At 36.3% G+C, this 106,858-nt stretch overlaps 7 protein-coding genes, 4 long non-coding RNA genes and 2 pseudogenes across 37 annotated transcripts; 6 read left to right on the forward strand and 7 right to left on the reverse strand.

Annotated features, from left to right (window-relative positions):
• Nucleotides 1-16,524: 16,524 nt before the first annotated feature.
• LOC147519019 (putative invertase inhibitor) lies at nt 16,525-17,403 on the reverse strand. The gene has a single exon (XM_086594830.1). It carries the CDS (start codon nt 17,151-17,153, stop codon nt 16,590-16,592), a length of 564 nt encoding a protein of 187 aa, XP_086450956.1. The 5' UTR covers nt 17,154-17,403; the 3' UTR covers nt 16,525-16,589.
• Nucleotides 17,404-22,886: 5,483 nt separating this feature from the next.
• On the forward strand, nt 22,887-28,572 carry LOC147519020 (uncharacterized). Of its 4 annotated transcripts, XR_015211956.1 has the most exons (6): nt 22,894-23,418; nt 26,693-26,824; nt 27,029-27,182; nt 27,320-27,446; nt 27,538-27,868; nt 28,201-28,572. It is a non-coding gene; the product is annotated as an uncharacterized LOC147519020 (long non-coding RNA). The 4 variants fall into 4 exon arrangements; XR_015211957.1 differs by lacking the exon at nt 28,201-28,572 and having other exon boundaries at nt 22,887-23,418; nt 27,033-27,182; nt 27,538-28,060; XR_015211955.1 differs by lacking the exon at nt 28,201-28,572 and having other exon boundaries at nt 27,538-28,060.
• A 103-nt stretch (nt 28,573-28,675) lies between these two features.
• On the reverse strand, nt 28,676-31,408 carry LOC147519021 (pectinesterase pseudogene; annotated as a pseudogene).
• Nucleotides 31,409-33,680: 2,272 nt separating this feature from the next.
• Nucleotides 33,681-88,047, reverse strand: LOC147519022 (uncharacterized). 12 transcript variants are annotated; one of them, XR_015211972.1, is made up of 8 exons: nt 87,868-88,047; nt 87,669-87,791; nt 86,002-86,948; nt 85,834-85,892; nt 36,955-37,091; nt 35,667-35,724; nt 35,390-35,494; nt 33,681-33,926 (listed from the first exon to the last, which is right to left on the reverse strand). It is a non-coding gene; the product is annotated as an uncharacterized LOC147519022 (long non-coding RNA). The 12 variants fall into 12 exon arrangements; XR_015211970.1 differs by having other exon boundaries at nt 86,002-86,956; XR_015211965.1 differs by having other exon boundaries at nt 86,002-86,557; nt 86,853-87,791; nt 87,868-88,033.
• Nucleotides 38,506-42,133, forward strand: LOC147519023 (uncharacterized). The gene is made up of 2 exons (XR_015211974.1): nt 38,506-41,123; nt 42,074-42,133. It is a non-coding gene; the product is annotated as an uncharacterized LOC147519023 (long non-coding RNA).
• Nucleotides 46,479-50,035, reverse strand: LOC147519024 (uncharacterized). The gene is made up of 3 exons (XM_086590679.1): nt 49,470-50,035; nt 47,873-48,845; nt 46,479-47,682 (listed from the first exon to the last, which is right to left on the reverse strand). Exons 1-3 carry the CDS (start codon nt 49,474-49,476, stop codon nt 46,515-46,517), a joined length of 2,148 nt encoding a protein of 715 aa, XP_086446805.1. The 5' UTR covers nt 49,477-50,035; the 3' UTR covers nt 46,479-46,514.
• Nucleotides 50,163-53,641, reverse strand: LOC147519025 (pterin-4-alpha-carbinolamine dehydratase 2, mitochondrial-like). Of its 3 annotated transcripts, none has more exons than XM_086590682.1 (7): nt 53,536-53,641; nt 53,410-53,426; nt 53,179-53,276; nt 52,826-52,911; nt 52,618-52,741; nt 51,387-51,455; nt 50,163-50,413 (listed from the first exon to the last, which is right to left on the reverse strand). In XM_086590682.1, exons 1-7 carry the CDS (start codon nt 53,587-53,589, stop codon nt 50,325-50,327), a joined length of 537 nt encoding a protein of 178 aa, XP_086446808.1. In that variant the 5' UTR covers nt 53,590-53,641; the 3' UTR covers nt 50,163-50,324. The 3 variants fall into 3 exon arrangements, with proteins under 3 accessions (XP_086446808.1, XP_086446806.1, XP_086446807.1); XM_086590680.1 differs by having other exon boundaries at nt 53,410-53,459; nt 53,536-53,637; XM_086590681.1 differs by having other exon boundaries at nt 53,410-53,459; nt 53,539-53,613.
• Nucleotides 53,771-54,720, forward strand: LOC147519026 (chlorophyll a-b binding protein 40, chloroplastic-like; annotated as a pseudogene).
• LOC147519027 (glutelin type-A 3-like) lies at nt 55,060-57,206 on the reverse strand. Its single transcript, XM_086590683.1, has 3 exons — nt 56,918-57,206; nt 55,503-56,223; nt 55,060-55,393 (listed from the first exon to the last, which is right to left on the reverse strand). The coding sequence occupies exons 1-3, from the start codon at nt 57,111-57,113 to the stop codon at nt 55,240-55,242; spliced, it is 1,071 nt and encodes a 356-aa protein (XP_086446809.1). The 5' UTR covers nt 57,114-57,206; the 3' UTR covers nt 55,060-55,239.
• LOC147519028 (protein REBELOTE-like) lies at nt 65,129-72,510 on the forward strand. Its single transcript, XM_086595015.1, is given in 11 exon segments — nt 65,129-65,204; nt 65,388-65,479; nt 66,802-66,864; nt 67,425-67,973; nt 68,621-68,686; nt 68,688-68,927; nt 69,076-69,402; nt 70,185-70,391; nt 71,177-71,260; nt 71,338-71,429; nt 71,685-72,510. Coding segments are annotated over 11 exon segments (1,938 nt in total). The 3' UTR covers nt 71,827-72,510.
• Nucleotides 82,037-84,475, reverse strand: LOC147519029 (uncharacterized). The gene is made up of 2 exons (XR_015211973.1): nt 83,752-84,475; nt 82,037-82,282 (listed from the first exon to the last, which is right to left on the reverse strand). It is a non-coding gene; the product is annotated as an uncharacterized LOC147519029 (long non-coding RNA).
• A 136-nt stretch (nt 88,048-88,183) lies between the features above and the next one.
• LOC147519030 (uncharacterized) lies at nt 88,184-92,631 on the forward strand. 10 transcript variants are annotated; one of them, XM_086590685.1, is made up of 11 exons: nt 88,184-88,342; nt 88,431-88,516; nt 88,594-88,692; nt 88,769-88,834; nt 88,911-88,977; nt 89,054-89,120; nt 89,197-89,263; nt 89,340-89,418; nt 89,570-89,639; nt 90,448-91,589; nt 91,985-92,631. In XM_086590685.1, exons 10-11 carry the CDS (start codon nt 91,490-91,492, stop codon nt 92,398-92,400), a joined length of 516 nt encoding a protein of 171 aa, XP_086446811.1. In that variant the 5' UTR covers nt 88,184-88,342; nt 88,431-88,516; nt 88,594-88,692; nt 88,769-88,834; nt 88,911-88,977; nt 89,054-89,120; nt 89,197-89,263; nt 89,340-89,418; nt 89,570-89,639; nt 90,448-91,489; the 3' UTR covers nt 92,401-92,631. The 10 variants fall into 10 exon arrangements, with proteins under 10 accessions (XP_086446811.1, XP_086446819.1, XP_086446810.1 ...); XM_086590693.1 differs by having other exon boundaries at nt 89,385-89,418; XM_086590684.1 differs by lacking the exon at nt 89,054-89,120.
• A 6,650-nt stretch (nt 92,632-99,281) lies between these two features.
• Nucleotides 99,282-103,715, forward strand: LOC147519031 (vesicle transport v-SNARE 13-like). Of its 2 annotated transcripts, none has more exons than XM_086590695.1 (5): nt 99,282-101,398; nt 102,288-102,365; nt 102,456-102,524; nt 102,680-102,868; nt 103,384-103,522. In XM_086590695.1, the coding sequence occupies exons 1-5, from the start codon at nt 101,363-101,365 to the stop codon at nt 103,420-103,422; spliced, it is 411 nt and encodes a 136-aa protein (XP_086446821.1). In that variant the 5' UTR covers nt 99,282-101,362; the 3' UTR covers nt 103,423-103,522. The 2 variants fall into 2 exon arrangements, with proteins under 2 accessions (XP_086446821.1, XP_086446820.1); XM_086590694.1 differs by having other exon boundaries at nt 99,286-101,398; nt 102,680-102,857; nt 103,384-103,715.
• The last annotated feature ends 3,143 nt before the right edge of the window (nt 103,716-106,858 follow it).

The raw sequence follows: 106,858 nt of genomic DNA on the forward strand, positions 1-106,858 counted from the left end.
GCCCACGAAATTAGGCACGAGGCGCTGGCGCGCTCCCTCCGGCCGAGTCGGTCGCTAAAATGGATTGGACGGCGGGGTCGCATCTTTTCTTCTTTGGGTGGTCGCTTAGGACATCTGGAAGCTCGGCGAAGTCGTGCCATCTCCTTGAAGGCGGCTCGACATTTCAACAATAGCCCGTTTCTCTCCGCTCTGTTTTCTCTCCTCATGTGAGGGATAACTCCAACAATCTCCCCTCCCGAACGGTGAGGGGGATACCTCCATGCAATTGCCAAATCAGCGGGGAGGAGTGTCGCGCCATTCCGCAATAGCACAACAAACATCAAACTTACCTTTTCGGTAAGACTTTGGTCATCATATCCGACCCGTTCTTGTCGGTATGGATCTTCTCGATACCACAAATGCTTGTCTTCGAAAGTACTTCTCTAATCGATGATAGCGTGCGTGTATGTGCTTGGATCTAGAATGAAAACTTCGGATTCTTGCTCAAGTGGATGGGCCTCGGTATCACATAGAACTACAAACTGTTTACGCTTTAGCCCTAGTTCGTCGAAGAACCTCTTCATCCATAGCAACTCTTTTGCAACTTTCGATGGCTACGCAAATACTTTCGGCTTCAGTAGTGGAGAGGGCAACACACTTTTGCAACTTAGATTGCCAAGCGCTCCCCCACGCAAAAGTAACCGGATAACCGGAGGTGGACTTCATCGAGTCAACATCACCGCCGTATGTCTGCATCGGTTAGCGCTTCAAGTAAGGGCTTACTTCCACCAAAACACAAACACGATTTGGAAGTGCCTTTGAGATATCTCAATATCCACTTAACACCTTCCAATGCTCTTTACCCGATTTGTGAAATCGCTTACCACCCCAACGGCGTAAAACCAATATCCGGTCTAGTACACACCATGGCATACATCAAACCGCCCCGCTGCGGATGCATAAGGAATCTTTTCCATCGACTCTGCTCATGTTCACCCTTAGGACACATCTCTTTGGTCATGCGGGCTGGCCACCAAGCGGACAACCGGACCGGCTTTCTTTGATCCATGTTGAATCTTCAACACCTTACCAATGTAGCTTTCTTGAGAAAGCCACAATTTTCCACTCTTTCTGTCACGGTGATCCGCGATCCCAAGTATCCGCTTTTGCTTGACCCAAATCCTTCATCTCAAAGGACTTACTCAAGTCTTTCTTCACTTGGATATCTTGTTGATGTTTGGGCCAACTATCAACATATCATCCACATACAGCAATAGCCAATGAAATCTCCATCCGGAAATCTCACGAACAAGCGCACAATGATCGAAGCGGACTTCTTGTATCCTTGCTTCGCCATAAAGGAGTCAAACTTTATGTACCACCATCTCGGTGCTTGCTTCAACCCATACAAGCTCTTTATCGGCTTGCATACTAGGTGCTCCTTGCCTTTGACCTCAAACCCTACGGTTGGTCCATGTAGACATCTTCTTCAAGGTCTCCATGAAGAAAAGTCGCGTCTTAACATCTACACCTTTCAACCTCTAGGTTCATACTTGCGGCCATACCCAATACCACCCGGATAGAAGTCATCTTCACTACAGGAGAGAAAATCTCATCAAAGTCAATTCCTTTCCTTTGACCGAATCCCTTCACAACAAGGCGAGCTTTGTGCCTTGGGTGAGGATTGTTCTCCTCATGCTTGACTTTGTATATCCACTTATTCTTGAGAACTTTTCTCCCTGTGGGTTTCTCAACTAACTCATAAGTGTGATTCTTATGCAAAGAATCCATCTCGTCATGCATGGCCTTCAACCACTTTTCTTTGTCTGTACCTTCAAGTGCCTCTTGATAGTACATAGGTTCTCCACCATCCGATAGTAGCACGTACGTATGTGGTGGATACCTGGTTGAAGCTAGTCTCCCTCTGTCAGACCTCCTTGCCCCATCTGCTGGTGCCTTAGGAGGATGCACTTCTGCTTGCTCTGGTGGTGGTTCATGCATCTCATCGCATCTTCTATACCAATAGGTTCTATCCCATCATGAGCAATAGGATTCTCATTATGAGCTTCAAACTCATGGTTCTGCATTCTCGATGCATACGCACGTTCCACGGTAGGAACCGGTTTCAATCAACAAGATCACCGGTGAAAGCCTCGTAACTTCTCACCCTCCTCAAAGTCTGCTATGGTTTGGTCTTCTAAGAACACAACATCTCGACCGGATTACCTTCTTGTTAATCGGATCATAGAGTTTGTAACCAAACTTTTCATCTCCATAACCCAGAAAAATGCACCGCTTTTGGCTTTGTCATCAAGCTTGGATCTCATCCTTCGAAATATGCACAAATGCCCCGCACCCAAATACCCTCAAGTATCCATAATCAACATCTCGCCGACCATACTCTCTCCGGATAATCACTATTTGGAGGCTTTTGCGGCGACGGGTTGATCACATGTATTTATGCGCATTGCTTCTACCCGGTAGCTTCTAGGTAGCTTAGAGTGAGATAGCATGCATCTCATCCTCTCTACAATGGTGCGGTTCATTCTCTCGCTATTCCATTACATTTGCGGTGTCTTGGGAGCGGTGCGCTCATGGCGAATCCCATGACTCGCAATACTCTTCAAATGGCCCAATGTACTCACCCCCATTATCCGGCGAATACATTTCAACAACTTCCCAGTCTCTCTTTCCACCATGTTGTGAAATTTCTCAAACACGCCAAGTACTTCATCCTTGGTCTTCAGACTATAGGCCCATATCTTTCTTGACGCATCATCAATGAATGTCAAGAAGTACGAAACTCCCCGGTGGGACTTTACTCATAGGACCACATAAGTGCAGGTATTGCACTAGTTCAAGGCGGTGTCCTTTTCGTGAGACGGGAATCTTTGGAAAGACACCTCGTGTTGCTTTCCTACCAAACAATGAGTACATGTATTTAAATGTGTACCTTTAATGTGCGGCACGGCCTTTTGCTTAGCAAGAACTTCCATCCCTTTTATGCCCATGTGACCACGGTCTCTTGTGCCACGGATTGGATGAAGCTTCTTCTTACGCGCAGATTAAACCACGCTTTACACAAACTAGCCTCGTGGTTTTGTAAAGAGAGCAAGTTTTCTTTCTCTCGCTGCTACAATGGAACCTCGCTTTCGGTTTCCATACCCCGTTACCAAACGAAGTTAACAAAGCCGCCGTCATCATCTAATTTCCCAAATTTGAAATTAGGCTTTAACCGCATAATGTCCGGGACATGTCTTACATCCTTGAGTGTCAAGGTGTAGCCGACATGGTTTCTATATGAACATCTCCAATGCCTATAATCTTCGAGGCGCCATCATTGTTACCCATCCTCACTTCACCATATTCACCACGGTAGGTAGTGAAGAATCCCCATCGCGGTGTGACGTGATAGGATGCTCCCGTATCTATCACCCACTCGTATCGACATGAGGTACTAAGGCAAAGACACACCACAATCGACACAATTCCTACTTAGTCGTCGACTAGTGCGGTAGTATCTCTGCACTGTGTCTCCGTTCCTCGCACCATGTCTTCATGTACCGCGGTTATTCTTCTCATCCCTCTTCGTTGTTACGACTCATATCTGAAAGTGGCCTTTTGTGGCACAATAGTAACATTGCCTCTCCGCCTTAGGAGTTCTAGCTTCACCCCTAGATTTACTTCGTCATCACCTCTAGAGCGAGATGGTTTTCTGTTTCGACCTCTCCCCGTTTCTCTGTGAAAAGGACCTCTGAGTGAGAGGAGCTGCTTCTTGCACTCCTTCTAGTCTCTTCATTCAACAAAGACATGGTAGCCATCTCCATGGTAACAATTCCATCCTTGGCTGCTTCATGTAGAGAAACCGCTAATGTCTCCCAACTTTGGGTAGAGAGCCTAATAGAAACAAAGCCTCAACCGTCTCCCAAATTGATCTTCATCAAATGCATCCGATTGATGATATTCTGTACTTCATTAAGATGCTCAGACATTGAAGAACCATCTTGGTACTTTGTGTCTGCAAACTTCTTAATGACTAGCACTTTGTTTCCTTTGGGACTTCCTTTCATATAGGTCTTGAGTTTCTTCCACGGTGAAGGTCGTAGTCTCTTGGGACACATGGTGAAAGACACTATCGTCAATCCACCGTCGAATGTATCCAATCGCTTTTCACGTCAAGCTTTTCCCTCGGCCTCATCGCCTTTTTTTCGGTTTTACTCCCTCATTCTCAATGGGAAGTGCCAAGTCCTTGCAATATAGCAAGTCTTCCATCTTGGCTTTCCGGATGGTGTAGTTCTTCCTATTCGGACTCATCATCATACATTTGTTCACGGAATGGTCCATCTCTACAAGTTATTTAACCTCAAATCTTCTCTCGGGGAATTTCACAAACACGCCCGACCAAGATTCGGATAACACCCTAGGCTATTCTAACCAAGGCTCTGATACCACTTGTTGGGGATTACACCAATGCCAATCGGTTCCCCCACTACACAGATAACTTGTATGAACACACTTCAACTCCAGATAAATTCTAAATATCAACTACAACCTATACTAACATGCCCAACTCGCTAAACAACTATTAACAACAGATAATAATGTAAAGCAGTAAAAGCAAACCACAAAACAAAGATTTACCGTGGTTCGGCCAATGATGTCTACTTCCACAAGAGCCAGTTCTTATTAAAGTGGGAAGGAAGATTACAATCTCTCCTTTTCAGTCTCTCACCTTACTAGATCACTCTTATCTCTTTACAGGGTTGTATCTCTGTAAAGGTTATCTCTCAATCTTGATAGCTTTCAAGATTGGGTTTCTCTCTCTTTGTTTTAGTCTGGATTCCAATCCTTCTGACTTGGTTTTTCTCTGGTTAGATTTTCCAAAACCTTGATTTTTGGTTTTTATCTCCAAAAACCAAATTTCGCGGGTACTGTAGCAAAGGCCCACGAAATTAGACACGCGAGGCAGCTCTTTTTGAGCTGGTCGTCGCTAAGACATCGACACCGGCGAAGTCGCGCTCTTTGGCGCCGCTGGCTAACCATCGGACGAAGCGCGAGTGGCTTCTTTTGAGCTGGGCTCGGCCCGGATACTCAACGTCAAATTCGTCCCGTTTCTCTCCAGCTCTGTTTTCTCTCCTCATGTGAGGGATAACTCCAACAGTTTCAACCAGGGTTATCAGACCCGGTCCGGCAGTTTGACTCGGTGAACCAGTGACCCGGTCACCAAACTAGATTGGGTTATTTAGTAGATCGTTTAAGCAATTGACCCAGGCTAAACCCACTTTTTTTGCAAACTGTTTTAACCCAGATGGTTTAGTCCGAGCCACCGGGTCCATAACTAAGACTCTTACCTTGAGGACAAGTAAACAACCTAGGATCTCTACCAACACACTACAACAGCTTCTCCTTCTCTTGTTAGTTATTAACTATATAAGAAATATAAACAACATTTAATCTACTATCTCTATATACTAAAGCAGAGAGCTCTAATGGAGGATTTTCTCACTCCTATGTGGCACTCTAATATGAGAGTTAGTTTTTTCTCTCTCCTATGTGGCACTCTAATATGAAATATAGTCTTTTATAATAGCATACAATCTCACGTACATGGAATCTCTTTGGAGAGTTTAAGTGTATTTCTAATTCTTATATAATTGAACAAATAAAAAAAAAATGCTAAAAAAATAGGTGGTTTGTAAAAGGTAATTTCTTATTACGAATCAAACACTTTTAGTGTTCAAATTCTTATATATTTGATCAAATAAAAAAAATTGCTAAAAAATATGTGATTTGTAGAAACTAATTTCCTATTACAAATCATACAATTTTAGTGTCTATAATAAAGCACCGAGTTATTTCGAATATATCTTTAACACGGCCTCAAAACATAAACATAGTTAAAAACAATTATACAAAAATAACATCACAAAATATATAATATAAAATGAAAAAAAAAATAATAACGGAAAAGCAATAATGACAAAAAAAATTTAAAAATATATAATATTGAATGAAACTAACGTCAAAAAACAATTAATGGGGAACTGAAAACTTGATGCAAATGTATCGAACTAACCTCAAATAATATTTAACGGGAAATCAAAAACTGGATGCAAATGCAAACATTAAACTAATCTTAAAAAATATTTAATATAAAATTGGAATATGGATAGAACTGCATTAAACTAACCTCAAAGAATAATTAACGGAAAATGAAAACTTGGATGCAAATACAAAAAAAAAAAAAAAAAAAAAAAATTGTCGGAAAATCGGAAACTGGATGCAATTGCATTGAGCTAACCCTCAAAGATTAAATTAACGGAAAATCTGAAACTGGATGTAACTGCATTGAACTAACCTTAAAGAAAAATTAATTATAAATTGGAAACATGATGCAAATGCGTGAAACTAATTTTAAAAAATAATTAACGGGAAATCGGAAACCGGATGCAACTGCACTGAACTAATCTCAAAAAATAAACTGGATGCAAATGCATTGAACTAATCACAAGAAATAATTAACGGGAAATTGAAAACTGGATGCAAATTCATTGAACTAACCTCAAACAATAATTAACGGGAAATCGGAAACTAGATGCAAATGCAAATTTATCAAATAATAAACGAGAAATCGAAAACTGGATGCAAATGCATTAATCTAATCTCTCAGAATAATTAACGGGAAATCAGAAACTGGATGCAAATACATTGAACTGACCTCAAAGAACAATTAATTAATAGGAAATTGAAAATTGGATGCAAATGTATTGAACTAACCAAAAAGAATAATTAACGAGAAATCGGAAACTGGATGCAACTGCATTGAACTGATCTCAAAAAATAAATAACGGGAATTGGGAATTTGATGCAACTGCATTGAACTAACTTCAAAATAAAAATAACGAAAAATCAGAAAATGGATGCAAATGCATTGAACTAACCTCAAAACATAGTTGGGTTATATGTTGTAGGAATATCTCAATAAGTATAGTTTTGCATTTAAAATGGTGTTTATCTTATCTCTTTCCGTACTCACCCCCATTATCTGAGCGAATACACTTCAACAACTTCCCAGTCTCTCTTTCCACCATGCTGTGGAATTTCTCAAACACGCCAAGTACTTCATCCTTGGTCTTGGACTATAGGCCCATATCTTTCTTGGACGATCATCAATGAATGTCAAGAAGTACAAAAGCTCCCGGTGGGACTTTACTTACTCTCATAGGACCACATAAGTGCGTATTGCACTAGTTCAGGGCGGTGTCCTTTACGTGAGACGGAATCTTTGGAAAGACATCTGTCTTTGCTTTCCTACCAAACAGTGAGTACATGTATTTAAATGTGTACCTTTAATGTCCGGCAAGGCCTTTTGCTTAGCAAGAACTTCCATCCCTTTTATGCCCATGTGACCGCGGTCTCTTGTGCCCCAGTTGGATGAAGCTTCTTCTTACGCGCGTTAAACGCTTTACACAAACTAGCCGTGTTTTGTAAAGAGAGCAAGTTTTTCTTTCCTCGGCTGCTATAATGGAACCTCTGCTTTCGGTTTCCATACCCCGTTACCAAAAGCGAGTTTACAAAGCCGTCGTCATCTAATTTCCGGCCCGAAATTAGGCTTAACCGTATGTCGGGGACATGTCTTACATCCTTGAGTGTCAAGGTGTAGCCGACATTGGTTTCTATATGAACATCTCCAATGCCTATAATCTTGAGGCGCCATTGTTACCCATCCTCACTTCACCATATTCACCACGCTGTAGGTAGTGAAGAATCCCCAATGCGGTGTGGCGTGAGGGTGTCCTCAGTATCTATCACCCGCTCTGTGTCGACATGAGGTACTAAGACAAAGCACACACCACAATCGACCACAATTCCCACTCAGGTCGTCTACTAGTGCGGTAGTATCTCTGCACTGTGTTTCCGTTCCTGCGCACCATGTCTTCATGTACCGCGGTTATTCTTCTCATCCCTCTTGGTGTTACGACTCATATCCGAAGTGGCCTTTGGTGGCACAATAGTAACATTGCCTCTGCGCCTTAGGAGTTCTAGCTTCACCCCTAGATTTACTTCGTCATCACCTCTAGAGCGAGATGGTTTTCTGTTTTCGACCTCTCCCCGTTTCTCCGTGAAGAGGACCTGCGAGTGAGAGGAGCTGCTCCTTGCACTCCTTCTAGTCTCCTCATTCAAGCGGAGACATGGTAGCCATCTCCATGGTAACAATTCCATCCTTGGCTGCTCCATGTAGAGAAGCGCTAATGTCTCCCAACTTCGGGTAGAGAGCCTAATAGAAACAAAGCCTCAACCGTCTCCCAAATTGATCTTCATCAAATGCATCGATTGATGATATTACGTACTTCATTAAGATGCTCGGACATTGAAGAACCATCTTGGTGCCTTAATGCCGCAAACTTCTTAACGATTAGCACTTTGTTTCCACCCGACTTCCTCTCATATAGGTCTTGAGTTTCTTCCACAAACTGAATCTTTGTAGTCTCTTGGGACACATGGTGAAAGACACTATCGTCAATCCACTGTCGAATGTATCCATTCGGCTTTTAAATCAGCGTTTTCCACTTTCGGCCTCATGGTCTTTTTCGGTTTTACTCCCTCATTCTCAATGGGAAGTGCCAAGTCCTTGCGGTATAGCAAGTCTTCCATCTTGGCTTTCCGGATGGTGTAGTTCTTCCTATTCAAATTTATCATCATGAAAGTGTTCACGGAATGGTCCATCTCTACAAGTTATTTAACCTCAAATCTTCTCTCGGGAATTTCGTCAAACACCTTCCCCGACCAAGATTTGGATAACACCACAGGCTATTCTAACCAAGGCTCGATACCACTTGTTGGGGTTTATACCAATACCAATCGGTTCCCCACTACACGGATAACTTGTATGAACACACTTCAACTCGGATAAATCTCAAATATCACAAACTACCTATACTAACATGCCCAACTCGCTAAACAACTATTAACAAACGGATAATAATGTAAAAGCGGTAAAAGCAAACCACAAAACAAAGATTTACCGTGGTTCGCCAATGATGCCTACTTCCACAAGAGCCGGTTCTTATTAAAGTGGGAAGGAAGATTACAATCTCTCCTTTCGGTCTCTCACCTTACTAGATCACTCTTTATCTCTTTCTGAGGTTGTATCTACGTAAAGGTTATTATCTCAATCTTGATAGCTTTCAAGATTGGGTTTCTCTCTTTGTTTTGGTGCGGTTCTTAGTCTTCCGACTTCTCCGGTTAGGTTTTCCAAAACCTTGATTTTTGGTTTTTATCTCGAAAAACAAATTTAGCGAATCTTGTGCGAAGCCCACGAAATTAGGCACAGGCTTTGGCGGCGCTCCCTCTGGCTGAAGTCGTGGCCTAAACATAACTGATTAACTTGGAGCGCTGGTCGCGCCTTTGGCGCTGGTCGGCTAGGACTTGGAAGCTTCTCGGCCGAAGTCGCCTTCATCCGAAAGCTGGTGGCCTCGACATTTCAATGCCGAATTCGCCCGTTTCTCTCCAGCTCTGTTTTCTCTCCTCATGTGAGGGATAACTCCAACAGTACACAGGACTCAATGAGGAAGGATCAGACCCAACTTTTGCGTCATTGTGTTCGTCTTCTTGTGCTTGTGTCGTACAATCTGATTGCTGTGCGGCTCTCAGGTATCTATCTATATACTCTTTTCATGAATAAATTATGCAAGGAATAAAAATGAATTTGGTTCATCAGTTCATCCTGATAACTTCATGCACTCCTCCGTGTCTGTCTCTGAGGCACAGCCACAGCCAAAGCCACCCTTAGCACCTAAGATTTCAGATTATGTTCTAAGCTTAAGTAGAATGATGTATGGGTACACCTAGTGCTAGTTTCTTTTGTCCCTCTCGGCCAACTCCACAAGGATGTGTGGTTCCCCTATAATAGTAAGTAACAAAAAACAGTAACAATCTATACAAATCAAGAACGTTCAACTAAATGTAATGTTTTCGAAGTAGTATAAATGTATAACAAATTAAACCATGAAATGGATGTAGATCAATTTTCTTTTGAATACGCCAATTGCTGACAATAAACAAATGACTACTATGGTACTAATACCCCTTCTCAATTGCTGACTAATCATTGCCTATAAATAATGCTTGACCCATGATCAGGTGGTGGGACATTGTGCCGGCTCAAGTTTTAGTATGCTAACTATCAAACGGATTTGGAAAACAAAACTAGCTGCAAGTTGACAGTTATTTATATGGAAGGCATACACTAGGGGGATTGGCTACTGGGGATGCATTGAGAAATAGGAAGCTAAACATTGATCTCTCTTGTCCAGTCTGCTATAAGGAAGAGGAGAGTGGCATACATCTCTTCTCCCAGAATGGTGTGTTAGCCCTCTACCAGAAGTGGTCAGCAAAGGGATCTATGCTTGCATTTTACTTAACCAAATTTGGGAGCTTAGAAATAAGATGAAGTTCGAAGCAGCCAAGCCCAGCAGGGACGAAATTCTAAGGCAAACCACAAGTCTATGGAACAAATGCCTGGATGCTTATTAGGAGGGTAACTATGAGGAACAAGGAGTGGATTCTATTTCTTGTCCTACTATGAATGTAGTTTCTAATAATTTCAATATAAGTAGGAATATGAGCCTCGTACCCAATAGTAGTAATAATAGTGCTAGTATTGATCATGAAAGTCAGGGAGCTTGTTCTTATGTTTGTTTTGATGCCTCTTTTGATATGAATAATATGATAGAGTAATGGGTCAAGGAGCAGCAGGGGCAGTCTTTTGGAGCCAAGCAGGGACTATTGCAGGAGCAGCTTATAGCAGGTTCAGAGCTAAAGATGTTGAGGAAGAGGAACTTAAAGCTGCTGAAGTGGCCACCATACTTATTAGAAGGTTAGGGTTCAACATGTGTAGTTTCGTGGGGACAACAAAGCTGTGATGAAGGCATTAGGAGAACCGGCCAGAATCAAGCTATAGCTGGAGTTTGTCAAGCATTAGGGATTTTATATTAGAATGTGTGAATTCTCTTAAACGGATTGTCCGTTTACGGACATATTATATATAGTGTCTTGACGCAGCTATTTAGCGTCTTGAACAGTTTATTTAGTGTCTTGCCCACGACCATGTAATAAGGAAAAAGCTGTTCAATACACTATATAGGCTGTTCAATATAATACTAAATAAGCTGTCCAAGACACCACGTCCGTTTAAGAGAAGGCCTGTAGAATGTGTATCTACTTTGAATGGTTGTAGGTTTATTTGGAATGGGCTATGCAATCCTGTTTATGCTATTGTATGAACAGAGGGATATTTAGCGCAAAAAAAATACCCCTTCTCAATAAATCGCATGTATGTGGCCCGAAATTTTACTTTTGGATTTCTAATAACTTCTGTCGCTCTATTTGTGATCATCTCAAACCGAAACCTTGTACACTTTCATAGACTAGAAATTGCCAGTGGTTTCATATGCCAATTTACTTTCGAGGTTTATAATTTGATTAAAAATAGTTAAATATGAATAATCATTTTAGATCAAAACAAATAATTATGAAGGGATAGTTAATGGGTGATCTTGGACACACCCGTAAAAACACTCTCATACTCCAACTTTAAGATAAATAAATAAAAGGATTAACTAGTATTACCCCCTCCCCTAGATGAGCCCCTAGGGCCCTGTTTGGCAGTGTGGACAAAGAGTACCTATCCATGAATAGGTGATGTGGTATACATATTTTAGTTGTCTAGTGTTTGGTTGGTAACAAACTTGAATACTGTATATAACCCGGTGGATTGCGCGAACACAAAAGCGGGTATATGGGAATCAAAGGGGATATGAGAGATACGGCTAATCTTGTTTCCCTAGCTAGAAGAGAGAAGGTAAAATAACGAAAAAAGTAAAAGAAATGAAAGGTTTTTGCTGGAAAGTGGAAACCCTTGTCTCTAGTCGTCTTCTCCACACTTCCAACTAGCTGCTCATCTTTTGCAACTCTATCCTCTCGAGTAAATCTTTGTTTCTACACTCTTCACCCTAATATATATGTGTGTGTGTGTGTGTGTGTGTGTGTGTTCGTGTGATTTTTTTGCTGATCATGATTTTGGAGAACTTCTCAAAGTGTGATCTCTGACAGCGACTACACTGAGTTTGACAACTTCTCAAAGTGGTTAGGTGTTTTCCAAGTGACGACCTTTTATTTTATTAGCTTAGTATGTTGTTTCCTTTTAGAAATAGTGAAGATCCTGTTGTAGTTATGGATATGTTGTTGGAGTATTTACTATCTTTTTAGTGAGAACAAGTTAGAAGGGGGGAGGGAAAGTGCAAACAAGGGATGTTCTGGCACACACTGGCCAGACCCACTCCCCTCTCTTTCATTGTTATTTACTTTTTCTTGATTTACAATTTTGCTGAGAATGTTGACATGGTTATAGTTATTTTTAATAATGTCGCATAGTACATTTTATGGTCTATTGACTTCTCTGTCATGGCCACTTGATAGTAGTTTAGTAATTGCTGGAACAAAACTTAGCTATTCCTGAAGATCCTTTTGGAAATGAATATGATTTTATATTATGTTTCAAATGAGACTAGTGAAGTTTAACTGGCCTCTGTTGAATTACTTGGCACATCACACTCCAAAAGCATTATTGATTCTACTATAAATTATTGGCGGTTCGCTTGTTTATCGGCGCGTCGTGCATCTTGTACCCAAATTGATTTTGGGTTATGGAGTTATGAATATGATAAATATTTCCTTCATTTAGAACAAATGGAAAATGAGACGAAGAATGTTCAAGTCCCTTCAAGTAAGAGGACCAATTGGACAGCACCAATGGATCGATATTTTGTTAAGCTGATGGTGGATCAAGTGCACGACGGGCAATACCTTGATGGTCAATTTAGCAAACATGCTTGGAGGCAAATGGAGGAGAAGTTTAAAGCTAAATTTGGGCCTTCTTTTACAACTGAACTTCTAAAGAATCATTATCGAGCGTTGAAGAAGAACTACAATTGTATAAAGACTCTTCGAAGTGAGAGTGGATTTGGTTGGGATAATGAGAGAGAAATGGTTTATGCTGATCATGATCATTTTTGGGATGATTATATCAAGGTACTTTCCTAATTAATTCAATATAAGAACCTACTATTTTTTCTTAGCAAAAAAATAATTAGAGACTCTTGCTCTTAAAAAAGTGTTTTCCTATTTTGACCCTTGCTCCTCCATATCCATTTGAAACATAAGTGAAGATAGTGATAACATGTTGCATTTTACACAATCACATACGAAGAGAGAAAACGTATGATTTAATTTTTAACTTGGAAGATTTTGAAGGCCAACAAGAATCTGAAGTAGTGCATAACAATGGGGGTGTGGAAAATATTAGTAGAGAAAGAATACTGAGAAATGGGCAGTGAGTTTAGAAAATCAATTCTTTGATGCAATGTGGAGTGACTATGAAAGTTCAAAATGATGTAGTACTTATGGAGTTTTCTTTTAATTTATTTGTTTAATATATATGAAGAATGTAATAGCGATACTTATTTTGAATGACTTATATCGCCAAATGCTTTTGCTTGTTTAGATTTATATTTATTTGGACTTTTCTTATCTTGTACATTTCATTTTATATTTATTTGAAGTATACACGTAAAATGAAGAAAGAATAACTTACTGCTAATATGTTGTTCATGATAAACAAATTACAGTGTCAACCAAACATAGGACAAGTTAAAACCGTAACAGAATAATTGAGGACCAAATAGCTTCTAGATTAATCATCTTCAAAATTGGAATACCTAATCAATGTTAAGCAATACAAAATCTTTTGCAGCCAAACAGAGCCTAGTGAAATTAGGATCTCTCCTCCCTAAGTAGAAAAAAAAAAATCAATCCAATTAGGATTTTTCTTCCACTGGAACCTAAGTAAAATTAAACATTTTATTTTTGAAAACAATGAGGGCATTTGTGTTATTTTCAATTGCTTGATTTGAAAGTTAACAGTCAATCCAAGTTGACTCTGCGTTTAGGGGGGAGACCCTGATTTCTCTCACTAATAAACATCGCAAGTACTCACTTTTAATTTGAATCAACCATACCAAAGTAATGGGGATGAATACCAACCTAATGAGGATGAAAGAAAGAAAAAATCGAAATCAAATTTTGACGAATGGGGAAAGAAGAAAATTGTCGAAAAAAGGAGCGTGTTTTTGTTTTTGTTTTTGCTCCTATTAAATACCCCAAATTAATTTGGGAGATATTATTGGATTAAGGGTTATTGGGGTACGGCAAAAACTTTAGTTAGTTATGGGGCACGGTAGTGTTTTTATGGGTGTGTCGAAGATCACTCTAGTTAATTAATTATTTATGACTAATTGAGACGTGTTATATAAAGTGATAGATTGCACATATCCAGAAAAAAAATGTTTGTTAAACTTGCAAATAGGTATAGTAGTCAATCAAGTTATTTATATGGACGAGACTGCGAGAGTCAAATCCAACCTGCTAGCTTAACGGGTCATATGATTTGGGTCGGGTAGTACGTCAAATAAGCAGTTCAAGTTAGAATTTGATAAGCTAAGTCAGGTTTGGATTTTCTCCTTTAACACATGACCGCAATATCACAATCTGACAAAACCTCAACATTTTCACACATAAATATGTAGTAGACAAAAGTTATAAATTAGTTTGAGAGCTTTAAAATATGAATATTGTTAAATAAATGTTAGGAGCTTTTGGTAGGAGCTCTTGTGATGTTGTAAATATATAAAATATTACCGAAGACATTACTCGGTTACTGCCATAGCATCTTTTTACTGTGTTTGCTTTTAGGCTTCCTTCCTCCCGGTGCATGGTGTAACGTTGCTTTTATAATCTACTAAATCTAGCAACGGAATTGCTCTAGGAAATATTGGATGAGAAAGGCATCTTGACAGAATATAATTTTCCTTTTCATATATTAGGAAAGAAATATGATAATAGAAATTTTCTATTATCTTCACAAGGAAAGAAGATCTAGGGTATTCTAGTTTTAAAAAAGATATCGGGATTACATCTCTGTTTAAAAATTAAAAGCGTATATTTCCCATGTTCACAGAAAATGAGATTATTGTGCATAGCATCTGGTGCAGTGGTGCTTTAGTTACAATCATGTACGGAATATGTATATCCATTCCTTCTAGATCATTGCTAGCAGATTATTGCTAGCAGAACAGGCACATTGCTGGCTTGCTGTAACTTATATACGCTTTCTTGTCTTGAGATTTCAGATAATTTGTTGAAGTTCAAATTAAGATCCCAAGACCAAAAGTGTCTATAGTGCTTAGCATGGATGTGTGTAGCGGACGATGTGCTTTTCCTGCTTGCTCTTCTTATTTGCATCCACATTATTTACATTAGATTAAATGGTCATCATTTAAGTATGTTCAGTACGTAACTTAATTAGTATACTGCGTGGCAGTGGGGAGTGAGCGGAGCTGTGGGGGAGAGAGATGGGTGAAGGAGAAAGGTATTTGGGCGAAAAAAAAATGAGAGAGAAGATGAGGACAGACAGACAGAAACCAACCAAGTTGGTTTTTGTCCGCATAGCCTCCCCTTCTGCAAAAATCGTTCTCTCCGCTCACTCGACTATTGGACCTTGTATGGTGCATTTTACTGTGTTATTCATATTATTAATCTAAAATTTTGATGGTGTACATTAAGCAAATTACTAATGACTATGAGGTTGAGTTAGCTTTAAATGTGTTACAATGTGTGTAAAGCAAATGTGCTTCCTTCACTATGAGGGATTAAACTGGTGATTATGTGCTTCCTTCCGACATGGTGTTGAACTGTTGATAACAATGTCATTTGAAGAATGGGAAGTTTTACTTGTCTGCTCTGTTGCAGAAGCCTGCTGTCAAATAAGATTGAATTGACAAGGTATAAAAGTGAATATCGTTTTCTTCTTCGCTGATGCTATATATGTTGTTGTCTGTATGTAGTTTTAGCTTGTTATTCTATTCGTAATTAGTTTTAGCTTCTTCTGCAGATCTTGTTACTAATAGTTCAATATAAGGGAAATTATACTAGGAGAAATTCATAATTTATTCAAAGAGGAATGCTAGCAGGCCACACACATTTCAAGTTACACACTTTTAAGTTTTTTTCTTCAGACTGTAATAACGTCCCTGGAGTTCCAAAAGTTTCGTTTATGCAACTTTATTTGCGTTCTTGTTAGATTCCTCTTATTTGCATTCATAGTTGATACAATAGATCAAAATTTGAGCAATATTCAATAGTAAGTAGCATGCTCGTCAACGCAACAATAACAATTTCGGATTCATTGAGCACAAACTATGTTTTGGATCGAGCAAATTATTTACTTGTAACAGTACGTGTATAATAGAATTCCTTAACTACCTACCGGTTCTGTCGAGGCCTATAAGACACAATCATCCCACTAAAAAATTTGACGGGTAGTCTCTATGCCAAGCACCGCCTAAAGGAAGAAGATCAGAATCAAATCCACGTCCACTCATCCACCACGCACATTAAGAAAAGAGAACATAAAAGTTCCTCTCTGCCTTTATTTTAAGTCACTGGTTTATTTGATACTAAATAGTGTAGCATGAGATGAAATTAATGTCTCACTAGGTACATGTGCCTCGACATTCCAACCAGTAGGCAATAGTAAGAGGGATATCCGCCATTTGCAGAAAATTGTTGTTCTCTTTCGTCAGCGGGGACGTGAAATTGAATTGAATAAATCCATCTTCACAAGTACCACCCGAATCGGCAACCCCACTCATTGAATTTCTAGTACCAGAATAACCTTTGGAAACAAAAGATTTGATTCCGTCATTAGTATCCTCAATTGCCAGGAAGTAAATGTGCACACAGGCTTGTAAGACTCGCTTGATTCTAATGTCCGCTCCACGTCCTTGATCATTCAATAGCTTTTGAGCGCGTGCTTTAATGTAAGCTGCGTTGGCTCTGGTTAAGTTCAAAGATATGAGACCAAGTTCGTAGAGATCAGCATTCTTGCTCCTGGGATCTGCTTGGAGATTCGTCACGCATGAGTTGTATGGAAGTCCTATGCTTGCAAGCGTCTTGCAATTATCTTCGAGAGGACCACCGTTTACACCATGAAAACTAAGGGTGAGAGCTAGGAGAATTGGAAAAATCAAGAAACCAGAGATGGATGACCTGTTCATTTTTTTACTGTGTTTGCTTTTAGGCTTCCTTCCTCCCGGTGCATGGTGTAACGTGGCTTTTATAATCTACTAAATCTAGCAACGGAATTGCTCTAGGAAATATTGGATGAGAAAGGCATCTTGACATAATATAATTTTCCTTTTCATATATTAGGAAAGAAATATGATAATAGAAATTTTCTATTATCTTCACAAGGAAAGAAGATCTTCTGTTTACTATTACTACTATCAGCCAAGATTTCCTTTTCTTTTGGCCTCCTCAGCCATGATTATTCTAGTTTTAAAAAAGATATCAGGATGAATATATGTCATCTCTGTTTAAAAATTAAAAGCGTGTATTTCCCATGTTCACAGAAAATGAGATTATTGTGCATAGCATCTGGTGCAGTGGCGCTTTAGTTACAATCATGTACGGAATATGTATATCCATTCCTTCTAGATCAATCAAACAACTTGGTCAATATAGGTTCAACTTCAAAATATTGCTTTATTTTGGCTAATACTTTTCCTTGATTCTTTAACAAATCAGGACAGAAGATTAGTCACTCATAAAATAAATCAATTTCTCTACCACTATCTCTTGAAATAATAACAAATATTTAGCCAATTATATCCCCCGATGCTAAGACTAAGACTCAAAGCCTCACACGATAATTTTGAGAAGACGTGATACAGTTCTGATAGCTTTAATTTAGTCACCAGTTGGCTTGTTCAAAAGGATATGGATCTAGATAAGCAGTTGACTTATCTAAGGGCACCCCCTTAGTAGCTCTTTGTATCCCTCTCTCTATATATATATATTTTGTTGACGTAGGTAATGTCTCACATACTTGTGGATTAAGGTTCAATATTTTCATGTCGACTGAAATATCAGAAGGTCGAAAAATTGAAATATATCAAATATATTGAGATATTGTAAATATATATCTTTTTGCTGACCAGTACAATATATCTTTATATTGCGAAATATTGTTAATATCAGAATTTATCGGATTAAGTCGGAAATATCGGGTTTTGAAATTGTGTGATCTTTTGACAACTCACTACAGCTGTATGTATCCTTGACTTTTTTGTAATGATTTGGCCCATAAAGCCAACTGAAATTGTTGAAAAACAAAACAAAAACACAAAGATGATGATATATAATAATACTAGCTTTCAAACCCGTCCTACAAATGAGTGTCGTTATATTAAATTATTTTAAAAAATATTAGAAAAATAATAATAAATAATAATATTAATGAAAAAGGTTTTAATTTCAGTTAAAAGAAATTAAGAGAAGTCAACAATGAAAATAGAAGATTTTGTGATAGTTTCTGCAACAATTTGGAACAATTACTACTTCCAACGACTAAATTACATCGAGCAAATTTCAAAAAACTATCGAGGATAACAATGCGACTGTTTTTCTTACCGACATTTATGATGCGACACAATTCCCAACAAAAAATGAGTGTCAAAGAGTTGCAATTATAAAAAATCTGATTTTAACTTCGAAAAAATTGTGACGGTCATTTACTAGTACTTGCAATCTTAAACCGTTGCTAGGTAACGACGATTGATAAGTATCGAGGATGCTCTGGCTCAATTGTTGGGGAAAATCAAATTTTTGGTAGTGCCGGCCACCAAAAGTCCCTTTGCAGGGCATCAATATTTTATGTTATACTTAGGGGTAGAAGGAAAACTCATCTGGTATATAGGTATTGCCGAAGTGATAGACTGAATAAGAGTTGTTCTTGCTGCATGTGATAAAATTTTACTTTTCCAACCAGCTAACTTCTTGTTGATAGTTTCAGTTAATGTGCTAAAAATCTCAGTTTTGGATTGGCCAAGAAAAAGAGTTGAACCTAAGTACGTATTTTTCTCCGGGGCTAATACTCTTCATCTGAAGAGTTTGCTTCAAAGGATCACACTGATTAAAAGTCATGTTTTTGCTAAAGTGTACACCTGATTTTGTCTAATTTATTTTTTGTCCAGTTATATAACAAAATTCTTTAAGAATATCCAAAACAGTTTCAACTTCATCCATATTTGCCCTACATAAAATGAAAGCGTCATCGCAAACAGGAGATGGGTGATAGGTTCACTGTCTCTAGATATTTTTATACCATTATTTATACAATATTTATTATTATTGTTAATATTTTTTTCTATACACTTTTTGTTTATGATTCTTGACAGGACCTCCATACAACATATGAACAAGAGAGGAGACAGAGGGTCTCCTTGTCGAAGCCCTCTAGAAGATTTGAAGAACCCGTGTGGTGCACCATTTACAAGAACATAAAAATGGGGGGAGGATTTACAAAATTTTACAAGATTGACAAGATGTGTATCAACACCAATAGATGTAAGAATAGTTAGTAAGGACTCCCAATTGACTCTGTCAAAAGCTGTTGACATGTCAATTTTTATTACCATAAGACCAATTTTACCATTTTTATATTTCATGTGCGAAGATGACATTGTCAGAAATTTGTTTACTAGTAACATAAGCACTTTGATAAGGAGAGATAGAAGGAAAGATTTTTTTATTTTATTCTATTTGAGAGGGTTTTTTATATTATTTTATATACAATATTGCATAAACTAATTGGTCTAAAGTCTGTACAGTGTTCAGGGCTAGTTACTTTAGGGATTAAAGCTATGTGTGTGTGATTGATGTTGTCAAGGTTGAAGCCGGGAGAGAAGAATGATGTAACCAACTTAACAACATCAGTGTGAAGAATATCCCATGATGCTTGATAGAACAGAGCAGGGTAGCCATCAGGTCCTGGTGCTTTTAGAGCATCTATACTGAAAACTACTTCTTTTATTTCTTCCAAAGTAATAGGTCTAAGCATGTTAAGGTTATCTTCATCTGAGATGGTTGGAGGAAAGAGATAATGAATGGTTGATATATTTACTTGATTTTGTTCATTTAGGAAGGATTTGAAGTGATTGACAAACTGTACTCCAATTAGATTAGGTGATTGTGTCCAAGTACCATCTATTTTTTTTATCCACTCAATTATATTAAATTTTCTATGGTTAAGAGTTTTGATATGGAAGTATTTTGTATTTTTATCACCTTCTTTTATGTCTTGAACTCTGAAATTTTTGTTTCCAAAAGGTTTCTTCAATTCACTGTCTAAAAGATTGTCAAGTCTAAGAAAAGCTTATTTTTCAAGTGAGAGATTTAACTGTGTTGGAGTCATATTTTGGAGATGTTGAATTGTTATTTTGAGGTCATGAATTTGTTCAAAAATACTCCCAAAGGTTGATTTATTCCAGTATTTTAGAGCCTTCTTGGTGGAAATGAGTTGCTTTGAGATTGCTAGAGTATGGTGTGGTTGATGGAGGTATTGATTGGATTGTGGCCATGTAGATTGAATCAGTTGTTGGTAGTCTTTATGTTTTATCCACATTGATTGGAATTTGAATGGTTTGGGGTTTGAGTTTGATGAAGGGTTTGTGTTAAGGAGGATTGGACTATGATCAGAAAAGATAGCTGGTTTGTGGTGGACAATAGAGTCAGGGAAAATAAGAGTTCAATCTGTAGTTACAAGAACCCTATCTAGTCTTCTTTGAATATTGTCTGGGAATGCTCTTTTATTGGACCAAGTGAAGGGATTTCCTTTGTATCCTAAGTCTAACAGTCCAATGTCATTGATTATGGTGCAAGCTGGTTCCCCATCATTAAAATCATATGGTCTCCTTCCTAGTTATTCATCAGAAGAAAGAGTAATTACATTAAGGTCTCCTATGATGATGATTGGATAATTTGAATTTTCTAGAGCCCTCACAAGATTCAGCTAATATCTCTAGTGGATCTGTATGGGCTTCCATAAAAGTAGCATCCTATCTAAGCATTTGGATGTCCCCTATTTACAAGAGTAGTGATGGAGTTATATGTTGAGTTGGTGATGGATATATTTATACCTGATTTCCATAGTAGGCAAAGACCTCCAACAAGATTAATGGGTGGGACTATATGATAATTGATGTATTGAAGTTGATGCACATATAAGTGATAAAATGGTGTGTTAAGAGGCTTTAGTTTTAGATAAGAAGAGAATGTCAAAATTGAAACTGGTAATCAAATCTTTCAGATGTCGAACTGTAAAGGGATTACTACAACCTTTACAGTCACTAATCTATATTCAAAGATGTCCGTAGTGCTACTTAATCTAGTTACAGAGGAAAATATTAAAATAAGCACCAAAAATTCATAGTATATCACTACACCAAAAATGCTGAAAAACGACACCAGCTTAAGGGGCCATTTGTTTTTGCCTCTTATAAGACATCAAGGTCTTATAACCTCTTATAAGATATGGACCAATGATTTTGGACAATTTTTTGGTTTGTTTTTTGCCTCTTATAAGAGGCATTCTACTAGAAATGTCTTAGAGCAAGTCCAATGGGGTGCTATATGGGCTGTTAAAGGCAAATATAGCACCCCAACCACCAAATGTGTTTCCAATGGGGCTGCTAAAAGGCTCCTAAATTTGGAAGGAGCCATAAACCCAGCCAAAGTTAAGACCTTCACTAGCAGCTGCCATAATAAGTTTCGGGAGACAGACGACATAGTTTCTGCCGTCTGTTAGTAATTTGTGGACAAACGATAGAAACTTTGTCGTTTGTCTCCTATTTTAATTAAATGGATGGACGACAGAAACTCTGCCGTCTGTACCTAAAGAGAAGAGAATTGCAACAGACGACAGAAACTCTGCCATCCGTATCCCGATTTTAACAGCTGCTAAAAAGTCCCATTAGACTGGTTTTTGGATTTTTGGGTGCCAAATTTGACTGGGGCTGCTAAAAGGCCTATGTTGCACCTTTTAGCAACCCATTATAGCAACCCTCTATTGGACTTGCTCTTATAAGAGGCTCTAATTCTATAAGTACCAAAATTGGATCTACTTCAATTATATAAGTCTTATAACTTGAAAAATAACTTAAACACCCCCGTCTATATACCCCTAGCCCTATTTCTCTCTTCTTCTCTTTTCACTATCTTTTTCTCCAAATAATTACATTGCCCTAGCAGCCACCGCTACCACCACCACCAAGTTATTAAGACCACCACTACCACCACCACCACCACCACTTCCACTACCACCACCGCCACTATTACCACCATCGTGCTAGTAAGACCACTACAATTACCTCCACTACCACCACCACTACTGTGCTATTAAGACCACTACCACCACTACCACCACCATCGTCACCACCGTGCTATTAAGGCCACTACCATCGCCGCCGTCACCATCTTGTTATTAAGATAATTTCATAAAATCGATATTCTAATTATCAAAATTGATTTGAAACCGAAACTCAAATTATTCGTTTGTTTCAAATTAATCTATTAAAGTTAAATGTGATGTAAAGCAGGGTTATATTTGTCAAATAACCATCTATATGATGTTGTGTATTTGTTTTTTCTATTTTTACAAGTTCTTATAAGAGGAACTTAAAATGAAAGACAAATCACTTTATCAGACCATCTTATGTCTTATAAGACCCTCTTATAACTTAAGCCAAAAAAACAAATAGCCCGACTTAAGACTGCTAAAACCGTACTTAAATTAAGACTGTTAAATACACGACAGTAGTGGCAGTTCTGGAACTCGACTGTCAGTTCTGGAACTCGTCGCCTTAAGTGGGCGGGGCTAGTTTTTAACTCTCGCGCTCATTATTTCAATACCCTATTTTCAATAAGAGCATTCCCAATGTAGGCTAGTACGAGGGAAAACTGCTTCGATCCAAAAAGTGACAATGACAGTCACTTATCACTAAGTCAAAACGTGGGTGGCACTTGGTACCGAGATTTTCACAGAGTTGTCAGATTTTCACTGAGCACTAGATTTAGCCAACATCTCGCGCGCAGTAGATTTAGCCTTTTTTTTAAACTTCGATCGGATGTGAGTTTTTTTTCGATTTTTGCATTGAGGCGGTTTTAAAGTCACCTCTTCATTTTGGGGCAACCTTTTCTTGTTTTTCACTACACAAATGTAGCAAGAGATAGCAAAGAGAGATAAAACAAAGTTGGTTGCATTTGGAATGCCCTAACAAAGCCCAGTTAGAAACCTAGTGGAAAGAGAGATAAAACAAAACCTAAAAAAGGTGACTTCTAACAAGCCGTGAGTTTTGTCCACTTAACCAAAAAAAGTTTGTGTTTTTTCGACTGATTTTTGGTTATTAAATTGATGTATTATTCACTAAACTGAAATGGGCACTTGAAACTTCGATCAAATCAAAGTTCTTTCTCCAAATTGAGGTAAAGTTCTTTCCTTTCTTCATTATGTTGCATTTTTTTTATTGTTTTATTACTATGGATTCAATGGGGCTCGCTGAATCTATCATGGGTATTTGTTATTTCGATTTTTCTTTGATGGGTATGAAATATTCATCTATTTTTTGGTGTTTGGGTTATGTTAATTTGATTCATATTAAATTATTTTGTTCTGGTTGTTTTAGAGTTGCTTGATCTTAGTTGTTACTGGCACAAGTGTTGTTGTTAATTAATCTTGTTCAGTTTTCAGTTGTAAACTAGTTTTGTTGTAGAAATTATTTTCATTTGTCAAAATTTGGTTTTGTTATTTGCTAAAAAAAAACTATCTTTTTGTGATTCCTGTGTAGTTAATGTTTTTGTATATGTTGAAACATAGAAGTGCTCATTACATTCCATTTCAATTCATTTTATGTTATTAATTGGGGTTTTTAGATTAAGAGGCTAAATACGTATATGAGTGTCACTTTAGGTGATAAAAAAAAATGTTGATGGGGTTGTTCCTGATTTTCTTTTGTTTGCACCCAAAAATTCTTTGTATATATATATAATATGTCGAAGTGGTTGCTATCATTAGGACCTTAGGTTTCTCCTTGGTACTCTTGACTAGTGGTCCTGACCTTAACACTTAGTAGTGCCCTTGAAGAAGAACAATGTATTGATTGAATGTTTAACTTCCTCATCAACACTTGTTTTTTTTAGTATCTTTTGTCAACATTTGCTGCGAGTAATTTTATTTGATCCATAACTTAAATTAGCTGAGGTATGCATATTAGCTTCTCTACTGTTTTTTATGACATGTTTTTGTAGCAGTTAGTGAGATTTGGGGCTTGGCTCACTGCTTATTTGTAGTCTTTGTTGTTTGATAGTGCATATTTGAAATTTTGACGTGAATGTGTATGTGGATATATTACCTATTGGAACTTGCTTCGTAGTAATGAATGTATATAATTATAAATGTTCAGATTTATTGGTCCATTATCTATAAGAGTAATGTTTTTTCTTGTCTTGCATAAGTTGTAACGCTACTCTATATCTGTGTCATTTGTTTGCTTTTTCAAGATCATTTCTTGTTACAATGGTTTTCTGGTCTTTAGTATATTTGTGACCAAGCTATAGTTTTAATTGAAATGTCGTATTGAAGAATAGTGGAAATCATTTGGGTTATAGGGCATGCCTTCACACTACACCAGAATTTAATAATTTGGACAGTCTTGGGACTATATTCCTCGTATCCAATTAAGACTATATACTCGTACAGTCTTGTAATGGTTAGTTATTGAAATGTAATGAATGATAAAATATATGAAAATGAGTTGTTTTGTAGCGAAAATGTAATGGATTTTTACGCCTCTGAATATCTTTGTATGATTTTTCAGAAAGAAAAGAACCCTAACTACATAATTCTTTTATGTGGTTTCCTACTCATTCCGCCTATACTCTTGATTTCCTCTCAGTGTCGGGGTCTCAAATGAGCTAGGAGTCAGAGAACCTAAAGTTGCCAAGTTCTCTGTAGTGATGGCTGTTTTGACATCCTTCCTGTTTGGTATTATTTTCTCAGGTTCACTATTAGCTACCAAGAGTCAATTTCCCAAAATTTTCATTGAGAAACCCTGTGATGTCCGGGTTTCTCATACCGTGTTACTGTGTTGCATGTAGTTACTGGACCTTTTTAAGTTGCTACTTTAAGGAGCACTAGAATTCCTCTTCATTCAGTTTGAGATAGCTAGATTTTACTTGTTTAATAACTTCTTTGATTTGCTAATTATTTTGGTTGCATGTAAAGTCTTACTTTGGTGACAAGTGTGGGCCACGTACCACAAAACTCCTAAATAACTAGACTATGTACAATTAAACCTACCCCACAACCCAACTCTCACCTCTTGCTTGGGGGCGTCCATGGTCAGTAGAAATAACCACTTGCAGTCAACAACAAATCAACAATATTTCTTATCTTTGTCTTATTCTACCATACTTTCACCCTTTCAATCATAGTAATTAGGTACTTTTTGACAATCCATGCTTTGGAATCACTATTGGGAATTTGATTGATTGTGTGGTCTGAGTATTAATTGGGAGCATCATTTCTAGCTTTCTTTACTCTCTTGGATTTTCCTATTCATCTGATTTTCCAACCATATATTCCCTAGTCTGAATTGGTACCTTGATTTGCAGTAAGTAGTTTACACTTCCATCATTTTATCATCCTTTAAATAGCGTACTGCTTTTTGAATTTTAGACACACCTCTTTCAAGTAAGCGGTTTATTTTTATTTTTATTATTTCTCTCAACTTTGGTGGAGCTGAATTTTGAGTGGGATTATAACTCATTACTGAAATGTCAAGTTTGTAGATGTATAGCTAATAACTTCTATGTGTCATAATTCAACATACGATTTCGATGACGACTATTCATGATGGCAACTTCGCATTTTAAGTCTGGTATTTATTTTATGCAAATGCTTGTTTTTAATGTTGTGCTAGTAAGACCATGGTAGCAAGTTTGATTTTAGAGATTGGATCTGCCTTTACTACGTCTCTAAAGACCACATTTGTATTCTTTGCTGAAACCGTGGAATGTTTATGACAATCAGAGATAGTGTAGTGCGTTGCATTTTGCTCTTTGTACAGAAGAATTGAGATATAAAACGCAATTAGTAGTTTAAGTGACTGGTTGATGCTAGCTGCAAGTTTGTATTACCGTTCACTGCTTGGTGCTAGTAGAATTGGTATTTATAGAAGGGGCCTGTCTGGTTGGTGCTAGCAGGTGTGTACTCGTCGTTAGGGGCCTGGCTGGTAGGCGCTAGCAGGTGACCTGTTATTGTTTTGCCTGGCTGGTTAGCACTAGCAGGTGACCCTTTATTATTTTGCCTAGCTGGTTGGCGCTAGCAGGTTTTTATTCATCTTTTGGGCCTTGGCTGGCTGCCGTTAGAAAGCAGGCTCCTCATTATTTTTATTGCTAGATATTTGGAAATGTTTTAATTTTGAGAGGACTCACCTAGACTAGTAGCTGTATTTCCTGTACATATACTTATGAACGATGAGCTAGTTATGGCTATGATTTTATTAATGTTTAGTAATATATGTGGTACCATTTTATTGGAATATGTAGTTTAATTAGTTGTTGCCTTTGCCTAATACTTACACTTCTTTATTACTTTTTTGGCATATTATAGCTGTAGTGGTAGACAATCTACTGGTGCTCTAAACTACTTGCTGAGCGACGAAGTCACTCATTTTATTTTTTCTATTTTTGATTTCAGATACGCCTTTAAGTTCGGAATACCATCTAGACACCCAGCCTGTGAACAGTGGGGTTTCCTATGACTACTTTACTTGGTTTTTGTCCTATCACCATGTTTTTGCGGCATATCCGTTTTGTCGGTTAATCATTGGTACATATTTTTCCTTACTATAATATATTGGGTCGTATGTTATATTATTTTGGACTTGATGTAAATTCACTTCTATGTATATTTTGGACAGTTAGCTGATATTTTAATACGTGTTGAAAAGTTGTTTAACCTTTTTGTATTTGGTTTTCGTACTCCAATATTGTATCTATTATATCATGAGCCTAATGAATAATTGACGTTTAGGAAGGACTCGTGTTATGAGTCACCCTGTGCATTGCATGAGCAATGTGCTCCAAAGTGGGATGTCACAAATCCGTAGTTGTAAGAGAAACTTCCAAGCTCGGATATGTATTAGCGGCTACTATTTTCCTGAACATCATTCAACCTGTTCTCCACGGTATAGCTCTGTTCTTGCTATAGTTTAGGAAACAAGAGAAGACAACTGTTATACATTTGAAAATGAAGAAAATCAATAACTAAATGACATACCATGGTTTGTAAAGTCTAGCTAAGAATCTTGTCTTGAACATGCAGGTTTCGCTGTTGGTGCAGGGTGGCAGTTCCTAGTTGCCTTTATAAATGATGTCTGCTACTACGTAATTGGGCTTCCTATAGCTGCCTTGCTTGGTTAGTTGGTTACAGGTTCAACCTTGGGGTTCAGGTAAGGTCCTTAAATAACTACCATTATATTTCCAGAAATTTTCATCAAAAACTCAAAATAGATAGCCTGATTAAATTCCAATCGTGTACAGGGGATCTGGTCAGGAATGTTAACAGGTGTCAAGCAGTGAAGCAGATCAGTATGTCACATGGTTTTGTATGTAATGATAGTTTTTCTGGCAGAGGATGGGATTGTTGGGAGTTCAGAGATAATATCTGGCCAGTCATGCTGGTGTCTATCTATGGATGGTTGCCTAGATTTGGTTAGATTTGTTGCTCTACTGTTGAGACGTTCTACTACAGATGTTGATTTCCAGAGTTTGTGTAACCAAATATTGTCTTTAGGAGTCTTGTTGTCAACTGTAGACAGATTCTGCAAAATCAAAGATGTGTAGATAAGAGATAGTTTTTTGTTAAATATGGGTAAGAGTAAGAATTAGAAATAGATTTATAAGAGTTATATGAAGTCTGGTTGTTTAATTTTGCTCTGTGACATTGTTTGAAAAGTCCAACGATGAGGATGATGGTGGATCTTAGGCTATTGTAGTCCATAAAGTTGTTTGAAATGAATGATATTGCTGCAAAAAAATATTGAAAACAAGGACATATATTATCCATGATGAGACTATGAGAGTTTCCAGAACTTCCCTTGTTGATTTAGAAATAAATCCTAGTTCAACAGAAGTATGGATGCTGCCGTCATATGAATGGTTGTTGCTGAGTATGTTCCTGATTAATTCCTTCATATCTTGTAGGTGATCAGTCGGTTCAAGCTTCTCTGTAAACTAATTTTCCGATCAGATTCAGACTAATTATGACAATTGACGCAACCATGGGGATGCTGTAACCAATCAAAGAAGTGAAAGGGCAATGAGATGACCAAGGAATTAGGAATTTAAAAAGGGAAATTCTGTAAATTCAACAACCAGAGAAAAAGTGGTTTTGACGAAGCAAGTTGTAGCAGGGGATAACATCATGCTGAAACGAAAAGTACTTCGAATTTAGCTTGATACCAATGAATCTTTGTATTTTGTTTATATCAATATCAGTAGCTTTCTTGATGTGTTGGAGGAAAGAAAGGATATTAATGTAGGTAGGATTAGACCATAACAATACATGTAAGAGATGGAGAATGATCACTTACACAACTTCCATAATCAAATCTACTATAATCAAACCTAAGCTACTATTGTTTACTCTCCAATATTTCGTACTTACGAAAAGCCTAATCTAACTCAACCCTGGAAAATACGGGATCTTGGTTTCAGGCAACCAATGGTCTCCGTTTATAAAACTAGAAACAGTATATTGATCTACCTCACTCGAGTTCCTGACTACTTTATACCCAGGCCATTGGACTCTTTGGGTTGTGTTTGCACCGGGGCCACTATTGTTGTACTCTCTGTAGTTGAGAGTAGTTAGTCCAACGTTGCCATTCATTGCCAACCATCCACTTGGATCCACCAAGCCATCTATATATGAGTTTATTATGATTGTTCTTGAGTACTCCTTCCAGGGACGTCCGAGGAACGTCTTAACGGAACCCTTCTTTCGTATCAGCTCTTGGGTAGCTGCAAATTTGCATGATAGCATCGAAAATCCAGTCCCACCTTTTTGTAACATTTTTCCCTGGGCTGTGAAGACATTGCTTTGGCCATCCAGTGGTAAACGTGCGTAAAAGGTACTCTTTTGAAATACAGCAGTTGCATCCCCAAACACAGTATCTACGGTTCCGTGTACCTCACATTCTCTATAGAATTGTACGTTCATGTGCACGTATAACGTGTCTTGATATCCAAGAAAACTGCACCTATAGTAAGCTGATTGGTTGGAACTGCTTCTCATAGCTACAGCCTGACCATTTGATGGACCGGCTGTGTTCTCTACAGTTAAATCCCTGGCAATGAAACCGTCGCCCTCCACAACTGCAGCAGATGGAAAGTCATCTAGAGTAAGCAAATTAAGACTCGGTACTAATAGGCAAGAAAAAATGGTTGTGTACCATTTAAGGGTAAAATGGGAAAGTTTGTCGTACTAAATAGTTAAAAACTCTTAGTCGCGTGATGAGCTCACCAGACGGATTGAGACGGCAAACAGACTAAGATACTAAATTGAAGCAAATCGAGAATATGTGGTACTAATTGGCGAGAAAAAAAAATACGGTACCATTTAGAAAAACAATTAAAAGTTCGTGGTACTAAATAGTTATAAACTCACGGTAAATCAAAACCCAATGATTGAATAAGATGCTAAACAAAAATGAGTCTAGTCATGATTATTATGTATGTAGTAACTTATTATGCCAATGTCATACAGTGTCACCAATGTCCAATGACCTAATTTATTAACCCAGACCTCATTTTCATAGAACAATGTTAAATTTTGCAAAATTGGTTTGTGTAAGATTTATGTACGTAAATTTAGGCCCAAATACATAAATTGACTAGGAATTTCGGTTTTAGGCTTGGATGAACAGTAATTACGGTTTTAGGACAAAAACAGATTGACATCAGCATCTATCATTAATAATTTCGTTATAAGGAAATTTTTGGGCTGACATCAGCAAATTATTTTTATTAATACCAATTATGACCTTCTCTGATATACATGCAAACACTACTATACATGTGTGGTAGTAGTGCTTGCACGTTTGTTGAAAGCATGCATAACAATATTTGCATGTGTGACATGTATAGTAGTGTTTGCATGTGTGTCATACACATGCATAATGATGTTTACATGTGTGTTATACACAAGCATAATGGTGTGTACATGTTGGTAGACACATGCATTGCATATCATATATATATAGTGGTGTTTGTATATATATCAGAGAAGGTCATAATTTGTATTAATAAAAAATAATTTGCTGACGTCAGCCCGAAAATGTCCTTATAGCGAAATTATTAATGACAGATGTTGATTTCAGCTCGTTTTTATCCTAAAATTGTAATTAGTGTTCGTTCATGCCTAAAACCGAAATTATTGGTCCATTTATGTATTTGGGCCTAAACTTATGCTAAATTAATCCCCAATCCTATGGGCTTGTTCTCTGATTTATGTACTATCAAGCCCAAGTCTGCTTATAAAGTCAAGGTATTTTACTGCCAGTAGCAGACTGGACTACTACTAGAGTACTAGCTAGTGACTTGTGGCTACTACCATACCTCTAACCAAAAAATGAATTAGTTTCTACGTCCAAACTTTAACACAATATATGACTTAGAGAGATAGACGACCAGTTATCAAAAAAACCAAAAACACATATTTAAGTGGATAAATTAGATCACCATTGCAAATACATATACACTGCCAGAGTAACCATATGATCGAAAGAATACAACATATGACTTAGAGAGATAGACGACCAGTTATCAAAAAACCAAAAACACATATTTAAGTGGATAAATTAGATCACCATTGCAAATACATATACACTGCCAGAGTAACCATATGATCGAAAGAATACAACATATGACTTAGAGGGATAGACGACCAGTTATCAAAAAACCAAAAACACATATTTAAGTGGACAAATTAGATCACCATTGCAAATACATATACACTGCCAGAGTAACCATATGATCGAAAGAATAATATATAAGAGATGATCATTACATACTTACCTAACGTTGCCGATTGGAATGTGTCCCATCCGGTTCCATTGCTTCTTCCATCCCTCACTATAGTTCTTCCTATCCCATCTCCTACAATCATGAGATTCGTTTTTTCTCTTCCAACCTCCACATGCTCTTGGTATATGCCTCCTTTGACATATATTACCATTCTTTTCTTGAGATGGTTGGGAATAGCTTGTATGGCTTTTGAAATAGATGTGTAGTTGCCACTACCATCAATGGCAACTACAACATCATATGTGTTGGAACTTACATCTTCATTCTTGACCACTTTCAAGAAGAAGATGAAGAAAGAAAAAATAAGTATGTGGTGTTTTGAAGCCATTGTTAGTAGCAAAAGCTAGGAAAAAGATGGTGATATAGCTAGATAGAAATGTGGTCTTAAAAGTCTATTTGATTACCAAGCATAGTCTATTCATAAATACCAATGCCAATGTGGTTTTAAAAGCAAGAATCACTATGTTCTTAATAACATCATGCATTTCGATCATGGGAATGGCAGGGTATGGTCATTCTTGGTGTTGTGGTCAATAATTAACATCACCATAAAAATGCCATTAAGAGGTATAGAGCATATATAGAAGACTAGCTAAGGATAAAGGCATGCACAATTAGATATTGATATCAACGTGATTGTTAATCTTAACTACTCTTAGTAGTGCAAGCTGTAGTGCAAGCTGTAGTGCAAGCTTTCAACTTGAGTAATATGAATTTCACGCTTAGTTTCTGATAGGGCTGCTTCTCTTGCACAGTCCTAACCAAATCCAAAGAACCCTCTGAAGGCCCAACAACATGTGAGCTACCCACCAAACTCACAGCCAATCTTCTAAAAACTTGCTGCCCAAGCCAGTCATCAGATTCCTCATTCCTCACCTGTGTGTCCTGCTACAGAGCATATGGTTTTGGATTCCTCGGATCAGCTGGAGGGTTTGTCTGTATCAAACTCTCTGAGGCTTGAACCTCACTCCTGTTTCCTTTTCCAGACTACTTTCCACCTCCATATCTTGTGATTAAACCTGAGGAGGCTAGAAGTATGCAGCTTTCCTCTTTTGTTTTTAAACTCCGGTAACTGGGCTAGTTCTTCACATTCGTTATAATCATGCCCTATGAAACCACAGTAATAACAAAATAAAGGAAGTTTTTCATACCTGAAAAAAATCGGAACTGAGCTAAACTCATCTAAATCTGCCATAATATTATCTACCACTTTCTGTCTGATAGGAAATTCCACTTGGACCCTAGTAAACGCATTACCCCCATCAGAACCTCCCACTGCATCAAAGGCCACAACTGCTCCAAAGCCTATACCAAGAGAATGGATCTCTTCCCAGTGTCTTCTTTCAACTGGTAATCCGTAGGTCTGAATCCACATTTTGAAAACATGGAAATCATATTGTTCCAAAGATGTGTTAGGGATCCACATCTTGAAAGAGATAACATAACCATGGTCCATGGATAGTCCATGCAGACCATTTTCAAGAGCAAAATCCCTTTCTTCCTTATCCAAGAATCTGACTTTGAAAATGCCTTTGGTAATGAAAGACAGATAGAACTTTGAGCGGTTTTTCCTGAGTTTTTCCAACTCATTCCTAATATCTTCTTCCGTAAACCTCCTAGGAGCATAAAACTTCCCAACTATCGAGTTATCCCGGCCATTATTGTTTCTCATTATCTGTAAGCTTCCCTAGCGAAACGCGAGATGGGTAAGAGGGGAGAGAACACTTCCTTTCCAGATCCTGTTGTAGTTTATCTACACCAGCTTCATCAAGAATAAAAATATCTTCTCGAGACCAACTTAACATGAGACATCTTTGCAAGAAAGGAAGAAAAAGAAAACGAAAAAAGAAAAGAAAAGAAACAAACTTGTATAGGCCAGGAAAGGCCAAACCTTGACTAGGAAGAACACAGTAAAAAAAACTAAAAGAGAGGTATATATAGAAAAGAAGCTGCCTAGGTGAGGAAAGATCTAAGAACTAAACAGATGGTTCGTTTTATTTATTTGATTGTATGTTTTGAAAGAAAGTTAATATGCAAGAAACTAAACAGACTTGCTTGGTTTTTTGCTGTTCTTTTGGTGACTTCAGAAACGAATTGTAGCTTTCACTTTTGTGGCTAGTTGCTTGATAATTGGAGTTGTTTACATGGTTTTGTTTGGTATGGGCGAGCATAAGATTTTGTGCATTTGTGATATACCCAAGTTGTGCAATCCACACTCACTAAATACATGTGCGAAAGCCATCCACCATATTGACTCACCAAACCCAACTCCGTTACGTGGAAGAACCTAGGGGGTATTGTGCCCAAAAATATTGGCTACCTGGAAAAGATCACCAGTGAGGTGGGATGGAGATTCACCGGAGATGGGCCATGGAAAAAATCTGACTCTCAAACAGCCATTATTTGTTTCAGCTGATTAATGTGGTTCCCCTGACGAGTTTGTTCCATCTCTTTGGATGAGAACTTCCTAGCATATTAAGAGGATCGACCTATGTATGTTACTTCCCTGGCCCTGTCACTGTCACTGTCACTTGGACCTTTTTGCAGTTCATTTTCTGATGCATCTGATACTAATGACTCCAGTATTCTAAGGCACCAAATTCGCAAATTCAAATTTCTTATTTCATATATTCATATATAGTGTACGCATGCGATATCCAAATGGATTTAGTATAAACACTAACTTATGATGGATGACTCTCCTACTACAAAAGCAACTCCACTTTCCATTTCTTGCTGCGGCATGAGAATAGACTGCTAGTTAGCAGCTTTGCGTCTAAGCAGGTGTTGCCCGTCAAGAGCATTGATCTTAGATGCCAATATGAGATCACTTTCAGTCAACCCACCTATGCAACAACAATTTGAAGAGTATTCAGTAATCAGATATACATATAAGACATTCAGATTCACTTATAATAACAACTTTCATTTCATAAAGTAGTAAACCAGATCAATACTACGAACAATTGCAAAATGATATTCATTTCAAGTCCAAAACACTTGTACTGCCTTCATCAATGTTAAACAGTGCTTTACCGCAGCCTGATTTCAGCGAACTCCTCGCAGCACAACTCACCATATAGAGCAAGTCCTACGCAATTAAAGAAGCAGACACTGGTTTGGCAGTGGGGGATAGGTGTGGGCCTATAGACTAAACTAGGCACCTTCAGGTGCAAGCCTAGACGCTTCTAAGCGCAAAGAGAGCCTACGCCTTGGCCCTGGGCAGAGCCTTTAACTGGAATGTGAACACCTTTATGCATTGTGAACACCAGTATGAAATTTTACTATAAAATGAAGTTATTCAAGCTTGTAGTAATCTGCTTCAGGGTCTAACAGCATCAATGACTCACAAAGATATTATGTCTTCAATTTCAAATCGTATTTCTAACCAATTAGCAATGTCAATTATCTGTCTGTGTCAGTTATACAGGGTAGCATCAAGCCGTAAAGTACTTCTTATCACTTGCAGTAATGTCTAAGGGTCCTCAAAATCTCATTGATGATTGATTCCCAGTGACATTCCTCATAAGAAGCAACATAAAAGGCTTCATTCACTTTTCTCTACAATGGTATAAATGCCCATGGTACTCTTTTCAAATCCAAATCCGTTGCTACATTCACAGTCCGTAACGTAGCAACCGCACCTCATTTTTGGTCAGTGCCCTTTTCATATCGTGAAAATACTACTTTAGGCTCCGACCTAAAAAAAATCAGTGTCCTTTACTAAGACCAGATGGTCCTCATTCACAGTAGAATCCATCTAGCGTAATCTGGGTTTTCACTTTTCCTACTCATTCAAACTCTTGCAGTATGCTAGAACTAACTATCACATAAAGATACAAAAGGAAGGATTTCTGAATTGGTTGGTTCCAACAAAAGGTACAATTATGCAAAGTGGGATTCTCTAATCTTCCTACAAAGCCATACAGTTCTGACACCAATTTCTAAAGCAGGCACTATTATTGACCAGTCACCAGTAACACATTCCTAAACAAATGCTCTCTATATCACTAAGCCAACAGCACAAGTGATTTCATTTTTGAAGGCTGCAAACTTTGCTTTAATGTTTGTGCCAGATCACATCCCTAGACATCTAATTGAAGACATGCAGATCGAATCCCTATCCAGGCATTGTGACTAAATTCTAAATCGTCACGACAATGACGACAGGAATGTGTTCACCATCTCCCAAATATATTGTGAAAACATAACCTACATGAATGCTATATGTACAGATAATATTCTCACACTCGCACCAGAAAGTACCAAGGATATACTAAATATATGGAGAGTCCCACTATAATCTTACCTCAGCTCTGGAAAATTGTAGCAAGAGGCTGAACTAAAATCCTTTACAGTGATCTCAGTGGTTTTGGCCCTCACTGTCAAGTCATCTTCAAGTGATGCAACAAATCTACCAAAGAAACAGTAAAGGTTAATATTATTTTGAAAAATCAAAATAACACAAAATTGCCCGCATCAAGAAGAGGGAGAAAGATGGCTTATATTGATTTTAAACAAAAGGATCCATAGGCCTGTATGTACAGAAGATGCAATAGGGAAAAAGAGAGAGGAAGTATGAATACCTGGAAACTGCTGGGTAATAATGGTGGCGAAGGGTGTCTATTTCCCAAAGAGAACTTCCTGCACCAAGAAGTCATTTAGTTTCATAAGCTACAAAGTCGAAATGGAACTAATTCCAATCCCTAATATAAGCACGCTAAAGGTAAAATGCCAAGTGCAGTTAGTAGAGTTGTTCCAGATGAACAATTGAGAATTTGCAATAGAGACTTACTCATGGCATTAGATTTTGCAGGATCTGTCTCTTCACTGTTAAACTTATTAAAATGACGTTGTACAACTTTACTACATCAGCTTCTGAAATAAGTGATGTTAAAATAAAATTGTGATAATTATTACATCACATGTTGAGAAAAGTGATGTCATAGTTTTCTTATGACATCACTACTCTGAAAGTGAAGTAAAATTAGTGATGTCATGTGTCATATCTGTGCAGGCATCAGATTCCTTTACACTCACTATTTTCATTCTCTTCTTGAAGAATCTCCATCTGTCTCATCATTTTGTTGCACATATGTCAACAGTTCTCAAAAGAAAAATATAATCTAGGAACAAGAGAAAAATACTCTGAAAAGGCTCCACTGATCACTCAAAATCACATACTCCCACTGTCCCACAGAGAGAGTTTTCCCTTTATCCTCTTTCCAATTATTTTATTTACCTTTGTAAACTAGTCGATCACACTTGAAATTTTAAAACTCAGCATAGCATAAGAATGCAATTTAATGTCATCACTAGCAGTCTAGCACAATACAATAAGATGAGTAATTGATGTACAATTGGGAGACAAGCACATCAGACAGTACATGATGAGCTTCCTTAAAAATTTATTCGTCAAGTATCTTGCTTTTTTTTTTTCGTTTTCGTTTACACTAGACCAAGGTCACATTTGGTCTACACAGTGAGCTGGCTGTCTTGTTATTGTTCGCACTTGGCTGCAAAGGTAACAAAGCTTGAAAGAGAAAAGAAAATGGGGATAAATCAATCATTCCTTATTTAACTATTAATGAGTGAGGAGGAAGGAGGAAGGAGGTCCAGCTTGTTAAAGTAAGTCCCTCCATCCTCACCATAGAGACAGAAAAGGATCTGCTCACTTTGGCCCTCAGTAGCTTCCTATAAACTAAGTAATAAACTCATGAGCTTGCGCATCTAATCCAAATCTCAAACATGCATCAAAATCCTTGATGCTCATATTAAAACTAAGAGCATTGGACACAGTTACGGAGAACAAAACAAAATATAAATGTAAAATATAAATAAAATTAAAAGGATATATCTCCTGTCAACATTTACCTGTTGAACCAAAAAGCTAATAGAAGGGTGCCTTCGCAGAAGGTTGTGGATTATAGCAATGACAACCAATGCACCCGATGGAGGGACTACAAGAGAAAGCCTACGCAATTTCTTGGTAAAAGCAGCTGCCAAGTATGCTGGAAGAAGAGGAGATTTCAAACAAGATTCCAGAAGCCGCATCCCATAAAACATATTTAGTTAGCAAAAATCTTAATAATAACAAAATTACGTGTGCAGGCATCTGACATGGACATAAGGTGTCTAACATTCAGACACAATCAAAACACAAAATACAATACAACGTTATCGTCCTTTTATCTTTCTAATGCCTACTATGCATGTACTTCTATAATTAGTTCTCTCATGCGTCAAGGCGAGGGCTACTCAAGCACCCTATGTCACGCCATAACATTGTACCACCTCGTAATTCAAATACAATAAGACAAGAATAATACATATCTAAGTGAAATAAGTATATAAAAGGTAAAAACAATCTAGCTGAGCTGATTACATGGTTTGTTTAATACTAATAGTGTTTCAAGAGAAGTACAGAAATGTGTGGGGTATTGGCTTGTCCACCATAACCTTAATTATATTTAAAAAGCCTAAGAAAATGTATTTGTAGTAGCTTTCCCCCTTCGCCTCACCATGCCACTAGATGCATAATGACTGCTGAATTGAAATATGAATGAATATAACCATGAGGAGTGCCAGACCGGCCTTTCGAAGAAAGCTATCGAGCCTACTTAGACGTACCGTAGAGCTGGGAATATCAAGAACAACGGATTACCCCGGATCTGCCCTTTTTTCCTCTATCCTAGTTGCTATTAGGAAGTTCTCCTAGTAGCTAGGGGTCAAAGTGTTCCCTTTTTTATGTCTAAATTCTCCTCCACAATCACCCTCACAAAGAGAAAAAAATAGAACAGATCTCCTCGACCAACCACTCTTCCCACTGGTAGAATAACTGATTTCAGAGCATGTCATCAGAATGAAAATAAACCACAACCAATTTAAAAATAACAGGTCAAGCTCAAGCATGTATGATTCCCGAATTATTCTAATAGAGAATATCAAAATTCCCTAAAAAAAACTTTGCTCGATGTTTTGCCGTAAAAATAAAAGATTCGAGTAAAGCATACAGTTTTTCATAGAAATTCGGATATTCTAGACCATGTTGTGTCATGAGAATGAAAAGGCTGCTAAGAGCCATGACATTTGTAACACCCCCAGGCCCCAACGCCATATGATCTTGTTAAGAAGTCACTAGATATTTCAGATTAAAGTCAGACTTTGCTCAGGTTCTAGAGATGCTGAAACATAATATAAATATATCAATGTGCATATAAAACTTTACCATGGCATTATCGGATCTGACAAATGAGGAATAACAGTATGATGAAGAGTGACAAGAACCTGCATTTAACAAGAGAGGTCAGACGAGATACACTGAATTGAGGTATGAGGTATTTATCTGGTCTAGTCGGTCAGGGGTGAGTTGGTAGTACACCGCTTGGTAAAAGAGATGTTTTTATTTCTGGATCCTTAATATGATTTTCTTTTCTTTCTTTATTTTTTTTGATACTCAATAAAATATACTTCAGATAGAATATATATATATATACTACCTTGAAAACACTAAAATCAATGATACCTCTTTATACACATCAAGAGGGAGTGACAGCCTAAGAAACGCCAACCATGCTTTTGTGAACTTCAATTTCATCTTTTTGGCAATCTCCAATATCGAAAAGACCAAGATAAAATTATATATTGATGTACTTTTACAGTATAAAAAAATACACGGAAGCAGAAAAGAGGCATGCATCAAAACCTTGCAAGACAACCATTAGTAATAACTAAGAAGGCAACAAATTTTGCAAAATACTTGGGAATGAAACAACAAAACCGTAATTATAATGGTAGCTCTCTCCAACAACCTTTGACAAGTTTCTGGGTACCAAACAGCATAAAATTATAAGACCTTGGCTAATTTATCAAAGAAAAGATATAAGAAACCAACTACTATTTTAAATCCTCTTGTTGAAACAAAACGAAGTCCATTAAATTTCAAGATGGTGGTTCAGTTCTTACAAGAAATCAGATGGTGAACTGAAAGCAGGAAAATGAGAGTAAGCCTTTACATCGCTGTTAGACTTGTTTGGTATGTTTTCTTGATCACCTTCCTTTGATCGTTTCCCATCAGTTCCTTTAGACGAAACTCACGAAATTCGTACAGTAAAATGGAAAAGTTATTGCATGCATTCCAGATAAAACCCAGCCTGAGTACTGAACTACACAGGAATTCCGAAAACCTACTTTCACACTGTACACTACAATGTCATAGGTTGGCTGGAATAATATAAAAAATGCAATAGACAGAAAAATAGTGCACAAGGTTAAGAATCCAAAACGGACATCGAGTACTTTAACCAGATGATCATTCAACAGTCCAAAAGATAAGATAGAAGGGCCAAAAAAAAAAAGACAGAAGAAGTATGCTCACCTAACTCACTCCACATTTCATAATCAGGTTTTCCTTCTTTAGTCTCCAGAGGAGGGATGTGCGATAGGATATAATGTATCTTGTGAATGTCATACTCTGAGTTGCTTCGAAACAAATAAAAATAAATCAGGCAAGTTGGTAGATTTAGACAACTAAGGAAGTCATTAGTCTATTAAAGCCCTGTTATAAGGTGGTTTACTATATTTGTATAAGGCGTATAGAGAGTTTAGGATTTGTCCCTTCGATGATTTTGTTGTTAGATGGGATCATCTATTGTTCCTGGACATGGGGTGTTTTCGGTTTTGAGCTTAGGCTCCTTTATTGTAGTCTGTTGTAATTGTATTGTAGGCTATCAGCTATCTCAGACTGCTTCTGCTTCTGCTCCCTACTAATGAAACTTCTTTATACCCGGAAGAAAAATATAAAAGTGATAATAATAAAAATAAAAGAATAAAATCGGAATGTAGACCCCCAAAGGTTTCTGACTTGGACAGAGTGTGCCCCAAGCCTTTGAGAGAAAAGTCACTCCCTGAAAGCCTCAAATCCTTTTCTGGAAAACCTAGGGGCGAAGACCCATAGTCCTTTGAAAGTTTTAGTAATAATCAAGGTTTTATCACCATACTGAAATCAGTTACTACAATAATTCACTGCTTTCACGCAATGTGATACATTCTGTTGCCTCGAGAAGATGAGACTTGGTGAAGACAAAACAACAGACAAGTAAAGTTGAGAGCTAAAAATGCAAAAAAAAAAGTATCAAGTTTTGCATGACTGACAAATCACCAGAATAAAGGCAAACCAAAATTTCTAAATCTAAAAATCTTTTCACGCAAACCAAAAGCAAGAACAGAGCACAAGAGGGGCATGCTTAGTGTATATTATCTACTACTACATTCATGATAAGTTCAATGCAAACTATTTATCTTTTAAGCAAGGAATTAATGCAAGCTCATTATGGAGTCTTCAGCACAATGACATAATACATAATGTACCACCTGCAAGGGAGATTATTTATAGAAGTAAATACAAGAGTTGATGTGATACTTTATAGCAAACGCCTCAAGTAAGGTAACACTTGATACCAAAACAGCAACATCACTAATAGTAAATCGAGATGGATGTACCTCAACAACATATAATCTAACCATCCATCAATCTGAAAAAAACAAGCTTAAACTAACTGAAAAATATATAAGAAATTTTTAGGTGGAGCATTAGCCATTTCCCTGAAGCACCCATTGTTAAAAATCGCTTCTTCAAAATATTCTCTTTCTTCGTGAGTGAGTGCCGACTGCCGAGGAAAAGTTATGGGATTGAAAACTTTGGAAGACAAAATACAAAATGATGAGTGGCCTTCGAGAGTAGGCAGTACGTATTTTGACATTTTGAATACTGGAAATTATTATACAGCTGAAGTGGAAGCTGTGGAGGCTGCACAAAGACAGATGGAGAGTGAAAGATATCACGTGGCTGACTTTGGTTTACCAAATTCAAATTGGAAAGAGGCACCGCCAGCACCACACCACACCACACGGTTAAGGTTTTGGTTTCATTCTAATAGCAAACCAATTTGATACCCACGACCTCTTTAAATAAAAGACCGGTTTGTGGGATTTGTTAGGCTCAAGTTACTTATAAATTCTTCGGGATTTGTTTGTGAGTGATTGTATTCTATTTGTTTCTCTCTTTATTAGTAAAGTTCTCCTCTTTTGCTTGGTAGATTAGGCTAACGCCAAACCACGTAAATCTCGTCTCCACTTCTATTGGTTATTCGCTTTGCATTGGTAAGTATTTTAATTGATTTGTTTTTGTCGATTTCTATCACCACATTCAATCTTCTTTGTCCAATTGTCACGCTTCCGCATTAGTGTCGTCCAATCTGCTTGCTGTGCGGTTCTCAGGTATCTATATCCTCTTTTCAAAAATAAATTATGCAAGAAATAAAAATGAATTTGGTTAACATATTTAGTTCATAGATATTAATCTGGTTTTGGTCTCACCTTGTTCAGCTTGTGTGTTTTCATTCCCATGGCTACTTATATCATCTTAGAGTTTGAACATGGTTTTGGTCATTGCTACTATACACAAAGTATAAACATCATTATAAAAGTCCTCATATTATCGAAAATAAAAATTAAAAAAAAAATCTTTAAACAAATCCTGCGGTGATCGATGATGTCGCCACTTCGATGTTGTTGATGCGATCTTTAGCTCCTCCTTCTTCCAAGCAGTAGATGCTTTTTTCCGGCATGTTGCAAGCTAACGCCACTCGCCACGGGCCGCCTTAGCCTTTAATGCACATTTGTTGTGAAGCTTCATCTTTCTCGTTAGGTACTCTTGGTTACGTGCCTCGCCTTGATTTGTGAGGTTTTCCATATCTGTTTGTCAATGTTGTGAATGATATGAAATATTAGTGAATTTTAGAGCTTCTTCATCTGAAAGGTGAAATATTGGTGAAATATCACACTTGATATTTCACCTTGAAATCGCATATGAAATATCAGTGAAATCTATCTCAATTGAAATATACATTTTATGTTTTTTCTTTTATCTCAAATGAAATGAAATATGCATATATGTTTTTTGTTAGATCAATCTTGAAAATAGAAATTTTAGATCGATAATGAGGTTTAGTAAGTAATTAACTAATGTTTTTTGTTAAATCGATCTTGAAATAGAAATTTTAGATCGATAATGAGGTTTAGTAAGTAATTAACCAAATAATAAATAATTAGAGACATAGAGAAGAACATACCTCGGTAGTTGAAGAGTTAGTTTGGTAAAAACGAGGGGGCTGTCAGTCGAAAAACGAGGGGGGCGGTTTAATGAATTAATGATACGCTAGAGGCTAGACTTAAAAGTTCATAAAGACATACAATACGTGTATACATAAAACTAAGCATTGTGCACGTGCTTAATAAAATATATGTGTGGATGTTCATATGATGTTGTAAAAAACATTATTAGCCATATGTTTGTCAATGTTGTGAATGATGTGAAATATTGGTGAATTTTAGAGCTTTTTCATCTGAAAGGTGAAATATTAGTGAAATATCAAGTGTGATATTTCACCTTGAAATCGCATATGGAATATTAGTGAAATCTATCTCAGTTGAAATATACATTTTATGTTTTTTCTTTTATCTCAGATGAAATGAAATATGTGTATATGTTTTTTGTTAGATCGATCTTGAAAATAGAAATTTTAGATCGATAATGAGGTTTAGTAAGTAATTAACTAAATAATAAATAATTGAAGAGAGAGAGAGAATAACATACCTCAATAGTTGAAGAGTTAGTCTGGTAAAAACGAGGGGGTTGTCGGTCGAAAAACGAGGGAGGCAGTTTAATGAATTAATGATATGCTAAAGGCTAGACTTAAAAGTCCATAAAGACATACAGTACGTGTATACATAAAACTAAGCATTGTGCATGTGCTTAATAAAATATATGTGTGGATGTCCATATGATGCTGTAAAAAACATTATTAGCCATATGTTTGTCATTGTTGTGAATGATATGAAATATTTGTGAATTTTAGAGCTTCTTCATCTCAAAGGTGAAATATTGGTGAAATATGAAATCACATATGAAATATCAGTGAAATCTATCTCAGTTGAAATATACATTTTATGTTTTTTCTTTTATCTCAGATGAAATGAAATATGCGTATATGTTTTTTGTTAGATCGATCTTGAAAATAGAAATTTTAGATCGATAACGAGGTTTAGTAAGTAATTAATAACTAATGTTTTTTGTTAGATCGATCTTGAAAATAGAAATTTTAGATCGATAATGAGGTTTAGTAAGTAATTAACTATATAATAAATAATTGAAGAGAGCGAGAAGAACATACTTCGGTAGTTGAAGAGTTAGTTGGGTAAAAACGAGGGGGCTGTCGGTCGAAAAACGAGGGAGATCGTTGTAGGCGAGATCCGAAAGTTTTTGCCGCTGCTGATGCAGTTGCCTTAGCTCCTCCTCCTTCTTCCGCAGCTGATGTAGCTTTTTCATGGCCCGATGCAAAAATTGCAAACCGATGTCGCGTTTCTGCTGCCGCTGCGCCGCCCGCCCCTTCCGCCGCTGCACGCATGTTGTGCAACTTCATCTTTATCACAAGGTATTTTTGGTTGCGTGCCTCGTCTTGAATCACCAGGTTTTCCATCTCTGATTCGAGATTGTTGGCTTTTTATGGACTTCTGAGTCCTGGACTGCATGTCCTGCCACTTGTGGATGTCCATATGATGCTGTAAAAAAAATATTATTAGCCAAATATCACACTTGATATTTCACCTTGAAATCACATATGAAATATCAGTGAAATCTATCTCAGTTGAAATATACATTTTATGTTTTTTCTTTTGTCTCAGATGAAATGAAATATGTGTATATGTTTTTTGTTAGATCGATCTTGAAAATAGAAACTTTAGATCGATAATGAGGTTTAGTAAGTAATTAACTAAATAATAAATAATTGAAGAGAGAGAGAGAGAGAATAGCATACCTCAATAGTTGAAGAGTTAGTTTGGTAAAAACGAGGGGGTTGTCGGTCGAAAAACGAAGGAGGTGGTTTAATGAATTAATGATATGCTAAAGGCTAGACTTAAAAGTCCATAAAGACATACAGTACGTGTATGCAGAAAACTAAGCATTGTGTATGTGCTTAATAAAATATATGTGTGGATGTCCATATGATGTTGTAAAAAACATTATTAGCCATATGTTTGTCAATGTTGTGAATGATATGAAATATTTGTGAATTTTAGAGCTTCTTCATCTCAAAGGTGAAATATTGGTGAAATATGAAATCACATATGAAATATCAGTGAAATCTATCTCAATTGAAATATACATTTTATGTTTTTTCTTTTATCTCAGATGAAATGAAATATGCGTATATGTTTTTTGTTAGATCGATCTTGAAAATAGAATTTTTAGATCGATAATGAGGTCTAGTAAGTAATTAACTAATGTTTTTTGTTAGATCGATCTTGAAAATAGAAATTTTAGATCGATAATGAGGTTTAGTAAGTAATTAACTAAATAATAAATAATTGAAGAGAGCGAGAAGAACATACCTCGGTAGTTGAAGAGTTAGTTTGGTAAAAACGAGAGGGCTGTCGGTCGAAAAACGAGGGAGATCGTTGTAGGCGAGATCCGAAAGTTTTTGGCAATTATGTTTTTTTTTAACTTTCTTAATATACTAGGCTTTAAGCCCGTCCCACAGCTGGCCTGTTATAGTTATTAATATAGATCAACTGATTAAGTACCCAACAATTTTTAAAGAAAAAGCCTATTGACCTGCTTAAGCCTATTATTCAAGCCCACAGATTTAATAAAATTGTATACGCATTTATCTAATGGAAAAATGATCCATTTGAACTCTGTGATGCTAGAATTCTTTATTTGCTAGCACGGAATGTCTTTCGAAGATTTTTTATTTGCGTGATGCTAGAAAATGAATTATAGTAGAACAATCTTCAGAATTCATCTATTATGCACGTATTGATGTGTACTGTTTACTAACACAATATTAACATATGAAATGAAAAACGAAGAGGAAACTTAACATTTCGATTGAATGGACATAAAAAATAACTTTAATATACACTAACTCCGTATAACTTATGCATTTGACAATGAAGATAAAATCAACAACCATTTATTCTTCCTGGGGCAATGCATATTGTTTATTCAAAATCTTAAATTAGGAAGCCACACCATTCTCATGGGACCTTTTCCAATTTATAATGGTTTCATTTACATCCCAGTAGCCATAGACTATGTATCTAAATGGATTGAGGCCACACTATGTCGTAACAATTATAACAAAACAGTCATCGGGTTTATAAAAGAAAACATTTTTTCAAGATTTAGTGTTCCAAAAGCCATCATCAGTGATGGTGGATCACATTTTTGCAATCGAGTTTTTGAACATATCATGAAAAAATATAGAGTAACCCACAAGGTTGCAACTCCATACCATCCTCAAACAAGTGGTTAAGTAGAAGTCTCTAATCGAGTGATTAAGCATATCTTGGAGAAAACAATTAATCCAAATAGGAAAGACTAGTCTCTCCATCTGAACGATGCACTATGGGCATACAAAACCTCTTTTAAAACACCTATAGAGATGTCCCCCTATAGACTTGTCTTTGGAAAACCTTGTCATCTGCCAGTTGAATTAGAGTATCATGCTCTGTGGGCAATAAAAACCCTTAATTATAATCTCGATGTGGCAGGTGAAAAGTGTAAACTACAAATAAACGAGCTTAAAGATATTCGAAATGATGCTTATGACCTTTTAAAAGATTACAAAACCAACATGGAAAAGATTCATGCATACAAACATATTTTACGAAAACATTTCGAAGTTGGTCAAAAAGTTTTGCTTTATAACTCTAGATTGCATCATTTTCAAGAAAAACTGAATACTCGATCGATTGGTCTTTTTAAAATAACAGAAGTCACCCCTCACGGGGCTATTACTTTAAAGAACCATAAGGACAACAATACTCTTAAAATCAATGGTTAGCGCCTCAAACATTTTCATGAGCTACGGTTTACGAATATCGAAGAAATTCTTTTCCAAGATCCCATCTACGAAGATTGAATCTTTTTTTCCGATGTATTCCTTTCCCATTCCATTCCATTTTTTGCTTTAAGGGGATACATCAATAAGATAATCGAACCTCTCTCTCTCTGAAGAAAAAAACTGGTCCAAACAAAAACTCGATTTTGACGACGAAGATCCATGAAGTGAACAAATAGGAACATTCAACACAAGCCTAATTCTAACATTAGCAGAATAAGATCTCTCCATTCCTCTGGTTTTCATTATAGGCCCACCAATCCACCAATAAAACTAGTAGGACTACTTGAACTTATTTCCAAACCATGAAAAAACAATTTTAACTGAAGAATTCACTCTTGGACTATCACCCACATATATTATATATATATATAATATATATGGAAAGAGAACTCTATTTATCGGAAAAAAATAATGGGAAGAGAACGTTGAATTACTTGAATATACCACGCGGTCCAAAACCATCAATCATAAAAAGTGATTCTTCCAGCTTAATGTTGGTTGAATCCAAGTACAATGCAACTGCTCCTTAGTATTGTAGATATCCTCCCTACAAAAATCGCCAAACGAGGAGTGCCATTTGCGCGTCTCAAGGGAATAGAACACACAATTGTTCTCGTCATTGTACGATATGGGGAAATAGATCTTGTTGTGGTTTCTTTTGTTTGTTGCCTTCAATAACATCGACGTAGAACGACTAATAAACAACATTTTATCACCCAAACTGCGCAGTTTTGTCCATTTCTTGGTCGAAAAGTCAAACTTGTGAACCTCAACCCAGCTTCCATTGCGACCCACAAAGACGGATAATATTTCTCCATTGCACTCCACCAAATAGTTTTGGTCAAAGGATTTTTTGGGTAGGGGCGTAGTGAGAATCCTCCACTCGCATATGTTATTCTTGAAATCAAAGACTCCCAAATGTCTTTCATAACTTAAACAGTAGAATGCTCCATCATAGAAAACAGGATTGTGATTACCAAGTAGAATCTTGACGTGGTTCGCAATTAATCTGTCAGTCCATGCCTGGTTTCCCAAACGCACATAATCGATACGCACATAATCTGTTGAGAAGGTGTTGACGCCAAAAACAATACAGTCCGCAGAAGTTGGCAAGGATGAAAAGGAAAGACCGCGGAAAGCAAAATCCCTTGGCAAATCTGGGAGGTCGATAGTTACTTTAGTAAAAGGGTTGAAAAAGAACATTGAACGATCGCCTTTAGACATTAGCAACCAACCGTCCTTTGAGAAGCAAATTCTGGCCCCCCTAAGCTCTGTCCTATCAACACAATGCGTAACATTGAACACTGGATCAATGAAACTGCATGTGCTTTTCTTTCGATTAGAGTACATGAGCCAAGGATATTGAGTTGTCACGCCAGTTGTATCAGTAGTCCAACGGATTGGAGGAATAGACGCCCATTTTTTGCATACAGGACGAAAGTTCATGTAGTCATCAGCTGAAGGGAGATGCTGAGCTATTGAAAGTAGAATATCTCTGGGAAGGTCAATCCAGTACGAGCCTTCTGATTCCTCCACTCTTTCCTTTGTAACTTTTACAATTTTGTTCGTTTTCTCTATTTCCAGTTCATCCCAGATGGTTGTATTTGCATTCTCTTTGTAGACTTTAACCAACCTAAAGAATGTAAACTACATATTAGAATTGAACAATATAAGAAATTCTTCAACAAATATGAAGAAGCTAAGTAAAAGAACATAAGAAATATACAAAGGCGACAAAAAGATCTTCAAGCACAGTGGAGGCGCGGAGCTATAAACCTAATCACAAATTTTAAATGGAAGAGTAACGTGTGCACTTATAATACCTGTTACTGGGCATTAACCAAAAAGGTGAGTAAACCGGTGCCTGCAAATTAAGACAAGGCAGATAAACTGATAAACTCTCATCTCCTACACCAAAGACATACAAACTATTCTTTTCCGCAAAATGGATAGTGTTTCCCTTGATTCCTGAGTTAGCAACAGATAAAGACATATTACCATATTTCGACAAGAAGAACACCGTTTCGCCTAGACTTTCCACTGTCACCCAAGCCATTTTGGTGAAATCCATCTTGAAAATTTCAACATATTTGAGCGGATCATGCTCGCCTATATGATGTAAGAATACGTAGTATATTTCTCCATAAGATTCTACCATGTATGACCAAAAGCGATGTGCTTCAGAGTAATGACGAGGCCTCTCAATTTGAAACCACCTTATTGACATGGTGCCACAACCTTCTCTGTTAATAGTAGCAAAAATGTCATTACTAGCCGTGAAGGCATAAATGGTTCCATTGGAGCAAGTAATGACTTTGTTAATGATGTCATATGGATTGTGATTTACAGTATAGTACTGCTTTGTCCATTGTTTATCTCCTAGTTGCCAAAACAAGAAAAAATTATTCCCCACAAGCAAAACCATACAATCTGGATCTGTAGGCGGAGATGTTAGAATGCACGCATTAAAGCGATCAATGTCATGTAAATTTGTAGATGGTAGACGAATTATTCCAGAAGTGTCAGGATTCCACAGAAAACAAATGTCTTTTTTAAGCGTCCAATAATTCTCATATTCAAAACCCCTTATTACCAACCACCCATGCATTGATACCAAACAACATCTCTCCCGAACCTTGCGAAAGTTCTTAAGAATAGATCTTTTGTTCGGATCAGATATGTTGAAGAAGTTATGTATGTCTCTATCTTTTCCAGATGGAAAGACAAGCCAAGGTGATGGTCCGGGAACATGTGGAAGAAAACTTCTTCTTGTTTCTTGCATGGTTCGTCTTTTCTCTGTGAAGTAGTAAGTCAAATTACATAGAAAGTCAGTTGGTAATTCAAAACATTAACATGCATGGAAGTTCTTAAGCAGAAAAGATAGATTTCGTAATCACATTGCACAAGTATAGATAAGAAAATAAATTAAAAGTTGAATAAAATTTCAAGTTGATAAAGAGTTTAAAAAAAAGAAAAAAGAAAAGAGCTGATCCTTGACTTATGTAGCGAAATTGCAGGGTTTGTATTTCTGGTTAATTTGTGATATTACCTACCTCGATTTGATAGATGCTCATAGAAAGCTCAATCACTCGATATCTAGTTCCTTAAACTTGCATACTCCTGTTATGTGAAGGACGAAATGTATGGTATTGAGAATTTATGTCAAACTGAAGAGTTTATCTCTGGTAAGGAATCCTAGTTTTCTTTGATCCTAACTAAATCTAAGCCGTACTTTATTCTTTTACTCAAATTCACCGTGGATTATAACTAAAACTCATTCCACGAGACTGCAGTTTGCAAAACTATCAAGTAAGGCATGGAACGCATTGATAAACAAAACGAAAATAATAAGAAGCAACTCTTATAGCGATAGTCAAACAACTAACATTCAAAACAGATCCGATCGAAGATGTAACTAACCTTGCATGTGATGCCAAGGGCAAAACGTGCCTCTCAGAATTTTGAGAATATAAAGAGGACAATGAAGGAGATGTTTTTAAAGTTAACTGCGAACATATATGGCTTGTTTATATGTAAGGCAATTTCACCTTTGATGATTCGGGAAACAATGATAAAAATAATAGACACTATGAAGAAACTATATATCGCCATAATACTAACCTGAGCCTAATTGCCTATTTCTCAACATAGGCCTCGTGCCACAATAAGAAGTTTAATTATTAAGACCCAATAACTATAAGCTACTAAATTTGTAATACCTACTATATTCTCGTCTTCTCCAATCACTCTCATAGTCTCATCCAACTTTTTTTAGTTTCTATCTTTAATTTGACTTCTGTTTTTGTGAATCCTTCATCCTAAAAAAACACTTAATCTGCGCTACAATTCTTAATTCAGATTCACCGGAGATGGGCCAAGGAAAAAATCTGACTCACAAACAGCCAGCCATTATTTGTTTCAGCTGATTAATGTGGTTCCCCTGAAGAGTTCGTTCCTGCCATCTCATTGGATGAGAACTTCCTAGCCTATAAGAGGATCGACCTATATATATGTATGTTACTTCCCTGGCCCTGTCACTGTCACTTGAACCTTTTCGCAGTTCATTTTCTGATGCATCTGATAGTAATGACTCCAGTGCTCTAAGGCACCAAATTCGCAAATTCAAATTTCTTATTTCATATATTCATATATAGTGTGAGCATGCGATATCCAGATGGATTTTGTATAAACATTAAGTGCCAAACTTATGATGGATGACTCTCCTACAAAAGCAACTCCACTTTCCATTTCTTGCTGCGGCATGAGAATAGACTGCTAGTTAGCAGCTTTGCGCCTAAGCAGGTGTTGCACGTCAAGAGCATTGATCTTAGATGCCAATATGAAGTCATTTTCAGTCAACCCACCTATGCAGCAACAATTTGAAGAGTATTCAGTAATCGGGTATACATATAATACATTCAGACTCACTTATAGTATCAACTTTCATTTCATAAAGTAGTAAACCAAATCAATACTAGAAACAATTGTGGACTTCAAAATGATATTCATTTCATGTCCAACACACTTGTACTGCCTTCATCAATGTTAAACAGTGCTTTACCGCAGCCCAATTTCAGTGAACTCCTCGCAGCACAACTCACCATATAGAGTAAGTCCTATGCAATTAAAGAAGCAGACACTGGCTTGGCAGTGGGGGATAGGCGTGGGCCTAGGCTAAACTAGGCACCTTTGGTGCAAGCCTAGATGCTTCTAGGCGCAAAGAGAGCCTACGCCATGGAGATTGGTTCCCAGTGACGTTCCTCATAAGAAGCAACACAAAAGGCTTCATTCACTTTTCTCTACAATGGTATAAATGCCCATTGTACTCTCGTTCAAATCCAAATCCATTGCTACGTTCATAGTCCGTAACGTAGCAACCGCACCTCATTTTTGGTCAATGCCCTTTTCATATCGTGAAAATACTACTTTAGGCTCTGACCTAAAAAAATTCAGTGTCCTTTACTAAGACCAACAATCCATCTAGCATAATCTGGGTTTTCACTTTTCTTACTCATATTCAAACTCTTGCTGTACGCTAGAACTAACTATCACATAAAGACACAAAATTAAGGATTTCTGAATTGGTTGGTTCCAACAAAAGGTACCGTTATGCAAAGTGGGATTCTCTAATCTTCCTACAAAGCCACACAGTTCTGACACCAATTTCTATAGCAGGCACCATTATCGACCAGTCACCAATAACACATTACTAAAAAAAATGCTCTAGCTAAACCATTCAGAATATGTATTCGGAAATTTGAATGTGTAATATTTGCAGCATAAAAACCAAGTAAAAGCTGCAGCTCCACATAATGACTTCAGAGTAGAAATGCTTACTAACAGAATGCGTCCATATATCAATGTTAACATTGTTCCACCCAACAAGATGAAGGTCAGGATGGTGACCTGCATTGATGATGATAGAGTGTCAGACTAAAAAATCTGTTTGGGAAACTATTTGTGCCAACCTCAGTAATAGACAACACTAGGAGCAACTCCACATTCCACATTTCCTCAACAGCCGAAAAAGAAAAAGAAAAGAAACAATATAGTGGATACCTCACAAAGTCGCACTATGAAATAACTTTTGTAGCAACAAGATGCCAGAGAATACTCCAACATCGGTGAGATCAAAACAAAATACACAATCAGGTAAAGGCAGCAAATTCTCCCAGGTCTCCAATGTCCCACACAGACAAATTACTTGCGCCACACATACAAATTATTGAGCGAATTTAGGTGTTATCTTAGGATAATGGATGCACTAGAATAAGTCGTATTCCTAATTTCCTATATCCAAATGAAAGAGACAAAAATCAGAAACAAATGGCACTTATATCCACAGATGGTGGGCACCAGCACACGATGGTAGTTCACTAGTATAAATGATGTTACATATATATTTCTTTGTATAATGCCTATGGATTGGTTGAACCAATGTCTTCTCTTGCATATGGCTTCTGACAGAATCAACAACATGGAGAGGCCAAAACATTTAACTTCCCAGTTTCAGAAGCCTATTTCAGCGGGGATTTAATGCAATTTGGCCATTCTGAGTGGTGTCCTCCCCTCCCTAATACCTAATACATTGGATGCCCAGATATCCTATCAATCTTTGTTAATCCATAAGATAAGAGTTAACTGTATAAGACCCACATGAGGGAGGGCCTAAGAGAAGGAAAAAAAATCTATGTAAGATTCCAAACTTCTGAAAGAGCCTGGAGAGACACAATAACCCAGATTATTACCAACTCTTCAAGCAAAACACCACCCATTACCGGTTCTTCAGAAATCCAATAATAGGCATAGCATTGATCATAATGACAACTGTATTGGAGATGAAGATATCTCATTGAAGATCCTAATGTTCTTTATACATAACGAATGATCACTCATAGCCTTGTACTAGAAGGCAAAAAGGAGGGCTGATCCAATTAGCACCTCCCAGCTGCGAAAGATAAATTCAACAACTTGTATGCCACAAAAATCTACCTAAACAATATTAGATCTAGTAAGGTTGATGGAGCTAGGAGGAAAAGACTAAAGAGTGAAAAGAAGTGGCAAGTACCTTCTGCTTCAGCAACTTCTGCTATCACCTGAAAGAAGTCCAATCCTTTAGTAAAACCCTTCACTTTCCATGAGCGCTTCAGCTTCAATATACCACCATCATTTACCAGGTCCCAGCCAGGAACCTATTATGAACATATAAAACTCAGAACCACTAACAGGCAAAACAAAAACAAAAAAACAAAGTTAACTGGTTACAAAAAAAAAACCTTTGGAATCAACAAGCGAGCTGCTTCTTCGGTCATTGGCCGGATATCCTTTGAGTCACAGGGTACACATTTCTTGATTGACAAATCTATCAATTTCCCAGTAAAGAGCGTCAATACTAGAAGTCTAGAACTGATAATGAATGGTCTTTCTAGAGAGGCATATGAAACTTCAGCTAGGAGATGTACACGTGTTTATGTCTCAGTTTCACAGATGAATATATCAACACTAAGTCCTAACATGTTATTTACAACTAAACTTGTAAAGAAAGATGAAAGATGTCATTAGGTGGCCGTACGTGAGGTTGCACTAGCTTGAAATGTCAGATGGTTTAGACAAGAAGTTGTCAACTCACCTTTGTCAGTGCAGTAAGTACGAAACCAAGGAAACGAGTTTCTATTTGACGACACTTTGACATGGTCTGGTAATATCTCAGTTACTTGAATACTTGAGCTGTATATATAAGTATAACGTTTTTTTTATCTCCACGTAAGAAAGCCTATCTAATATATGCATAACTAAAGAATCAAAAGAAATGAATAAAAGCATGATTGTAACAGAGAGAGAGAGAGATAAAGAGGTGTACCATCCATGAGCTGTGAACTGATTTTTGAACAATGGTATTATAAATGGTGTCTGCAAATAACAATAACAAAAACATATATTGGGGGAAAAAACGGAAGAAGAAAGGGGTGTTTGAGTTTTAACTTACTGCCTTGGTGGAAGAAGAAGAAGAAAAGAGGAAAGGCCTTAACATTCGATTCATACTTTTGATTGCCTGATCACTTATTTCTGCATGTTTATCTTTGACTTAGTCGGCACAGCAATAGCATTGATGAAATATTCCGGAATTTTAATTTCCGGTACGAAATATATTTCGCTGTTTATTTCAACCTGCTCGTATTTTTACCTGTGAGTGTATTCTCTTGCTCAAGTAGTCAAGTCTACAATGGCTCTCTCTTCTCCCTCTCTAGCAGGGAAGTCAGTGAAGCTAGCACCATCCACCTCGGAGCTTCTCTTTGGTGAAGGAAGAATTACCATGCGAAAAACTGTATCCAAGTCGAAACCTGTCTCATCAACTAGCCCATGGTACGGTCCAGACCGAGTGAAGTACTTGGGACCATTCTCCGGTGAATCCCCATCTTACCTTACTGGGGAGTTCCCTGGTGACTATGGTTGGAACACCTCTGGACCCTCAGCAGACCCAGAGACATTCGCTAAGAACCGTGAAATGAATCAAAACACTTGATCCCCAGAGCTTCTTGCACGTAATGGACTCAAGTTTGGTGAGACAGTGTGGTTCAAGGCTGGTGCACAAATCTTTAGTGAGGGTGGATTAGACTACCTGGGCAACCCAAGCTTGGTCCATGCTCAAAGCATTCCAGCCATCTGAGCTACACAAGTTATATTTTTGGGTGCTGTGGAGGAATACTGTGTTGCCGGTGGACCACTGGGTTGGCTTCTTTGTTCAGGCTATTGTGACTGGCAAGGGTCCTATAGAAAACCTTGCTGATCCAGTTAACAGCAATGCCTGGGCCTCTTCCACCAACTCCGGCAAGTGAGCGAGTAATCACTGATTGAGTTCAAAACCCTCTCACCCTAAATTGAATGTGCCATGAGGCAATGCATACAGGGTGAAGTTTTCAATTATTTTTGGTTTTTTTTTCCTTTTGTTCTTTTACTGCCCAACACTGTTGTTTGTGAATGTAAGTAAATTTGTGCAATGCGTTTCAACCTTATGACTAATTTGATTAATTCTTTGGCTGACTACGGTTTTGCTTTTATCAGTTTTCAAAACAGCAAAATACTCAGTCCTTGGCGAAAGCAGGCCAAGAGAAGCGTACTGGAAACTGAGCTTAGAGGGGCCATGAGAAGTGTTTATGAAGTTTTGAAGTGAAGAAACTACTGAGAGTGTACCCTGTCCATAGAGGGAGAGGTTTTGACATGACTGTAAGTACGTGACACCAGGTAAAACTCCCATCTCCCAACTCATAATATTATGAGAAACACAGTGAAGTCTCTGATACAGAGTTTAAATCCTACTCACAAACTACAAAATTTCCAAGAACAAAAGTCACAATTTACTGCCTCCTTTTTCATAACTAGGTATCTTTAGAACCACTTCTGTTTTATGATGATGATGTTTACTATAGGACTAAAAACCTTATTTGGAACTACAATTGACTGGATATTTTGCTGAAAATTTGAAAGATGAGAAGCATGAAGACTTGAAAAATTGATAAAAGCAAATATTTATTGAAAGCTAAAACCATATCTATAATCTTTTGTAACAGGTCATCTCTTCTGAAACTAAGTGCAAAACACCTCAACTAAAACTATGCATTGCTGAAACAAAAGAAATGGAAAAGACACTATTCTTTAATCCTAATACTTTGGAGGAGAGCTAAGTTCCATCTCACTTTGATGGAGCAAAGAAGATTTCAGAATCATTTCTTTTGGAGGAGAAAATCTTCTGATGCTCAGGAGTCACATTGAATGAGGCCTGGAGCACTTCGGGAGATAATGCCTTCCACACTGAAGTCCTTCCTGCTAAGTGGGTGAATATTGGACTGCAAAATTGACAAAAACAAACCAACATAAAATGAGTTAATGCAAAACAGATTTCAATTCAATGAAAGCAAACACCAATAATAATAATAATAATAATAAAATACTTACTTAGGAGTGGTGACAATGGAGAACCAATCCATCCCTTCATCGTTAGCAATTTTAGAGACCACAAAAAACCTGGGCACGATAAACAGATTGCCAGCCTTAAGTGTAGTCTCAAGTACACGCTTACCATCGGCCCCAACAACTTGAACACGGCCGCTCCCCCTAATAATGTAAGTCACTTGGTAGGCTGAATCACAAGAGAATCCAGGAGAGCACATTGACTTTCCATCAATCCTAACAAGGTCAGCTCCAAATCCAACCTCTCCAACCAAAGGCAAATTCTGAGTGTTCAAAACAACAACACGTCCACCACCACGCACATCAACATCTAATGGAGCCTCCTCACAGTTCAATGCTAAGCCATCTCTGTCTGCCTGCTTTGGCTCTGCCATGCTAGCACCTTCTTTTAGCTTAACAATACCACTGGTAGTCTGACTGGCAACAAAGTTCTTCGCAAAATTTTGTTCCAAATCCCATGCTCGCCCAACAAACTCAGTTGAAAAACCAGTGAATATACTGTTTGGTCCAGTTAGAAAGAAATCAGTAAATTCACCAGCTTTGTGGGCCTTATCAGTTTTACCCAAGAAGAGAACAACAAGCTCAGTGTCTTCTTTGTTGTAATACCAGGTAACAACACCAAAAGGTAAAGCAATTGCATCACCCTTCTTGATTGCAATCACCTTCTCCTTTGCTTCGGGAAAGACAACCCCGGCTGTGCCACTGCCTGAGAAATTAAAGTAACATATTTGTTAGATATACATAGGATATTAATTAAAACTAAAATTTATCTCACAATTAATGCAGTCCTGCATCCATGAAATAATTGCCTGACATACAGAAATCTTCTTCTAATATGCCAAAATATTAAGATAAGTTGAATAAACAACTTAAAGTAGTACCACAGTGAATGAACATCTGTACTACCCACCTACACTTCTTTCTTGGCCCCGAAACCAATAACAGAATAACATCTTGAACTAATGAGAATACCACAGAAATTCAAAATTTGGGAATTTCAACAAATTCAAAAAATTGAGATCATTAACATCAAGATGGACTGTTGATCACTTGATTTAGTAAAAATAGTTAACATTTTGGATAAAAGGGTATAAATCTCAAATTGGAAAAAAAAATGGACTCATAATGGTTGTAGGCTCTGCATGATCACACCGACGTTACATCCAGACTACCAGTATAGACATCATTTATTACAGAAAATTGATTGATATTGATAAAAACAGGGATATGAACATATATACAGAAGCCCAGTTATCCATTAAACAGTCGACCAGAGAAGATTTATGCAACTTATATCCAACCAAAAACAAAATACTGATTGCAGCAAAAACCTCTAAAACCAATCATGCAAACCTTTAAAATCACATGGTAGAAGAAGAAAAAATTAACATAATATATACCTTGAAGGACATAGGCAACTTTGGAAGAATCAGAGTAACGAGGAAGAGCAAGACCATTCTTTTGAAGAGCAAGTTTAGATGCACCAATGTTTCCTTGACGAAGCATAGGTAGTTCAGTAGGTGACCATGCAAAGTAAGAACCACCATCACTTCCATACAACTTCTTAGCCAACTGTGGTGAAAGATCAAGATCCATCTCTAATATCTAACTTTTTTTTTTTGAGCGAAAAATGTTAAACAAGAATAAAAAGATTGACGAGTGTGATGCTGATGAGGAGTCAACGTAACGAGTGGTGTATTTATAGGTGTACGTAGAAGAGTTGAAACTTGAAAAAGATGGACTTTTAGTAAGACTCAATTAATGAAGAGATATTCCGGATATGGTAGTAATCAAGTTTTATGGATAAATATTATTTATTACCATGTACAATCATGATTCAATGGGAATAGTCTCACGTTTAGTCAACTTGAGGTTATACCTCTAACAGTAAGATTTCATTAAGGCTTTAAGATGGTGTTTTATGTGTATCTCAATGCCAAATTAGTGGGTCACTAATGCACCTGGTGTTGGTTTTCGTGAGAGCACTCTCTCTAATCCTAACTTATCGTCTAAGTCACAATTATCCTTTTTTGGATAAGAGAATTATTGCCATTTGAATTTTTAGATTTAATCTTATCTTCACTACACTATAATAGCCGATTCCCACTCTAACAGTGAGAATAGATGTGATTTTTAATTTTGTTTGTTTTTCTTGTCTTTTTTTTTTTTTTTTTTTTTTTAAGTAGAATAAACATTCAAACAATCTTCAAAAACACAAGAAGCAAAGTGAGTTAGAGCATCTCTAGGGGTGGGTGGTAGTATATTTTTCAAATTTGAAAAATCTTGTCACAAATTTCGACCAACTCTAGGTGGTCGCAAATATCATTCGCAAATTTGGAATAGGACTAACTTGCGCGACATTGATACTGTCGCGCGACATTACCCTAAGTTGAAAAAAAAAAACTCACGCGACATTCCCACTGTCGCACCAAATTGAAAAGGTAAAAAAAAAATAACTCGCGCGACATTAGTAGTGGCGCACGACAGTACTACTAGCGCGTGGTGCTGGTCAAAGTAAAAAAAAATGAGGAGACATTTGCAATGGCGCGACATTACCAATGTCGCTCCGCATCATCCGCATCCAAATTGCCAAATTTGCGAACAAGAATGCGAACAAGCAGGTGATGCGACCGAATTTGAGGCCACCTAGAGATTAAATTCCGAAAAATTCCTAAGTTTTCCTTTAAATTTGAAGAATGCGACTGAATTTGAGGCCACCTAGAGATGCTCTTAGTTAATTACAATATTTGTCGATCAATATTCAGTACACAAGGCTCGTTGGACCATTGATTTTCCTTTTATATTTACATGCTGCCAATTTGCCATTAGAGCAAGTCCAAGGGGGAGCTATATGGGCTGCTAAAAGGGTCTTAAATTTGGAAGGAGTAAAAAACTCAACCAAAGTTAAGACCTTCGCTAGCAGCTGCTATAAAAAGTTCGGGAGACGGACGACATAATTTATGCCGTGCTGTCCGTGTGTTAAATTTCGACGGACGGCAGAAACTGTGTCGTCCGTCCAAAAAAGTTTCAAAAAATAATGAACGGATGGCAAAGATGTGATTGGATTGGATTGGTTTTTTTATTTTGGAGAGCTAAATTTGGCTAGACAAGCTAAAAGGCCTCTGTGACAGTTATGTGGCACTTTTAGCAGCCCTCCATTGGACTTGTTCTTATATCGGACCAATATTCCCAGGTCGAAAGGATACCAATATTTTCTGTACCATGCAAAGAATAAGAGCTGTGGTATTCAGCTGATTCAATTTCAAACTTTCAGTACACAACTATGAATTGAATTTTGTTTACATTGTAATAATTGTATGGCCTGGCATATTGGCATCCATATTCACAAGGTTTTGCGTTGATTGTTCTCTAGAACTGTGAAACCTGAATAATCAGATAAAAAACAGTGGTCCAATACTTAACAATGACAGAAATCACATTCCTGAATACTTGATCACATCACATTTGCTTAATATAAAAATAAAAAAATGTACATCATATTTACATGAAAGACCGTAGTGCAGTAATTTACAGGAGAAAATTAAGGATCATTATTGTACTCCCATTCATTTTGCAGCATTTCTTCAGGAAGACCAGCAGTTTAGCTCAATAGCTTCATCAGACCTTTCTTCCACGTTTGAAAAGGGATGAGAGTGAGTTGGTTGTTTTGTAGAAATGTTGCACTTGGTTTCAGTTTGGGGTTGTTTGAAAAAGCCCAAAAACCACTTCCCTTCCAAATTGATCTTGAAAGAGGGAGATTCCTGAATGGATTTGCAATTGTAAGGCAAAGTGAGCATTGCAGCAGTTGGAGACATGGCACTAAGATGAAACGAAAGCTTCAAATGAATTTTAGGGTCAGAAGTTTTGTTCATGTATGTCCTTATAATCCAAAAGAAAACTGTGGGCAAGTATGGGACTCTTGAAATTTTAGTTTCCGGTGGGCGTTTCAGGATTTTGTGAACTTGGTTTCTGAAGCTGTGGTCTGTAAACTATGTTTCTGTTGGCTGAACCATCCTTTGAATTGTATCCTACCCACGTACATCATTAAGATTGATCCTATCTAAAATCGTGGACATATTTATGGGCCTTCCATGTATGTACAAACTGGTGCACCCTCACACGCCCACACGGCCACACCCACGCCCCAGGAATGCACTTCGAGTGGACAACTTTGTATAATTCGTTCAATTCAGTCTAACATCAATGAATGCGTGGTTAGCCCGTGTGTGCAACACTTTCGAAACAATTATATACATGCCAACCAGTTGTAATAATTGCTCGCTGCCTCCAGTGCTCTCTATGCCTTGAACCTCCACAAGAACACGTGTTTTTGACACAGTTCTGTTTGCTTCTTGCACATGTTATGATGTTAGACTGCTAGGCTACGTGTTTTTGACACAGTTCTGTTTGCTTCTTGCACATGTTATGATGTTAGACTGCTAGGCTCCGAACGGATTCCCTGATTATTACTCTTCAATATAGTTAAATTACAATTAGGCGTGAGTGCGTGACTACATGAGGGAAAGTATCATCACCAGCATCAATGGCAATGGACCAAGTACTCGTGATCTACTCTAGCAAAACTACGTGTCATGGGATTTCATCATCTATTAATGCCGGGGCCTTTCTTTTTAACCATGTCATAATGATCTTGATTTTGTTTTTTTGTTTTTTTAAAAGTTGGTAACTGGTTTAGGCAGACCCAAACTTGTATTAATAAGCACCGGAATGTTACACCACCATCTTTGTCCTCTTTTACAAGCCGAGACAAAGAATGATCAAAAGGAGAACAAAGTACATGACTTTCATTGTTTGAGCTAATGGCAGCAAGGTGATCATCACACTGGTTTGCTTCTCTATAAACATGAAAAAATTGCGCCTCGTTGGAGTCGTTGAACAACCTCATTAGACCTTTAATCGATGCTTTAAGATTTGCACAGTACCATGGGGGCTTCTCTTTGTCCCTCAAGATCATCACTGCTATATACGAGGGAATCAGTCTCAAGTCGAATGGATAAGAGTCCATGCAGCAAACATCCCTGAAGCCCAGCTTCGATCCCTTTCAATTCTTGGTATATAGTACATAATTCATAGATTTGCAAGAAGCATAATAAGAAAATACAACCTCACCATCAGAATTCCGTCCCAAACCACCATAGCCACCATAGTCGCTTCCATTTTGTTTCATCGAACCATCTGATGAGTTAACACTATCTACACCTTCAATTCCGGAGGCTTTTTCCATTGACAACTGACGGGAACGCGTACAATCAAAGGAATTTGTAGACCCCGTCTACCTAGGAGTAGTCTTACTGTATCAGTATCTTCAGTCTTGCTTGTACATAATTCTTCATGTCAATTATGATAGTCTCTAGTAGCATGCATGCATGTCCTATGAGCGTCCCTTGAACCTTCTATTGTTACACTCTATCCAGATGTAGCTAACAGTAGCACATATAAAAATCTTGAGAATCTCAACATCGGGAGTAAGAGATCTGCATTTTCTGAAGAGTCTCCACCACTTGTTGTTAGAAGAATAAGCATGGACGTTGATTCCCAACATTCGAAAAATAAGTGCTTAGAGTACGTTTTCCTTTTCCTGGTTACATAGGCAACAAAGAGAGGAATTCAAAACTTTTCTTTGAACAAGCCTATCTTGGGTCTGCAATGCTTCGAAAAAGGCTTGCCAAGCATTAAAATAGTGTCTTGGCACAACGTGCTTGCCCCAAACAAGAGCTGACCATTTCTTAACTGGTTTCTTCCTTCTTAATTCTTCATAAGTAGTTTTTGTAGAGAATTCACCCGTGTGAGATAAAGTCCATATATACCACCCTATCTTCTCCAAGTAGATTGTTTACTTCCACTTCCATGATTTGGTACGTACTTGAGAGTACCTTCAGATAGACTAGTGACAATAATATGATTCAATTGAGAATTTTGTAGCAGCCCACTCACCTTTGCATCATAATGAAAGTTCAAACTATTTCTAGCTTGGGCATTATCAAAGAGTATACCATCTCCTATCCAAGGGTCAGACCAGACTGAGGTTGTAGCACCATTTGAAATAGAGTGTTTAATAAATCTTTTGGCTAACGGTCAGAGTTTAAGATGTTTCTCCAAACCCAACTACAGTCACTTGGTATCTTCATGTTCCAAAAATTCTTCTGCTTGATCACTTGAGCCCAGAACCACTGACCCTATAACAGATTTATCTTTAGATACAATCTTGTAAATTAAGCTACAGTACATATTTTAATTTTTTTAAATGGGGTCTGCCTTGCGAGATATGGGGTCTATAGCAATTCCGGGAATAAAGAAGGGTGGGGGCACCCTTCCTTAGTTAGGACTCAGGATCATCGTAATCAGAATCAAAAAGAAGAAAATCAGTAAAAGCACCTACAAACAACTACTTCATCAGCCAGGCAATCGTAAGTCGTAACAAGATTCGAGACTTGCGAATTATTTCAGATAAGCAGTCCCAGACCGCGTGAAATTTGTACTATGTGGCTTAAGAAAAAAAAGTATTCACTCGGACCACGTAAAAATTGAGTGTAAAATCATTTTCACTATAAATAATATTTCTGTCCACGTGGCTCGGTTCCGTGTAAAATCCTTCTCTTTTCCACCCAAATGGGAACAAATTTAGTAATAAATATATACAAGTAATCAACTGGCTTGGCGCAACATCTTCAACAGGTAATCGATCTCGTGCTTTATGTTCATGTTCGATCTCTGTGCGTGATGGATCTGGGTTGTTAAGGATCGGTCATCTCTAATAAATATTGAATCTTTATGTCAAATAATTGATTTGTTATCGTATGTTACTTTTTTGAATCTACAGATCTTGAGTAGTGACCTTAAAATTTTTTGACTTGTAGATTCACTTACACAACACATATGCACAACTGATCTACCCAGCACCGTGAATAACCACTTATTTGCCAGTTGTTTATCTTCCCACCCATCGTGCCTGAATGCTCTCAATGTATGCCTGGTTAATGAAATCCAGCCATGCATTTAGATAATTTAGGTGTGGTGGGAGTGTAGGGGTAACAAATGACAAGCGGATTGTTTATTTTTATGAGTTTCTTCCAAAAGTAACCTCGACATGGAGGTCGGTAAAGCCACTTTGCATTGGGAGTGCTGTAAGGAAAGTAGAAGTTGTGACCTAAGTGACTATAGGATTTGTGACACATATCTGTTAACCTCACACTAACTTCAATTTAGTGCTTGAAATGCGTTTTAGAACTACAAATTTCATTTTCCATTTGGCTAGGAAAACCTTTTGAAACTGGACTTGGAAACAAGTGCGGATACTTGACACTTGACAGGTTGCAAAGCTAAGTATGGCTGTATACAAGGATTAAATTGTTGTTGGAGCATTCCCAGGGCCTGGCTGATCTCCCCACCTCCACCAACGAGTAAAAAATTACCATCTACTTACCATTTGTTTCTCTTCCCACCCCATCGTGTCTAAGCTCTCCCATTGTATGCCTGGTAACGGAATACAACCATGCATTTGGTTGAGTTAGGTTTGATGAGTGTGTAACAGAAACAAATTACTAGAGGTAGTTGGTTTTTTTTGCTTTTGCCAGAAAAGTTATGTCGTCATGGAGGTGGGTAAAGCAACCTTGCATTGGAAATGCTGTAAGAGGTAGAAATTCTGATTGTAGCAACTGTTGGATATGCATCACATATCTGATAATTTCAAAATAACTTCAATTGTAGTGCTTGAAATTCGTTCTAGAACCATTAATTTTTTTAACCATTACTCTAGAAAAACCTCCTGATACTGAAGTTGGAAACAAGTGTGAATAGTCATACTTGTCAGTTCCTAAACGAAGTATTTATCTTTTAAAGTATGAAGTTGTTGTAAGAGGATTCCCAGGGCCTGGCTGATCTCCCCACCTCCACTAACGAGTAAAAAATTACCATCTACTTACCATTTGTTTCTCTTCTCACTCGATCATGTCTAAGCTCTCCCAGTGTATGCGTGGTAACTGAATACAGCCATGCATTTGATTGAGTTAGGTTTGATGAGAGTGTAACAGAAATAAATTACTAGAGGTAGTTGGTTTTTTTGCTTTTGCCAAAAAAGTTGTGTCGACATGGAGGTGGGTAAAGCAATCTTGCATTGGGAATGCTGTAAGAGGTAGAAATTCTGATTGTAGCAACTGTTAGATATGCATCACATATCTGATAATTTCAAAATAACTTCAATTGTAGTGCTTGAAATTTTTTCTAGAACCATTAATTTTTTTAACCATTGCTCTAGAAAAATCTCCTGTTACTGTGATACTAAAGTTGGAAACAAATGCGAATAGTCATACTTGTCAGTTCCTAAACGAAGTATGTATCTTTTCAAGTATGAAGTTGGTGTAAGAGGATTCCCAGGGCCTGGCTGATCTCCCCACCTCCACCGAGTAAAAAATTGCCATCTACTTACCATTTGTTTCTCTTCCCACCCCATCGTGTCTAAGCTCTCCCAGTGTATGCCTGGTAATTGAATACAGCTATGCATTTGGTTGAGTTAGGTTTGATGAGTGTGTAACAGAAACAAATTACTAAAGGTAGTTAGTTTTTTTTGCTTTTGCTAGAAAAGTTGTGTCGACATGGAGGTGGGTAAAGCAACCTTGCATTGGGAATGCTGTAAGAGGTAGAAATTCTGATTGTAGCAATTGTTGGATATGCATCACATATCTGATAATTTCAAAATAACTTCAATTGTAGTGCTTGAAATTTGTTCTAGAACCATTAATTTTTTTAACCATTGCTCTAGAAAAACCTCTTGATACTGAAGTTGGAAACAAGTGCGAATAGTCATACTTGTCAGTTCCTAAACGAAGTGTGTATCTTTTCAAGTATGAAGTTGTTGTAAGAGCATTCCCAGGGATTGGCAGAACTCCCCACCTCCACCAACGAGTAAAAAATTACCATCTACTTATCATTTGTTTCTCTTCCCACCTTATTGTGTCTAAACTCTCCTAGTGTAGGCCTGGTAATTGAAAACAACCTTGCATTTGGTTGAGTTAGGTTTGGTGGGTGTGTAAGAGAAATATATTTGTAGCGGTAGTTGGTAATTTTGCTTTTGCCATGCCAACATGGAGGTGGGTAAAGCAAACCTAGCATTGGGAATGTTGTAAGAGAGGTAGAAGTTGCGACTGTAGCAACTATCGGATCTGTATCACATATCTGATAACTTCAAAGTCATAGTTCTCAAATCATTATACGTATCATATATCGGTTTTCATTTTAGCATATCGAAAGTATCGAATCAGATCGTGTATCGTCATGATACGCTCGAAATAAATTTTTATAAGTTTATATGTGTTTGTGCATGTGTATGTAAGATTCCTATACAATGATACATATATACGGTTTATCATGTACAACATTACTAATGTATAGTAAAATTGTCATCATTTTCAATAACTGTGCCTAAATTATTATTATACATAAAGGCCTAAGTTAGCTCTTAGTTGAATAAGTAAAGATTGCATTGCATTTGGGTTGTTGTTTGTCGAAACTAAAGCTTTAGATGGCTTTCCAAAGCTTGGAAAAGAGAATAAAAAACTAAATGACTTACAAACTTTTTACTTAGTTGACCATTGATGAAATTTGGTAATTGGCTTCAACAGGATTCTAATTGTGCATACACTAATGAAAATGAGAGTGACAACGATTCAGGTGAGAAATTATTCAGCATCATTCATTTTACTTATACTCCCTTAAACAAGTATTCTATAAATACTGTTCATGTAAAGGCGATGAGTTGGTTGTAGCATGTCGTGGAATGTTTATTTTCAATCTGCGTACACTGGTATTGTATTTTGTCATTTTGGACATGAGAAGTTATAAAATTCCCTGCAGAAAATGGAGGAAGTGCTTTATCAGTGCAGAACAAGGAAATCAATCAGGAACTTTCAAAACAAAAGAGAAAATTGGACCGCCTTAAGGAGAAGGTAATTGTTATAGAAAATACAAATTCGGTAGGGAATGTCTCGGTAATGGAAGTCCCACGTTTCAACGGTTTGTTTTTATTTTCTAAAAGAATTAAAGAAAATAGCCTATGATGCTCAGATATAGATGTAAATGTAGACAGTTTTATTGTAAATAATGATATAATTCTTCGTTCAACAAATTCTAGTACATGTGGATGTATCTTATTTGATTTGTTTAATATGTTCCTATTAAGGTTGCATATACTGATATACTTCCCCAACTTTCATTAGGCCATCTATTATTTAGGCTTCTTGAAAGTTTATCTATATATTTTAATGTTGTTGATGGAGAAACAAAAGAAAACTGCGCTTACTTTGGAATACGACCAACAGTACAATTTGAAGGGTGTAAAACAAGTAATATATAATCTCCTATGTTACATTTGCACGCCATATTTCAAAAATAATTTCTGTCGGATACGTATCCACGTGTCCGTGTCGGACACACACGAACACATATTGTGTGTGATATACCTTAATTTTTTATATTTTGCTGTGTCAGACACTTTGTATTTGTGTCAATGTATCCTTTTTGCTTTTTATCGGTAAAATGTGATGTGTGTATATATAATCATAAGTCAACTTTGTAGGATGAGATATCCCACTCAGATACAACAAAGGGAAAGACATATACAATAAAACTACAACTACTAGAGAAACCTAAAGCAAAGGGATGCAATCATGCATGGCCAAGCAAGGAACCCCATTATTAGTATGCACTAGTAATTCCTCAGTAATGTTGTTTCAATGTATGTACTGTCAGTTTGTTACTCAATGTTTGTGAATCCTCCACACATGTGAAAGGTCACTGATGTCCTGCACTATCTAGTATCTTATGTATATGCCCATTTGGGTCCGTTTTATAAATCCTTAATCCTGAAGTGCATGCAAAGAAAATGGTTTGTGATAATTAAATAGGTTGAGAACGACTATTAGATCATAATGAGACCAACAATAAACTCTTTTTTTTTTTTTTACCAATATGATATGCTTATGTATTTCGGAGAATCACATACAATTACTTGTTCTCATACTTTATTTGATAGATATTATCCAATTGATTTGTATTAGGAACTGTCAACCAAGGAATCAATTAGACAAATCTTCTGATTGCATTAAGTTTTATAATTTTTAGAATTTGGAAGAATGCGAAGGATTGAAAAGTTAAGCTTTTGTCATTTTGCGTAATGAGATTCCTCCTTCTTTCAGCTTCTGCTATACAGAACTTGAGTAATATTTCATCTGTTTATTTACTAAAGTGACTTCCATTAAATTATTTTCAGGACCCAGAGTTTTCAAAGTTTGTGGAAAGACAGAACCTTGAGCAACTTCCACGTGATGAGGCTGTAAGTTTGCTTATTTAGTATCCCACCATGTAGTTTTTATCATATGGGGCCAGATCTTTTAGGACTAATGGGTTACTTGCTGGATGTATTTTGTTAGATTAACTTCAAACAGGTTCTTCCAAACCTTAGCAGAAACTTCTAGCCATTACTGAAAGTGGTTGCTTGTAGCGTACACATGAAAACCTATATATAACAATTACTTCTGTGTGTGTGTGACGAACCATATTTTCGGTGCAAACTTGAGTGAGAAGATACTAAATAACATCAAACATTTTCTTATGCGTTGGGCTTTTTTGGTCCTCAAATTTTATGTGGTCTTGCTTATCCGCATCAGTTTTTTTTTTTTTTTTAATTATTTAAAAAAAAAATCTTGGGAAGTTCAACCAAGCCACCACCATACATTGAACCAAACATGTTTCTAATCCATGACTCTAATTTTATGTGGTTACTCCACTTTTCTGTACCATGTACTCTTATCTACACTTCTAGTGTACTACTTACCCGGGGGAAAGAAACTAAAATGGCACTTATATTATTCTTTTTTTGTTTCTCATGCACAGCATTCTGATGGGGAAGATGATACGAGTGATGGGGAAGATGATACAAGTGATCAGGACATGGTTGATTCAAACAAAGGCGGCTCAATTTTTTTGAAGAACAATGTCCTGTCACATTCTGTGATAGAGTCTTGGAGTGAACAGGTCATGGCACAGCAGAACTTTTCTGTACTTCCTAACCTACTTAATGCCTACCGGGCTGCTTGTCACTATGGATCTGAAGATGGTTTTGATGCAAATTCATGCCAGAGAGTAAAACATAGCGGGGCTCTTTGTAAAATAACTATGTTTATGCTTCAAGAGTCTGATGGAATATTTCGAAGAATGTTAGGAATTGGTAGCTCCAGCTGCAAGATAGAGAGTATATTGGGATTAAAGAATACTGAAAAGTGGAAAACAGTGAAGCCTTTGATTAAATCTTATCTGAGGAGTACATTGTTTCTTCTGGACCAAGTTACTGACTCTGAGATACTCGTCTTCTCCTTGACCCAACTCGGAGCTTCTATTGTACTTTTTGCAGCTTTCCCATCTTTACTACGGAGACTCATCAAGGCAAGTCTGTGTTTATAAGCGAGTTTCTTTATTAATGGGTATCTGTGCTTGTGTCCCTTTTTTGTTTAGTGTTTTTGAGTACATTAGGAAAGATTAATTACAGAAGACAAAGCTAGCAAATCTGTATTTTCACTAGCAAAAGACATCAATATATCATATGTACAGGATTTATTTACAACACCTACTGGAAATGTTTATTCCCCCACATTGTCGTCTTTGTATTAACCAAAATGCAGAGTGATGTGTTTATCAAATGGACGAAGATATTTCGACTGTGTAATGTGAAAACCTCTCAACACCCAAACTTTCAAAATTTCGTTAGAACATGACAGTGTAATGGCTATCTGCATGCGCTCTGAAATAGATGCATTCCTGATATAATTGCAATAAATGAGTACTTCTATTCGATTTATATTTTGGACTATAATTTAGCAGATTAGTGTACTATAGTTAAAATATGCTTTAGAAATTTTGTGAAGAAGGCAACAGGCGGAGCATGTTTAAATAATATAAAACTTACTTATTGGGTGCCAAATAAGGTGCCTTTTGCAGGATATGTGTTTAACTAAGAACATGTGTTTGAAAATTGTAGAGCAGGCATAGTGTTAGTTGCTTTTTCTTTTTTAATATCGCAAGATTTGGTGTAGGTTGCAGTTCATCTGTGGGCAACTGGAGGAGGGGCTGTCTCATCATCTGCATTTCTCCTTGTACAATGTACGGACTATTACTCTTGTGGTTTCAAACTGCCGTGATACCTGCTTGGTAAAAGCATATAAAGCTTTTCTCGCGCATTGCAAGATTGTGGAATCCTGTAATCTTAAACATCTACAGTTTCTTGTGGACTCTCTCGTGGAGTTGTATTCTCTAGATGTACCGAATTCGTTTATCAAGTCCCAGGTGTCTATCCAGCATTTGGCCATGATATTACTGCGAGGTGTTAAAACAAAGAAAAAGGTAACTGATCAAAAAATTCAGCAAATATCATTTGAAGAAGTTCATCTTTGAAAGGTTAAAGATAAAATTCATCTTTATAGTTAAATAGGTATACTTACTGTAACGTGATGGCTCATGATCTGTTCTAAGTTGATTTTCTGTGGTGCAGGAAATACTTCAGAGGATTTACAATTGGCAGTACACAAATTGCATCGATCTCTGGGTCAGATTTATCTCTGCTAACATTAGGGATCATGATCTTCAGGCTTTGCTTTACTTAATTATTCAAGTCATCAATGGAGTAGCTCATCTTTTTCCTTGGCCAAGATACTTGCCTTTGAGACTAAAGTGTATTCAAATGCTAAATCGGCTCTCCTGTTCTAGTGGTGTTTTCATTCCGATCACCTCCTTTGTGCTCGACTCTGTAGAGTATATAGGAAATAGCAAGCCCGATGCAACACTTGGAAAGGATTTTAACGTTTCATCAGTACTAAAGGTTTCGAAATAAGTGCCTGACCAACTCCTTAATTATTTGCTTTAATATTATTTATGCATCCTACCCTTTAATGGTTTTGTATTTGGTTTATTACTCATCTCATGAGCTCTCTTTCTTTTTGCTATCTTTTAGTTTATTCAAGCATCTTAGCAGTTTATATCGATTCCTGCATTCTATTATCTATATTCATGCTATTGGTTACATTGGCTTGTATAGAACACACTCTTGTAGTACATAGCATCAGTTTGTTAATGAAGTCCTTCCCTTGATTTAGCAGTTACCCCTCTATCTCGATCTGATTACTAGTTGCTTTACTAGACATCCATGTCTTAAACGCCTTGTTCAAACCAAGACTCAAGTGTGCGACTTAGACAGCTCCCCTGTCACAAATAATTTGACTTAGAATTGATTATTATCTAGTTTTCTAATTGCACTGTCATTGATTAATACATAAATATTTGTGGAGATCAAATCAGCTATGATTGGCTATCTTGTTTGCGTCATGATCTCCTCCAATTTCAACTATGTCCTCATCTTGTTTTTTGAAAGCCAAGTAAATCTGTTTATTATACGTACTTTCTTGGCTTATAAATGAAATCTTCTGGTTTTTGTATGTCAATGAAAAGAAAGTTGTGCCTGTACATTTCTTCAGCCAATTTAAACGTGTGTGATTTACATTTTTCCAGCATTTGGTAGTCTGGAGATTTTCTATTTCAAATTTACTCATATTAGTACTGCTTTCAGCAAATGTTAATCATAACGATTTCAATTTTTTTTTATAGGTTCCAAAACAGTGGTTAAAGCTTAAAGACTTCCAAGAAGAGCTTCTTCTATCAGTAATTGAGCTTCTCTCTATTCACTTCTCCCAGTGGAGCTTTCATATATCCTTTCCTGAGGTGGCAACTATTCCTCTCATCCACCTAAGACAATTCCAGGAGAAAGTAACTGCCGAAAGCCTTCGACGTCCTGTCAAACGCTTTATTGATCAGGTTTGTTTTTGCTCTCTGGGTTCGTGATTTGATTTGTATATCAACACGCTAATCTCCTTTGGGTTCCGAATTTCCAATGTCCCAAAATCAGATCATCTAAGAAATCCAAAAGAATTCAATGTTATATATTTTAGTATTATTTAATATAATTTACTTCTATATTATTATTATTATTACTACTTTCTTTTTCTTTTGGTTACAAACCCTGTTTGGCTTTTAAGAATTCAGCTGGGCCATAGGCAGTTCTTCGTTTAAGGGGGGAATTGGGTTCATGAGTTTTTGTTTTTGTTAATATTACTATTTATATTAATAATATCATTGATAATAACAATAATATTCCTATTCTTGTTATTTAATAATAATAATTATTTATTTTATCAATAAAGTATATATTTTATTCAATGTCCAAAATAAGTCATACAAATGATTTAGAGGCCAAGCACGTCACAAATTGTGCTGCAAGCCCCTTCTGAATATGAATATATGTATACATGTATATGTACTTTTACTGTTTTTTTCTTCTTCTTGTAAGGTCTCACCCTTAGTGCCTTCACTGGGGAGTTTTTGTCTGTACGAGAAATCCTCTTGGATCCTCGTTATTGTAATGATCAAATGGAATTTTTTTTTATGTACTTGTGCGGATTTGTGGGGGTTGTGGAAGTCCGAGTAAAAATCAAAATAGTGAAATATCGAATGACTAGACGGGCCAGAAGCAGGTGGATACATTCTTCCCTATATCATCTAAAATTGGCTGTGGCTAATTCTTTTTACTTTTACTGGTTCAGCAGAATATTGAGTTTGTGGAAAAGAAAAGAGACGAGGCCGCATTTTCACCAAAAGATCTAGAATCTGTTGAATCATTTGTTCAGGTTGGCTTTCATTTCCTTTGTATATCTGTCTAAGGCTCAGTCTGGTTGGCGTATTAATTTGGTTTTTTATACCACAGCTCAAAGCATGTGGCGGCAATGCTCCTTTCGTTCAATATTATGAAAGCGTCGTTAGGAAATCACTCAACCAAGACACCCTAAAGAAGACAAGGCAAGCCTCTCAAAGAATATTGAATTTACTATCTTTCATATCCCTGAAAACTCAAAAGGATCTCTTTATATCTTAGAAAAACCAGGACTTTCTTGCTTTGTAAACTACTGAAATATAGAGTAGGGGAGGCTATAGGGTTAATGTGAAAACTATCCTCTACCTCCCACCTTATAGATAATAGTTTTTTTTTCTCTGCATACCCAGTCTTTTTTTTTTCTTTTTTTTCTCTAATCTCGGCAAACATATGAAATACAGCACACAGGAACGGAAGGAATCAGCCCAACAGAAAATCAATAATGAAAGGACTGGTGTGGTTATTAGTACTGGGAGAGGTTCAGAGAAAGCAAAGAAAGGTTCATCCACTGATGAAAGTAAAAGGAAAAAGCAAAGAACTTGAACTCCCAGTTATGCATGCACCTAATCTCTCTGGAAATCCAAGATGATGAAATTTTTGCAATCCAGAATCTTACAGTAGGATCTGAAACCACATTATATATTTGAATGTATTTGTAACCACATTATTGTTTCGGAGTTCTAATACATCTTCCAACAAAATTTTCCGGTTAGTGCTGTTGGCCGTTGCAAGCAAATTGTATTGGCTCACACTGCTGCTGAGTTGTATTGGCTCTGTAAAATCTTGCAGGATCTTGGTATTCCATTACATAGTGCACCTATTCTATGGTGTGATAATATTGGGGCACTTGCTTTGGCTTCCAATCCTGTCTTCCATGCGCGCACAAAACACATTGAAGTTGACTACCATTACACAAGGGAATTGGTAACTAGTGGCACTCTTCAACTCAAGTACATATGCACTCAAGACCAAGTGGCAGATGTCTTCACCAAAGGTCTTTCTAGTACAAGGTTTAATTTCCTGAAGTCCAAGCTTTCTGTTGCTGCTCAACCAAAAGCTTGAGGGGGTGTAATAGAGTATTAACTCTGTAATGCTTAATGCCTTAGTTTAAATATTGACTCAGTCATTGTAATTCAAGGTTGTTAGGACAGGTGTTAATGTAAGAAGGTATCCTATAAATACTTGTAATCAGACAGAACAAACTAATGAAAATTTTCTATTTCCTCATTTCTTGTTTTCAGTCTATTAAGAATAACCTTTGAGGAGAGTTGAGATCAGATGATTGCTAGTAAAAATAAATTGTGTCGAGAGTTGGAATCAGTCCAGCAATTGAGTGTAATTGGCAAATGGTGCGAATGGTTTCTTATTATTTACCAATCGGTTTTGTGACTGACAGCTTCAACCCACGCTGGCCAATTTGTTTAATTGACTTAGAAGGATTGGATATATATACATCATCAGTTCATGACTGTAACTAAAGTACCTGACGGCATGTACTACGATCTCATTCTCTATGCACGGGATCAACAGGGGTGCATATGCACTTCAAAACAGAGATGGCATGAGTTCATCAGTTTATCCTGATAACTTCATGCGCTCCTCGTGTCTGTCTCTGAGACACAGCCACGGCCAAAGGCACACTTAGCACCTGAGATTTCAAATTGGGTTCTAAGCTTAAGTAGAATGATGTATGGGTACACCTAGTGCTAGTTTCTTTTGTCCCCCTCGGCCAACTCCACAAGGATGTGTGGTTCCCCTATAATAGTAAGTAACAAATAACACTAACAATCAATACAAATCAAAAACGTTCAACTAAAATGTTTTCGAAGTAGTATAAATGTATAACAAATTAAACCATGAAATGGATGTAGATCAATTTTCTTTTGAATACGCCAATTGCTAACAACAAACAGATGACTACTATAGTACTAATACCGCTTCTCAATTGCTGACTGCTCTTTGCCTATACATAATGCTTGACCCATGATCAAGTGGTGGGACATTGTGCCGGCTCAAGTTTTAGTATGCTAACTATCAAACGGATTTGGAAAACAAAACTAGCTGCAAGTTGGCAGTTATTTATATGGAAGGCATACACTAGGGGGATTAGCTACTGGGGATGCATTGAGAAATAGGAAATTAAACATTGATCTCTCTTGTTCTGCTATAAGGAAGAGGAGAGTGGCATACATCTCCCAGACTAGTGTGTTAGCCCTCTACCAGAAGTGGCCAGCAGTTTCTATGCTTGCATTTTACTAAACCAAATTTGGGAGCTTAGAAATAAGATGGTGTTCGAAGCAGCCAAGCCCAGCGGGGACGGAATTCTAAGGCAAATCACAAGTCTATGGAACAAAACAAATGCGTGGATGCTTACCAGGAGGATAACTAATGTAGATTTATGAGCGGAAGCGATTAAGAAGAAGAAATCTACAACTTAAATGAAAAACAATTAAAAACCTTAAAATAAAGAAGTCTCTTTTATTGACTCTGAAAAAGAAAATCACTACTAAACATCAACTCGCTAACCCTAACCTCAAACTCCTTATTTATAACTATCCTAGAAAGCAATAAATCAATAATAATATGCCACATGCCCACATGACATTCTTAAAACAAAATACTACTAAAAAGATGGATGCCTCTTTTTGCATCTGGGCTTGGGCCTATTGATGTCCGCATCAGTAACCATGAGGAACAAGGAGTGGATTCTATTTCTTGTCCCACTATAAATGTAGTTCATAGTAATTTCAATATAAGTAGGAATATGAGCCCCGTAAATAGAAATACACCCAATAGTAGTAATAATAGTGTTAGTATTGATCATGAGAGTCAAGAAGCTTGTTCTTATATTTGTTTTGATGCCTCTTTTGATATGATGGACTGATAGAGTAATGGGTCAAGGAGCAGTAGGGGCAGTCTTTTGGAGCCAAGCAGGGACTATTGCAGGAGCACCTTATAGCAGGTTCAGAGTTAAAAGATGTTGAGGAAGAGAAACTTAAAGCTGCTGAAGTGGCCACCATACTTATTAGAAGGTTAGGGTTCAACATGTGTAGTTTCGTGGAGACAACAAAGTTGTGATGAAGGCATTTGGAGAACTGAGAGTTCAACATGTGTAGTTTCGTGGAGACAGCAAAGCTGTGATGAAGGCATTTGGAGAACCGAGCATAATCAAGTTCGTTATAGCTGGAGTTTGTCAAGCCTTAGGGATTTTATATTAGAATGTGTATCTACTTTGAATGGTTGAATGGTTGTAGGTTTATTTGGATTAAAAGATGTCAAAACTCTATTGCTCACCAACTGGCCAAATGGGCTATGCAATCAGTTGGATGAGTCTTTCCCGTTGTTTGTCAGTAGTTGTATTGGACCTGTTTATGCTATTGTATGAACAGAGGGATATTTAGCGAAAATAAAAATACCCTTCTCAATAAATCGCAAGTGTCCCGAAATTTCACTTTTGGATCATCTCAAACCAACAGCTAATTAATTAAGGAACAAGAAACCTTGGTACGCTTTCATTGACTAGAAATTGTATTGCCGGTTGTTTCAGGTGCCAATTTACTTTCCAGGTTTATAATTTGATAAAAAAAATAGTTAAATATGAATAATCATTTTTAGATCAAAACAAATAATCATGAGGTGGATAGCTAATTAGTTATTTATGACTCGTTAATTAGGTAATTGTTCTTTTCCAACTAATTCGGACATAAAAGTGATAGATTGCACTTATCGAGAAAAAATGTTTGCTAATATAAACTTGCAAATAGGTAGTCAATCAAGTCATTTATATGCACGAGACTCCGAGAGTCAAATCCAACCTGCTAGCTTAACGGGTCATATGACTTGGGTCGGGTAGTACGTTAAATAAGCAAGCAGCTAAGTTAGGATTTGATAAGCTGAGTCAGGTTTAGATTTGCTCCTTTAACACATTCCCGCAATATAACAATCTGACAAAACCTCAGCCATTTTCACACTTAAATATATAGTGGACAAAAGTTATAACTTAGTTTAAGAGCTTTAAAATATAAATATTGTTAAATAAAAGTTAGGGGCTTCTGGTAGGAACTCTTGTGATGTGTAAACTAGAAATTGCCCGTGATTTTGTCACGAAGCTTTTAAAAATAATTATTCTCCTAATTGCACTTAATTATTACGGTATATGAGATTATAGATGAGGAACATTTTTTTTTTTGGATAAGCATACATCTTTATTTTACTTTACCCAAACATTGAAGCTCAACTAACCACGATCAATAGAATTAGGCAAAGAGTTAATTTCCGACTTATGTTCTTTTAAGTATTAAAAATTGAATAATGCTCCTTGTCACCCTAACGTTATTATACTTACATGTTCTTATATTATCCTAATATTAACGTTCACATGACTCGATGTTTATGCTCCTTGTCACCCTATATGCCTAATATACGTGCATATATATTTAGTTGTTGTTTGTGACTATGTTTCATGTCATTTGAATCCATTTCATACCCTGCTCGGTTGAGATACATTTGACTACCGTAATATCAAATATGTTTGTAGTTCAACTTTAAAATTAAAATTTTCACTTGGTAGTAATAGAAATAAAATAACATATTTTTATTTTTTTTTAATGGAAAAATAAGGTAGATGAAGTTTCTTTTTGGTACTAAATGATTTTAGTTAATATATAATTATAGTGTATGGTATTAAATGGCATGAATTGGCTCAAGTTATTGTTATGTACGGTTGCATAAACAAAAGGCAAGGTTTTAACACGTTATTTGAGGAGTTTTGTTTTTTTTTTGCATAAAAAAGAGGCAAGGTTTTAACATATTTGAGGAGTTTTTTTTATTATTATTATTTCAGATTTTCAGTCCTAATTAAATGTACTCCTATTTTGTAGCCTTGTAGGACATCAATTCCTAATTAAACAAACTCTTATTAAATTATTTTTTAAGTGTTTAATTCCTTATTAAATTTCTTTAAAGCAATACAAATCTTGAGGCAACGTAGGAAATCTCAGCCATCACATTGCTTTTGCAAGATTTAATCCAGACCACCACTTAGCACCTGTTGTGTTATGTTATATTGATATATAAAATATTAGCGAAAGTCCACCCCAAACGTCTTGGTTATGTTTTTTCTCAGGCTATGAAGGCATTACTCGACCACTCTTTGGCAAACTTAACACGCATCAAATATACTACTTTGAAATATATAAAATATTTGCCTTCCAAAGAAATAAAGTTTATTTTTATCTCCATTTTAAGTTAAAAGTAATAAACGAGGTGCCATCTAGCAAGATGAAAATTTTAGTTCATCCAAAGTTCAAAACAACAAATTATACAAATATTAGCTAAAGAAAAAACTCTGATGTTAATAGTTATAGTTGTTATCGTAGTTAGTTTAAAATAATATGACGATTAGATATATAGTAAAAACCGACAAAAGTTAAGGTCTGGTAGAGATAAAACATAAATGAAACCAAGATACCAAAGCGTCAGTTTTAGACCACAATCTTTCTCTAGCCAAACAGAGGTAATAAAGTTCTTATATCGAATGAACATATAAAAATTAGCATTAACACCCAACTTATGGTCTCAGGAAAAAATAAAATAAAATGTAATAGTATGTTTGTTATATTAATTTAAAGTCCGATTAAATAATAGACAAATTTTGTCTAATTAAGATAAAAGATTAACTTTATGTTGATTCATATTCAAGTTTCAAAATATATCACATCTTGATTAATTGAAAAAATAAAATCTTGTGCATACTAGCTCAATGTTATTTCGATTTAATTTATCTCATCTCGAGTAGATAGAGGTAATATAGTTTCTACATCGAAGGTATATCTATAAAGTAACATTAACAACATGGGAAAAAAATAACATCCAAATTATTATCTCATAAAATAAATATCAAATATAATTGTATGTTTGTTATATTAATTTTAACTTATAATAAAGATTATACAAATTATAGTCTAATCAAATCAAGATAAAAGTAATTTTATTTATGTTGATTCATAATGTGGACCCTAGTAAACGCATTACCCCCATCAGAACCTCCCACTGCATCAAAGGCCACAACTGCTCCAAAGCCTATACCAAGAGAATGGATCTCTTCCCAGTGTCTTCTTTCAACTGGTAATCCGTAGGTCTGAATCCACATTTTGAAAACATGGAAATCATATTGTTCCAAAGATTTGTTAGGGATCCACATCTTGAAAGAGATAACATAACCATGGTCCATGGATAGTCCATGCAGACCATTTTCAAGAGCAAAATCCTTTCTTCCTTATCCAAGAATCGGCTTTGAAAATGCTTTTGGTAATGAAAGACAGATAGAACTTTGAGCGGTTTTTCCAGAGTTTTTCCAACTCATTCCTAATATCTTCTTCCGTAAACCTCCTAGGAGCATAAAGCTTCCCAACTATCGAGTTATCCCGACCATTATTGTTTCTCATTATCCGTAAGCTTCCCTAGCGAAATGCGAGATGGGTAAGAGGGGAGAGAACACTTCCTTTCCAAATCCTGTTGTAGTTTATCTACACCAGCTTCATCAAGAATAAAAACATCTTCTCGAGACAACTTAACATGAGACATCTTTGCAATAAAGGAAGAAAAAGAAAACGAAAAAAGAAAAGAAAGGAAACAAACTTATATAGGCCACGAAAGGCCAAACCTTGACTAGGAAGAACACATAAAAAAAAACTAAAAGAGAGGTACATATAGAAAAGAAGTTGCGTAAGTGAGGCTAAAAGAAAAGGACACTAGGATGATTTGTTGTGATTGAGACGGGAAAGATCTAAGAACTAAACAGATGGTTCGTTTTATTTATTTGATTGTATGTTTTGAAAGAAAGTTAATATGCAAGAAACTAAACAGACTTGCTTGGTTTTTTGTTGGTCTTTTGGTGACTTCAGAAACGAATTGCAGCTTTCACTTTTGTGGCTAGTTGCTTGATAATTAGAGTGACTTTACTAAGGGCTATTTGTTTTTTTGGGTTAAGTTATAAGAGGGTCTTATAAGACCATGTGTTATAAGAGGGTCTTATAAGATGGTCTTATAAAGTGGTTTGTTTTTCATTTTAAGTTTCTCTTATAAACACTTGTAAAAATAGAAAAAACAAATACATGACATCTTATAGATAGTTATTTGACAAATATAACCCTACTTTACATCGCATTTAACTTGATAGATTAATTTGAAACAAACATATAGTTTGATTTTCGGTTTCAAATCAATTTTGATAATTATAATATCGATTTTAAGAAACTATCTTAATTGGCGGTGGTGGTGGTAGTAGTGGAGGTGATGATATTGGTTTTAATAGCACGGTGGTGGTGGTGGTGGTAGTGGAGGTGATGATATTGATCTTAATAGCACGGTGGTAGTGATGGTGGTGGTGGTGGTAGTGGAAGTGGTGGTAATTTTAATAACACGGTGGTGGTGGTGGTGATAGTCTTAATAGTACGGTGGTAGTGGTGGTGGAGGTGATGATGATGGTGGTAATGGTGGTGGTGGTGATAGTGGTAGTGGTGGTGGTGATGGTGGTGGTGGTGGTAGCCGGTGGTGGCTAGGGCAATGGAGTTATTTGGAGAATAAGATAATGAAAAGAGAAGAAGAGAAAAATGAGGCTAGGGATATATAGACGGGGGTCTTTGAGTCATTTTTCAAGTTATAAGACTTATAGAATTTAAGGGGCCATTTGTTTTTGTCTCTTATAAGACCTCATAACCTCTTATAAAATGTGGCCCAGTGATTTTGGACATTTTTTTGGTTTGTTTTTTGCCTCTTATAAGAGGTATTCTATTAGAAATGTCTTATAAGAGGCTCCAATTATATAAGTACCAAAATTGGATCTACTTAAATTTAAAGTCTTATAACTCAAAAATGACTCAAACACCCCGGCCCATATACCCCCAAATTTCCATTTCTCTCTTCTTCCCTTTTCATTATCTTATTCTCCAAATAACTTCATCACCTCTAGCCACCACCTACTACCACCACCACCACCACCACCACCGGCTACCACCGCCACCACCACCACCACCACCACCACCACCATCATCACCTCCACCACCACCACCACCACTGTACTATTAAGACTATCACCACCACCACCACCGTGCTACTAAAATCATCACCACTTCCACTACCACCACCACCACCATCACTACCACCGTGTTATTAAGATAAATATCATCACCTCTACTACCACTACCAATACCACCACTACCGTACTATTAAGACTATCACCACCACCACCATCGTGCTATTAAGACATCCATCACTTCTACTACCACCACCACCACCGCGCTATTAAAATCAATATCATCACCTCCACTACTACCACCACCACCGTCAATTAAGATAGTTTTTTAAAATCGATATTCTAATTATCAAAATTGATTTGAAACCGAAAATCAAACTATACGTTTGTTTCAAATTAATCTATTCAAGTTAAATGTGATGTAAAGTAGGGTTATATTTGTCAAATAAACATTTATAAGATGTCATGTATTTGTTTTTTCTATTTTACAAGTGCTTATAAGATGAACTTAAAATGAAAAACAAACCACTTTATAAAACCATCTTATAAGACCCTTTTATAACACATGGTCTTATAAGACCCTCTTATAACTTAACCCAAAAAAACAAATAGCCCCTAAGTAGATCCAATTTTGGTATTTATAGAATTGGAGCCTCTTATAAGACATTTCTAGTAGAATGCATCTTATAAGAAGCAAAAAAACAAACAAAAAAAATGTCCAAAATCACTGGGCCATATCTTATAAGAGGTTATAAGACCTCAAGGTCTTATAAGAGAGGGGCCAGTGATTTTGGACCTTGAGGCATTCTACTAGAAATGTCTTATAAGATGCTCCAATTCTATAAGTACCAAAATTGGATCTACTTCAATTCTATAAGTTTTATAACTTGAAAAATGACTCAAACACCCCCGTCCATATACCCCTAGCCTCATTTATCTTTTCTTCCTTTTTCATTATCTTATTTTCCAAATAACTCTATTACCCTAGCCACCACCACCACCACTGCCGCCACTACCACCACCATCATTACCTCCACCACCACTACCACCGTACTATTAAGACTATCACTACCACCACCATCACCACCGCTGTGCTATTAAAACCACCACTACCACCACTACTATCACTACCACCGTACTATTAAGACCAATTTTATCACCTCCACTACTACCACCACCGTACTATTAAGACTATCACCACCACCACCACCATGTTATTAAGACATCCACCACTTCTACTACCACCACCATCACCGTGCTATTAAAACTAATATCATCACCTCCACTACCACCACCACCACCACCACCACAGTGCTATTAAGACCACTACCACCACCACCGCCAATTAAGATAGTTTCCTAAAATCGATATTCTAATTATCAAAATTGATTTGAAACCGAAAATCAAACTATACGTTTGTTTCAAATTAATATATTCAAGTTAAATATGATGTAAAGTAGAATTATATTTGTCAAATAACCATCTATAAGATGTTATGTATTTGTTTTTTCTATTTTTACAAGTGTTTATAAGAGAAACTTAAAATTAAAAACAAACCACTTTATAAGACCATCTTATAAGACCCTCTTATAACACATGGTTTTATAAGAACCTCTTATAACTTAACCTAAAAAAACAAATAGCCCCTAAGTGAGTTGTTTACATGGTTTTGTTTGGTATAGGCGACCATAAGATTTTCAGATTTTGTGCATTTGTTCACTATTTTGTTTTGGGCCAACTTTTTGGTATTAATTTTGGGCCCAAAAAAATAGTTTGAAAACCAAACTGTTTTTCGGCCCAAAAAAAACCAATAAACTTTATTTGCAATTGAATATCAAAATTTTGCGTTTCAAAAAGTGGTAGGTACGAAGTATGAACATAGGCTGGTCATCTGCGAGAGCCTAGAAGCATTACATACTTGCCTTCAGGATTCAGTCCAGGAATCTGAAATAGGTCAAGTCTTGATTCTCAATCCTTTTGATAAACCTTGCTTTTCCAGTCCACCAAACGTGGCGAACATTACCACCCTAAAACCCTTCTCAATCCCCTTCACCTTGAGGTCAGAAAATGCCACTGGGATCATGCAAGTCCAAGTGGGTTGAAGCTCCTACCTGACCACCCGGGTACAATGGGCCAACACCCCAACCTTTAGGTTCACCAGGCGATACGGTATCCCCAGACAGAACCCCTTGAATATGACCAAATTTGTGCTTTTGGGATAGCTAAAACACTTTGTGCACGGACCAAACTTGGCTTACCCAAGTTGTGCAATCCACACTCACTAAATACATGTGCGAAAGCCATCCACCATATTGACTCACCGAACCCAACTCCGTTACGTGAAAGAACCTAGGGGGTATTGTGCCCAAAAATATTGGCCACCCAGAGAAGGTCTCCCATAGTTCACGGTTCTTGGCATTGTGTCTGCGTCCACAACCATAGTCAATGGAGAATTCAGCAGTGAGGTGGGATGGAGATTCACCGGAGATGGGCCATGGAAAAAATCTGACTCTCAAACAGCCATTATTTGTTTCAGCTGATTAATGTGGTTCCCCTTACGAGTTTGTTCCATCTCTTTGGATGAGAACTTCCAAGCATATTAAGAGGATCGACCTATGTATGTTACTTCCCTGGCCCTGTCACTGTCACTTGGACCTTTTTGCAGTTCATTTTCTGATGCATCTGATACTAATGCCTCCAGTGTTCTAAGGCACCAAATTTGCAAATTGAAATTTCTTATTTCATATATTCATATATAGTGTAAGCATGCGATATCCAAATGGATTTAGTATAAACACTAACTTATGATGGATGACTCTCCTACTACAAAAGCAACTCCACTTTCCATTTCTTGCTGCGGCATGAGAATAGACTGCTAGTTAGCAGCTTTGCGTCTAAGCAGGTGTTGCCCGTCAAGAGCATTGATCTTAGATGCCAATATGAGATCACTTTCAGTCAACCCACCTATGCAACAACAATTCGAAGAGTATTCAGTAATCAGATATACATATAAGACATTCAGATTCACTTATAATAACAACTTTCATTTCATAAAGTAGTAAACCAGATCAATACTAGGAACAATTGTGGACTTCAAAATGATATTCATTTCAAGTCCAAAACACTTGTACTGCCTTCATCAATGTTAAACAGTGCTTTACCGCAGCCCGATTTCAGCGAACTCCTTGCAGCACAACTCACCATATAGAGCAAGTCCTAAGCAATTAAAGAAGCAGACACTGGTTTGGCAGTGGGGGCTAGGTGTGGGCCTATAGGCTAAACTAGGCACCTTCGGGTGCAAGCCTAGACGCTTCTAAGCGCAAAGAGAGCCTACGCCTTGGCCCTGGGCGGAGCCTTTAACTGGAATGTGAACACCTTTATGCATTGTGAACACCAATATGAAATTTTACTATAACATGAAGTTGTTCAAGCTTGTAGTAATCTGCTTCAGGGTCTAACAGATCAATGACTCACAAAGATATTATGTCTTCAATTTCAAATCGTATTTCTAACCAATTAGCAATGTCAATTATCTGTCTGTGTCAGTTATACAGGGTAGCATCAAGCCGTAAAGTACTTCTTATCACTTGCAGTAATGTCTAGGGGTCCTCAAAATCTCATTGATGATTGGTTCCCAGTGACGTTCCTCATAAGAAGCAACATAAAAGGCTTCATTCACTTTTCTCTACAATGGTATAAATGCCCATGGTACTCTTTTCAAATCCAAATCCGTTGCTACATTCATAGTCCGTAACGTAGCAACCGCACCTCATTTTTGGTCAGTGCCCTTTTCATATCGTGAAAATACTACTTTAGGCTCCTGCCTAAAAAAAATCAGTGTCCTTTGCTAAGACCAGAAGGTCCTCATTCACAGTAGAATCCATCTAGCATAATCTGGGTTTTCACTTTTCCTACTCATTCAAACTCTTGCAGTATGCTAGAACTAACTATCACATAAAGATACAAAAGGAAGGATTTCTGAATTGGTTGGCTCCAACAAAAGGTACAATTATGCAAAGTGGGATTCTCTAATCTTCCTACAAAGCCACACAGTTCTGACACCAATTTCTAAAGCAGGCACTATTATCGACCAGTCACCAGTAACACATTACTAAACAAATGCTCTCTATATCACTAAGCCAACAGCACAAGTGATTTCATTTTTGAAGGCTGCAAACTTTGCTTTAATGTTTGTGCCAGATCACATCCCTAGTCATCTAATTGGAGACATGCAGATCGAATCCCTATCCAGGCATTGTGACTAAATTATAAATCGTCATGACAATGACGACAGGAATGTGTTCACCATCTCCCAAATATATTGTGAAAACATAACCTACATGCATGCTATATGTACAGATAATATTCTCACACTTGCACCAGAAAGTACCAAGGATATACTAAATATATGGAGAGTCCCACTATAATCTTACCTCAGCTCTGGAAAATTGTAGCATAAGAGGCTGAACTAAAATCCTTTACAGCGATCTCAGTGGTTTTGGCCCTCACTGTCAAGTCATTTTCAAGTACTCCCACGGTCCCACAGAGAGAGTTTTCCCTTTGTCCTCTTTCCAATTATTTTATTTACTTTTGTAAACTAGTCGATCACACTTGAAATTTTAAAACTCAGCATAGCATAAGAATGCAATTTAATGTCATCACTAGCACAATACAATAAGATGAGTAATTGATGAGCTTCCTTAAAAATTTATTCGTCAAGTATCTTGCTTTTTTTTTTTTTTCGTTTACACTAGACCAATCACATTTGGTCTACACAGTGAGTTGGCTGTCTTGTTATTGTTCGCATTTGGCTGCAAAGGTAACAAAGCTTGAAAGAGAAAAGAAAATGGGGATAAATCAATCATTCTTTATTTAACTATTAATGAGTGAGGAGGAAGGAGGTCCAGCTTGTTAAAGTAAGTCCCTCCATCCTCACCATAAAGACAGAAAAGGATCTGCTCACTTTGGCCCTCAGTAGCTTCCTATAAACTAAGTAATAAACTCATGAGCTTGCACATCTAATCCAAATCTCAAACATGCATCAAAATCCTTGATGCTCATATTAAAACTAAGAGCATTGGACACAGTTACGGAGAACAAAACAAAATATATATATGTAATATATAAATAAAATTAAAAGGATATATCTCCTGTCAACATTTACCTGTTGAACCAAAAAGCTAATAGAAGGGTGCCTTCGCAGAAGGTTGTGGATTATAGCAATGACAACCAATGCCCCCGATGGAGGGACTACAAGAGAAAGCCTACGCAATTTCTTGGTAAAAGCAGCTGCCAAGTATGTTGGAAGAAGAGGAGATTTCAAACAAGATTCTAGAAGCCGCATCCCATAAAACATATTTAGTTAGCAAAAATCTTAATAATAACAAAATTACGTGTGCAGGCATCTGACATGGACATAAGGTGTCTAACATTCAGACACAATCATAACACAAAATACAATACAACGTTATCATCCTTTTATCTTTCTAATGCCTACTATGCATGTACTTCTATAATTAGTTCTCTCATGCGTCAAGGCGAGGGCTACTCAAGCACCTTATGTCACGCCATAACATTGTACCACTTCGTAATTCAAATACAATAAGACAAGAATAATACATATCTAAGTGAAATAAGTATATAAAAGGTCAAAACAATCTAGCTGAGCTGATTACATGGTTTGTTTAATACTAATAGTGTTTCAAGAGAAGTACAGAAATGTGTGGGGTATTGGCTTGTCCACCATAACCTTAATTATATTTAAAAAGCCTAAGAAAATGTATTTGTAGTAGCTTTCCCCCTTCGCCTCACCATGCCACTAGATGCATAATGACTGCTGAATTGAAATATGAATGAATATAACCACGAGGAGTGCCAGACCGGCCTATCGAAGAAAGATATCGAGCCTACTTAGACGTACCGTAGGGCTGGGAATATCAAGAACAACGGATTACCCCAGATCTGCCCTTTTTTCCTCTATCCTAGTTGCTATTAGGAAGTTCTCCTAGTAGCTAGGGGTCAAAGTGTTCCCTTTTTTATGTCTAAATTCTCCTCCACAATCACCCTCACAAAGAGAAAAAAATAGAGCAGATCTCCTCGACCAACCACTCTTCCCACTGGTAGCATAACTGATTTCAGAGCATGTCTTCAGAATGAAAATAAACCACAACCAATTTAAAAATAACAGGTCAAGCTCAAGCATGTATGATTCCCGAATTATTCTAATAGAGAATATCAAAATTCCCTAAAAAAACTTTGCTCGATGTTTTGCGTAAAATAAAAAGATCGAGTAAAGCATAAAGCTTTTCATAGAAATTCGGATATTCTAGACCATGTTGTGTCATGAGAATGAAAAGGCTGCTAAGAGCCATGACATTTGTAACACCCCCAGGCCCCAACGCCATATGATCTTGTTAAGAAGTCACTAGATATTTCAGATTAAAGTCAGACTTTGCTCAGGTTCTAGAGATGCTGAAACATAATATAAATATATCAATGTGCATATAAAACTTTACCATGGCATTATCAGATTTGACAAATGAGGAATAACAGTATGATGAAGAGAGACAAGAACCTGCATTTAACAAGAGAGGTCAGACGAGATACACTGAATTGAGGTATGAGGTATACTTCAGATAGAAAAAATATATATACTACCTTGAAAACACTAAAATCAATGATACCTCTTTACACACATCAAGAGGGAGTGACAGCCTAAGAAACGCTAACCATGCTTTTGTGAACTTCAATTTCATCTTTTTGGCAATCTCCAATATCGAAAAGACCAAGATGAAATTATATATTGATGTACTTTTACAGTATAAAAAAATACACAGGAAGCAGAAAAGAGGCATGCATCAAAACCTTGCAAGACAACCATTAGTAATAACTAAGAAGGCAACAAATTTTGCAAAATACTTGGGAATGAAACAACAAAACCGTAATTATAATGGTAGCTCTCTCCAACAACCTTTGACAAGTTTCTGGGTACCAAACAGCATAAAATTATAAGACCTTGGCTAATTTATCAAAGAAAAGATATAAGAAACCAACTACTATTTTAAATTCTCTTGCTGAAACAGAACGAAGTCCATTAAATTTCAAGATGGTGGTTCAGTTCTTACAAGAATTCAGATGGTGAACTGAAAACAGGAAAATGAGAGTAAGCCTTTACATCGCTGTTAGACTTGTTTGGTATGTTTTCTTGATCACCTTCCTTTGATCGTTTCCCATCAGTTCCTTTAGACGAAACTCACGAAATTCGTACAGTAAAATGGAAAAGTTATTGCATGCATTCCAGATAAAACCCAGCCTGAGTACTGAACTACACAGGAATTTCGAAAACCTACTTTCACACTGTACACTACAATGTCATAGGTTGGCTGGAATAATATAAAAAATGCAATAGACAGAAAAATAGTGCACAAGGTTAAGAATCCAAAACGGACATCGAGTACTTAAACCAGATGATCATTCAAGAGTCCAAAAGATAAGATAGAAGGGCCAAAAAAAAAGACAGAAGAAGTATGCTCACCTAACTCACTCCACATTTCATAATCAGGTTTTCCTTCTTTAGTCTCCAAAGGAGGGATGTGCGATAGGATATAATGTATCTTGTGAATGTCATACTCTGAGTTGCTTCGAAACAAATAAAAATAAATCAGGCAAGTTGGTAGATTTAGACGACTAAGGAAGTCATTAGTCTATTAAAGCCCTGTTATAAGGTGGTTTACTATATTTGTATAAGGTGTATAAAGAGTTTAGGATTTGTCCCTTCGATGATTTTGTTGTTAGATGGGATCATCTATTGTTCCTGGACATGGGGTGTTTTCGGTTTTGAGCTTAGGCTCCTTTATTGTAGTCTGTTGTAATTGTATTGTAGGCTATCAGCTATCTCAGACTGCTTCTGCTCCCTACTAATGAAACTTCTTTATACCCGGAAGAAAAATATAAAAGTGATAATAATAAAAATAAAAGAATAAAATCGAAATGTAGACCCCCAAAGGTTTCTGACTTGGACAGAGTGTGCCCCAAGCCTTTGAGAGAAAAGTCACTCCCTGAAAGCCTCAAATCCTTTTCTGGAAAACCTAGGGGAGAAGACTCATAGTCCTTTGAAAGTTTTAGTAATAATCAAGGTTTTATCACCATACTGAAATCAGTTACTACAATAATTCACTTCTTTCACGCAATGTGATACATTCTGTTGCCTCGAGAAGATGAGACTTGGTGAAGACAAACAACAGACAAGTAAAGTTGAGAGCTAACAACATAATCTAACCATCCATCAATCTGAAAAAAAAAACAAGCTTAAACTAACTGAAAAATAGAAGAACACAGTTTGATTACTTGCCTCACAACCCTGTGAAATTTTTAGGTGGAGCACGAACTACAGTAGAATTAAAAGCATCAGAACACTCAGAAGCAGCTCTACTATGACTTCCAAACTGAAGTCAAATCTCCTGAGGAGCTTCTCCTAGAAACCTCAAAACTAAGTAAGCAATCAAAAACAAGAAGAAAGAAGCCAAAAAATGAGTTCTTTTTCAGCTTACTTGGTCATCAAACTATTTCCCTGAAGCACCCATTGTTAAAAATCGGTTCTTCAAAATCGTGAGTGTGTGCCGGGGAAAACTTTGGAAGACAAAATACACTTGACCTCGTGGGACAGTAACAGGTGCTAAAAGGAAAGGAAAAGTCAAATTATCTAACTACTGCAACTACACCATCGAGTTAAAATTTGTAGTGTGTACCCGGTTATACAGGAACTGGACTCAAAAAGAAAACGTCAGGCTGACACGTATCTAACTACTACTATCTAGACCGTCGATTTAAATCTAAAGCCAATCATGAGTCATGACCTCAGACCTAAAAGCAACTTGCTAAATTTGCAACTCTGTTTGTACACGTCGAAACCAAACTTTTTATCAAAACAAGGAAATAAGATGACCACCCACCACAGATGATAGAATTCCTTTTTCTTCTCCAATATGCCGATCAACTTGTTCTCATCCTTCTTTTGTTCTTTTGGTAATTTGTTTCATGGTTCGATTTTTTTTTGCTTCTTCTGTTATCACAGATCTAAAATTCCCCTTTTTGTTCTCCAATATGCATATAGACGACGAAGATCAACTTACTGGCTTTATACTTTCTCATCCTTTTCTTCTCCGGCATATTGGTTTTATACTTTCTCATCCATCCAAGGTATGTAATTTTCTTTCCATAGTTGGTTCAAAGGTTGGAAATTTTTGCTGTTTATATTGTTTCTTCTCTTCTGACAGATCTAGAATTCCCTTGAGGAACCCTTTTTCTTCTCTAATATGTAATATGCATCCAGAGGAGGAAGAATAACTTGTTGCCTTTATACTTTCTCATCCAAGGTATGTAATTTTCTTTTCATAATTGGTTCAAGTTTTGAAATTTTTGCTGTTTATATTACTTCTTCTCTTCTGACAGATCTAGAATTCTCTTGAGGAGCCCTTTTTCTTCTCTAATATGCATCCAGAGAAGAATAACTTCAAGGTATGTAATTTTCTTTTCATAATTGGTTCAAGTTTTGAAATTTTTGCTGTTTATATTGCTTCTTCTCTTCTGACAGATCTAGAATTCTCTTGAGGAGCCCTTTTTCTTCTCTAATATGCATCCAGAGGAAGAATAACTTCAAGGTATGTAATTTTCTTTTCATAATTTGTTCAAGTTTTAAAATTTTTGCTGTTTATATTGCTTCTTCTCTTCTGACAGATCTAGAATTCTCTTGAGGAGCCCTTTTTCTTCTCTAATATGCATCCAGAGGAAGAATAACTTCAAGGTATGTAATTTTCTTTTCATAATTTGTTCAAGTTTTAAAATTTTTGCTGTTTATATTGCTTCTTCTCTTCTGACAGATCTAGAATTCTCTTGAGGAGCCCTTTTTCTTCTCTAATATGCATCCAGAGGAAGAATAACTTCAAGGTATGTAATTTTCTTTTCATAATTTGTTCAAGTTTTAAAAATTTTGCTGTTTATATTGCTTCTTCTCTTCTGACAGATCTAGAATTCCCTTGTGGAAGCCGTTTTCTTCTCCAATTTGCAGATCAACTTGCTGGCTTTAAGGTTTTTTATCCATGGTAGGATCTTAGTAGCAGATAATAAATTTTTCTTGTCATCCTTTAATTGGATTTGCTCAATAGACTTTTGGTTGTTTTTTGTATATATATTTCCAAATTCTCATTCATTTTGGTCTGGCATATTTAAAACCCCTTGGATTTCTGGTAACAGATCAATGGACTACATCCACCTCCACCTCCAATTGCAACCGGAAATACAATAACGGAGAGGAAGGATGCAGGTATTACTTTTTACCATCACGATATGAACTTTATTGATAATTGGCTATTGGTTATATTCTTTCTTTGTCTCTGTTCTGGGGATTTGTCAACCCAGTACTTGAGGTTTCCATATTGACTGTTTGTTTGTTAATTTTATTGAATGTTTCTTTCGTTACTCTTTCTGGGTTTCTACTGTGGGTGGTCCAGAATTAGTCGGGAGGGGGATTGTCTTACTTTAGACTCTTAGGGATGGGATATACAGAAAATTTCCAACCCAGATGGAAGTTAAGGCATCCCAAGGTGAAATCAGTTTCAACTCTTTGTTCCCTACTCTACAACTTTATCAACCTCACCTGCCCAAAACTATTCCCTTTCGATGACACAATATCTAATGGCTTGTACTTGCACAGTATGTGTCCCATCATAGATTCTTAACAAGAGGGATATATGCTAGTAAACAACACATTTGTGAGTTTGCACTTGCACAACAACTCAGTAAAACACGTTGGTTTGTCTTTGTTTTTGTTTGGTGTCAGTTTTAATCTGCTTTCCCTAGCTGGGTTTCTTTCTCAGATCCGCCTTTTCTGTATTTCCCTTCACACTTGGTATTTGTTTAGCAGCAGCAGATCTTAACTCTTATCAGATGATAATTGTTTAGTATCAGTCAGAGGCAATTTTAGCTGTGGTAGATATTACGTCCTTCTCATTATAAAAGGCTGAAAATGGTGTAATCATGCTTAGAACTACTTCCTTTACAGCTGTGATTTTATTTATAACTACTACCTTTCTTTGGAGTTCTAATTTTTAGTTTTTTTTTCTTCTCCCCAGGTCTTTTTTGTGAAACCTGTTGTCGAATGTTTTGTTTATAACAAAATATTAGATACTGGAGCGCAAAAGTTTTACAATGATAGAGTTGGGCTTTTCTCTATTCAGAGTTCTGACATCAGATGGTTTGTTTGGGATTTCAGCTGTGATATATGCGATTCTTAAGTCGCTTAGAAAGACAATTTTAAGTTGGATTAAAGCTGCTGCTTTGACAAAAGAAAGTATGGAGGAAGTTAAAAGTTCCCTTGTCACGTCATACATGGGTGGAGGATTTTGCCTGTGATGCACTACCATCCACTTGTTGTGGTTGTTTAACCGCAATCCATTGGTTCAAAGGTGGCATTAAATTTCCCAATCCACCGGGGCTCTGTTTCTGGTGTAGCGCCTCATTTCTATTGTTCCCAGTTTGCGCATAAAGATTTTGTATAGCACAAGCCGGAACACCTCATCTGCTGCGCCAATGGTCAGAGAGATCGATTAAAGTGGATGAGAACACTGAGATGTCTGCATTCTGCAATTGTTGTGATGAGCTGTATGATACTCCTTTTCTCGATACTTCTACTTGGCACTGCTTGTGGTGCCAACGACTTGTACATGTCAAATGTCATAAGAAACTTGTAATTTTTGTGACTTTGAGCTCCCATAGAAGGCTTGTTCTTTCGGCACTGTCTGTGAAAGAAACAGACAAAGGGACAACAGCCGGTGGAGTGCTGAGTTCCATCAAAGAAGAGATTATAGATTCATCAGTTTGTGGGCAGATAAGAAGGCGTAACCGGAACTAGAATTCTAGTCATCGTTCTACTTTTGGTGGGAATTCCTAGTGGTAAAGTGTAGATTGTTCCTGCTACAAGTATGGCAGTTGGCTTTGTGCTTAATGGCCTTGTTGGTTTGGATAAGTCGTGCAAAAATGATAATAACGACAATTACTCGAAGGAGGGTGGAGTTGTATCCAGTATTAAAGGCACCCAAAATGGGATTATGTGAACAAATTGAACCATGGCCTCCAGCTGGATAAAAAAGTATATGTTAGTGGATTTGACACAGGATGCGAGACTGCTTTTGTGGTTTTTATCATTACGAAAAGTGGAGCTCAATATGGGCCTTCTATCCGGAGGAGATTGCACATGCTGTTGACCCCTGTACAGGTAAATAACTTAACTTTGTTCTAGCTGGCAAGGCAGCCCTGAATGGCCAAAATATGCATCTGATCATGTGAACCATGCCGTGGAGGTTATCCGTTAACTTTTTGGAAATGCTTCTTTACCTAATTCAGTTACATCGGTTGTGACAAATTGGGGTCACACTATGATATCTTTGGTAGGCCTGTTAAGAATTGTTTTTTTTGCTGGTGAAGCTACCTGTATGCATCAAGACTAAAAAGTAAACTAAAAAAGTCTTCAAACATCTATGAACTAAAAAGTCTTCAAACATCTATGAGCTAAAAAAAGTCTTCAAATAAAAAAGTCTTCAAACATCTATGAACTGAAAAAGGTCTTCAAACATCTATGAACTGAAAAAGGTCTTCAAACATCTGCTGCAGCTGATGCTGATGCTGCTGCTGATGCTGCCACTGCCACCACTGCTGATGCGGCCGCTGCTGCTGCTGATGCCGACGATGCTGCTGCTGATACCGCCGCTGCCGCTGCTGATGCAGTGGCTTTATTTCCACCTCCTTCCGCAGCAGATGCGGCTTCTTCCTCAGCAGATGCGGCTTCTTCCGCAGCAGATGCGGCTTCTTCCGCAGCAGATGCGGCTTCTACCGCAGCAGATGCTGCTTCTACCGCAGCTGCTTCTGCTTCTGCAGCTGACGCTGCTTCTGCGGCTGCCGTTGCTGCTTCAGCCGCTGCCATTGCCGCTGCTGCTGCCATTGCCGCCGCAGCCTTCGCTGCTGCTGCAGCCTTTGCTGCCCGCACGTTGTTCAATTTCATCTTTGTCACAGCGTATTTTTGGTTGTGAGCCTCCTTTTGAATCGCCCGATTTTCAATCTCAAATTCCAGATAGCTCGCAGATTGTTGTCTTTGTGTGTTCTTCCGAGTCCTATCCATGATGCTGTAAAAAAAAAAATTATTAGCCAAATATCAGGTGTGATATTTCACATGAAATATCAGTGAAATTTCTAATATCTCAGATGAAATGATATACTTATATGTTTTTGGTTAGATCAGTGAAATTTCTTTTATGATGAAATGATATACTTGGGTTTTTGGTTAGATCGATCTTGAAAATGTAATATTTTCAAGATCGATAATGGGTTAGTAAGTAATTAACTAATGTATTTTTTGTTAGATTGATTTTGATAATAGAAATTTTAGATTGTTAACTAAATAATATAAATAATTTTAGAAAGAGAAGAATATACCTCGATAGTTGTTGAAGAATTGGTTTTGTAAGTCGGTCGAAAAACGAGACGAGGGCGACGGTTGCGAGATCCGAAAGTTTCTAATTATGTTTTTTTTAACTTTCTTAACTAGCCTCATGCCACGTGCCTATAATCTCAAGCCCCACCATTATTTTTCTTTCTAATTTCAAATTTACAATAAAAGTGAATTACTATTTTACCCCTATGTGCAATTATTTTTCCAGCCCTGGATCCCACTAAGCCTACACATTTGACAATTGTGAAAATACAATTTTCCCCTAAACACATTTGACAATTGTGAAAATACAAAAAACAAAATAAATTGTGAAATTACCAAAATGCCCCTACATCCATACCAATTAGGGGTAATGGGCCAATCACCTTTTAAAGCCTTTTTTATTATTTATTAAAGATATAAGTCTAGGTTTTAAGCCCCCTTTAAGCAGCTTTTAAGTTGATGGCTGGGCCTATATATTTTCTTTCTTTTATTGCGTCGGTTTAAAACTCATTTATATTACAAAAAATTCAAAGATTTGTCAAAGTTCCACCACTTTGAAATTTGAATAACAACCAATCTAAGAATAATTTCGATAAGTCCAACAATTTAAAATCATATCCACAATCTAATAAACTCAAGACATGTAGACTCATATTTATATTTCAAAATTACGATTAAAATGCACAAGACACATTTTGGAATGAGCTTTGGCCGACATAAATCCGTTATTTCTTTGTCTCAAATCTCACCAAAATTACATTTAACATTGAACACAAAGACAAATAAGAGTATGGAATGAGTTTTCTTCGACGAACCTATTTTTCATTAAATTTGGTCTTTCGGCTTTCATTATTGTTTTTTGGCAGGTTTTTTGTGAGGTGTGAGATAAAACAATTAGGTTTTACAAGTTTTTATGATATAAAGACAAGTTATTAGAAAAGCACTCCATACGGTAAAGTGATAAATTACAAAAAACAAACGGTGTTATTTTAATTGAAAATATGTAACAAAAAGAGTTGGATAGTTTTAGTTGTGTATTTTTTATAAAAGAAATTATAATTAAATTCGGCCTATGTTTGAACCCTTAGGCCCGCGCTTTTAAAGCATTAGAGGGTCGGGCCTCTGCCTAAACTCTAGCTTTAGTTGTAAGGGCTTTATAGGGCTTAGAATTCGGTCGTGGTAGGGCCAAATTTTTACCAATCACCTTATTTTTCTATTTATTAAAGATATACTAGGTTTTGATTAAGCCCATGGTCAGGTTACATTGACCGATAGTTATTAATATCGGTTGTTCTAAAAACGCTTAAGCTGTAGTTAGGCCCTACTCAAAAGAGTGCTTTGCTGGGCGCTAGCGGATTTTTTTCGACATTTAATCATTCAAAAAAAAAAAAAAATAATAATGGACGCTAATTTTTAAACGACTAGGGCTTTCTAGGCAAGTCGGTTGGGCACCTCTAAGATTTGGCCCTTAAGCGCCACCTAGACCGATTTTTAAAATAGTGATTAATATAGATCAGCTGATTAAGTACCCAACAGTTTTTAAAGAAAAAGCCCATTGACCTGCTTAAGCCTATTACTCAAGCCCACGGATCTAATTTACATCGTCAGTAAATAGGGGTGGAACTAGGGGTGATAATTTGGCCCTCAGGCCCTTAACCCGGCCCTCAAAAATGCACGTCAAAACCCTCAAAAGTTGGCCCTCACAGATTTGAGGGGCGGGCTAGGGTCTAGGTTCTGGAGCATGGGCCCGGCCCGCATTTGGCCCTTCCAAGCCCTCACTTGGCCATCAATATTTTTTTTTTTTTTTCGATAAGATATATTTTATTTTTTTACATTATATATGTAGATATGTAGGGTACCACAATTATCCCTATTTGAACTAAATATTTTCACTACTAATGATGTTTAATAATAGTAATTTACCACATATCATATGGGGTATTTTGTAATTTGAGTAAAAGAGCTCAAATATAAAAAGAAAAGTGAACTATGATTATTTTGTGTAAACCCAAAATAGGGGTGATAATTTATGTATTATACTATATATTTATGTATTATACTAAATATTTGTGTAAACCCTAAAAGAAAACCACATCTTCTTGTTATTTTACATTATATTTATGTATTATATTATAATTATCTAAATTGTATAAAAAAAATCATTAATAGTAATATTATATAGAAAAACGAGGGGTTGAGTGAATAGTGAATGTGTGTGGACGTAGGGGCATTTTGGTCATTTCACTTTTTTTTTTAACTTTTGAGGGGTAAAATAGTAATTTGATGTTTATAAACTTTTAAAAAAAAGTCTGTGGACGTGCACAGTAGCTAGTCCTTACATATATATTATAGCTATACCCTATTGACTCTATTTTTCAAAGCTTTACAGAGTCTCCAACTTTTTCTAAACTCTAATACTAATTACGGGAAAAAATAAATAAATAAATAAATATCCAAATCTTTAGATATATATTATAGTTATACCTCACCAATCTATTTTTTGGAGCACTCTAGAGACTCCAATTTTTTCTAAACTCTATTACTAATTATAAAAAAGTAGGATATAAATAAATAAACAATCTCATCTAGAGTTTTACAGAATGTCCAACTTTTTCTAAAACATATAGCTAATTACGGGAAAAAAAAAACTAAATTGCAAAAAATAATATTTTCAACCAAAAACGATTTTCCTAAAATCATTACACCACAAAGAATAGTTTCCACACTAATCTCAGATGAAGTTTAACATAACAAAGTTTCTTTCTAAAAAATGATAATGAAACAATGAAAAAAAAAAAAGGAAAAAATGAATTGAGTTCTTTGAACATTTACTTTATGCATTTGTTAACCACACACGTAAATCGAAAAAGGGAAAAAAAATAAACTAATCATAAAATAAGTAATAGTGTACACCAAACACAAATAAAATTGTATTGTATACAATATATATATATGGGCATAACAAATAAAGTTGAATCAATTTGAGGTGTAAAATTTAGTCATAGTTAAGGATTTCAAAAACCACATGCCACAATAATTACTATATATTCTAATTAAATTTATGAATTTTATAATTTCCAATTTTAGCGGAATAACGAGATTCAGTTAAAACGGACGTTGGCTTAAATAAATTACATAACTATTGATTTAGTTAAAATAGACTTTGGGCTTAAATAAATTATATACCAAACCAAACCATACCAAACCAAACCAAACCAAACCAAACCAAAACAAATTACATGTGGAAAATTAAATTATATAAAAAATAACATCACAAAATATATAATAGCAATTGGAAAAAAAAAAAAAAAAACCCAATAATAACAAATATTTTCAAATATATATAATACTGCATGAAACTAACGTCAAAGAACAATTACCGAGAAACATAAAACTAGATGCAAATGCATTAAACTAACCTCAAATAATATTTAACAGAAAATCGGAAATTATATGCACATACAAACATTAAACTAATAAACTAATCTTAAAAATTAATTAATGGACAATTAGAATATTGATACAACTGCATTAAACTAACCTCAAAAAATAATTAACGGAAAATCAAAACTTGGATGCAAATACATCAAACTAACACCAACAAATAATTGTCGGGAAATCGGAAACTGGATGCAAATGCATTATACTAACCCTCAGAGATTAAATTACCGGGAAATCGGAAATTGGATGCAACTGTATTGAACTAACCTAAAAAAAAATAACTAAATTGCAAAAAGCAATAACAAATTTTCTTTCTAGAAAATGATAATGAAACTACGAAAGAACAAATGAAAAAAATGAATTGAGTTGCTTGAACATTTACTTTATGCATTTGTTAACCACATGTACTGGTAGGGAAAAAAGGAAAAAAAAAAAAATAAACTAATCATAAAATAAGTAATAGTGTACACCAAAAACAAATAAAATTGTATTGTATGCACTATATATATGGGTCTAACAAATAAAGTTGAATCAATTTGAGGTGTAAAATTTAGTCATAGTTAAGGATTTCAAAAACCACAGGCCACAATAATTACGACATATTCTAATTAAATTTATGAATTTAATAATTTCCAAATTTAGCGGAATAACGAGATTCAGTTAAAACGGACGTTGGCTTAAATAAATTATATAACTATTGATTTAGTTAAAGTAGACGTTGGGCTTAAATAAATTATATACCAAACCAAACCAAAACAAATTACATATGGAAAATTAAATTATACAAAAAAGAACATCACAAAATATATAATAAAAAAAAAAAAAAAAAAAAAAAAAACTAATAATAACAAATATTTTCAAATATATATAATACTGCATGAAACTAACGTCAAAGAACAATTAATGAGAAACAGAAAACTAGATGCAAATACATCGAACTAACCTCAAATAATATTTAATGGGAAATCGGAAATTGGATGCACATGCAAGCATTAAACTAATCTTAAAAATTAATTAATGGACAATTAGAATATTGATACAACTGCATTAAACTAACCTCAAAGAATAAATAATGGGAAATCAAAACTTGAATGCACATACATCAAACTAACACCAACAAATAATTATCGGGAAATCGGAAACTGGATGCAAATGCATTGAACTAACCCTCAAAAATTAAATTACCGGGAAATCGGAAACTGGATGCAACTGTATTGAACTAACCTAAAAAAATAACTATAAATTGGAAACAAGATGCAAATGCGTGAAACTAATCTTTACAAATAATTAACGAGAAATCGGAAACTGGATGCAACTACACTAAACTAACTTCAAAAAATAAATTTAATGCAAATACATTGAACTAACCTCAAGAAATAATTAACGGAAAATCAGGAATTGGATGCAAATTCATTGAACTAACCTCAAACAATAATTAACGGAAAATCAGAAATTAGATGCAAATACAACCTCATCGAATAATAAACGAGAAATCAGAAACTGGCCGGATGCAAATGTATTAAACTAATCTAAAAAAATGATTAACGGAAAATCGGAAACTAGATGCAAATGCATTTAACTGAGCTCAACACTATATATGTATTAAACAACAAATGTATATAATAGTTATGCATATACAGTTGAATATATTTTTCAGAATAATTAATATGACAGGACCCGTTCGTAGATAATCTTTGAAGATCCCACATAGTGAGTCAGGTATATAATTTAAAGAATAATTAACGAAAAATCGGAAACTGGATAATGTTTGATGATCTAATATAGTAAATCAAGCATAATTTATTTTTATGTCATGTTTGCAAGGACACTATATATGGATAAGTAGAAAGTTGGTATTACACACCACATTGGATAATTAAAAGGAAATCGAAAACTGGATTCAAATACATTGAACTGAGCTCAAAGAGTAATTAACGGGAAATTAAAAACTTTATGCAAATGCAATAAACTAAACTCAAAAAATAATTAATTAGAAATCGAAAACTGGATGCAACTGTATTAAACTAACGTCAGAGAATAACTAATGGGAAATTAGAAATTGGATACAAATACTTGAAAAATATTTAACAGTAAATCGAAAACGGTATGCAAAAATGCATAAAACAAACTTCAAATAATAATTAACGATGAATCAGAAACTGGATGCAAATGCATTGAACTAACCTCAAAATATAATTAACAAGAAATCAAAAACCAAATGCAACTGCATTGAACTAACCTCATAGAATAATTGACGGGAAATCAGAAACTACATGCAAATACATTAAAATAACCTCAAAGAATATAATAGTTAACGGGAAATCAGAAATCGGATGAAATTACATCGAACTAATTAAAATCTCAAAGCATAAATAATCATAAATCATAAACTAGATGCAGATGTATTGAACTAACCTTAAAGAGTTATTAATGAAAAATCGAAAATTGTATGCAAATATAATGAACTAATCTAAAGACTAATTAACGAATATAGAAACATAAAAAAAAATGGATGCAAATGCACTGAACTAACCTCAATGAATAATTAATGGGAAATCATAAATTTGATGCAACTGCATTGAACAAACCTCAAAAAATAATTAACGGGAAATCGAAAACTTGCTGCAAATGCATTAAACTAACCTCGAAAAATAATTAATGGAAAATCAGAAATTGGATGCAACTGCATTGAATTAACCTCAAAGAATAATTAACGGAAAATAGAAAACTGGATGTAACTGCATTAAACTAAAATCATATATTAACTAACAGGCCGGGAAATCAGAAATTGGATGCAATATCCTTGATGAATATTTAATGGAAAATCAAAAACTGGATGCAAATGCATTAAAATAACCTTAAAGAATAGTTAACTAGAAATTGAAAACCGGATGTAACTACATCGAACTACCCTCAAAGCATAAATAACCGGAAAAACTAGATGCGAACTAACTTCGAAAAGTAATTAACGGAAATCGAAACCTGGATACGATGTATTAAACTAACCTCAAAGAGTAATTAACGAAAATTGGAACCTTAATGCAAATGCAATTAACTAATCTCAAAGAGTCATTAACGAAACATTGAAAACTAGATGAAACTGCACTGAATTAATTTTAATGAATAACTAACGGAAAATTGTAAACTTGGTGCAACTGCACTAAACTAACCTCAAATAATAATTAACGGGAAATCAAAAACTTGATATAACTACATTGAATTAACCTCAAAGAATAATTAATGGAAAATCGGAAACTAGATCCAACTACATACATTGAACTAGCCTCGAAGAATAATTAACGTAAAATTAGAAACTTGATGCAAATGCATTGAAATAACCTCGAAATATAGTTATATTATATATATGGAGAATATAATATCTCAACAAGTATAGTTTTGCATTTTAAGTAGTGCTTATTATAATTATTTAATTATGATTGAGAATGTCTTGCTATTTAAGTAGCTTCAATATCATCTTCGCCACATTGAGCATTCTCACAAAATTTCAATCAAACTTCTATTACTAAACATAATAACCAAAATAAATCGACGGGTTTTACTAAGATTTGGTGCTTTCGTTTGATAGAGAGTGGTGCAAAAAATTTAAACAAGTGATTAATATAATTTTCATATCTCATAGCTATGAATAGTTGCTAATATTTTTTAGAATAATTTAATATAACGACACCCGTTCGTAGGACGGATTCGAAAGCTAGTTGATAGTTATTAATACAGATCAACTGATTAAGTACCAAAAGTTTTTAAAGAAAAAGCCCATTGACTTGCTTAAGCTTATTACTCAAGCCCTCGTACCCAATTTTTTTTAAAAAAAAAGCCCATTGACCTGCTTAAGCCTATTACTCAAGCCCACGAATCTAATAAAACGACATCGTAAGTAAGTAGGTTTCGAAGATTTAACCAACTCTGTACAATTTATGCATTTGACAATGAAGATAAAATACTATTATTTATCTAAAATCTTAAATTAGGAAGCCACACCATAGCATCCACTTCACTTCAAGGCCCAGTGTGCAATCTTGAGTTCATGAGGCGGTCATAGAACATTACCACCTGTCGAAAAGTCAATAAGTTTAAGTGTTTAACACAAATAGAAATAGGTCGATCTCTGGCTCCAATAGCATTCAAAATTGCCCCATACTCAAATTTAAAGAGAAAGAGTCGGGCAAAGAAAGTATATGTACCTTAACCAAATTAGAAAGAGTAAATTTTACACATTTTTTTTAGTAGTGTTAGGTGTGCTTGTCTAATGAGCTTAAAAAATATGTCTTTTCACCAAATAAGACATTTGCAATTTTTGACAAACAAATCTGCTTGTCAAATGATAGTTATATGTCACAGTGCTTCATGTTATGTCGAAAGCAACAACAAATTAGTGTGAATGCAAACGATAACATGCATGGTAACCATTTTAACCAACATATTAAGATAAAAAGGGATGAAGAGAGGTATCCAAAATGAAACCTTAAGTAACTTCAATAAATAGAATCCCCATAACTCACTTTTTGCTAAGTCGTTATTACAGGACTACATGTCACAAAGAAGACAAATATTGGCAGTATTATCTCTATTAGTAAAGTACACCATAATTAACCTGAACTTTTAAATTAGACCAACCTTTTATCTACCACTAAATACCCTTGATTAGATATTAAAATAAAATATTCAATGCCTTTAAAAAGGACTATTCCGTCATTTCGACTTTTATTTCCATTTATACCCTTAAGTTACAACACACTCACAAAGGAGTTTCGTGTAAATTCAGGTTGAAAACCAAATGCACGCACTATATGACTATATGAATTGTACGCCTATATTTATTAGTCATAAATTAATACTTAAATTACCATAAATACACTAATCCTTTCTCTTTTCGTCTCCCTCTCAATCTCTACATATCCCACCTTTTTTTGCAAACAGTAGGTAAAAAAAAATCGTATTATCTCTTGCCCATCTTGAAATACTTGGGATCAACAGCCTTCTCTTCTCGATCTGTCTCTTAAATTAAAAAAAAACCTCTAATCACTTAACCTCCGGTCTCTTAACCTCAACAAACAAATAGAACATTTGACGTTCTTCAGAGAGAAGTTGGTCCTCAAGTCATGGAAAAGATTGAAAAGATTAGGATCCTTGCTCAGGTATGCATATACTTTATCTTCCTTCTTTTCATTACATATAGTTCATTGTAAACATGGGGAAATGCTACATTCTTTTGCATCTTGCCATACAGGTGTTATGATACGCTTTCCACTATTTTTTCAACCTTCTGTTTATTTTGCACTTTGAGTTTTTATTATTTTATTTGAATTGTCTATATATATATTGTCTAATTTGCTGTTTGAAACGTTGGTGTTGCACTTTTCCTTGCATTTGATCTTTTTTCCTCTGTTTTATACTTGCTGAAATTTTGTTGATCTAAGAACTTGAGTACTACTAAATTAAATCTGCAATGTCACCCTATGTGTATAGTGTTTTGTTTTGAGATGTGGGCATTCATCTTTTCCTCCTATTTCTTCATTAGTTTGATGTTTACTGAACTAATGAATTGGGCATGTTCTGTTAAGAGTGCTCTCAATATGAGGACGGCTGGGATTTAAGACACGGCAGAGGTGCTTGAAAAGCAGTTAAAGTCGGAGATATCAAATATGACACTAGAAGATGCTCTTACACTGGCTAGAGCATTCAGTCATTATCTCAATCTCATGACTATTGCCAAAACCCACCACCAGTAATCTGATTGTATTACACTACTTCTTGGCTAATTAGTACAGGCAACCACTTGATCTGTTTTCTATTTTTTTACTTGCATGACTTGAGATATCTTTAGTGTTTGCATACATTGTACGTAAGGCGCGAAATGTACCCTTTTTGTCTAAATCTTGTGACGATATCTTTAATAAGTTGATACATAGTGGGATTGCTCCCGAAGATCTCTATGACATAGTCTGTAAACAGGTTTGTTTTTCCTTTTTCTTTTCCTAAATTGAAGAGGTAATTGATTGTGGTGTTGATCAATTTTTGCTGCAGGTGGTGGAGATTGTTCTTACAGCTCACCCCACACAGATAAACCGGCGCACCTTGCAGTACAAACACATCAGAATCGCTGTAAGATGATTAGTATCGTGGTATAGTTTGTAGTAATTGATTTACGCTAACACATTGTTTAAATTTATAAAAGATATCTTTTGCTTGCAGTACCTGTTGGAGTACAATGCTCACGCTGATCTTAGCCATGAAGATAGATATATGTTGATTGAAGATTTGGTACATACCTATCATTAACTATTGTCATGGAAGACTTGGTTTAGATTTTATGCAATTGTATAATACTGATGATCTTACCCTTTTTGTTTTGTTGTTAATATTTTTCTCTTTCTTCCTATATCGATAGATTCTAAGCTTTGTGAAATTGTTGACAGATTTGCAAAATGGACCTTGAAGCTAGGAGTTTGCAGCAAAATGTGAAGGTTATGCCACTAGCAAAGTTAAGGGAATATAAATCTGATCTAAACAATTTGAAAATTGAAGTTAAAAGGATGACATCAGCTAATTTCAATCAAGCTGCAAGAAATGACTTCCTGGAAGCCGGACTGGCTGGTAAGAAGATGGTATGTCTAGACCAACATCTCGCTCACTAATTATATTCTTATTGCTTCTATATTTGGGAATACTTACGTCCTAGACAGGAGGTCTATAAATACAAGTGTTAGCATTGATATTTTCCCAATATTATCCTGGTTTTATGATAAGGTTGGCCTGCAGTTAGTCTTAATTTCAAAATCTTTTACTTATATTTATAGCATATTTTGTGGCTTTCTGTTTCTCGGTTCTTTGCTCTTCTCATCAGTGGTTTATTAAGCTGGTTATAAGCAATTGAATAATTGGAGTAGTATGTGCTTTTTGTTAGCTTTGATGCATTTATTGTGATTCACTTCATGGAAGGCTTGGACAGAGAACTTTAGTTACCCCGATCTTGGGGAGCGTTTATCTTAGCATCTCTCTCATACCCAAAAATGAAAAAATGAATCGATTGCTAGAGATTGAGTTAACAAAGTGGGTCACCTAGACTGGTTTTTTTGTTACTACTAATGATATTGTGGATGTTTTCTACTGGCGGTTGCAGCCCAGAGAGGAAATTTGGTGGCGCCTGCAGCAAAATTAAAGCAATCCATTGAAAGAATCAAGGAGAGTAGGCCAACCATGTTGGACACTGAAGTACGTGCTGTTTCAGTCCTTCAAGATCTGCGAAGACAACGCCAATCTCTTCTAAATACCCAGGAAGTTGTATGTATTTTCTTGCCACTTTGTTGTCCATGATCGTTGATCCAACTGCTCTTGTAATTTTAATTATTACGATCACAGTTAAAAAAATATTATGTAATAACATAGTTGATGGAGGGATAAAACCGTCTATTTATATATGAAATCCATACGTTTTTCTCTTGATTTACACAATGCTCTCTATTTTACAAACAATTGCGAGATTGTCACTAACTGAAAATTGGATTTTTGTGTTGCCCCGCCCCAAACCAACTGACCACACACGTGGCATAGACACGTGCCAGTTAACTAGTATGAGTAATTGATGTGGTGGGGGGTGGGGAATATTGGCTGTATTATACAAATTATGAGATATGATTGATTGTGGGTGTTACTAGATATGAGTAATTGATTGGGGTGGCAGTATTATATAAATTATGAGATATGATTGATTGGGGGTTGGTGTTACTAGATATGAGTAACAGACTTTTGGTATAGAGGGTCACATGGATAGAACTCTTCAGCAGCTATTGCTCTAGCCATCAGCACTAATTGGTACCTAAGGGTGTCGATGGTACCCGTCTAATCGGAATCGGAACCGTAGAAATGGTACCCGTTTAATCGGAATCAGAACCGTAGAAAAAATTATGGTTATGGTTCTTATTTTTAGGAACAATTTAAAATAGGTACTAAAAAAATCGGACTATATAGAACCGGAACCAAAAAAATATCGAAATAAAAAATATAAAAACTCAAAAGGTTCATGTATATATTACTAAATTTTATTTATTAGTGTAATATGTAGTTTTCATAGAATTTAATGTTATAAATTAAATAATATAAAAATATAGCTTATAATTTTAAATATATGATTTTATTTAACTTATTATTAAATTACATAATTATTTATATCAATATTTAAAAAACAATTCGTTCATGCAGTATTATTGTGTTTTTAGTAAACATTTTTTAATAAAACAAATAAAAAATGTGTATAAATAGTGAATCTCTTAAGAACCGAAATGAAGAATTGAAACCGGAAATACCCGCTAAGAACCGATAGTTATGGCACAGGTAAGCGATGTAGTGCATAAACAGTGTTTCCGTAGTTTAGTTTTGATTCATTTTGATTCATGTAAATAATTTAACCTTATTTATATCCATTCAAATTTCATGTACATGCTTGCCTTGCTGCCTTGCTTGACAATAGGCATGGAGCAAATGTGTACAACACTACAACCACAACACATTTTTTACTACGTATTCATCTGCTTTTTATCAAACACAGCCATACTGATTACATTGTCCAAAAGAAGCAAAGATGATTTTAGAAGAATTAGGACGGAAAAAATTGATAACTTCAATAGGGAGTCATTTATAAATATTTAAAAGCCATTACAACAGGTACAAAGAAGAAATTATATGGTAAGACTCAAATTCTAATCTAGAACAATACAGTCAATCACGAAATTATTGTAACATGAGCTAGAAAATAAAACAACTACATAACTAATGTGCATTTCGTCTTAAGGGGTCTCTTTGTCCTTCAAACCCAACAGTGGGATTTGGAACCCAGGTAATGGGACAGAAGGAAGTGAGGGGAGAGTTGGGATAGCAGGCATTGTTGGAATCGGTGGTAGGTCTGGGTTTGGGTGCAAGATTGGATCTGGGTTTAGAATTGGACGAGGATTGAATATTGTATTGGGAGGTAACAAGAGGATTATTTTCTAGAGCAGATAAAATAGGGAACATCAGCTGTTCCCAGGTAGTAGGAGCGTATTCAAGCGACGGTGGCGGAGATGCAGTGGCTTCAAGTTTGTTATTTGTATTTAACAGTCAACGATACACCACGCATGAGTAAGCATTGCAGTGAAACAATAAGCACAACATTAGCAATGTTAACGAACTATAAATGGAAGCATGGATCTTAAATTAAAGTAAATGGTTTATATGGCTTAAAGAAATCTGGAAGCAACTAATTTATAATGTTCTAGTTTTCAGATTGGGTACTAAGTTGGTTGGTTGCCTGCACGGTTTGCATGAGATGACTTTTGAAAGTAACACCTAAAACTCTCCAAATAATTTAGGATGCGAATGAAGTTTAGCTTGAGGAAGCTGGGCAGTGTAATATAATATACTTTCTATCTTTTACATCAGTAAAAAATTTCTTCATTGCGCATATATGATTTCAAGATTTCAACTGGATTGGGTTCAGACTTGCAGGGTGCAAACCTTTACAGGTGAGAATTTCTCAAAATGACACTAATCCGTAACAGATGAACCATGTAAGAATACTAAATTTTCTTACCATCTTAGCAACTACCACATCTTAGCAACTTACCATAAAACATCTACTGTGTGGCCTGGTATCAGGTGGGCCTTAACGGAACTCAATACACACACAGGATGGGTGGTGGGCCAAGAAAAGGACATAGATATGTGAAGGGACTCATGGGTGGGAAAAACTGTAACTGATTGTCTTTCCTAAGTTAACTGGAAAGGGTGGAGGACCTAATAACGGACAACAAATGGGACATACCGGCTCAGGTCACATCGGTGCTTACTTCACTGGGTATAAACGTCACAGAATTTCAGCAACCTACTGGAGAACAAGACCAGAGAATATGGAAGCCTGATGATCATGGCAACTTCTCCGTTAAGTCCGCACATGAAACGATTCGGGAAAAACGGAACAAGGTGAGCTGGTGGAAATGGATCTGGGCAACACATATTCATCCAAGAGCAGCTGGCACTGCTTGGAAACTTATCCAGAAAGCAGTTCCTACAGATGATAGAGTGAAGAGAGCTGGTATCAAACTAGCATCCAGATGCCGACTATGTAGAAGCAATGAAGAAACAGTGGAACACATGTTATGGGATTGTCCTACTGTCAGGGAAATTTGGGATTGGTTTGCAGGAGTCTTTGAAGTTAGGCTCATGGCCCAAAATATCGCCGAGATATCCGATATCTCGCCGATATATCTCGGTAAATTGGTACACCGAGATCGATATTTCCGAGATATATCCACCGAATATTAAACCCCTTTTTTTCCGAGATATATCGGAATTTCCGATATGAAAGTTTATATCGCCGATATAATCGATATATATCGGTTGACTTTTTGACCAATTTTTAATAATTTAATATTGAAATTTCCAAAATATCCTATATATCCGATATATATCGGCGAGATATCCGAGATATATCGGTGAGATATCCGATATTTTAGAAACTTTGGACTGGTCACCAAAAAAACCGAGATATCCGATATATCCGATATATTTTGGGTACACCGATATATTAAACGATATCGAAATTTTGGGCCTTGGTTAGGCTC

This window comes from Coptis chinensis, chromosome 2, assembly GCF_015680905.1.
Source record: "Coptis chinensis isolate HL-2020 chromosome 2, ASM1568090v1, whole genome shotgun sequence".
In the NCBI taxonomy this organism is placed as follows: Eukaryota; Viridiplantae; Streptophyta; class Magnoliopsida; order Ranunculales; family Ranunculaceae; genus Coptis; species Coptis chinensis.

Bases quoted from the DNA above. Each gene is read 5' to 3' on its own strand.
- LOC147519019 (XM_086594830.1), bottom strand. From the start codon at position 17,153: ATGAACAGGTCATCCATCTCTGGTTTCTTGATTTTTCCAATTCTCCTA.
- LOC147519024 (XM_086590679.1), bottom strand. The intron at 47,683-47,872 runs GTATTATAAGTG...TACATTCTTTAG, and splicing joins TGGTTAATGCCCAGTAACAG to GTTGGTTAAAGTCTACAAAG.
- LOC147519025 (XM_086590680.1), bottom strand. From the start codon at position 53,589: ATGAATCGAATGTTAAGGCCTTTCCTCTTTTCTTCTTCTTCTTCCACC. The intron at 53,277-53,409 runs GTACACCTCTTT...TTATATATACAG, and splicing joins CAGTTCACAGCTCATGGATG to CTCAAGTATTCAAGTAACTG. The intron at 50,414-51,386 runs GTAAGCATTTCT...GTTGCTGCATAG, and splicing joins TATATGGACGCATTCTGTTA to GTGGGTTGACTGAAAATGAC.
- LOC147519027 (XM_086590683.1), bottom strand. From the start codon at position 57,113: ATGGATCTTGATCTTTCACCACAGTTGGCTAAGAAGTTGTATGGAAGT. The intron at 56,224-56,917 runs GTATATATTATG...TTAATTTCTCAG, and splicing joins AGTTGCCTATGTCCTTCAAG to GCAGTGGCACAGCCGGGGTT. The intron at 55,394-55,502 runs GTAAGTATTTTA...TCAATTTTGCAG, and splicing joins TCCATTGTCACCACTCCTAA to TCCAATATTCACCCACTTAG.
- LOC147519030 (XM_086590685.1), top strand. From the start codon at position 91,490: ATGCGAGACTGCTTTTGTGGTTTTTATCATTACGAAAAGTGGAGCTCA. The intron at 91,590-91,984 runs GTAAATAACTTA...CATCTGCTGCAG, and splicing joins TGCTGTTGACCCCTGTACAG to CTGATGCTGATGCTGCTGCT.
- LOC147519031 (XM_086590694.1), top strand. From the start codon at position 101,363: ATGGAAAAGATTGAAAAGATTAGGATCCTTGCTCAG. The intron at 102,366-102,455 runs GTAAGATGATTA...TTTTGCTTGCAG, and splicing joins ACAAACACATCAGAATCGCT to TACCTGTTGGAGTACAATGC. The intron at 102,525-102,679 runs GTACATACCTAT...AATTGTTGACAG, and splicing joins ATATGTTGATTGAAGATTTG to ATTTGCAAAATGGACCTTGA.